Source organism: Plectropomus leopardus, chromosome 9 (genome assembly GCF_008729295.1).
Source record: "Plectropomus leopardus isolate mb chromosome 9, YSFRI_Pleo_2.0, whole genome shotgun sequence".
NCBI classification, from domain to species: domain Eukaryota; kingdom Metazoa; phylum Chordata; class Actinopteri; order Perciformes; family Serranidae; genus Plectropomus; species Plectropomus leopardus.
The window spans coordinates 22,575,364-22,702,414 of NC_056471.1; the positions used below are offsets into that span (position 1 = coordinate 22,575,364).

The 127,051-nt window shown below is 37.9% G+C and overlaps 6 protein-coding genes across 10 annotated transcripts; 2 read left to right on the forward strand and 4 right to left on the reverse strand.

The window, feature by feature from the left end:
• Positions 1 to 1,578: 1,578 nt before the first annotated feature.
• mid1ip1l (MID1 interacting protein 1, like) lies at positions 1,579 to 4,242 on the reverse strand. Of its 2 annotated transcripts, none has more exons than XM_042493023.1 (2): positions 4,142 to 4,242; positions 1,579 to 2,555 (listed from the first exon to the last, which is right to left on the reverse strand). In XM_042493023.1, the coding sequence occupies exon 2, from the start codon at positions 2,489 to 2,491 to the stop codon at positions 2,000 to 2,002; it is 492 nt and encodes a 163-aa protein (XP_042348957.1). In that variant the 5' UTR covers positions 2,492 to 2,555; positions 4,142 to 4,242; the 3' UTR covers positions 1,579 to 1,999. The 2 variants fall into 2 exon arrangements, with proteins under 2 accessions (XP_042348957.1, XP_042348956.1); XM_042493022.1 differs by lacking the exon at positions 4,142 to 4,242 and adding an exon at positions 3,035 to 3,164.
• Positions 4,243 to 5,075: 833 nt separating this feature from the next.
• Positions 5,076 to 12,924, reverse strand: tspan7 (tetraspanin 7). The gene is made up of 8 exons (XM_042493021.1): positions 12,709 to 12,924; positions 9,459 to 9,647; positions 9,295 to 9,369; positions 9,114 to 9,209; positions 8,626 to 8,781; positions 7,735 to 7,818; positions 5,988 to 6,072; positions 5,076 to 5,768 (listed from the first exon to the last, which is right to left on the reverse strand). The coding sequence occupies exons 1-7, from the start codon at positions 12,793 to 12,795 to the stop codon at positions 6,004 to 6,006; spliced, it is 756 nt and encodes a 251-aa protein (XP_042348955.1). The 5' UTR covers positions 12,796 to 12,924; the 3' UTR covers positions 5,076 to 5,768; positions 5,988 to 6,003.
• A 1,845-nt stretch (positions 12,925 to 14,769) lies between these two features.
• Positions 14,770 to 26,255, forward strand: srpx2 (sushi-repeat containing protein X-linked 2). The gene is made up of 10 exons (XM_042492969.1): positions 14,770 to 15,103; positions 17,873 to 17,950; positions 18,076 to 18,267; positions 20,326 to 20,502; positions 20,801 to 20,924; positions 21,013 to 21,134; positions 22,228 to 22,407; positions 22,497 to 22,630; positions 23,006 to 23,127; positions 25,229 to 26,255. Exons 1-10 carry the CDS (start codon positions 15,064 to 15,066, stop codon positions 25,407 to 25,409), a joined length of 1,350 nt encoding a protein of 449 aa, XP_042348903.1. The 5' UTR covers positions 14,770 to 15,063; the 3' UTR covers positions 25,410 to 26,255.
• An 88-nt stretch (positions 26,256 to 26,343) lies between these two features.
• sytl4 (synaptotagmin-like 4) lies at positions 26,344 to 42,422 on the reverse strand. The gene is made up of 18 exons (XM_042492968.1): positions 42,281 to 42,422; positions 42,121 to 42,180; positions 39,693 to 39,880; positions 38,455 to 38,670; positions 37,183 to 37,292; positions 36,884 to 36,998; positions 36,625 to 36,786; positions 35,871 to 35,979; positions 35,687 to 35,777; positions 35,501 to 35,586; positions 34,841 to 34,933; positions 32,857 to 33,035; positions 32,418 to 32,520; positions 31,329 to 31,490; positions 28,703 to 28,808; positions 28,514 to 28,622; positions 28,217 to 28,425; positions 26,344 to 26,627 (listed from the first exon to the last, which is right to left on the reverse strand). The coding sequence occupies exons 3-18, from the start codon at positions 39,809 to 39,811 to the stop codon at positions 26,485 to 26,487; spliced, it is 2,112 nt and encodes a 703-aa protein (XP_042348902.1). The 5' UTR covers positions 39,812 to 39,880; positions 42,121 to 42,180; positions 42,281 to 42,422; the 3' UTR covers positions 26,344 to 26,484.
• Positions 42,423 to 43,985: 1,563 nt separating this feature from the next.
• trmt12 (tRNA methyltransferase 12 homolog) lies at positions 43,986 to 49,445 on the reverse strand. Of its 2 annotated transcripts, none has more exons than XM_042493380.1 (7): positions 49,310 to 49,445; positions 48,218 to 48,386; positions 47,903 to 48,089; positions 47,654 to 47,804; positions 47,466 to 47,575; positions 47,037 to 47,194; positions 43,986 to 46,685 (listed from the first exon to the last, which is right to left on the reverse strand). In XM_042493380.1, exons 1-7 carry the CDS (start codon positions 49,360 to 49,362, stop codon positions 46,308 to 46,310), a joined length of 1,206 nt encoding a protein of 401 aa, XP_042349314.1. In that variant the 5' UTR covers positions 49,363 to 49,445; the 3' UTR covers positions 43,986 to 46,307. The 2 variants fall into 2 exon arrangements, with proteins under 2 accessions (XP_042349314.1, XP_042349313.1); XM_042493379.1 differs by having other exon boundaries at positions 47,903 to 48,101.
• A 141-nt stretch (positions 49,446 to 49,586) lies between these two features.
• Positions 49,587 to 87,823, forward strand: zdhhc9 (zinc finger DHHC-type palmitoyltransferase 9). Of its 3 annotated transcripts, none has more exons than XM_042493657.1 (10): positions 49,587 to 49,758; positions 55,099 to 55,323; positions 68,604 to 68,764; positions 75,683 to 75,841; positions 78,267 to 78,404; positions 78,846 to 78,894; positions 80,268 to 80,370; positions 84,863 to 84,966; positions 85,162 to 85,264; positions 86,855 to 87,823. In XM_042493657.1, the coding sequence occupies exons 2-10, from the start codon at positions 55,160 to 55,162 to the stop codon at positions 87,035 to 87,037; spliced, it is 1,164 nt and encodes a 387-aa protein (XP_042349591.1). In that variant the 5' UTR covers positions 49,587 to 49,758; positions 55,099 to 55,159; the 3' UTR covers positions 87,038 to 87,823. The 3 variants fall into 3 exon arrangements, with proteins under 3 accessions (XP_042349591.1, XP_042349589.1, XP_042349590.1); XM_042493655.1 differs by lacking the exon at positions 49,587 to 49,758 and adding an exon at positions 54,507 to 55,006; XM_042493656.1 differs by lacking the exon at positions 49,587 to 49,758 and having other exon boundaries at positions 55,017 to 55,323.
• Positions 87,824 to 127,051: the final 39,228 nt, after the last annotated feature.

Below are 127,051 nucleotides of genomic sequence, written 5' to 3' on the forward strand. Positions count from 1 at the left end.
CTCCACTGGCATCATGTTCAACGTGACAAAGCTGCAGAAATGTGTGATCGATATCCTCTAAATCTCACAAAGTGCTGCAGAGGTGTTAAAGATGAAGTTCTTTGTGCCACCAGGGTGCCATTTTTTAGATTTATTTTATCAAGTTTATTGTCTCACCCAAATAAAGTCTTATCACCTCTGATGGGTGGATGAACTTTACACCTTTAATAACCCTCTTTCCGATTTTGTTCCCACAGCTTGAGCTGATTAGTGGACTGTAAGTGTCAACAAAAATTAAGATGGGAAATAGAACAAAAGTAGGCCTCATGCTAAAGTGTTTGTTACATCCTGACACTTTGTAATGTGTGTGAAAATAAGGGCACATGTGTATTTTGTAATTTGTCTTGGGGGTCCCATCCTATGCTTATTATTAATTTGGATATGATTACATGCTTTAATGTTTTTAATTATTTTTTGCTCATACTGTCTGCTGGAATATACCTGTATTCACCCTGTGTTTAAAACAGTTTTTAAGCACCTGTCACTTTTTCTTTATAAAGCCATGTTACATGAGCTGCCTCCTCTACTGACTTCCAAAACTGTCGTCAGTTATGGAGTTATGGATAATATGGACCATATGAATTTCTCTGAATGGAGCACTTGATACTTTCACAGAATTTATAGTGCACCTATACCTGTTTTACAATAAAAGGGCATGGGAATCTGTATTTTTAAGGCCTTTAAAGCAAGCTGAAAAACTGTAAAACTTAAGTAATTATCAGCCATTTTCTGCAGAAAATTATGAAATCCAAATAGCCAGTGTAGTTTGAACATGTACTTTAGATATGTTAAAACAAAGTTAAGTGCTAGATTGCATCTACATTGTAGGCAGACAAACCTCCACAAATATTTTGTCTACTGCACCCTGAAGGGTGAACAAGCTGCAGGATATTTGTAGGTGATTTGCCTTTCAGCACAATTTTCATTTGCATAAAAAAGCAATAATGCAAAATAAGCTAACAAATGCTGCCTGAGCACCATGACCTCTTTTTGCAGCACCTCTTTACATCTTCTCCTTTAAGGTAAATCCTTAAGATAAGCACTTTTTAATCCTTCAACAGCAACATTATGTAAAGCTGCTAAACTTGCCCTACATACAGGAAACGGTGAGTCAAGTCTGTTGTAGTTTTCATGTTACGGCATGTCAAATGCATCATAACACATTCCTGCAAAGCACTGAGAACAAGAAAACCCCCCACATTGTTTTGTAACCAAGTTACTAAGAGGAAAAGGCAGCAAAACCTCTAACATCCTTCCTGTTGGCTGTGACAAACAAAACTGAAAACATTAAAAGTTTCCAATTATTTATTTCAGATTTACTGCTTCAATAAAAAAAAATTGAAATATCCAATGGCAAACAAAGAATCATTTCATCATAAACATTTTGATGAACCGTATAAGCAGACAATGGCCAGTAGCTGAACAGGGCATGAAAGTATACAAAAAGTCAAGGCACGCCATGTTACAGTTGGATAGATTAAAACCTCAGCAGGTAGGAGCCCTTCAGCTCAGCATTAAAATGATCTTTTTTTTTTAAAAAAAAAAAAAAGGAGGGACAGAATAACCAGCATTCAATTTCTCCTACAGTCAGAAACCTTTTATTCACAATCTGGTGACAAATGCATGCTCAAACTTGAAATGAAAAGACAAAAAAAAGGGGGGCAGGGGGGCAAGTTTCTGCATAAACCAGAGCTGCGCTTCATCTGGACTTAGATTCAATAAACCTCCACCACGCAGTGTCGACCTCCACAGAGGGACATGTGCAGGCGTCACTGGTTTCAAGTGCATTTTGGGGGGGGGCATCGGAGTGTCGCTACTCAGGAGTGAGAGAAGTGAAGTAGTCGCCCTGGTCAGTTCACTGTCCATTGAGATCTATTAGGAAGAGATGGGGCCCTTCTCAACACATCCCATTGTGCAAGTCAAGCAGTCCGAGGGGAGGAAACAGAAACGATAGCGACTTCTATCTCATGAAATTTCCGCCTCCGATTTCCCTCTTGTACCTGTTGGTGAGGTGGTCGGCTTGCATTGTGAGCTTGGACAGAACTCCAAACAGTCCCCTGAGGTGATAGTGAAACTGATCCTCCAGGTCCGAGTTGTCGTCCGGGAGCAAGTCCCTGGTGACTGGCTGCTGCTCCTCCTGCTTCACAGCCATCTCCAGGAAGCTAGCACCACTGCTCATCTCCCTCTTCAGCAGACCCCACTCCATGTCGTTCTTTATGGACTTGAGGAGCAGGTAGTGCTCGTACATGTCCCTCTGCTTGTTAGGACACTGGGGTTCGTGATTGTTGTTTGGCTCCATCTCACTGACCGCCTGTTCCTCCAGCGGCACGTCTCGGAGCAGGCTCGGCACCATGATGGTCTCATCCATGTTGTTGGCAGCTGCTATGAAGCGGTGCATGACGTTGATGAGCGAGTGCTTGTTGCTGGCGGAGTCGCTGCTGATCTGCATCATTTTGAAGGCTTTTGGTTGGCTTGGTTACAGAATACAGCTGGCAGGTGGTGATATTAAGGCAGAGCTGTAAGAGGAAAAGAGGAAATGTGAGGACGCAGGAAAAAGGGAGGTGTAAAGATTGATCAGATGCAGCAAAAATGAAGCCAAATCCAGGGCCTGGTGCACTTTGAAACAGGTCAGCGTGGATACAAAGGTAATCCATAACCTCTCTCTCACACTCACACTCACACACACACACACACACACACACACACACACACACACACACAGAGTAACTCTGTTGTTTGGGTTACAGAGGAGACGTCACCTGTGGACACTGCCGTCGTGCTGCTCTGATTGGTTGTGACTGTGTCTCTCAGGTGTGTGTGTGTGTGTGTGTGTGTGTGTGTGCACACAATGCATCAACCACTATAAATAATCACCCATTTCCTGCATTGTATCAGCGCACACTTCAATATGACCTTGACTTCCTGATAATTAAAAACGGGAAGGAAGAGTATCTTTCTTCCTGGTTTGCTTCGAATAAAAATGATGCAGACTTACCTTAACCACGAGGTAACCTGAGAAAATGTTTCTTGTCGTGCTGATTGGATTAAAAAAAAAAAAAATCTTCTCAGGCTCTGCACATCACCCGCCGGGAGGTAAAATACAAATTTCCTCAACTGACTGGCAGCTGAGCTCGGTTATATACCGGATAGCCGGCTCTGGGTGGAGGACTCACAGTAAACTCCGCCCTCCTTCTTTTATTTTCTATCGAGCTCTTTGGTTAGTATGGAGGGTGCAGGCGGACCTTCACAGCATCTGATCCCAAACTGACCAATCAGGCGTCAGATTAAGCTGCCAATCACATGTATTTGTCCAGGGCTTGTCTACAATTATCTGCACCCTAGTTACCTCTCATCCTTTCTGGGACGCCTGTAGCCTAAAGGCAGCGCTGATACAAGTTTGCACAGGGATGCACAGCAGGTGTGTGTAATTTAAATAGGAGTGTTTGGCCTTTGTATGAAAACATGAAATAATGCAGAGTGCTTCGTTTTGGTCAGATAAGTTTTCCGGTTATACGTCACGTCTGTACAGCTGCCTGCTTTATTATGTTACACAGCACTGTCACCTGGTGGTTGGACTTATATTCTGCAGCACTTCTGTACAGAAACTCATCTCTACACACAGATGCCAGTCATTATTTTACAATATTAATGTGTCTGAGTACATAAAGGCGAGTTATATCAGATGGCTCCTGGCGGTTATAGTTCGTAGTATATTTATTCAATAATAATAATAATAATAATAATAATAATAATAATAAAATAAAATAATAAATAAATATCTGAAGAACTGATAAACTGTATAATTAATCCATAGCAGGAACTGGTTATTAGCATATGTATCAGTATTTTATGTGTATTTTTTGGTAATTGTGTAATTTTGATTGCTCACTTTTATTGTTACAATTTACCTCAGCATTGGGCGGGTTGTAACATTGGCACTTGTATTTTACAGTAATTAATGAACTCTGATATAGTTACAGAAGTTGGAACATTACAAGATTTAGCGACATGTACTCGACAAAAGGGATTAGAACCATACCCGATCTCTCATATAATGCTATAATACAGTTTTAATTTATTATGATGTAAATGTTGGTCTTACCTGATAGTTTGAAAAAGCTCCTGTCGACCTTTATTGTGAAATAATGAGACTGATCCGTATCCACTACTGCATGTATGACAAAGTGCTGAGAGACCAGCAGACATCTTGACATGCACGAGCAGCACAGGTGTATTTAATAAAGTTAATTAGCGAATGAGCAGAGCATCTTTAAGGTTATAAGTTTCACCTGTGATGTATTGTCATGTGGCTGAGTTGTGAGCAGTCAAAATTCTCGTTTTTCAGTTTAAATTATTTTCGAAGCTTTTTGAGGAATGATTATCCATTCATTTACATAGATTGGTTTTACGTAATATATACTTTAAAAGTATGGGTGCGTTATATTCATTATTAGGTTTTTGTGGTTTCAGTCAGACCCCCCCCCCCCCCATAATTGGCACTTTTGATGGTAAAAGTTGCCGACCCTCATGTCACTAAACTACACATAATACCTTGATTCAGTTTTACTTACTTCCATTTAAAATTTTACCTTATTTAATATTGTATTCATCTTACATAGTTGAGACTATTTCCTTTTTTTATTTGATTTAAAAAAAAAATTTTAGTTCAACCCAATCCCCACTTAAAAAAAATTAAAAATGTAATTAACTCTAACAACAAACTGTACTACAGCATCTGAACTATCTACAATATATCTTTAAATGTTATGGTGTTAAATCTATGAATATTGAATGAATGTTATGGCAATGTTAAATTAAAAGTTGCCCTGCTTATGGAGAAACTAAATGCCTTTCACGTGTTTCACATGTTGTGTTTTGTAAGGATCCCTCCTGAGGCCCCTAAATAACTGAGTCACATTCATCTGCCAAAATATCTCTGTGTGCCAGAATATTTTTGCATCTTCTCAGATGAACATAGCTGCAAACAGCTGTGGGACAGACACAAGCTGCACGCAAGTCTTAGAGCATGCACACCATTAAAGATACTAAATTTCATCTTTATTTATTTTTTTTTCAAGTATTTCACATGCATCCACAAAAGAATAACAATTTAACACTGAAGACTGTGATAAGAAGTTGGTTGGGGTGACTCACAATACTGGCCTCCGTAATCAGTAAGGCTCATTTTAAAGTCCTCGCTGTGAATCACACACACTAGATTTCAGGTGGTGACCTCTTTTAGTCCGCCTGTAAGGCTTATGTTGGTTTCACACACACAGAAATTCACTTTGTGTTGTTTAACATTTAACAGCTTATTGTCTAGATTTTATCTGCTCAGCTACAGACTAACTTTTAGCAAAATTACAAAATAAGGCAGCTGTATTATACAAAAGACACAATAAATGGAAATGTTGACAATTGTTAGAGTTAATTAACTCAAATGAAAGTAACATCTACACTTTATATAAATCCCTAATTAAATCCCAGGAGTAACAAATGATGAAGTGTTTAGGTCCCTTTTGTTTTTTGGTCAAACTACACTGCAGGTTATGTCCCTTTTTTGGATTTCCCTTAACATTTTATCCTTTCTGCGTATTTGTCATTGGTGAATAAAAGAAGAAGCAGTGAGTGTTTTTCCCTGTCTAAAATAATAACTAACATGCGCACAATATTAAAATCACAGGAGATTCTTTCAATTCAGTTTGCATCAGGAGCTGCACGTCAGTGACCTTCAAAGACATAGAGAAGACATGTCAGGCAGGTTGTTAAGATGCTGGAATAAAGCAGTTAATTTGTATTTGCATATTGGATCAATAAATCACTGCTGCAGTTAGTTGAGTGCTGGAGGGTGCACAGTTTGTACTTAATACAGTCTGTGCATGATTCAGTCTCCCAAAAAGAGACAGCAGTGTTCACTTCCCCAACTTTTTAATAACCGTAAGTCTCACCTGTGGAAGGTCGCTGTTAGACCATCTCATACTGGTTGTTGGTGATGTATCGAGATAAGCAGCAGGACAGGAATATGCCAATGAGCTGAGAGGAAACGCATTTGAAGACATATAAAGTTATCAAAACAGACACAGTATCAAACACACCAACTTAAATTAAAGGAAGATGATGTTTTCAGCTATAAAAACATTTCACTCTAAGTTAACACTGTAGTTGGAAACTCTTTATTTACTCAAACTGTTACTACATCCAGATGAGACCGAATAATATGTGAAAATTTTCATATTCCTCTGCCTCCTCTAAGTGCGTCAAATGGCCTCACTGTACATGGAGCTAAAGAGTCTGTTAATGCAATTGTCAATCACTGCTCAGGAACTGACGTCAAACTGCAGTTCTTTTTTTTTTGTTAAGATTATTTTTTTTGGCTTTTATTTTTGGCTTATATTTTTTATTTATTTATTTTCCTGAGTAGAGACTGAAATGACTGAGGGCTGCGTTAGACATTCCTCGGCTCTGATTGGTTGTTTACTTGCATGGACGGTAGATTGTAACATATACCATAAGAAGCACAACAGTTCAGGGGATTTTTTCACAGATCATCTGTGTCGTACTTCTGTCGGGATATAGAGACAGTTTCGGCAAATATGGCAAAAAATATTTTTCTAAAAGTTACCAACTGTAGCTGCAGATACTGTCACTCTGTCAGCTGCACACAGCAACAACAGCGCTTAGAAAGGCTATAAATAACTGTACACATAAACTACACCGTCTAAACATTTTTTCACAGTGAAAACGAAGGTGAAAGTTGAACTTATTATCAGCTGTAAATGTTGTTTGACTCTACACAATGACTTTGACCTGCGGCACTTAGTTTTACTATGTGACAGCTGAATATAATCAACGTGTTAGTGTGGTCACGTTTGTTACAGTCATATCATTTAGGCTGTGAAAACATTACTCTATATTTAATATAAACTTAATAGTTGATCCTAAATTGAGCAGTGAACCGAGATTTTAAATACAGTAAATAGAGAGTGCTAGTTTAATTTTAAGGAACCCTGTGGAGTTTCTGAACACTTGCACCGCTGTGGAGCCATGTTTCTATGAGTGGGTCCCTCTCTTGTTTGTTCTTGTGCACTCACATGAGCATGTGAGTGATGCATTTACCACTTCCTGCTGATAACAGGAATTACGAAACATGGGTGTAAACGGTAAAAGTTTTAATATTATGAAACTCAACACTTGAAGAATAACTCCACCCTGAAATACTGCTAGAAGTCTCCCTATCAGCATATAGAGGAAGCAAAGACTGTAGGAGGCATTTTTGTATATACTTCATTCATCATTTCATTCATTTTTGCCTTTATTAGAAAGTTTGCTGTATTAAGCAGACACAAAATGAGGGGAGACAGAGAGCGGATGGATGACTAACAGAACACCCCTAAAACTGGGATTTATTCAAAACATGTCAGGTTATCCGACTGCTCAAGCTACTTTATTTAATTATAAGTTTATTAAACCGGTAACTTTCATCAGTAGCCCCTGGAGAGATGTTACAAAGTCATCTGTCCAGATGCTGCCTTACCCTTTTGCTGTCTGCGTCACTGCACATCTCAATAATGAAACTTGTGAGAAAGATGTTTCTTTAACCAATATGACAGATGGCCGAAGCGACCAATAACAAGATGCCGCATGGTCCCATTTGTTCTGAGACAGAATACCTGAAAGTGAAAACATGAGATGTACCTGGAAGAATGCGATCCCAAAAGAGATCCCTGCGATGATCCCCAGGTTGGACTCCATCACATGGGTCACCTGTTTGAAGCAGCCCTACAACAGACAAAAGATATTGACAGAAAGACTTTTAAAGCGTCCTTGCTTTTGGTCACAAGTACCCTGCTTGTTTCTAAAACCAAATAGTTCTTTTAAAAGTACACAAATATGTTGTGGTAGTGTAAGGCCCTGACAAGCCAGGCTGACTGTCGGCCATTGGTCAGCGAAAGGCCTTTGGTATGCATCTGTGGCCCTAGTTTTTGTAGTGTTTCCCACAGTCTTGGCACTACTCGGCTGTTGTTGCCTGTTTTTCAGCTGATTCAGCATATTTAATCAGAGTCAAATCACTCTGATTGGCTGTTCAGCTCTGTACACAAGAAGAGAAACGGAAGTGAGGAAAGCAGATGAATATAGCAAAGAGTGTGTGAAATTGAAACAAACCTCTGAAATGAGGTTGGATTATTTTTTGGCCATTGAGCCCTTAAGCAGAATTGGTTCGCAATTTCTTGTGTTGTTGTTCGCTTGTGCTTGTAAATATCCTTTGTTATTTCTACATCAGGTTGTGTTGTTAATGTGCTAACTGGCTAACTAAAGTATTATCTCCATCCTGTTTGTCCTACCGTTTCCCTTTTTGAATAAAAAATACAGACTACCGCCGCCTGCTGGTATGGTGAGTTATTCCCTCTCATGACGCTGCAGAAGGCACATGCTGATTGGCCATTTACTGTAGTCCATGCAGTGTGTTAATGTGCAACTTTTTGGCCGAGGCATAGGCGACGTGAGGTGGCGCAGCAGTCACCCTTTGCCGCCACTACTTCTTGGATGTTGGTTTGGTGCGTCTGAGCCTTAAGGCATTGAGCTCACCACTTTGTACACCTCTTTCTTGGCTTTGTCAAGGTCTTTCAGGGTCTCCGGTGAGCATTTGGTGTTGTCTTCACAGCAGCTGGCGGGGATGCCTTTGTCTTTAAAATACTGCGTGTCATTCCAGTCAGTATAGTTGTTCACCCCGCAACAATGCAACTGTATGGGGAAAAAAACAGCAACAAAATGAAAAACAACATAGTAACATATGTTTTTATAAGACAGAAAAGTGGGTCAAAAGGGGTTCTGAATACTGAAAACAACACAATGAATAACATCACTGCAGATGTTTCGGATCAATAGGGAAAACACCAGCAGTGACGGGAGCGACATGCGCTTAAGTTTAACCCCACACAGAGCAGCACTTGCTCTGCTCTGTGTGTGTTTAGTTGCCCTTTGTAAATGTTCTATTAAAAACGAGGTATTTGGTTTGTACAGTGAAAGTCAGATAAGAGTAGCACCATAGGTGTAATGGAAAACTTCCCACTTACAGTCCTCTGGATGGCATCAACTGCAATGCTGCTGCTGTCTGTGCTATTGTAAGACATCACGGCCTTTTTATAGGCGTCGCCGAGCTTGGCCTTGATCTGGTGAATTCAACACAAAGAGGATTATATATTTTAATGTACGGATGTGATCAATTTATAAAAATGTATTTGACAAGTCACTCACCTCATGTCTGAAGATAAAGCCTGAGATACCGGCCACAAGCTCAGCCAGGAACACCAAGGTCAGAAACATGGCGTACTGACGGAACCAGCGAAAAAACAACAACTTTTAAACAAGGTCACACTTGAAGGCAATGAATCAGGGATATTTACTGCGCTGACACTGACCAGTTTGAGCATCCACGGGCTGCCGCGGCATGTAGCGAAGCAACCGAACAGTCCGAAAATAACGATGGTGGCTCCGGTCCCGATGAGGACATATGGCGCATTGGTATTCTCCTCTGAGGACAGAGAGAAATAGGCCTCCAGGCTCACCTTCCCCCACACGCCGACGGCCAGCAAGATCACGCCTGTGAACTAAAGACGACAGCAGGGCTTATCAATTTTAGCATCAAAGAGCCAAAGAAAGGTATGAGTAGGTTTTTAGGCTCAAAACCATTTGATCAGTAACACACCGGTATAGTTAAAGGGTACATTTTATGAGATCAGAGCCTTTGTGAATTATTATCAAATCAACAGTATTTAGATTTAGCTTTAATTATTTTATGCTGAAAGCTTCAGTTGGTCCCCTCAATGAAAATAACTTTTGATGATCTGTGAAAAAAATGTCCAGTCTCTAACGCAGCTGTCAGTGATTTATGTCACTCTATGAACTGCAGTCAAACTAGGCAGAGATGATCAAATCTGATTTAAGACTCTATTTGCCTGTTTCTTGCCTCAAATATTTCAGATTTATATTTTGGTGTACTGTTTAGCTGTAAAATGAGAAGGTTTGTGCCCAGGCTGCCATGTTGAAAACATTCGAGCCAAACAGTCTTTCTTAAATTTATAAATGTGCCACTAAGCTTAATTACTTCCTGAGTGGGGTTTTTTTGCGTATAAAAACAGTAAGGTCACAAAATTTGATCAGATCTGGATTTTCAGAAATTCTGATATTTTTTACAAATTGGAACAGGTTCCAATATACAACAGGTTATTGGGTGTAAAACTCGAACACAAGAAACTTTATTTTGGTTATCAAATATTTATTTGTTAAGTAAAAATGTCAAAATGTGTACTGGTTTTAGCATCATGAATGTATAAATCCCCCTTTTTTATGTCACATTTTCTATTTTGATAATTTTCGATTGTGAATATTTAGTATTATTAGTATTTTGATTAATTGTTTGACATTTTTGCATAAATGCCAAAAAAATTAGCTGAATCCAGCGTTGCAAATTTGAAAATTTACTTGTTTTCTTTGACATCTTTGTTGTGACAGTAAATGTTTTAGCTTTGGGCTGCTAGTTGGACAAAACAAGACATTTGAAGACAATCAAGAAATTATGTGTGAGACAATTAAAATAACTCTTGGTTGCCATAATTGAAACATAACCCTCTTTATGCCGAATGTCAGGCCTCCTAACACACCTCTTAAAATATTTAAATGTCTTGGCAACCAACCAGAGATCATGCATATATAGCTTCTCATACAGATCAGTGATCTGCACTGAATCTGGAAAATGAGATACTTTTAATTCAGAATGACAATAGGCTGAATCCAACAAAAACATAATTTCCCTCATTGATTTCCACTGCGTAATCTGTTCTCAGGGAAGGAAATGCAGATGTAGACGCAGATGGGTTAGAGTGGATACTGGAGCTCTGACACACACCGTGGGTGGAGTAAAAACAGATAAAACTTTTAATATGTTTAGCAATAGTCATGTACTTGATAAACTCTTCTTGTGTCAGTCATACAATAGATGAAACAGATGCTGCAGATTAATTATTTACCTGTCAACATTTCAGTAAATGCACACCTGGGATATACCACACCAGCCGCAGCCTGAGGTTTAATCATCTCAGCATCTTTTTCCTTTATGACTGCCCACACAAGTCATTAGCCTGAGGGACGGCATCAGCTCAACCAGCCAAGAGCAATAAATTGCCAGATAAAAGCACTGACGTGAACTTTGTGTTAGCAGCAGCAGCCTGAGATGGCTGTTTGCTCTGTACAAAGATTAACAGAGGAGCCACGATACCTGCTCATTTTCTTCACAAGACAAGCTTATGTTTTTTTTTTAAGTAATAATGTCAGCAACTTTTTTTTAACAATCGTTCTGACGATTACTGCCTTGATTAATAACTTTGTTAGAAACAATAATAAATGATTTGTTGATGGACAGGTTGATTGACACAAAAGTAGTCAGCGACTATTTCAAAGTCATTTTTCAATTAAAATCACTGCTCTTCCTTCTCTAACATGAAGATTTTCATTTTTTCTTTGTCTTGTGCAATAATACAAACCTAACTTTACTTTTAACCTAACTATTTTTGTGTTTTGGACTGTTGGTCAGACAAAACGAGACATTGAAGATGTTGCCTTGGACTGATTGTAATTGTTTTGGCATTTTCACAACTAAGTGACCTTTTAAAACAGGACCATTAATTGACTACATCTTTCCTTCATCAAATAATCAAATAGAAGAGGCTGGAATGGCAACATGTTAATTCCCATAACATAATATCCCCTTTCTTGTAAAATTACAATTTCATTTGCAAAAAAGTACAACTTTTTCCTCGTAAAATCACGACTTTATTCTTGTAATATTACAACTATATTTTCATAAAAGTACAACTTTTTTTCTCTAAATATTACAACTTATTTCTTGTAAAATTCCAACTTTAATCTCATAATATTAAGATCACATTCTCCTAAAACTATGACTTCATTCCCGTTATATTCAAAATATTCTGTCACAGTATTACAACTTTATTTTCAAAGTCTCAAAAAAGGTTTTTCCTCAATGTGGCCCTAAAAATCCATCATAATTCACAATTAATCTGAAATGTTAAAAAAAAAAATAAGATGCAAGAGTGCATTAAAAAAGCATCAAATTAGAGCTTGTTCATATAAAATAAAATTCCCACTTAAGTATCACCCTGGATCCCCCTCCAGGCTAAGCCCCAAATGTCCCCAAATTCTAGAGTCGCCCCTGTGATTTATTGCCTGTCAATCGATTCATCGGCTATTGCGTCAGTCTTACGTACAATTGAGTTGGACTGTAGAACAACAATAATATAAATGTTAAATCTGACCTTCGATTGATGATATATCGCTTCTAATAACTAAGTTGTTATTGATAAGGTCAGGTGAAATGGCTAACGACGCTGATAAATCTGAACACAAACAACTGCTCCGACGTCTCCGACGGACGGTACGTTTTCAACAAGTGGTCCTTTATATCAACACAAACCAGCCTCGCGTTAACCTGAGGAAATTTACTCTGCATATTTAACTCCGTGTATGTGTGTGTGTGTCTGTCGTGATTTACGGAAATGATGTTAGTTAGCCTTGTTGGCAGCTCCGCCGCCGCTTTTAGCCCATTGTTGCTCCTTTAGCTTGTTGTCCCCCATTACATGTCATGCAGCTCACCCAGAATATGAGGCTGTAGGAGATGAGGAAAGTCTTCAGGCAGGTGATCACTGGCTTCGTCTGAAGCCGGCGAGACGGCGGCGACATGCTGCTGTTTTTGGTTTAAACTGGAAAAAAAGACAGAGAAAAGTTGACTTCCCAGCGCCCTGAAGGGAAGAGGGGGAGAAAAAACTTCAGGATGAATCCGAGGAGGGAGGGGGAAGTGTCGTCACTAACCCAGATTCACTTTCCTGAAGGGAAAAACAGCTCCAACAGTCAAGTGAGCAGCACACACGTTTACAGCACACACCAGCCTAAAAGTACAGATTTCAAAACAAAACAACATGCAGCTTTGATTGCATTTGGATTTAAATTAAGATTTATTTCGAACATGTAAAAAAAGGACAGAGGGAAACAATTAGAAGCAGAAAGACAAAAAAAGGAAATTTTAACAATGACAATGAAAAACATAAAGCAAAAGATATGGTCAAACTCATGGTGACAGCAATGATTAAATGAATTAATCTTTATTCCGAACATGCAAAAACAAAACACAAATAAACGCAAACAAGCTTTACAGCAAGTGCAATGAACACACACGCAGGCACGCACACACATACACACACAAACATATATATTATATACGCATACTCACACATAGGTTTAAATATTTGAACAGCGTTGAGAAAAAGTACAAATTTCTTTAATCCGACCCCTTCTTCATAAGTCATTGAATTTTAATGTTTAATGTAATTATTAATTTAAACCTGTACTGTAATTAATTAAAAATAAATATATATACACCCACATACCCCAAATCAAATATCCGCAATCTAATGTAGAGTCACAGTCACCAGAATATTCGATCAAAGGTATGCTTTTATTTTGAGGGCAGTAGTGTGATTTCCTGGCTCGTGCTGTGTGACTTTCTAGTCAGATGCAGTATTTCTCTGGTGATGTGACACAGTTGAATGGGCTAAATTACATCAGCTGGGTAAATATAATTATCATAACATGGCCATCCAAAGATAAACATTTAGACTTATTTGACTTCTATTACAGCATTACAGTATATATTTTAGGCTTCCTGTGGGACATAGCCAGTTCTAAATAATAACATGTAATGAAACATTTAAAACAACAAAGTGTACGTTTTTGTTTTTTAAATGAAAATGTATAGAAAAAGTATGGCAACATGCATATTCATAAAATACAGGGGAGTTCAAAAAGCGAAAAAACACTTTAATCAACAAATGTAACATACAAGATTGAAAACTGATTACAAAGGAAGTGCTTTTTCAACAAAGCATTTGTGCAGTATTTTATGTGGACACAGGCCATCACAACAAACCTGTGAGATCTATTTTGTTATTGCCAGTTGCAGTCTATTTTTTTGTTTCTATACCTTTAAAGCATTTTTATACTTGGTTTGTTGTGCTATAAAAAGTGTTATATATAGAGGCCTAAAGTATATTATACATAGCCTGATTATTATCTACACCACGCTGTATTTTTATTTATTTGTAACCTGTGATAACATTAACTTTCTGGTTTAACCGTTTGAAACCTGTGCAAATTAGCTTGATTTCATTCAAAAACATGTAAAACATGCAATGAGCACTTTAAATAAATTACCCAAAAATTAGCAAAAGAGTATAGAAAAAGAAAAAATTACCTAAAATTAGCCAATAAATAAGTAAATTACTTAATTAAAAGAACAAAAACAAGAAATCATCTGAAAAAAGTGCTAAAATAATATTTAAGTGATTAACATTTATGATGATGATGATAATGATAATAATAATAATAATAATAATAATGACAATGCTAATAATAAATGCAGATTTTTTGGCATTTTTCCTTAGTTATTTGGAAATGTTCTATTGATTCTATTTCTTTTTTGTTGTTGATTGCCTTTTTCCCCATGTTTTTGAAAGAAATCAAACCAATTTGCTCAATGTTTTAAAAGTTTCAATACTTGTGAAAGGCATCTGAGAGCAGCACAAAAAAGTGATGTTGATCCAGCTTTTAAAGGGTTAATGAGCCGCTGGAGAGGCGGGGTTTGATAAAGTGGTCCAATCGTCTTGTTTAATGCAGCTGTGGGAGGAAACAACAAACACAGCAGGTTAAATAGCGCCACCGAGTGGTGTTTGACTTTGATGATGAACTAAAAGGATCCTTTTTCAAAAACTGCACAGACTCTGGTATGACGGGAGCGCCTATTGTCTTCAGCGGGAAAAGTTTAGTAAAAGTCGTTTTTTACACCAGTTGTAAACTTTTCTCTGGATAATTACTTTGTTCTTCTTTGCTGGACTCTGAATCAAGCTGCGCAAAAACTTTTTTTTTTCCAGGAGTGTCATTTTTTGTGTTTCTGACATGCTCCACTTTGTTGCTGTGTTCATTTTATACTTAACAGGTGAGTCTAAACAACAATGGTAATTAGTTATATTAGTTGTCTGTGAATTATGAATAATATTTAACTTAGAAAAAAAGTTAAATCAAGTCACTCAAACATCCTTCCTTGCAGTGGGGAAATACCTTCATCTCAGCAATAATAACAACTGTATTAGATGCAGATGTGCTGAATTTTTTTGAGGCGACTGTTTGAATGCAAATGCAGCTCACTCCTTTCTTCAGGAATGAGGATCTGAAGGGATGCACAACATCTCCCAACATGCATCTGGCACAGAGTCCAGTCAAAATTAAGTTAAAATGAGCTCATAGTTGAGCTGCCTCCCTCTGCAGGAGCCCCTCTGCTTTGCTGACCAAGCAGTTTAATTACAGCTCGGCTCCAATCACTGCCAGTTAATTACTGAGGAGTCCCCTCTGGACCAAGTGTGCTGAAGCCTTCATTTAATCCTGCAGAGATAATAGCCTGACCCCAGATCCACCCGGAAGCTCCGATGATAATGCAGAGTGATTGAGAAGATGATGGTCACCTTTGTCATTAGAGATAAATGACGCCTTTGTAACTCAAACAGGCTAAATTATGTCAAACTACACACCTTCCTTTGCTGTGACTCACTCTGCCTGCAGCGGGAATGTCTCTGTGGTAAAGTCAGTACTATGAGCAGAGCATGATGCACCGTGTGTGTCAGTATCTTGGTATTCAGATCCTTTACTTGAGTGAAAGTACCAGTGTGTAAAAGTACCAACATCACAAGTAAAAGTTCTGCGTTCAAAAGTATTATCAGCTGAATTAAAGTTTTGAAAGTATAATTACTGATCCTGGCCTTTGTGGCTGTTATATTGTTCGAGGTTGAGCTGACTACTTTATGTACAGTTCGGTAGTTTAGTTTAGTGGTTTTCAAACCTGGGGCCCCTCCAAAAGGTCACAGGATGAATGTGATGAATCATAAATTAATAAATGGTGTTGAAAAAGAAGTTAAAAAAGCTGTTTTACACAAATTGATTTAGATTTGAGGTTTTTCTCTAACCTTTCTTTTAAAAAATCAATATTTTTACTTCTTTGGTCCTTGAATTAAACTAGTGCTGGGCACAGACTGTGTATAAAGATGGAAAACATGACAGTTTCCCCAAAGTGTAACTTTTTTTATTCCCGATATAATTTTGGACTGTCAGTTGGACATATCAAGACTTTGAAAACATTAACAGACAAAACTATTGAGTTTACAAAGTGCTATGACAAAGCAGGAGCAAGAGGGGTTTCTTGCAGAGGCAACAGTGCCAAACTAAGGCCAGACAAAATTTAAAGTAGAATCAAACAAGAGAGAAACAATTACAAAACAAAATTAACAACAACAACAACTCATACCAATAAGAGTGAATTCAATTCAAATAATATTAGCAGTAAACACAGAAATAATAGTACTAATAATAGAATTAAACAGGGTCGGGGTGGAATCAAAGAATACTTTTAAAGATAAACTAAAATAGATTAAATAAAATAGACTACATCACATAAAAGCAAGTCTATAAAAATGTTTTTTAAGAAGTGATTTAAAAGAAGTCAGTTATTCTGCCAGCTTTATTCTTACTCGTCCTTACTTAAATCCCTGCTTTTTTGCTGTCAGGTAAATGTAGTGGAGTCAAAAGTACAATATTTCTGTCTGAAATAGTGAAGTAGTAAACTGTTAAGTAAAGTACAAGTACCTCAGTTATACAGTTTTGAAGTTAATGTTCCCAGTTACCTTTCTGCCCTGCGGTAGTTTCACCTGCATGTAATTAAAAACACTTTTAGTTGGCGTGTACGTGATGGTGCATGTCACCTGAAGTAATGTCTGTCTGTATTTGAGGCTGCAGTGCGGAGCGTCAGACTGATGGGCTCCGCTTGTTTATTTCCTCTGTGAGTAATTCTCTGTGAGGGGGACTTGGGAAATATTAGTCTGGGGAAGTGTTACTGAGTGGAACATCGGGCTCATTATAAGAAAAAATTGCTGACGATAGGTTTAATCCACACATCGCTGGAACAGTCTGAACCAGCTCTCAGAGAAGGGGAAGTTTAATGTGATGCATCGTTATGATTATTATTACTGTGTTACTGTGAAACTGTGTTAAAGAGAACTTTGGTTGAAGGCCAAAAAACAGATTGAGCAAAGGAAGCAGCAGTACAGGAACTGCCTTGAGATGGGGGTGGAGGTCGACACACTGGAAAGTTTGGCACTCGGCTCTAAACATGGAGTGGTTTTCAGGATTTTGAAAGGGATAACGTGCCTAAACCAAAACTGCTGAGAGAGGAGACCGTGAAAAGGTTTTATTTTGCACATTCAGAGACAAAATTCAGAATGAAGGTCATAGTACAGCACACACACACATCTTGTTGTTGCATGAAAAGAGATTAGTAAGAAAGACTATCACCAAGTCAGTAATGAAATCAGGCTGTTTGTCCTAATTTGTGGTGAAAGTTGTGGTTTTAAAGGCCAGAAAATGCTACAATAAGAAGTCTTTGTGACTTATATAGATATTTATTTATCTCACATCAAGCAAACATCATAGTCTTTCTTCTATTTACAACATTTTCTGACCGTCCTCTCAGGTTGAAAACCCTCAGGAGTTTCCAGGAGCATCACTGATTGCAAATCCAGGTGTTTGTAGACAGGAATGTTATTGAGCTTGTGTAAAAGGAAACCTGACAGGAAGTTACGGAGAGGTCTTGTGGGGAGAATCGTGCTCGCATAAGACATGTTTGATGTTTTTTTGTCATGTCTGATGTTTGTTATTTCAGGTGGCTCTGGAACCACAGTGTACGACAGCTACAATGACTTTGTAGAAGAGGACCACACTCCTCAACTAGACTACAAAGGTGCGTTGGGAGACTCACACACACACTTTTAACATGTTTGGTATCAGAGTATGAGGCACATTAATACCCTGCTTTCTGCCGTTAGAGCTTTACAAAGATTTGTTTTTATTTCTCTTTAAACGCAGACCCAAACTGGTGCCATTCTCCGGGTTTGACCAATGGAGAGGTGACCTGCCGCTCCCCTCAGGGCCGGGCCTACATGAGCACGTTGGGCACCCGCTGTGAGATGAGCTGCGATCGAGGATACCGACTGCTGGGGAGGAGCTCGATACAGTGCCTCGCCAACCGACGCTGGTCAGGGACCGCCTACTGCCGCAGTATGTGGAAATTCAGACTTTAAACTCCAATATGAGTATAAATCTGCTGACATTCTACTTTTTCCTTATTTAAAACATACTATTTTTTATGCAATATATTTACTTAAAAAAATCTTATATATACTCACCTGTACATACACTGATTGTATCAAACATGTGCCTCATCAACCAAAGCACACACTGTGGCATAAGTGAACTAAACAAAACAGAAACCACAGTAATGACAAGAAAGAAAACCATACACACAAACAAAAAACACACAAATACCACAAAAAAAACAACTCCTCAGAGACAAGACACTGTGCACAAATCTTAATTATATTATAATTAAAGGCATTTTTTTTCATTTTCCGAATTTGGGCTCATACATTAACCATGTTGAAAGGTATACTGCACATTAATAACTACTCATTCCTCCTCGTCATCATCTGCTAGATCCATACATTTCACAAGCACATAAAAAATAAAAAAAACAACATACTAATAAAACACTGACTGACAGTCAATTACATAAACATGGAAGCTGTAGTTTTAATCAGTCAGATTTCTTTGATGAAATTGGTTCTTTCTCGTTGATACACGTTTAACCTTTTGAGTTTTGATACTTTTTGCAAAATGTGGTGTCGGTTTCTGTTTGACTCCTGGTATAGCGCATTCGTGTTCGACAGCGAGCACTGCCCACCTCAAAAACCTTCTCTTCAACACTTTACCAGTCATCATGTATAAGTTTATATTTTTAAACATAAAATATTTATTTTAATTACCTGATACAGAGTCCCACTTGCATGTATGCTCTGTAAGTTCATCATAATGTTACAAAAATGTCACTGAACAACAATCTGTCCTACTTTTAAGGGAAAAGTAGTAGATCTCTGAGTTTCCTCTGCAGTCTAAATGTGGCGTCGGAATAAGCTGAAAAATGAGTTCCCGATCATATTTCCTGGCTCACCAGATCCGTTTCCTTTGCTCTTCGTCATCAACGTGTTAGTTAATTGTTCTGAGCGATAAAAATACAATGCGTTTTGTAGTGCGTCCATGTTTCACAAACACACAGACATTGGAAGAGCAACCATCAAAGGACCACATTACTCCAGTACGATTTAACTGGCCCTCATTCACTCACCATAGAGGGCAATGAAGACGTCAGGGGTATGGACGTTTGACAAGCTGACCCAGTACATATTGTATGCTCAAAAGACAGGTTCAAAAATAGTAATTTGTTAATTTTAGCTCATTACTGGAGTTGATGACAGATGATCTGCTGCTAAAAAACTAGTCTTGAACAAATCCAATGAGTAACATGAGTTACATGAGCTAGTTAAAAGCCTACAGTGCCCAGCTTTTTTTTAGTAAATTATTCAGCCTTTTTTAAACTTTCATTTATTTATTTATTTTACAAATAGCAGTATTAATTCATGACCTCCTTTAAAGGATTTATCTCTTCAGCTGGACTGAATGGGGTTGTGGGGATGAGAACAAATAGACTTGCAAACTCAGAGAATATTGAGGACAAAGACATTCTTGGTTTAATTTAATTTCATTTATTTTATTTAGAAGGACAACATGCATTAACATTTCTGGTAAATGTGCCATTGTTAACCATCCGGCTAACGTTCAAATGCAGTCCTTTGGCAAGATGTTTTGCAACTTTTAACATGATAAAACAACAACAGCCGGACACCATAAAGACAGCTACAACAAACATGAACTCCCAAGACAGAACACATGCCATGCAAAACCACATGAGACAGCAAACAACAGTACAAAACAATAGCACAGCAACAACATATCGTAATATAGCTATGCACGCAACATGAATCAATAACATAGAGCTTTTTAGCACAAATAGGTATGCATGCCGTATGAAGCAACGGCACACACTACGCATAACATGCAGATTGGCAATAAAAAACAAGAAAAAGTAAATAGACAGTAGCAGAGACAAAATACAAGAGTCATTACGTAGACCCTTAAGATGCAGTTTTGATTGATTTGATTCTGTCATTGTTTAACCTGTAACTCAGCACGCTGTACTTCTGTGTGGTGTTTTTCCCTCAGTGATGCGCTGCCGTGTGCTGCCCCTCATTAACCACGGCAGATACACCTGCACTCATGGCTTCATGGTGGACTCCAGATGTGAATTCACTTGCGACCGCGGCTATCGCATCGAGGGGGAACACTCACGCACTTGCCAGCGCCGGGGGTTGTGGAGCGGAGTACAGCCAGAGTGTGAAGGTACATATCAAGGTCTAAGCAGATGTTTTAAAGTAAAAAGTCTCTGTTGAACTGACATCTCGAGGTTTAACTTACTGCCATAGCATGGACCTTAATGCAGAACATCTGTGTTACTGTCCAGTTTTTCATTGTTCTTTCACAACCCACAAAACAAGCACATTTCCTGCTCCTCTGTTCTTTGGACTGAATCCAGAGCTGCTGTCTTTCATATTCTGCTCTACACAATGGCTACAATTAGATGAATTTCCTTCCTGCTAAATCTCCAAAGATGTTGTAATTTTCCAACTGTTTATTTCAGATACTGATCCTCCAAAGATCAAGTGTCCTCCGTCCAGAATCAAGTTTGCTGAGCCTGGAAAAATCACTGCTACAGTGACGTGGGACCCCCCCAAAGCTACAGATACATCTGATAAAACACTGGAGTACGTTGCTCCTTCCTTTGCTTCCTTTTCCTTTTCACTTTAATATTAAATTAAACACTCATCCTTCACTGTTTGTGTCTCTCTGCAGTGTAGTGTTAGTCGGCCAGGAGCCTGGCACCGACTTTAAAGAGGGACCAAACATTATCCGATACAAAGTGTACGATCAAGCCAGAAACAGAGCGGCATGCAAGTTTATTGTACGTGTTGAGGGTAAGTTAACTTGTGAAATGAGTTTATATACTAAATATTAAAGGCGCTGTATGCAACATTCAAAGAGTACTTATGATTAAGAAGCCTTTTTTATAGTTGTGATGGTGTGACAGGGACGCTATGAAGTCTCGTCATCGCGCTGCCTTTGCTTTTTTATACAAAACCAGACAATGGCGGCATTGTGTGATTTTAGACAGCATGACTGCATCCTGCAATACCTGCATGACAGGTGTATCATTTAACTCAACAACGTTGACTGCATGTGACATGTAGCATACACGGCAGCAGCACTTTATAAACAATAATAATGGTAATTAGCTAACTGCTGCTAGCTGCTTTTTAAATCTCCCAGTAGTGGATTGCACACTTAACATATCATCAAAACAACACACCTGTCCTGTCCCTTGTCCCATCCTGTTGGCCGTCCCTTGTAGACAGACATCAGTTCAGTGCTGTTACTACCTCCCCTACTGGCTTAAAGAGGCCCTAATATGCTAATTTTCGGAAGCATATTTGTATTTTGGGGGTCTAGTAGAAAATGTTTCCATGCTTTAATGTTCAAAAACACATCATGTGCTTATTGTAAGTATCACAATGGTCAAATTATTGTACATTACAGCAATTTTGGCATTATTGATCGTACATCGTACAGAGGGGAAAATTATTGCACAAATTCGATCATTATCGTACATCTTGCAACACTGCGTCTGTCTGAGCTTATGTCCCACCTCTCAAGAGACCCACTCTGCTGTGATTGGTCAGCTGGCTCTCTATGCAAATTCTATTGGTTTTGTTACATTGTGAGGTCACTAAGTTACGGAAGTAAACACTGAAACTCAAACAAGCTGTTTTGGGCAACTTAGGAGCAATGTCTTCTGAAGGAGAAAGCTCCCTTTGGTTTGGACTTTGGGCTTTAGTATTTATAAGACCTTTTACAAGCACGACAATGCTATACAAAACAATAAAAAAAACGGAAAAACCCAAAAAGCATAATAGGTTCCCTTTAATGCTCTGAATGTCACATACAGAACCTTTATCTTAAAGTGAGCATTAGACCTTTTTGTGAATTTGTAATTTTGTGTTCTCCTCTCAGTGAGAAGATGTACAGAACTTCCTCCACCTCTGCATGGCTACGTCACCTGCTCCTCTGATGGGAATAACTATGGTGCAACCTGTGAATACCACTGTGACGGCGGATATGAGCTGAGGGGCACATCTAGTCGGGTCTGCCAGTTCAACCGCAACTGGGGCGGAGACCCTGCTGAGTGTGTTCGTGAGTCTGCATCAAAATCATGTTCATGAATTTGCAGCATAAAAATAATAGCATGCATATTTAAGAAGGCAAAAACTTTGTGTTTGTAGCAATGGAGATTAAATCAGACGTAAGGACGGTCTCCGCTCTCCTGGATCAGTTCTATGAAAAGAGGAGGCTGCTGATCATGTCTGCGCCCAACATCTCCGACTCTGACTACCAACTGCAGAACATCATGATACAAGTGAGGAAATGTTCTTTGCAGCTGATGTTTCTGAGGAAGTGTAAATAAACCAAAAGTGCAATTTTGTTGGCAATTGGACTTGTTCCAATTCCCCTATGTAGGTGTGTGCTACAAGTGACTCTGAAACTCAGAGTACACGTGTTCTTAATGACGTAGTGCACTCCTACACAGGGTTTAAAGCCTACAACTCCCTTCCACTTCACTTGAAATGAAAAAGCCTCTTGGATGAGAGGCGACACGTCTTCTTCATCCACACAAGTCCAGTTGCCCATGAAATGTATGGATACCATGTCCTGGATGACCGAGAACCTTCACCAACAAGTTTGAATAAACTTGTTGGTGACAACTAAAATCTGTTTTCTTTTTTATGTCTAGAAAGCAGACTGTGGATTAGACCTGCGTCATGTAACTGTGATCGAGCTCCTGGGCTCTCCACCTCGTGAGACAGGCCGCATAAAAGAGAGTCTGCTGAGCTCTGAAGTCATCGAGGGTTTGAGGTAAGAGTGAGATACTTCATCACTCAGTTATTCAACAGTTTTATGGTTTATTCTGGGGAAAAACATCCATTTGATTGAAAAATTCCATCCTGAAGTGGCTTTACATAACTCTCCATTCTGGAGTTGTTCTTCCTCACACTCTTTAAATGTCAGGAGCCTCCTAATAAAAATGGTCCTCTGTGGAAAAAATCCAGCTGAAGGATTAACACTGTTAAAAAATAGTAACATAATAATTACAGGATAAGAGTTATAGGACTCGACAGAACATCAATAGCAAACATGTGGCTTCTCATGAGAATTAGTGAGTACAGGCTTCTTTTAAAGTCCACCATTTTGCAGCAGACAAAAGCACGTAGGGACGAGTTTATCTTAGACACAAAGATATAGATTTTTCCACCGACTCTGTAATGTGAGTAAGGGGTAGTGCTCACTTTTTCCAGACTGGAAAATCTCCTCACTGACACTGAAATCCCACAGCTGAGTGAGAGCAGCATGCTGAGGCTCATTCTTTGAGTGTAGTGCAAAGCACTCTGGGAAATGAAGGCAATAAGTAATTCAGGTAGAAGCAGTTGAGGAAAGTGTTTACATCTGAGCACGGACGTTCCTCAGGGCTTGTTGTCAGAAGGATATCATCATAGGAGAGCATTTAACGTTAAGATTAAAGCTGCACTAATGAATAGCCTAGTATTAATAATGGATACATTGTTTTAAACATCTTTCAGCTCATAATTTGGCTTTTATAGCTGACACCTTTACTGTTTTGGCTTACTTCATGCAGCATTCAGGCAATGAACACAGAATAATTGTATTAGGGAAAACTACTATTTTGAAAGATTGTGCTCTCTTTTATTATTATTATTTTTATATTTATCTAATTGATTGCTCCTACCTGCCTGTTCGCACTGTTGTATCTTGTAAGCAAATAGTGACATATCTGTTGAGAGTGTGGAGCTGGGGAGGATATGCTTTGATTTGCTTCTATTCTGATTGATTGGTTGTTGTAGTACTGATTTGTCAGTCCCAGCATAGCCACGCCCTAATGCATACCCTGAATTATCATCTATTTTACTCTTATTGGGAGCATAATTTACTAAATGAACATCATGCTGTGTTGAAAAAGACTTTAAACTAGTGATTGAGACCATAAACTTATTAGGAAAATGTTTTACTGAGCTAATAAATCAAGAGAGACGTATGGTTATTTTCTAATAAACTTCTATAAAACTCTGACTTCTTTTTGCGAGCAGTGGAGTCGCCCTCGGGTGGCCATTAGAAAGAATGCAGAGTTAAGTCACTCCTGCATTGGATTCACTTTTCAGACCCAGAGGCACTGACTGTATATAAAGATGGACAACATGTCAGTTCCCCCCTAAGTGTAACATTTCGGTCTGGATCAACCCCTGATGTCTGACTGCAGTGTAGGTCATAAAGCCCGCCCCTCCATGTTAGTAAATGGACATAGGTCAAACTAAAATCTTAAAGTACATGCCAAATAATATTTTTCCCAAAGAGGGTTTCTGTCACTGAAGGTAGTTCTCATCACCTTGATATTTGTGATATATAAGTATATATAAGTGATTTAATAAGTGAATAATTGAATGGGGCTGCTCATGATTGGTGGAATAGGTGTTTTGGGGGGAACTCTCCTACTGCCAATATCACTACTGCAAACACTCCAGCTCCCAATGACATCACCAGTTCAAGATGGCAGCAGTCATATCTGGGATATTTTGGCTTCACTTAAGCAAAGCGGGGGTAAGTGGGGTCTATCTTTATATACAGTCTATGGCCTGTCTTCTGTTTGGTACTTACCAGGCAAGATATAGTGGGTTTATCAAATTATTAGAGCTGCATGCTGCTGCCAAAAACCACGATGAGAGTCGTGAAAATGAACATAAACAGTAAAGCTGCCAACCAGAAAATCAAAAGATCAAGGTGACAATATAAATCTCTGTAGAGCTGAAGGAAACTGATGATAATCTGTGAATCACTACAAGCCCAATCCATTGTTGTTAAAATATTGACTGTAGCAGCTATAATGATGTCAAAGTATGAGATGGTGGCGTGTTCCTTTAATAATCTAACGTGTGTCTCTCTGTAGACAAGTGTTCAGAATCTCCAGATATTACTTCAGCATGTTGCTGCTGGACAAGCTTGGATCGGACCGAGAGCGCTTCATCACCCCGATGGCGTCGGACGAGCTGTTCTCCTACATCGACAGCTTCCTGCTGGACGAAGAGGAGCGAGAGCGGCTGGAGCTCCACAGGGAGTTCTGTGACTAATTCAATAAAAACCCCTCTGGTTGCCACAGCGATAAGCTCATCAGTATTACTAAACACAAGATGAGAACGGACAAACAACCAGGAAGCAGGTCCGGAGGGACATTAGGAGGGGAAAGAGGACAAGAAGGCAGTTCCTCGTGTTAATGTGATCACCAAACAACACTGAAGTGCTAGCACTGTTTTCGCTCTCGAATCTGAAAGGCATGAAAAGGTCGGAAAATGGACATTACTGCGACAGATTATACAGACAAGCTTGAGTAAAACACATTATACAGAAAATAAATACATTTTAAATCATATATACATAAAATTAGGTTGGAAGCATGATGGGGATTTGTTTTTTGTTCTGATATTCATTGAGAACTAAAACCACTTTTACAAAAGTCTACTAAGAAACACTTGGGTGGACAAATTATTTTTAAATCCAGCTGGTATGGACGATCAAGCATGTCTTTGTGTTTAGTAAATTTTTTATTGGGTGAACAGAATATTCAAAGCAACTTCAGAGTGTCTCTGATTACACAGTTAAAAATTAAAAATCTACATTTATATCAGCAAATAGACAAATTTAATAATTTCAAACAAGGCTTTTTGTGCAACTTATATAAATACAGTTTTTATATGAAAGTATTACAATTTTGTTGGATGTAACACCTAAAATTTTGTATAATACCAGTTTATAATGGCTAGTTTTCCCACCTATCAGTGTAACAACTACATGGGAGAAGGTGACACATTACGACACTCTTCCTGTGCTAAGTGCTGTGCATGAATTTGAATTGCAATAATATATACAAACTGAATTTTAAAAACATAAAATGTCTTTGTCAATGCTCTTAAACTAAATCCAGAGTTTAGTGTGATGTTTTGGCACAATTACATTTATAACAGTCTGCAGTCGGGGAGGGGGGGGGTGTGCTAAACATGAACCTCATATAGGGAGGCAGATGTGATGTTCAGCCAATCAGATGTATTCATTCACCTCTGTCGATATCTCATATTTGTCTCAGACTTGCAGCTTCTCTCAATTTCAGTCTGCGGATTGTTTTCGAAGGCCCCGTCCTGTGTGGCGTCCTCATTTGCCCCTCACCATCGTGGAGCGCAGTGGAAGAGTGCCCTCTGCCCACGAGTCGGGGTACTGCATCATCTTCTGCCACAGACTGATTTCCTCTCCAACTGAGTCCATCGCCACTTCCTCTTTTCCTATTTTTACAGAGCCTGCAGGAGGTAAGATTACACTGAAAATGAGTGCAGAGTTTGTTTACTTTTCACTGTTTATGATGGCCAACTCCTTTTACTCACTAAATTTTCACACAAATAGGAAAACACATCCAAGCCTTTTAGGTGCTACAATAGTAATCTAGAAGTGTGTATTTGTCACAAAGGCAATAATGCTTTTAAACTATAAAATAATAATACCTTTATTTATATAGCACCTTTATAAACACAATTTACAAAATGCCTGGACAAACAAATCCAAGGCAATAATCACCAGGGTTAATAAAACAATTCAGGTTAGTCAATAATGCTGGACAAAGGCCAGTCAAGAGTTAAAGCTGCAGGCTGTCTCATAAGGGGTCAACATTTCTGTAATCTACCTTGGGGCCAAGCCCAGACGAGCTTTAAAAGTGATCAGTAAAATCTTAAAATCAAATACAGATATGGTTTAACTTTCTCTTTTTATGATAATTAAAATTCTCCTTCACTCCAGTGTTACGCCCATGTGTTGACTGGGATGGATGGACAGACAACCTGAAAAAATAATGCATAAAAATGTCCCCAAACCGAAACAAAACAACGGCCATGTGCAATTGTGGCAACAAGGGCCATTTCAGACCTACCTCATTTGGTCTGGACTTTTGGACTTTTCAGTTTGACCCGAACCAGAATTACAGGTATGAACATCCCAAAACTACGGTCCAGATTGGAGCTGAACCTTGGTCTTGATCAAATTGTACCATGGTTCATTTCTGGTGTTAAAACATTTTTTGGATGGTACAGACTTTCTGATCATTTACAGGAAATCCTGACAAGCCCTTTTCAAGTGATAAGGATAGTGTAGCGCCTTAGTTTGTAGTTTAGCTACAGAGAGAGAGAAAGAGTGACAGTGGCTGTGAAAAAGGGGGAGATTTTCTGGGGTATTGGTTGGAATGGCCAACTCGCCATGTCCTGCCGCCATATAACCTACACCACAAATTAATACAATAAATTCAAGGACGTAAACTAAATGACTTAAATCCATAGTTCACAGTAAAACGTACATAAAGTTACATCACAAAAAATATCAATTGCGCTGTGTGTTGAGGAGCCATCACTGCTAAGAACACCATCAACAGAAAGAACAGGAAGGATAAAATGATGCAGGACTACAGTCTGCAGTCTACAGTCCTCTTGGACCCTAGTGGAGCCTATTGACTGTATTGGCGCCGCCTCGAACGTGAGTTTGAACGTGCGCAGTGACGAGTGACGCACGGCACGTCAGGCTGGGTTGTTTGGGTTGGGTTACCAGGTACCAGGACACATATCCTACAGTCTGGACATATCACAGAAACTGTGAAACACCCATTTGAGTCATATCACTATGAAATCGTTAGATTAGTGGAAGAAATAACAAATTGGGAGCAGGGCAGGAGAAAGGGTCAAAAATAAGACTTCTGCGTAAATCGGGAGAGTTGGTAGGTATGGCTCAGAGCATACAGGTGTTGACGATCGGAGCGCAGGAGAAATTCGCAGTAAAGTTGTCAAGTGATAGTAAGTATATAAGCACACAAAATAAACATCGGAATTGACTGACTTCTGTCTTTTACCTTCTCCAGAGCTGAGACGGACTCCTCCCAGAAATTCGTTGCTCGACATGGCCTCTCGGTCCCACACAGTCAGCTCCAGACACATCCCTCCCAGCTGCTCCAGAACCAGCTCCTTGTACACAAACGTATGGTCGTAGTTTGGGTTCAGGTTCTTCTTCACTACTGGAGTCTTCCTCTTTGTGGACTTTGCCTTAGTTGGAAACAGGTACCTGCAGAACCACAAACACCAAAGTTAAGTCCTGAAAAGAGAAATGCATGTGTCAGTTTGATTTTACGACCGTATATTTGATCACTGACCCTTTCACAAAGCTGTCTGAGGTGCCTCCTGGTTTAATCGCCATCAAATTCTTCGCCTCTTTAATCAGGACGTGCAGTTCTCCTGCTCCCTCAACCATCACCTTTTTACCTGAGGAGAGGAACACAGACATTTTTAGACAGTTAATGCAAAATGTATCAGACACAGTCAGAGCTTCTTGTCAGTCGTACCTTTGATTTTCTCAATCGTTGGCTTTTTAGGTGTGACATACTTCAAGGAGATCACCAACTCTCCTTTGTACTGAGCAAAAGCTGAAGTCGACACAGCAGAGGCCGACTGTTGAAAAAAAGAACATTATTGTATTATATTTAGGACACAAAAAAACCCTTAACAACAGAAGAGCAGACATGTCAGCCCCGCCAATGTGCACCAATATCAGACCAGATGGCTGAGGTTGCCATGAGGTTGACATCGACACTCGTTTATCTGTGAGAGCCAAAATCTATAAGGTCAGTCTCTGCTTCTCCTAATCAATAGCTTCACCTTGGGTTGATTTGTTTTAACCTTTGAGCCTCTAATTTTAAACATCCTAAAGGGCAAAGAAATCTATTCCTCATCGTCTGATCAGTACTGATTAGTTCTGTCAAATATTGAAGACAAAAACACTTTAGTTAGTTTCAGCGTATGACTGTTGTTCCTTCTTGCTGATGCAGTTTGCTGTGACTTGTGAGACCCGTCCCTAAATGTCCTCTTAAACTTCAGTTTTTCTACCAATCTACGTGAAATTTAGCCTTTTTGGTAGGGATGCACGATAGTATTGTCGCATTGGCAGTTATTGGTTTTAGAATTAAATATCAGAATTGGCCAACATGCTGATTTCTGCCGATATCACAACCTAACCACCCTATTGTTTTTCTGACAAGCAGCATTCAACATAAAATTAAACGTGTGTAGCAATATTTATAAGTGATAATTAAAGATCCAGTTTGTAGGATTTAGGGGTATCTTTTGGCAGATATGCAAGGACATATTCATAACTATGTTTTCATTAGTTTGAAATCACCTGAAACTGAGAATTATTGTGTTTTTGTTATCTTAAAATGAGTCCTCCATATCCACATAGTGAGTAGCTCCTCTTCTGCTGAGTCTGCCATGTTGTTGCTACAGTAGCCCAGAACAGACAAACTAAAAAGTGGCTCTAGAAAGGGCTTTTCTAGATTTAACGTTCCCTTGAGGCCACAGTAGGTTCTCTTGTTAGTTATTTTATTGACACAAACAAATAAAATATTTGTGTCCAAACAATATACAAAAATGTAATGATACATAAACCCATTAATATAAAACATGACTAGAGTGAGCTCAGTTCAGTAGAGTCCTTTTGTGTTTCATGTGTTTTACACTTTGTGTTTCAGTCTTACAGCAACACACACGATGTTCTGGTGGTGTGCAGCTCCATGTTTGGAAAAACAGCTGTGAGCGGCAGAGTACTGAGTTGGTTGCACTCTGTAACCTTACCGTGTTGCCTCTTAGTCCTAAACACTGATCCCTTGAAGGTGCATTATGTAAGATCTGGACATAATTTTAGTTTCAAACATTCAAAAAATGAACTAATCCTATCAACAGATTGTGACGAAGTAACACCTTTAACATTATGTCCAAGATGACTATGTATTGTTTTGCAGAGATATCCACTGGTAAACAGCCAGGGATGGGCCGTCCCTTCTGTAATAACACATCCTGGCCTGAGAGGAGATAGTGAATCACTGTAGCCTCTAGTGAGCCGCAGGGGAGGATGAAGAAGTTGAGCCAGCCGAAGCACAGAGTTAATGGATACAGCGCAGAAGTTACAGTCTCAGTGAATTAGTGAAGTGTGTAAGGAACACAGCTATGACAAAAGCTCCAGGGAAAAAGAAGCAAAACTAGAATAAATATTGGTGTGGCTTTCCAATGCTGGAGACAGCTCTTGAAGAGTAAAAATATACGGTTTGATGCTGAACTCGCAATGTCTCTTTCACACTGGTAAGTATAATCTAATGTTGGCTATTTACCGAAACAGTGTAACTAATGACAACACAAACTGTGGGCTTACAGTTCACAATAAACTTTTCAAATGACGTGATGTTTCTGTTGTCATGTTACTGTGCGTTGCTAAAACTGAGCTAAGTAAGCTATAAAGTAAACTATACACAAACGCCACACGTGAAGATCTTAAGATTGAAGCCTTATTTTGACTGTCTGGTTTCTTGCTCTGCTGTCAGTTATGAGCTGCCTTTATTTATGGATGGTGACTGTAAATTGCAGTTGTATGGATACAGTAGTAGACCAACATTTAAAGGGTGAAATACTGCCCCCATCTGGTTGGACTGAACAGCAGGAACTTACATAATGCACCTTTAAGAGTTCAAAATGGGGTACCATGCTGTTCGTTGACCACTAAAAGTGCTATGGAGCAATATTTTTGGTGTGGCTCTCTGCACAGGTGAAATGTTGCATGTGGGTGACATGGTTCACAATCACTGCCGATGGTTTCACACTCTTCCACTAATCTACAGGTGATGGCAATGCAATTCGAAACACAGCAGGGCTCCAGTAAACACAGGGTAGAAGAATACTGCTGGCAGGTAAGGATGTATGTACACAACAGGTTTCCTTTAAGAAAAATCAGCTTCACAAATGTTTGAAAGGAAGAAAATGAATTCAACATGTTTGATAGAGCTCAGTGATTCACATAATGCAATCAGGTGACTTACTCTGAGTGTAAACACTTTAGCTGCTTTACAAAAAAACTCTTCAGGGCACATTTAAGTTCATCAGAGTCTGATTAAAAAAAAACTACATTTAGTATCTGTGATCTACCTTTGCCATTAGAGCCATGTGCTCTTCGTACGGGGAGTTGAGGTCTCGGGTGTCCAGAGGGACCTCCACCTCTCCCAGAAAGGCGTTGCGGCTGAAGCGACCATAATGCCAGACTGCTATCAGCACTGAGCGGGTGAACAGCTGAGAGCGGTTGATGGAGTACTGATGGTGGGAGAAGAGGAGGAGAAGACAGCACGGATCAAAGGTCTGTCTCAGTACTGACACAGTGATGGAGAAACGTTATATAATTTTAATGCTCTGGTGCTGAGGAAGTCTTAAATAAATCATGCAACACAGATTAAAGTAGAACATGAAGTCAGATCCTATCACATCTAAAATCTTCTAAATAATCAGCTTTGAAAAAAAAACATGAGAAGAAGGCAGTGAGCAGTTTAGCAACACATGGCCTAGTAATTAGAAAGAAAACAGTAAAAAGTTATAAGAAAATTAACTGAAAATAAGTTTTAAAAATAACACAAAACAAAAACAAACAAGAAAAAATACCCAAAAAAATGCAGAAAACTAAAAAATATATATGCATTTTTTTCTGTAACATAATTTTAAACAAATAATTGCAATGCTTAAATATACAGTTTTCTGGATATTTTTCAGTAGTTTTGGGGGGGTTATTTTCAAATAATTTATTAAAACTAATTTTCAGGTAATTTCCTTAGTCACCTTATACTTATTTTGTGGGACATTTTTTGCCCCAGTGTTTAAAAAAAAAATTCAAACCAATTTACTCAGGCTTCAAAAGGTTAAGCTGCTTGTGAACGCAGCACAAGAACACTGATGTCGAACCAGGTTTTAAAGGGTTGAGGAGCAAATCCCAAATTACAGTCGTAATGTCGTACACATTGATTCTCCCAGCTGCATCCTTTTCAGCTGTTTCATTTGTCACTGTATTTAAGCTGACTCATTGGACCAGAATCAATATTTGACAACAGCTTTTCTAATCTGCAATGTCAATATCAATCTTAGAGTCTCTGTAGGTGTGGTCATTATTTGCAGCAGGCATGGCACAAGGTCACTAATCAGGGAGTGTCATTAAGTCAACAGGATAAGGTGGTGCCAGTTATAAACCATCACCTTCAGCGTTTCTCTGTAGACGGGGTTGACTGTGTTTCTCTTGATGCTGGTCTTCCTTTTGCTCTGGCGAGATTTCTCAGGGAGAAGGTAACATTTGACATAACTGAAACACAGAAACAGAAAGAATATGTCAAACTGTGGACACAGCCTTTGCTGTATTTCCTGACTAAATGTGATGAAAAAATATCTGTAGACATTCAATTTCCTGTGAGGCTTAAGTAATCATCCCTGAGATGTGATTATGAGGCCATTTGTAAACACAGTGACTTCTTATCTACACCGATCAAAGCCGTGTTATCATCACTGAGGGTGTGTTTCTGTTTCAGAGCCACAATCAGCACTCTGACAGCCCAAAGTTTGTGCTTCAAATTATGTGTTTACCTTGTGCAGCGTTTCATTACGTCTACGCTTGGAAAAAGTGACAGTTTTTAATATTTACGGGTTAGAAAGCTGCCGCGAGGCATCGCCGTTGGCCAGCCCGTGGCACTCCTTGATGAAGATGTGGAGGCTCTGGGTGTGATCGTCGTAGCTTATTGAGAAGACAATTTCTCCGCTCACCTCCACGCTGTCATAATCTCCTGTTTCACTGTAAATACTCATCAGGCTGCCCAGTGTGCTCTGCAGAAACATACATATGACTATTTCAATTTATTTATGTTTTTTTGAGCAAAAGAGGATCATACATACAGTATACTGTTGTACCAATGCTCATTTCCATTTATATAAAAGAGTTATAAAATAATATTCATGTATACAGTAGAAAACAAATGGTCCTGCCATAGTTAGGTCAGGTGTGGGTGGTTGGTTAGCGTATATGAATATGACTGATTACTATTAATTTTCAAAACTTTTCATATATTTGACCCAATTTCCATGACTTTTTTTTTTTCAATTTTAGGTCTTTTTGCCTTTATTTGATAGGAGACCTTATGCATGAAAGGGAGAGAGAGGGAATGACATGCAGCAAAGGGCCGAGGTTGGAATCAAAACCTGCAGCTGCTGCGACAAGGACATAGCCTTTGTTACCAACTGAGCTACTCGGCGCCCCTCCATGACTTTAAGTAGTTTAAAATGGGTAGACCAATATTGCCATTTATTGCTTGCAAATTTTACACACTCATAAGACATTTCCAACGCCAAACAGCTGCTTATGCTAATAGACCAGAACAGCACATATGGTCAGTTCACAAAAGGGTGCACCCCTTTTTCTACAATAGATAATTGAAGATAGATGTCGGTGCAGTTTCATGTATGTTTGGGTACAATTTGAGTTTTGTGCATTTATTTCTTATTAAACAAACATTTGTTTTATAGACACATCTATAATTGTTTTGCAACCTTGCCTGAAGCTAAAAGTACTCAATATAAGGTTAATAGTTGTCATGAGGCTTCCCCCAACCCCAACACAGTGGACATCTATACATGTATCAAATTAGCTAAAACACTGTGTATTCAAAACTTTTCCAGGGTGCTCACCATGTACAAAGACTGTGTCCTTTCTGCAGCTGCCACAGGTTTGATACCACCCTTGGCCCTTTGCTTCATATCATCCCCTCTCTTTAACCTCCTTTCACTCCATAGCTGTCCTATCTAATAAAGGCCGAAATAGCCCAATAATGATTAAAAAAACAAACAAACAAACAAATAAAAAACCCTTTCCAAAACATTCTACTAATGCCAAACCCAGGCCCGATAAACTGTTGTTTTTTTTTTTATCATGATGTATGCGATGTTTCAATTGTCCCACAGTGCAGCACTAGATTTAAATTAGTAATACTAGGAATGTATTCTACATAACATCAGACATGTTTTGGGGTTTTCATGGACATATTTTAAACAACAGCCAAAACAAAGTATAGTCAAAACTTTTCCAAAACATTTCCAATCGTGGAAACTTTTTCTAATTTAACAACTTTTTCAGAAATGTCATGACCGTGGGAAACTTGGATTGATGATAAATATTGACATATAGATAGACAGATAGATAATATTTGGTTAGACATGTTCTGAAGGCTTAGTACTGCAGACTACAGTTTAAATAAAGAGAAAACAATTACATGGAAACAAAGAAAAAGACAGAAATTACCAAACACATAAATGCCTGAGGGTTTTTTAACAACAAAGGAACAAACAAATTTAACTAAGATCAGGGCGTTTCTGTCAATATCTTAATCCAAAGTGACAGCGCGGCAGTCGTGCTGTCCTCAGCTTTGCTTCCCCTCAGGCTTTGGTAACTATAGAAACATTTTGGTAGACTTTACACGTTCACTATCACACTTCCTAAGCTGCTGGAGGATATCCTGAGGTTAGAGATGTTCATTCAGATCATCTAACATCAATTCCGTTTTCTGAGACATAATGAGCTGCTCTTTAAAGAGCCTTCAGAGGGCTAAGTTCAGCTGGGAGAAATGTCAATACATTACCTTTGAGCTGTGCAGACTGTAGGTGCTCGAAGCCATTGTCCTTTTATGAAAGTTAACCAACCTGTCAATATCCTCTTCCTCCTCTCCATCTTCCTGCAGCAACATAAAAAACACTTAGAAGGCTGATCATAGCAGGGCTCCTACAGTACAAGACAAGTGAGATTTAAGACTTTTTTAATGCCACTCAGTATGATTTTTCTCCAAAAGCCCAAACTGAAGGAAGAAGACATGAACCAACATCAACTACTTTAACCTAAAACATGACTTTTTGGTGACGTTAATGCGAGAGGCAATTATTAAATTATTGTTTCTTTTTTTTGAAGTCAGTTAATTTTTAGATTTGGTGGAACAATCAAAAGTAACATTGGAAACTGGTGGACTCTGAGGAAAATGGAAAGCAATTTGGTTGTCTTTGCAACAGCAATGCCAACAATAATAACACTTTGAAATGTAAGGAGTAAAAACATGAATTTTGTCCATAACCATATTCGCCCCTAGTAGCCCCATGTACAGAGGCTGTGTCTTTGCTGCAGCAGCCATGGATTCAACTCCATCTGTCCCTTCATGTCATCCCCTCTCTCCCCCCCTTTCACGCTTAAATTGTCCTATCCAAATAAAGCCCCCCCCCAAAAAAAAAGGTTATCAAAAGTTAGTTCTTACCTGTATGTCTAGGCCTGGTACGGAGCGGCTCCTGCTGCCCATCGAGGCCTCATGTCCGTCACTCAGGTCTATCGTTGATACACTCTCTGGTATAAACAGACAGACCAGCAGTTAAGTTGTGATACACATTTCATTTAATTCCTGAAAAAAGAAACAGAATTGCACATGGTAACATCAGATGCTAACCAGGAGGTTTTGGGGCTCGTCTGACGCTCTTTTTGAAGAGTCTCTCAACATCCAGCTCCGGGCTCGGATGGGGCGGTTTCACTTCTGGGGCCTGTATTGACAGGAACGGGGAGTCACAGTTACAGAAAAGAAAATAATTCACCCTGAGACAGAGACATGGCCATGTCACTTGAAAGAATCTTACAGTGTTAGCTTCAACTTCGGCGCTGTCAGCACTATCTGTTTTGACTGGAGTGGTCGGACTGGAAACAGTGGACCCTGCTCGGCTGGACTGAGCTGACCGACTCTCTCTCCTGTGCGATGAAACAAATCAATTACAGCTGTAATTTCTTTACATTCAAACACATATAAAACAACATATTTTCACATTTTGTGTGCACCCTGGTGTCAACATATCTACAACCTCATCTCCATTAAACTGAACTTGGCAATTGGGACATCTCAGCAAGATTTATGTAGTTTAATAAAAATGCAAATATAATGAACAAAACAGCATTTTAGATAAATTATTTATTCATGCACGAGTGTTTCAGGCAGATGATTCCTCAGCGTGCAGATAGCAGTGTTAAGGCCATGTCCAAAACGTCCACACATGAGCCAATAATTTAATGAGAAAACGCATCTTCCTCCTCAGGTTAAGTTTAAACTACAACAACTATTATTTTTCAATTTCTCTACTACATTTTTTCTCATTTATTTGAAACTATAAAGTTTAGATTTTCAGGTCAACTAATCCAAATGTACATTAAAAAAAAATTTTTATTTAATTGAAAGGATTTCATAACAGCTTTTAATGCTATTTATATATAAAAATGACCTGACTCAGGCCTGGCTGTCTCAGCCTCTGACGACTACATTGACCTGCTGTGGGGGAGGACGGAAGTTTGAAGTTAGTGTGTAGTGTTTGTACCTGTTAGAGTAACTACAGGTGAGTTTACCTTGGTTGCTCAGGGGTCACGTGGCCAGACTCGGTGCCTCTTTTACTGCTGCTTATACTGTTGTTTTCTGCAGACTCGGTGTCACTGCGCGCTAACTTAACTTCCTCCTTTGATTCAAGTGACTCCCTTGAAGCAATTGATCCTAAATTTTCAGTTGAATGACTGTAAAAGAAAATATGACAAAAAGGTTGAGGTGTTCTTAATCTGACTTTAAAAAAACAAACAAAAAAAAAAACTGATGTAATGAGAGGTGACGCACCCGTTGTTATTTTTTAGCACATCTTTCTGCCTGACCCGCGGCACAGGAGTGGGAGGATCTGGATTTATTTCGGTACTTCTTAACAGCACTTCTCCTGTCGTCTCACGCTTCTTTGCTATAACACAGAACAAAAGTTAAATCCATACCACTGACACAAAATGTGATCATGTAACTGCAGTTTTTTTTAAACATTTCTTTCCTCCCACTGGGACGACATTCCAGTGTCTGTGGGCATTTGGCTGAGAGCTGTTTACATTCCTGGTTGAACAGTCGATACCACTTCCTCTTCCTGCACTCACCCTGAGGTCTCTTTTTCAGGGAGACTCTCACGAGGTCGTGTCCAGGCATTGCGGAGAAACGGTTTATCCTTTGATCGTAGAACCAGTCACCTGTCCTTTTCTTTAGGTCCCTACAATGAAATAGAAATACTTTTAAAAGCTCTACAGTAAACACAATTTACACTCATTCATGAAAGGTTAATGGTTACTAGGGGATGCACAATATGGATTTTTTTCAACTGATACCAATTATTGCCTTCTCCCCAATAACCAATATGGTAACTGATAGTTGGACTTTTTTATATTTTAAAAGAAGTGTGTAGCCTGTACTTAATGCACACTCAGGGGAAGGCTAAGATGTAGTGAGAAAATATGAATAATTTAACATTCAATAGCCCTAACCTAACCAAATCTAACTGACATCACTATTATCAACACAGCAAAAACTAAGATTTTGTGCTGTAAAGAAGTTATATTATCTATGTCAACTGTTGAAAAAAAACCCCAAACAAAACAAAAACACCCTTTAGAGTGAAAAAAAAAAAAGACAATAACCATCTTAAATTGTCAGAAAATTATCTATTTGGTTTGCAACAGAAGTGGGAAACATCTGGCATTTCTGGCCTGTTTTGTTGGCAATTTTGTGTTTCTCACTCTGCATGTTAGATTCCACTGCTTGGATTCCCATCCTGACATGATTTAAGAAAAATATTTTTTAATTATTTATCAAAAGAAAAAAAAATAGTCAATTATTTTGAGGTTTAACAATGCAACATAAAAAAAGATTAATAAAATCCTACTTACCATGTCTGAGCATTTTTCAGACTTTTGTATGATTAATTTAAATATTTTTATTGCCAGTTAAGGCCTAATTTTTAGATGAATTAATTCAATGCCTTTTAAGACTTTTTAAGGATCCACATGAACTCTGCTTTAGTGCCATGAGCATGAGCACTGTAATTTATTTTGACTCAATCATTTTTATACATCATTATGGTGCCAAATTTATTATTTACAACACCAAATGTGCATAAATCTACAACAACTGCTACAACTGCTGTTTGAGTAACTGTTTTCACAGTGCCCAGCTGTGTTTGGAAATGACTTTTTTTTTCCAAGTATACATTTGTGATTTTTCATTTTCCTGACGCTTAAATGGGCTTGAAGCTTTTCGGGATTTGTTGACAGTATGATCAAATTAAAGACTACTTGTTTTGATCTAGTCGCAAGAATTTGCTAAAATTAAATTATTCGGGCAGGTTAAAGGAGAGTATAATCGAAACAATCTCTTACGACTCTATGACACACACGGTGCACAGCCAGGATCCCTCGGGGAAGACGGTTCGGCAGTTGCGGCACACATAGTGATTGCACATCTTACACTGGCTGGAGACAACAGTCAGGCGACTCAGAGGCTCCAGGCATCTACCACAACTGCGCTGACTGTATTTCCCACTGCCACGTTTGGCCCCTTTCCTCTTCACATCCAACAGCTCCGTCTTCAAACTCCTGAGACACAAAGACAAAAATATTAACAAAGAGAAGTTGTCCTTTGAGAAACTTCTTTAGTGGTCTACAGTTTAGAAGTTATTTTAAATTTTGCAACCCTTTTTGATATACCCAAACTTCTTGCATCATCTACTGCTAGTGCGGATTGCTGTAAAAAAATGTGTATATTAAGATAAGATATAAAATAATCTGTATCTTTGCAGTCCACTGCATGGCCCCTAGTGCAAATTTGTCTTCAGCACCAAACAGCTAGGGCTGGGTCATGTTTGAATTTTTGATACAAGATAACCGAGTATTGATACTGATACCAAAATAGTAATTTTAACTGCCTAAGTTTGAAAAGTATAAACATGTTTGTTGCTTTTTTCTCAATGCAGTGTGCGATACTGACTTGTTAAAAACAGCTTTACAGGAGTTTTGCATTCATAAAGTATAGAATAGAATTTATTTAATTAAATTATAATTTAGATATACAAAGTCATTATCAAAGAGCAAGTAAGCAAAATAAAAACTTTTAGTTTTTAAGTACTTGAGTCTATGGGCACATTTTGGAAGCAAAACAGCAAAAAAAAAAAGTAAAAAAAACAAAAAAAACAAGAAAATTACCTGAAAAAAGTGCTGAAAATCAAAAAAAAAAAAACATGACTTTTTTCTGTAACATAATTTTAAAATATATTATTATAATAATTTCAAATATAGTTTTTCCTGAACATTTTCCCCTATCAGTATTATTATTATAGCCCTTTTCAACAAAAAAAATTCAGGTCATTTTCTGGTCACCTTTTAGTAATTTCTCGCAATTTATGGGATATTTCTTGCCAAGTTGCTTATTGCTTTTTTCTCCATGTTTCCAAAAGAAATCAAACCAGTTTGCTCAGAGTTCAAAGGGTTAAACTGAATGACTTTGTTGGAATTGAATGACTTAGCAACACCTCACATCTTCTGGCACCTTTTTTAAATAATAAGTTCAGAAAACTAAAGTTAACCGTTAGTCCAATTAACAGGAAGTGCTCTGTTCTCACCGAACACGCTGCTCCTCAGCCTGTCTCAGCTCCCCGTCCCGATGCAGCACCTCCAGGATCAGCTCGCGCTCAGAGTCAGAGAGGAAGCTCAAGTCGATCATGTCGGCGGCCTGAGGCATCGTGCCTTTCGACCACTGAACCCTCAGTGCAGGCTAACTGGCTCAGCTCAGCCACATTGAGAAAATCTCCTTCAGATAAAAAAACAACACATCGGGAATAAACTCTCTACAAAAAGGTTTCATAAATACAAATAAAACCTGAACCCTTTAACGACCTGCTCACTATATCTTAATGAAAAATATGTTGAACTTAAATGCAACATGATTGTGTTATCTCTTCTTTTCGGTTTAGGTTCGTTATGCTAAAAAGATCCAATAGATGTCCCTATGTCTTGAAACAGTCTGCCTCATCAGTTTACCTCCTTGTTTACCAGTTTACCAAATGGCTGAATTAGCCTTTATGGTAAATGTAGTGGCACTGAAATAATACATTTATATTTTTTATGAAATAATATATAATAGTTTTTTTTAGTATTATAATTAGTGTATATTATTATTATTATTATTATTATTATTATTATTATTGTTGTTTTATTATTATATTTTTATTTTTTTTTTTCTTACGAACGGCCATCTCACCCGTTTGGTAGAGACCTTCACTTAAAAAAGAAATGATGAAAAGAGAAATGATTGCCGATGGGAATCCAGATCACCACAGAGCCAACAGAGCGTGACCCTTTGGCATGTTTTTCATTTCATGTGAGGACAGGAATTAGACTACAACTTTGGGCAGCTCCAAAAATGATAAATGACCAAAAGGAACCAGCATGTTGGAGGATTTTAAAGTCCCACAGAAAGCCTCTGCCCAGGTGAAAGGTTGCTTTTAGGGTTTGACAGGCAAAAACAACATGAGCTTGGCCACTATGCAGCGTTCCCACCCTCTAAGGATACAGAGAGGCGGGTGGAGTTCAGTAGTTGAGCCATTTGTTTAATCCCAACATCGAGCCTGTCCGCTGTCATGTTCCCATCTGAACCTTCACAGTGTATGTAAACCGCATAAAACAAGGCTGGTTTCTATGCATGGACACAGGGGGGCAATGCCCCCCAAAAAACACCAAACACCAGCATCTTTAGCCCCGAATAATTCTCACTTTGAAATTTGTTGTCACTAAAGCAGAGATATTCAACATGCTTCACTTGGGGGGCCCTTGTGCAAAATTACAGGAGGCCAAGGGGCCAGTTGCAGCACCCCCTACATGCTTCTAGGATTTTAGGAAATTTCTAGTATTATAGAATATTTCTATGATTTCAGGGTGTTTCTAGAATTTTAGGATGTTTCTAGTATTTTAAGCAGTTTATAGGATTTTAGGACATTTCTAGGATTGAAGAATGTTTTCTAGGATTTTAAGACATTTCTAGGATTTTAGGATATTTCAAGGATTTTGGGATGTTTCTATCATTTCGGGAAATATCTAGGATTTTAGGATGTTACGCTTCTAGGATGTCTCTATGATTTCAGGACATTTCTATGATTTTAGGATACAATCTCAGGATGTTTCAATGATTTCAAGACATTTCTAGGATTTTTGGGGCTTAATTAGGCCCCAAATGTCCTCAAACCTAAGGGAACAATGCATATTTAGCTTTGGGTAAAACTTGAAACAATTCACTTTATAGCATAGGGTCCTAAACAGTAACTCATATACCAACCAACCTCTCTTACTGCCCCTCAAAGCATCCTAGCAGGCCTGGCCTAAAAAGGAAATTAAAGTGAGAAGGAAAACGTGTCTCATAAGTAGCTGACAAATCGGTAGGAAAGCTGCAATTCAAAGCTGCAGTGAGAACTTGACACCAGTTTTTTTTCCGCATTGTATGAATGCCTGTAGCCAACACTGCAAAAGTTCAATACCCGCAGGGCAACTTGTCTGATTAAAAAACTTAACCTTCAAGGAAATGGCGCATGCGTCTGTACCAGATGACAGAGAGATAGCGCACCACATCTACAAACACTTGACAGGGGATATGCAAGAGGGGAGAGGAAATTGATATGAAAAAAAAAAGTGTAGTCGCATCATTTTGGCATGTTTTTTTTCAACTGTTAATAACAGAATTAACTTAACAAACATGAAACTTCACGACGGAAAAACAACAACAGTGTCTCTGTGTGTCACTGATCTGCGACCAACTGTCGAAATTCAATTTTTTAAAATCAAATCATCACGGTCGTAAGCTGACTGAAAACTGAATTGCCGCAAACGTTACTCCATAATAAACTCACAATAACTTTAGAAAACGGTCTGTTTTTATCAGCCTGTGATGGCTTAAAATTTGGCAAAACGACTCGATCATTTTGCTACGTAGATACGCGTGAGATCGGCTGACAATTAACACAAATTACAGCCAAGTTAGTTAATTAAAAGAGCACACACCTGCTGTTAAAAGTCCACTTCTCCGCCGCTACACGGCTCGCGTCACTACGGGCGACACTCCTGACAGAAAACACAACAAAAACGGTGAAAAGTGGCACACACGCTAACAGCGCATTGAAGATGATTAAATTTCCGTGTGCCTATAAACTGGTTCACTCACTTAAGCTTTCGGCAATATCCCTGCCTTCCCCACTTCTCCTTCCTCTTCTATTTGCCTCCCGTCTCCAAAAAAAACTGTTGACTTAGTGCGCTGGAGGAGTCCCGACTACCGGAAGATAAGGAAAGTTTGCAGCAGACAGGCAGGAGCGCCTCTCTACATTTTCCATGACAGGTGCATTTCCGCAGCTCTGTTTACCTCGGGAGGGCTGGATGTGGAAAATTTGACCCATTGAAACAGTCCATTAATTTGCGCTGCTCATTTTACCCGCCGGAGCAGTAAGGTGACAGTTTGCAGGACTTTTATTTTTTGAAGTGAAAAAGTTGACTGCATCAGGCAACACCTAAACATGAGAAAAGCAACATATAAACAAATGGTGAGCCATGTGTTTCTAATGCGTTTGTGAAGTTCCCCATTATTATAGTGCATGCTATTGTTTATTGTCAAGGCGTATATGCAAAGTCACGGATGAACACATTAGCATACAAATGATGACTCAGCCTAAAAGAAACAGCTTGTAAAGACACGCTGGTTTTAGGGGCAGACACTGCAGGTGCATAGGGATAAAAATAAAAAATAGAAATTACCATGAAAATTCCCCAGCGGATTTCTTACATTAAGGCGATGGTTCTTGTATTACAAGTTTTCTGAAATGTTTATGTCTAAGTATGCAAATCAGGCGCTGTTTAATTAAATTTTCGATTCTTTAGGTATATTTTCAGTACAGAAACATTGAGGGCAGGTTAAAAATCCTCGTTTTACTGTGTGTCAAACTTTTTTTTTTTTGTTGTTGTTTTTTTTTTTAGAGAATATTGAATATTTCTTTTATTATAACTAGAAAATGCTGTCAACAGCCATTAAAAAATAAAATTTCTTTCACCATGTTTTTAGGAATAAATATAATGTTATAGAATGTGATATATATATATATATATATATATATATATTATATATATATATATATATATATATATATATATAATAAACCCCTGTTTAAAACCCTTAAGAATATATGTAGAAATAAAACTGGAAAGTTTGGTGTTTTAAAAAAAAAGACACTAGGGTACAAACTTCAACTTATAGATATCACAATGAAACTTCCAGAAATTTCCAGAACATAAATCTAAACATTGCACAAAGCCAGGCTCAAAATTCTTGTTTCACTTTGTTGTATCGTGCCATAAATCAGAAAATAATGACAATAGCCATTTAAAAAAAATCTATTTTTCACCATGTTTTTAGGAATTAAATGTTGCAGGCATCAAGCTATGAGTGATATATACATAAGGGCCTTAAGAATATAGACAGGAACAAAATAGGAAAGTTTGGGGTGTGTGTGTGTGTGTGTGTGTGTGTGTGTGTGTGTGTGTGTGTGTGTGTGTGTGTGTGTGTGTGTGTGTGTGTGTGTGTGTAGGTAGTGCTACTGAAATTGAGATTTTTTGGCTCAGAGTATAAGAAAAACATAATTTCAAGAAAACTGCATAAAGATTTCTATTGATATATTCCATACATTTTTATACAAAAATAAGACACCAGGGTAGAAAAATGTAACTAAAAGATATCACAATGAAACAGTTGATTATTTGCATTATCACAATTACTTTTTAGTGATGCAAGGTTTTTGAAATTGTATTTTTAAAAAGGCAAATTATGCAGTATCTGATTAAATATTTTCTCTTTGCATGCATTTCCTAAATAGAAATATGACTTAATATAAACACATAAATCTGTATTTTGGAAGTTTAATTTCCATTTGGCTGAAAGAAGGCATGTTACGGAGGCAAAAAAAGCCCAAAATCTCAAAATTAACCATGAAAAATTTATTTTCACCTGCAGTGGTTGCCTGACTTGCAACAGATGTCTGATGTCTAAGAGGTCAGAATGAGATGTCTTTTCTCCCAAATTGGATGCATTCATATCATTTCTTGTGTGGTCTAAATCAACACAAACACTCCTACTTAATGAAGATATTTATATATTATGTCTATGACTGAAACACCTGATTTGCTGATGATAATTATCAGGTTTATTATGGATAACGGCTCTGCTGTTTCAGTCTCTACCATTTAAACGTGCAGCACCAGGTGCCTCCATGTATTCACAGACTGAGTTAAGCTTGACTGAGGATGGACAGAGGTGACCCTGGATCTTTCTGCTGACTTTGTGTTTTATATGATTAATACTACACTTAAGAGGAAACTCATACGCCATTACTCACAAAAAAAGACAAAGACAAAATGTGTGCTTTTACCTCTCGTTACCTCCACAACAGATACAATATGGGTGATGAGAAAAACAACATTAACTGTCTCAGTAACGTGTAACATAACGAACAGCGTCGGTGCCGTCTACTGAAAGGATGAACACCATTCATCAGAAGACTTTCCCTTATTTGGGTCCAAAATCTCCCGCAGCTGTTCAATCAGGTTCATATCTGCTGACTTTGAAGGCAGTGTCATATGATTCACATCATTTCCATGCTCCTCCCCGCTGTATGAAAACATCTGTATTCATGAATGGATTTTGGAACAATCAGACACAGACATGAAAAAGCTCCTTTACCTCCTCTACATCAGAGCCACACCCCCAGACTGAAAGAAACACAAATACTGTCACTTGAGGCACTGACGCCTGATGACAACATCGCCATCATTTTGTGTCTCGTCATATTTTTTTTTGACTCTTTGTAGTCACCTTGTGTCTCTGCACAGTCATTCTTAGTGGCCATTTTACATGTTATTGTATTTGTATGTGGCCATTTAAAATCTCTATGAAGTGGTTTTGTATGTCTTTGGGGCTGTTTTGTGTCTCTTTGCAGTAGATTTGTGTCTTTATTTGGCCATAATATGCCATTTTGCAGTACTTTTGCATCATGTTGCAGACATTAATGCCTCTTTAAAGTTATTTTGAATCTTTTGTCTTGGTTTTGCAGTTATTTTGCTTTAGTGTCTTTGTGGTCATTTTGGCTTTCTTAACATGCATTTTGCATCGTAGCGGTAATTTTGTGTGCCTTTGTAGTCATTTTGCATTTTGTGTCTCTATCCTGGTTTTTCAGTTGTTTTGCATCTCTTTGTAGCTGCTTAGGGATCATTTTTGTTGTCATTTTTGCATCTTAGTGATAATTATGTCTCTTTTAAGTCATTTTGATTCTTTTTGTTGTCATTTGACATTTGCTTTGCATCTCTTTGAAATTATATGACAGACTTCCCAATCACTTCTTACTGAGGCTCCAGCACACATACACATTGATATTTTGGACCGCTTGGCTTCTTCCCAGCAAACCCCTCAGTAGTCTTTTTTTTCTGTCTCTCAGTACATTACACCAGGTTAGTAGTATTTGCAAGTGTTTTTGCAAAAACTAGCTATTCCTCCTAACGTTAAAATGATATACAGACATGGCAGTTTAGTACATTCAAGTTTTTAAGATAACTAATTTTTTTTTTAAACTGCAACATATGCATTACTAGTAGCAACCACCTATGGACTGTAGATGAAAATTAGGTTTTAGCAAATTCTGGAGGTTAACCTTTAAATTTATTGCAAATAATGAATCCTGCAGTTTAATCAATCATAATGTTGGAGTTTGTAAGTTTGAGTGTTCCTGTAATTACCATCACAGTGATGTGAGTCATGTCTCAGACTACAGTTTTCCATTTCAGTCAACCATAAAGGACGTAGTCGTCAAACACAGCAGGGAAATTCAGTGAGTATAACACAGCAGTGCCCTTTAGCAAGGCACCTTAATACACTTCTGTTGTCCCGTGGCCAACAGATAAGGCTGTGGTTGTTGTCACAAACGGGATTAAATTTGCATGAGTGCGAGGAAGGGTGTTTCTATGAAAACAGTGTTTGTTGTCAGTGAACCTGCCCTGGATAAATAAAGGTTTATTGAAACACTGCAGCAGATGAGACTATTAAACAGACCGGCTGATTGCACTGGAAACTTTTGGATTGTACAGTTGCTTTTTTTCTTCTCCAAACTGAGGCACACTTTAATGTTAAATGTCTCTGTGTCCACTCAGTGTCTCACTCAGGACGGTCTGCACTTTAAGTCCAGCACAACATGGTGAACATGAGGTGCATACGACTTCACATGTTCAATGTGCTGGACGTTTGTTATCCACCGAGCACCAGTGATGTCCTTTAAAAGTGAGGCGATGCGGTTTGCTGTGTCATCAGCCCAGACCTGCCACGCCTCTCTGTCAGCTGCCTTCCCAGAAGCCCTCGAGGTGGCATCATTGATTGCTGGAATAGCCGACGCGCTCGGTAACGGTGAGGTAACGTTCTGGTGAATGTGCAAAATGCCACCGGTTTTTCTCTTCAGTAGTCGACAGGCGACGGGCCAGCCGTCCTCAGAGCTCGGTATGAGACCCAGGTTCACCCTGTCAGCAATGTCACACAGCTGCAGCTGGGACAAATTAAAATAAAACAACTCTTAAATACTGTCAATTAAATTCTGTTTTCTAGACACTGGTGTAAATTTGTAACAAATTTCATGACATAAAATCTATTTTAAAGGGTTAATATCGAAGTGTAAAAATAACAATTCCCTTTTAAATTCTACATTAATGTCCTCTTGTTTTATACAATACAACTTCTGTCAGTTGTTAATTTTCTTGAGTGCAGTTACAGACAACATAAAGATGTGATCTACCACTAACCACTGGGGGGCACCCACCATGAAAAAATTTAATTAAGACTGAGCTACTATTGTACCATGTGTAAAATGAGCAGCATGTTATGCATATGAAAATCTTACTTGTCTGTTGTCTCCATGGTGAACTGTGCAGCGGTCGGACACCCCGTTTGCCACGAGGTTTTTCTGCAAAGCCTCCACTGCGTTAGGGCTCCACTCACAGGCGTGAACATAACTGGCCCCGGCGTGGACCAGATATGGCAGAGTGAAGTATCCAATACCTGACAAAAATATAGTGGTGATACTTTAACCATTCAAATTATGTTTAATTATAAGTGAAGAAAGTAAAATGACGGCTCAGGATTAACACTTAAACCTGAACTAAACACTAAATTCATCACAGATTTCCACTAAAACATCCTTAGTATAGGCTGAATAATATAGAGTACATGTATTTAATAGTCTCCTTTTGGTGATGCTTAAGTAAAAACATATTTAATCTGTGTCTTTATTGATGTTAGAACCTGTCACACATTGTCACAGTTTTCCCACCTGCGTACAAATCCACCACCGTCTCCCCTCTGCAGTCAAATCCAGCCACACGCAGCTTCTCTGTTATGTTTCCGGCTGAGAACATGCACTTAGTGACATCAAACTCATACCTAAATCAAACGTGAAGACAAGTACAAATATGTGATTCTCTTTTTTTTTCATTCATGTGCCAAAGATAAAATACTCACGTAATTCTGTTGTCTACATGTTTGACCCAGCTGTTCTCTCCTAAGAGCATCGTCACCATGGGAGACCTGAATCCATCCCTGGATATCCGACTCATCTTTGCCAGACGTTTTGCGCCCATTCCTTTTGCCACTGCACTCCATAGCTGTTCTTCTAAAAACAGAGTAAAAAAAACAATTAGTAAATGTCCTCTTTGAATATTTTGCACACTAAGCACTACAGAAAAGTGGGCTTAAGATTGAGAACAGTACCAATTTTCTTCCAGAGTTGCAGGGAGAAGCAGTTGTCTCCCAGCAGGACTAGATCTCCATGTCTCTGGAAGCTGCGAGGGAGGTCGTCCCTCAGCTCCTCCGTCCATCTTTCGTTGTTACACGCCAACAGCTCCTGGAGGTTTTTCTCTAGTTTATTACCACTCGTCTGTCCATTCTTCTTCTTTGACTGCAGAGGAGACTTTAGTGAAAACAAGAGACCGGCAGATACATGAGAAAAAACAAAAAAACAACTTAATTGCTGCCGTCTAGTATTGTGTTACTAATTGTACTTAAGTGAAGCTCAGCTTTAATTACCTGACTCCAAACTATTTCACAAACACTGTCTGAAGCCACCGTGGTTCTAAGAGACTGCAGATCAAGTTGTGGCAGATGGGATGGTAAAATGGGCAAGAGGACCGTCCCACCTGAGTCTTTCAGTAAAGACAAACTTAAGTCCAGAGCTCCTTTGGACTGTAGATGTTTCCTGTAAGATATGACATTTTAAAGTAATAAAAGATTAATCAAAATGATTATAACATTAATACATGCAGCTGTTTTTTTTTTTTTTTCTTTTTTTCAGTTTATTATTATTAGTATTATTATTATTATTATTATTTTATTTCAACTTTTTTTTTTTTTTTTTTTTTTTTCATCCTCCTCCTTTGACTCCAAAAGATGTAGCATGATGACTAAGAAAATTTAATTCAATTTTTAAAACTATATATTTTAAATATGACAAATAAAACTACCTTGTACCTTTTCCCAATGGTAGTATTATATAGAATAGAATAGGAAATTGTTTTTGTTGCAGCAGCAAATAAGACAGCAGCAACTGAATGGAATATTTTGTTAAAAAGGGCAAAATAATGCAAATGTATATGTACAAAGGAAGGCACTTACATAGAATAAAATAAAATAACAGAAATAATAATAAGATATGTACAGAAAACAAACAAACAAACTAAACGCCCAAAAGATTTTAAAAAATGACATATATTTACATTTCCTGTGCTCTTGTCATTGGATTATAAATGGTAAATTATGGGTTGTATGCTGATCTGTCAGGTGTACTTTGGAAAATAACATCACCATTAAAAGATGTAATGTTATTTATTATGATGAATATAGACAGAAAAAAATATGCGGTATAGATCAACATGTGAATATTATTGTAAACAAGTCTGATGTGCTGTGTGTTTTATGCACTGTCTTCATATTGAAAAAAATAAGAGTTTAAAATACAGGCAGCCATAGAAAACATATTTATAACTTCGTAATCAAACCATGTTTTTGTCCGCATTTCTCTTAACGTTAGTTCCCAACTAATGTCTCTTAGTCTCTTGCTTCCGATGCTAAATGCTAACTTGCTAACTTAGCTTCAGCAGCACTCTTTATATGTCTGATTACCTGAACTGTTGTGCATAACACTGCGACACACGAAGGCAAGGCACACCGTCCATTGACGAGCAAACAAACAAATCCACTGTTTTTAAGTTTTTACAAATCAAGAGCGCTAATTTAGCCTACAACCAAAATAACAAGTAACCGGTTGGTGCAAAACAACAACACAACGCGCGTTTCCTGTCGGACCATAATGCAGGACGGACGTGTCATAGCTTTGAATGCTAGCGGCGAGCTAATATCGTAAATGTGACCGCCGCGGTTTTAGCTTCTCTGAAGCTAAAGAGGATTATTTTTAGTGAAAAGTCGACGGATACATTTCTTTCTTTATACTACAGTTTTGTTAGAGAACGACAAACTTCTTGTAAGTTTAAAAGAAGGAACAAATCAGTGGCAGTTTGGACATTTGCTCGACGACGTCGATAGATGGAGACAAACGGCTCAAACACAACAGGGTGAGTTAGCTAATTCACACACTTGAGAACAATAAAAACGTTTAAGTGCAGCAAAGTAAAGACAAATCTTATCCTTTGCCATCTAGATGTATCAGTTGCACCAGTAAATAAAGCATAAAACCGGTCTATGTAAGTCCGTAACACGTAATATCACATTACCATGCAGCATTAGCATAACAGTCACTTTTCTTGTGCTGCATTCAGACGCCTTTCACAAGTATTTACACCTTTGAACCTTGAGCAAATAAGTGCAACTTCTTTCAAAAACACGTGGAAAAAAACAACGAGCAACTTGATAAGAAATGTCCCACAAATTGCAAGAAATTAGTAGATTAGAAAAGTATTTTTGAAAAATCTAAGGGTAATGTCGAGGGGAAAAAAGGAAAAAAACGAGGGGAAAATATTATAATGGATGAAAAAAAATTAGCAAGATTTTACAGGTATTTTCACTTTTTGCTTTTTTATTTTGCTAATCTATGGGTCATTTATTCTTTTGTTGCTCAAGAAAGAAATCAAGCCTCTTTGCTCAGGTTTTAAAGGGTTAATAAGGTAACGTTACAAAACATTTTAAAGTTGTGTAAAACAGGGAAAAAAATCCTCACTGAGGCACACAGCCACAGGCAGAGAAATCAAAGGAATATCTGCCATAAGGATAAGAGGTTTTTTTTAGTTAATGTATTTTTTTGTGCTTTGCTACTAGGCCTACTTTTTTATAACTGTTTGTCCCTCAGATCACGATGCTGTTGTCTTTTATGTACCATAATGAAATTTAAGGATCACCCTAGTGATTTGGTACTACACTTCCCAGGGTTCCTGTGGATACTTAAAAAAGTCTTAAAGGGCACCGGATTCATTAATTTAAAAAAAAAAAAAAGGCCTTAATTGGTATTAAAAGTGACTTAAATTAATCTTTCAAAAGTTTTAAAGGTTTCAGACATGGGAAGTTAGATTTTATTCATTGTTTTTTTTTTTTCTGAACATAAAATCTCAATAATTGATGACATGATTTATGTATTTATTTTTTAAATAAATTCCTTTTCTTAAACTTGTCATGATGGAAATCCAGGCAGTGGGATCTCTTTTGCAGATTAAGAAACACCCAGAATTTCACAGAAAAACAGCTAGAAATGTCCGATATTTCCCACTTCTGTTGGTAAACCAAATGCACACTATCATGATAATATAATATCTTCATTGTCTTCCATGTGTTTTTTAACATCTGATGTAGATAATCAAACTTTTTTTTTTTTTACTGAACAAGAATGTCCTTGTTTTATAATACAATAAAAATTGGTTAAAATAAAATTGTCCTACAATTTTGGTTGTTAATAAATTTGGTCTTAAACTTAATTCTGGGGGTTTATTTATATTCCATTGTATTTATAAGATTTGCATTTTAAGTGTACTGTATTGTAACTTGAGCTGCTGGACACCCGAATTTTCCTTTCAGGGATGAATAAAGTGTTTTCTTATCCTATCTAACTAAAAAAACTCTTAAAGTCTTAAATCCACCTCGCCTTAAGCTGCAGGAACCCTGACTTCCAGACTTCAGAGGATACACATAAAAAAACCCAAAAACAAAACAAACAAACAGAAACAAATACGGACTGTACTCTGTTTATCAGAGTGGAGGGTGGCTGGGGTTTAACTTTCGAGCATTCCTATAAGCAGCAGCCTGAGCTGTCGACTTCATGCTTTGTTCCTTTCTGCTGCCTTTCAGGAAAAAATATCTGGTGTTAGGTAAACATGAGTTTGTTTGTTTACAGGCTGTCTATGAAAACACACGAGTTTCACCCTCGTAGTTTCTACTTGGTGCATGTCTACAAACTGTATGATTGTCCTGCCATTGTGGCTTGAATTGAAATAAATGCAAAACGATCTCACTTGATAAAGCAGTATTGTGTTAATCAAACAGTACATTGTGAAAGACAAACCGAAGCCTGTTTAAATTTGCTCTCATGGCCTCAGCCAAAGGAAAAAAACAAACTCCTTCCTCAGTGCTTAAAGAACTATCCAGAGGGCATTTCCCTTGTTTGCACTCTTGTCCCTCTCATAAATAATGTACAGTCCCTTTATTTATTTTTCCTTACGAATAATCAAAATTGAGGTGAGGTTAAACAGGCTTAAAGTCTCCGTGTTCCCAGAATGCTGAGTTGAATAACATACTTTCTCTATATCTAATACATTTTTGCTGGTTTTGCGTTGATGCAAATGTATGCAAATAGATTTGCTGACATGTTCTCGTTGATACTGGGTGCATTTTTTGTAAAAGTTTTGTCTGTTTGGTCTTGTTCTTAGAGGTAATTGATTGTTGATTGATTGACTCCTGAGCTACACTCGTGCCTTTTGGAGTACGTGTTAGTTTGTCAGTGTTAGTGGTTAGCTATTGTAGAGGTGGCACTGGTAAGCAAACCATGTTGCAAACCATTTTCCTTTTTGAGGATAAAGTTATCTGCATATTTTATTGATATTTTACCATTATTAATGTTTTATTTTTGTACTCTTTCCTACTTTACATTGCAACTGCTTCACAACAATTTCCCTCGGGATAACTGAAGTTATGTCTCATCTGTCTGCTGCATGTTAGATCAGTCATATCCTCAATCTTCTGCTCGCAGTAAGATCAAACCACCTCACCCTCTCAGATTTCACCGCATGTGATGAAAAATGGCACCAGATTTGAAATTCTGACTTTTAGAAGTCTGCAGTCATGAGTACATTTGAGTTGGCAGGTTGGTCAAAGGAACATCTGACAGCTCATGTATTAGTAATGTGCTCCTCTGGAGCAGAGAAAAAACAGCAGGGATCCTGACTGATGGAGTCGTGCAGGAGCTTTTCCACCTCTGGTCCGTAACTTCAGGGCGGACTGAGAGTGAAGGATGTTTGGTTCACTCTCGGGGTCGGTTATGGTCGAGCCCTGCTCTGTGCGTCTGATAAAGTGCAGTCTTCTGCCTCTGTGTAGCAACAAGGAGGCTGTAATGGCCGTATTACTGAGCTGAGCCGACACTGAACAGTCATCACTTTTTATGTCTTCACCCAAAGTGATTTAGCGGGGCCTTTAATACAGCTTGTATGGTCTCTGTAAAATTCATTATTATTACTAGCCACGAAAACATAACCACAGACGTTAAATCATAAGTTCATGCACAATTTACACTTACAGCAGTTATGAAAAGGCTAAAGGCTGAAATAAATACAGATTCCTTTGTGACTGCAGTGGCGTCTGAATGAGAAAAAGGGACTTCTGTTTAAGAATAGATATCCTTAATACGCGATCAGTAATGATAACCTTCTGTTATCATTATATGACCTTACAAATGTTCATTAACCAGAAGAAACTTCTATATTTGATAGAGCCCTCGCATTTATGTTAGAGGCCTTTGTATCAATTTTATGCCAGATACGGTAAGCTGTAACCCAATACTTTCATACAAATGCAAATAACATAATTTTATCATCATTAATCATATGAAATAACTCTTGCAAAGATTTGAACTGATAAATATTACATACATACACACACACACACATATATATATATGTGTGAGAGTTGCACATCTTTTACCAGAATTTTGTAGACAATTGTAGACAATTTTGAAGACATTTGTTTTCTACAGGAAGACTTGTTTGAAATGACTCGGAAATGAAAATGTCACTTCATCATGTGTCCACTTGTTTAGAGTCTGGATTAGCTATAATAATAACTATATTAATAATAATGATGATGGTAATAGTAATAATGATTAGAATTATAATAGCGTAAAACATTTTTGTGATAAATGGGAGTTTTTTTGGTAATTGAGGTGTTTCCATTAGGGTTAATGGAAACCCATCTACTGTTGTCCCAGTTTGCACACATTTACAGCCGCTGTTCTGCTTCATATTAGGAGCTAATAGCTAAAGCTGCTTTTTAAATTTTCCTGGAAGGTTGCAAACATAAAAATGTCCTCAAAATAATCTTTTGGAAAAAAAAAACATGTCTTAAAAACACTGCACCCGAGGTACTCATGGTCACGTCTTTGCAGCTTTACGTTTTACAACAACGTCGTTACGGCACTGTTATTATGTCCTTTCCCGGCTCAGAGAGAAGACCACTCTGTTCCCCCTTTATGCAACTGGATGTTGTATACAGAACAGAAGGTGACATAACTGTGATATTCCTGCAGTGTAAATGCAGCTAAACATACAACATTAGGCGTCATCGTCAGCCCAGTCACATGGACACTGATGGACTTCTTTGCCTCGGGCCCCGCAGAGTTTAGGAACGCCACTGAGCACGCTTCAAAAATATAAAACACACCATAGATATTCAAAACAAAGAATACATGTTCAATAAAGTTGGACTCAATAAATCAATAAATAAAAATAGCAAGAAACACAAGAATGATGTTACACAGGTTGAAAAAAGTGTCCGTGTGTTATTTTCTGGTGGTTTCAGTGAGCAGTGATTGTGAGCAGCTCTGCAGTGTTTACCTCTGCTCTCTGCAGCCTTTAATCACACAGAGCAACACCTGAGGGATTAATGCATCTGGTGTCTATAACCAATTATCTTCCTGAATACACTCCTTCACAGTCTCCTCCCCTGGGTAATACTACAGCAGAGCAATTCAGCATATTAATGTGATCTTAATAGGACCTTCATCTGTGTCCTTTGTTCATTTTTGTTTTACCTGTCCTGCCCCTTTAAGATTAGACATTTCAATCTAGGCGTGTTTCCTGCTGCCATTGACTAAAACCGAGGGCTGGCATCCTGCAGGGGGAAAAAAGCATCAAACAGCTTTACACGTTTGCGTCCATACAGGCGGTTATTTCTAATTTCTGAAGGCTTTTATTTTTAATTTTTAATACACGAACATCCAGCAGCATGGTCGCAGTCTAATGTCTGTGAACGCGCGTACGATCATTTATGATTTATCGATATGATATGAATGTCAATCGGTCAAGGTCCGCGCTCCCAATGCAACAACCGCGGCTGGATTTACCGTCTACAGCTGGGAAACATCTGCAGCAAGCGTTTGGATGAATTTCTAATATTTTGTTTTTGATTTTTATTTTTTATATTGGCTGGTGACAGGATTGAGATTGTCGGTGTTGGAGCAGCGTGGCACTGTGGGAATGACATGCTGCAGTACAGACGGGAAACTGGGAATAATAATGGATTAGAAAACACTGATGATGTGACTGCGACACTTTAATAAGAAAATGCTTTACAATCATCGCATTGTGCAGAAATCTTTATCATTCCTGAGTAAGTCGTGGGTTTGTTTTGCCAGTGGACTGCCACATTGACTGAACCCTGTTTGTGAGAGACACCAGTTTATTGTCTGAATCGTTTCACAGTTTAACAGCTGACATTAACCCAAAGAAGGACTGAGGAGGACGGATCTGAGGAGAGGACACCATGTCGGCGGTGATGATTACACGAAAGGTGCGAAAATGGGAGAAGCTGCCGGGGAAAAACACGTTTTGCTGCGACGGACGGGTGATGATGGCCCGGCAGAAGGGAGTCTTCTACCTGACCCTGTTCCTCATCGTCGGGACCTGCTCTCTCTTCTTCGCCTTCGAGTGAGTTCATTTCCTGTGTCTGACTCCTAATGACATGATAGGATTTGTTCCAGAAAGTGCTCATAAGTCACTTTAAGGCTCTTGTGTCCCCCTCCCAGACCACAGATTCACAGGATTTCTTAATGTACTTAGGGGACATTTTCACACTGTCCTGCTTGTGTCCAGCCACTTTCAAAAACATATATTTTTAAATCACAGAAATCTTTCTTGATTATATTAGTTTTTATTGTGCTGTGCTCGGACTAAGCATTCAAAAAAACTGGGACTTGATTTCTTATGAAAAAAATATGGAAAAAGCAATGAGCAACTTGGCAAAAAAAATGTCCAAAAAATTGCAAGAAAAAGTGACAAGGAAATTACTTGAAAATTAGCTGTGGGGAGATTATTAGATATCATCACAAAAAGGAAAAAAATGCTGTTGTATTTTTAATTCTTAAAAGTATATGTTTAAAACTGGTACAAAAAAAAAATTTTATTAAATTTTTTTCAACACATTTTTTTTGATTTTGTACTTTTATTGGTGTTTATTCTCAGGTAATTTTCTTGCTCTTTACTATTTTCTTGCTAATTTTGGGGCCATTTCTTGTTAAGTTACTTTTTTCCTTCATTTTTTTTTTAAAGAAATAAAGCTAATTTGCTCATGTTTTAAAGGGTTAACATGCTATTGCATATATGCTAGCTAGCTGTCAGATTCTGGCTGAAAATGAGAATCAAGTGGCTGCTTTTTGCTCTTATACTACAAAATCCCCCCCTGCATATTTAGCTATTTTTACTATCCTGACAGAATTTAGCATGATGACCAACTTAATAACTACCAGGTTGTCTCTAAATCTATAAAAATGCAGGAAATGGGATTCAAGTTGCTCACTGTTTTTGTAGAGGGAGGACCCTCAGACCCCCCCATTATTGAAACCAAAGTTACGCCCTTCTATATGACCCTCTAGTGAGTTATTTTATCCAACATTATCCAACGTTAGAACTGCGATAATCAGTAAATCAAACAATTAGTCATGACCGAAAATTAATATGAAGCTATTTTGATAGTAGACACATTTGCTTCAGTCTGTTTTTGAGAAAGAATATCAAAATCCTTTTCAGACGTTAATATTTTCTGGTTTCCATTGTCCTCTGTGATTGTGAACCAAATATCTTTCTAGTCTGGTAAAACCATCCTGACAGTGCGAGCTCAGCTGTCTGTGAAACAACAGTGTCATCAGGATGGTGTTACCAGGCGAATGTCTTTCTGGTTTGGGACTAAATAAAACGCCCCAAGATGTCAGCTGGGGCTCTGGGAACCTGAGATGGATTTTTAAAAAAAAAACAAATTATAGATCAAACAATTTATCGAATAATCAATGACATGTTGATTCATCTTGGTATTTTTAGCATAGGGCTGCAAGTAACAATCATTTTCTTTATTGATTGGTCTGGCAGTTATTTTCATGATTCATAGATTTAGCATTTAGTCGATGGAAAATAAGAAAACAGCGGAAACACAGAAACAGAACACAAGATGATGCACTGAAATTTCTTGATTTATACACACAACTACCCAGAACCTAAATATTTTCAGTCCCAATCATGTGTGACAAAGAAATCTGTAAAATCCTCACATTTGATTAGCTTCAACCAGCAAATATTTGGTATTTTTGCATAAAAATATTGCCAAAATGATCAATCAGTTGTTTAAATAGTTGATTATAATTGTTTCATCTCTAATTTGTAGTCTCATCTCAACCATTGCCATTGCATTTATGTGATAAACCACGGTTTTAAAAGAGTGTTGGATATTTGTGAGCCTCTCAGATGTGGTTCTCTGCATCAGTGTGTTTTCTTGTGCAGCCTCACTGTAAACTGATCTGTAGCCTCCTGTAACGCCTTCATTCGCAACAAGCAAGAATTCTGTTTTGCTGAGCTCCCGGGCTCGCTGAAGATCCGTGTTTTGTTGCTAAAAATTCAGTCCCTGACAGAGAGAAGGTTTATGATTGACCACATACTGAGGTGTTAAATATTTAATAGCCCTGGCTGTCCAGCTTCTCCTCTGTTTTTTTCTGTTGTCTCAGCAGTTCTGTCTCAAACCACTACTCGCACAAACCCAGTGGACTCATTAGCTCTGCAAACACTGGCTCGGATGCAGCATGCGAACCCCAATCCTGTCAGCTGAGGCTGCACAGAGGATTGTTTTTAAAATGAAGAACATGAGCTTGAATGATGATCATAAAGCAGCGCTGCCTCTCATTCAGATGGCATTCATTTTCTGTTTTTGTTTCCTCTTTTATCTCTCTTGTCTCGCCAGTTTTTAAACTGACAAATCAGGCACAATGATATAGCACAAAATCCTGCTCTAAAGCACAGTAACCCCTCTTGACTGTGGGTGTGTATGCAGCTACTGGGCCAAATGGATTTGGAGCATAGCAGAGAAGAGAAGTAGCTGCTCTCACATAGTGCCAGGCCCTTCCCATCTCTATCTGCTCTGCACTTTAATGGCCTCCTGCTTTTTTCCTTTTGAGTCGGGACAGAAGGAGCTGTTGTCCAGCTCGGAGCAAAGAGAGAGAGATGATACTTCACACACCGAGCGTCCGGAGCCCGGAGGAGGCATTGCGGTGACTAATGGCTGGAGGGTTGTTAGCATGCTATGTTCATATTACAGTTGAACATAATTGTCTCTCATGAGGGGATGGTTATTAACACGGAGATTGTGCCCAGACAACATGGGGGTAATTTTCCAACTTGCCATTAGACGGCACGTTGATACGTATTTGATTTAAACCTCTGACAGAGTAATAGCCTTCTCTAAAACTACTCTGAGGTTTAATGCATTCACAAACTGCCCATTTGCAACAACATTTAATACAAGCATTAAAACTATAGGTCCAGTCTTTCTTGGTAGTGCTGATTAATCTGCAGATTATTTTCTCATTCAATGGATTTACCTTTTTTTTACTATAAATGCAGAATATTATGAAAATTGTCAAGTCTAATCAAGCGGCAGCCTCCAGGGCTGGAAAATGAAGCCAGCATAGAAGTGCCAGAAACTCTTGATCCTTAAGAGGACACTTTAGGCTGGCCCCAACAGTGAGGCAATCCCCCAAAACCCAGAAATAAACATGCTTACAGCGTGGTGTCAAAAACAATTTTGGTCTCTCTAGATTATTTACACATTCATGACAACTGTGGGGGTTGGACTTTAATATAACTCCCCTGTTTAAGTTTTATTCAGGCTTTAAGTTACACATAATTAAGGCGTGGCTGCTTAAGTTGCTACCACAGTGATAACGCTGGTTAACGTAATCACGGCATAACCCCAGACTCCCAGAGTGGAGGCATAGCCACAGCTGTCTTTATTTCAGTGTGTGTTTTCAGTTTCTAAAAGTTAAGTTTTGGTTGCTTAAGAAGTATTGTTCTGTGTATGGTTGTACTCAAAGACCCCCTAAGAAGTAGGATGCTCAGTTTTCCAGCACATTTTGTTTTAACGTAAGTAAGCCTGTTATTTGATAGCAAAAATTAGCATTAGCTTTATCATAGATATCTGTAACTGTTAATCAGGATCCTGGAAAAGCCACTCAGCTTTGCTTTCAGTGTTTTTCAGTGGCCACTCGCGGTATTGCAGCAAAAATAATCCCCTGTGGTCCCAAAACAAGGTCAATTATGACTCTTTCTTTGATTGAATTTTGACCCATGGTGGTTTTATATTTGCAAAACTTCAAGCCGAGAAAAGCAATTTTAAAAATCTATGACGCCATCACAATGTATAGTCTATGAGCCGAAACTCACGGGCGAGGCCAGCGGGAGAAGTACTTTCTGTATACTCAGTTGGCCACATACTGCAAACATCATACGTTTTAAAGAAAAGCAGCAAATCCTCACGTTTGAGAAGGAGAAGCAGTGAATGTTTTGGCATTTTTATATTTTCATGTGGTGCCAACATCTGGTCATATATGTAATTGTGCACTACTGTGGTTGACTTTCCCATCAGCCTTGGCTGTGATTTGTGTTTAGTGCTACTTAGCAAATGTTAGCATGCTAACAAATGTTAGACGCACAGTACAGCTTTTACAGAGCCGCTAGCATGACTGTCCACTCTAAGTGTTGTTAGTTAGTTGGGTTTTTTAACTCATCATGTGCCAAAGATGAGTGAAACTAATCAGTCATTAATAGTAACCAAAAAAAAAGATCCACTAATAACATCTCCAATATGATTAATATGATTTATAATATCGTCATTGTTCCAAGTTTGACAGTCTACTGCACATATGCATGACTCTGCATCGTTATAATCAAATTTTTAGAAGCAAATCTTTTTTCATCAGCTAATTCTGGTGCATTTTGCTGTAGTTCATCATCCTGTTGACACATTTACTGTCCTTGCAGCTTTTTTTCTGAGGATTCATTCATTACATATGGGCTTGAGTTTAAGCTATGAGCTGCACTGGTGGCATTGATGGGAGAACAGAGAGGGCAGTGTCCCACCGTGGGCTGGCTCTCTTCCAGCACCAGCAGAGCAGACATCTCACTTTTATCACCAGCCATCGGCACCCCGTGCAGGGAGACCTCTCTGTGCTTTAATTTGTGCTAAACTGCGGAAATGAGCAGCCGAATACACAAATGGAAAGACCCATTAGGAATGACTAAACAAATTATTCAGTGAAGGGGTGGGCCCTGCCTGTTTTTCCCTTCACTGGCAGAATCAATTTTAGGACTGTGTCCTCACCCTGTTGGTTTCATGTCCACTTTAATACTCACCGATCTCATTTTTAAATGGGATATTACATTTTTGCACTTTATCTGTGGTGCTTTACGTGTATCCACAAAGGGCTTCCACACAGTTGGATGCTCACTGGTTTGGTTCCTATACGTATGTTTGTAAATGTGGTGTGTGTGCATGTGTGCATGAGAGCATGCGGATAGCCGCCTATGGTGCTTGGATGAAGGAACAAGAAAACTGGAACACAAGGACAGTGTGTCATCTGTCTGTCCACCGCAGGACGCTGAGCCATGAGGCCAGAGAGGCATATGTGCATGTAATCAGACTGATCCTGTCTCTTTGCCCATGTCTCTGTGTGTTTGTACTCTACATCCTTACATCCGGCTGACCACCCGTCCTCTCAGCTTCATAAAACGTGAAGATTTATTGAGCAGAAGTGCAGAGCGAGCGGCTGCAGTCAGAGGAGATGTTGTAACTGACCCCATAGCCTCCCTCAGCATCTGACCCCGCCCTTTCTCCTCTTAGCCAATCAGAGAGAGACTGCCGACTGGCTAAATGAGCAATAATGTGATTTATGCCCTGTTCAGAGTACATGCACCATTTACAGTAACAGTGATCTACAGGCTTTGTTCTCTGGAAGCTTCCCTGGCAGGAGGATGTTTGTCTGTGGAGGGTGAAGTGATATTTTTGCCCACATCCTGTGCCATACAGGGAGCCATACTTTATACGTTTCCTCACTCTGCCCTCATCTATTTGGCTTGAAATAAGTGCTCTCCTAGATTGAATTTATAGATATGGCTGCCTTTTTTGTCAGCTGGTAAAATAGCTAGTATTGTTTTTCCATTTGGCTGAAATTAAATCAGCAGATTTATCGTCATTCTTCATTTCACTTAGTGAATATTCTGTGACGCAACATCTGTAATCCAAGCTTTAATCCTCGTATGAGGACCAAGACCCTGGCTCTCATGTTTCATCTCTCTCATATGGTATTTAAGTATTGCATAACAAAGAAGACTGATTTAAAACAGGCAACAGATTGCATCCTGTGGAGCTTTAATGTTGCTTCTTTTTTTTAAAAATCACTCATATATTGGATTTCCAAGAGTTTTAAAGGACGTTTCTGGTCGGATATTTATAGTGCACAGAGAGGTCAATGCTATTGCTCCAGCTTGTGCCTTTATATAACAATTTCTTTGAGTCAAAGAGCTACATATTAAATTTTCTAAAAAGAAAAAAATACCTGTCGATTTCTTAAAAACGTAGAAGACTGTTTAAAACTTACTGCTGTTGTGAAGGTATTTTCAGATTCCACAGACGCTCTTTAAACCAACAGGATGAAAAATATTCTGTCTGCTGCTAAAAGGGATTTTTCTCATGTTTCTCAAGTTGTGACTGTATTTCTTAATGCAGGTCGTTAGACCTGACATATGTCTTTGCTCTTTTTGTGAGCCATTTTCATTATTGTGAAGTTAAATATAAATACTGGACAGTAACATCCATTTAACTTTTGAATATTGGTTTGATGTAAAAATTTGGATTTTTGACCTGTTTCCCAAGTTACATCTCCGAACCAGAGGAAGAAGTACTGAGATCCTTTACTTAAAGTAAAGTAAAGTAAAAATGTTGATAAATTAAAGTGAAAGAGGAGTAACTAAAGCAGAACTAAAGCTATGTTTTTTTCTTACATAGCACATGCAGTATTATCAGTCGTATGCTCAGTGCTTCGTTTTTGATGCATTCGGGGAAAACTACTTCAAAGTAACACGGGGTGTAAGTTAATTATTATACAAATTATCATTTGGGGTGTTGAGTAGAAGGTTGAAGGTAGATTTATTAGTAATAAAAAAAAAGTTTAAAAAACAAAATTACATTAATTACAAGTGTTTCTTTACTTTTTAAATTTACTCATTTGAGAAAATGGTCCCCTGTTATACATCACATTGTTAGACTTTGCATCAGCGAATGAGCAGCATTTTGTTTTTGTAGCTGTTGTCAAAGTGGAGCTAGTTTTAACTAGTTAAACCAACATAGCGGGAGGCCCCTCCAAAAGGCTGCAGGATGAATCTGTGGGATTGTGAGATGATTAATGAGTGAAAAACAAAATATTTTTTGAACGTTTATGTAAGAATTTTATTTTTCTCTAGTTATTTTTGTGAAATTATGGATAATTTTACTGTTTTGGAAACAGTTATTTAACTTAAACCATCTGAGAAATTTTTAGTGGAAATCTTTCTCTTTGAGTTTTTGTAAGAGGCTGCAAGCCAGAGAAGTTGAGAACCACTGCTATAATCTTTAATCTTTAATTTGAGATCTGAAAAGCAAGTCAAGTATGAAGTATGAAATGAGAAAAGCCAAGTGAAGTACATACTTCAAAACTGTACCATTCTTGTGTAAATGTACTTAATTGCCTTGACATGAAATAATTAAAAAATATAAAGTTGTCACTTAAATAATGACTTGACTTGATAATTTTTCATCCACATGGTTGGAAAAGACGTAAGAGTTTTGGGCCATTGGTAAATGTTGTCAAACGACCCTCTGGATTTCTCAAAGAGGGCTGCATTTATTTTTCAAAGTGTGTTTTTATGTCTGAAACATAATCATATTACATGAAAGGCATGAACTGGAAAGGCGTGATCATAACTGTGTGTCAGAGATTTCTGCTGCAGAGGGTCTTACGAAATCCATTTCTACTGAGAATATTTACCAAGTTGGGTAATGGAGTGGTTTTCTGTCTGTTTGTGGAGACAGCAACTAGAATTTTCGAGCTTTTGTCCTTTTTGATCTTTGTTCAGATTTTTGTATGACAGAGTTACTGCACCGCAATACATTATTCAGCTGTAGCATGATTCATTCAGATCCTCAACGGCGTACAACTGTTAAGTATTAATAACGGAAGAGCCTGAGATGCCCAACAGAGGTTAAATGTCATGAGTCACTAAAGCATGACACGGTGACGTTTTAATCCTGAGTTCAGTGGTTTTATTGCTGAGAAGTTGAAGTAATTTTAATTCAGCGATAACCCGACTTTACAAGCCTCTTTTCTTTGAGCTCGTGTCATCCTGAGTTAAGGGGGGAAATCCTCTGGATCAAAGTCTGCAGCAGACACACCCTAATGCATCTAATGCTCACACACACACACACACACACACACACAGTAAAGTGAACTTCACACTTTCCATACAGAATCAGCAGCACTGAATTTAACTTATCTCTTATGTAACACGATAAATTTTCATATTAATGTGATTCTTGTTTATTTATGACAAGCTGATTGCAGGTTTGTCAGCTAATGGGATCCCATTTTTAAACTATAAAAAACTTCTTTTCTATATTCAGAGAGCTCAGGGTCTAATGGTCACTGTTTAATGATTTTCTGACAGTTGTGTAGGGGTCCATTAAGGGAACAAAATAGAGTGCAGCATATGGCAGAAACACTTAACTTGCATACAAAAGCTGAAAGACTGAAATATATTTTTGTGGTTTTGAATTCACGGCCTACACAAGTTTAAACATATCACCCCTCAAATTGTACGATGTTGACTGAGATATTATCTTTTTTTCTTCACACATTCTTCTTCCTTATCAATGCCTGGCCACTCTGAGAATGAAAACCACAGGAGAGCGGCGTTTAGATGGACTATTTTCAGGAACACTGTATACATGACTGCATTTAAAGGCAGCAAGAGATTTGGTTGTCATATAAGCTGGAGCAACGTAACCTCGAACAACGTTTCATACGATATCTTACAGATTACAGTTATAATGTCCCACAAAATAACACCCTTACGGGTTAGATTACGTTTCAGTTGCTCATTTTCGCATGATGAGGTTACTTGACATACTTATTTAACATAAAATAACTCAGCTTTTTGTTTCACATGGGACACAAACGCTGGTCTCCTGGGTCACAGTCCTATGTTTTTTTGACCAGTCCATCACCTTGTCCTCCTTAAACTGCCTTCACACCGCCGTGTAACCACTTTGACAAAGGATGCGATGGCAAATCACTGATCATTGAAATTACTGAAAAAATATTTTTACATATTTGGACAATTTACCAGTCATCTGAAGTTTGGTGGAAATGTTACCAGAGGCGCATTTTTTCTTCTGGTTGATTTATAAGTTGCTAGCGCCATGTTGTAAATCTCAAGATATTTAGACACCAACACTATCAGCTTCTTCTTGTCTTCTTTCAACCTCCACTATGCCTGCTATTTGATCGTCCAAAATTTGGAGGCAACTACCAAAAGCTCAGCACAGTGAATTCTGCAAAGCAAAGCAAAATCTGTGTGCATTCACATGGGTGGCTACCACTTCATATCCTGCTGTCGTGTTTGAAAACTGCTGTCCTTTGCTGCCTTCATTTCATTGAAATGTCCGGAGGCGGCAGGTTACTGCGCAACAGTTTCAAAGCCCCATTTCGTGGACTTTTTCGGTCCTTAAGCCACGTCAGCTCACTTCCTCCTTTGGCGACAGCCTGCAGCATATAGGTTATGTGATCACAGCCTCCTGGTTCATGATTATGCGGGTTATATATGAATCATAGTGCATTACTTTAATAGTACTTTGTAGGCATGAGTAGAAACAGCAGATGATAACAACCTGCCTTGAGCTGTTAGCCTCAAGAGAAGTGAAGCGGGCTACAGCGATCTGTTAAACTCACGTCTTTCTAACTCCTCACCCCCAGATTTTTTATCATCTTCAAACTTGTAGTCTTCAGCCCCAGCTGATGCTGACTCAGGTTACATCACTTGAGGCAGTTTGTCAGACTTCACACAGCTGCCTCTGGAGCCAAATTTGCTCTAGTTCTCAGACTTCAGTCAAGTAACCCTTTAACACATAAGCAGCATTTTCATGTTGGAGCTGGACGGGGTACTTGAGTACTCTACACCACTGGAACTAGTTTATTGTGAGGCTCAAAGGAGAGGCAGAAAGACTGGAAATGTGTCAGTGGCATGTTAGTGGCACTTGGCGGTCTGATTGATCGTCTCGCCGATGAAAACATTTTCCTCACACGGACACAGGACCTGATTAAGTTCAGTTTTTTTCCTCCTGCCTTTGTGGTGACTGATGAACACATAGCACCACCCTGCTCCTCAACAGCAGCGGAGGAAACGGTCACATCCAGGAAGGACGTGTAGAGCCTGATGGGAAGCGATGATTGAGCGTGCCTCCAATACCTACCAGTCATCATTACGGGAATTACACTTCATCGACAGACTCTCCTCAGTCTGAATCCAACTGGCTGACTCGCTGCTGCTGTCTCTGCTCTAACAAATGGGCCAAACACACTTCACAAGCCTGGTCCAGTGGAAATTTCTATTGATTCGATCTCTGCTCCGAGTTTCCATTAGGCTGAAAAAAGACACTGCAGGGAAACTGCTCAGACCAGTTCAGCAGGTGCTGTGTGTGTGTGATTGTTGTTGTTTCATTAGTGCACAGGTATGCTGACGTACCTGCATGGTGTGTCTACATAAACAGGTGCGACCAAACAGGTGGACTTTGTTCTCTGCCATGTTGTGCTGACTGGCAGTTGTTTACTCAGCTACATCCTTTTCCTTTTAGCTGTGTGTGTGTGTGTGTTTGTGTGTGGGAATGCGTAGATGCTACGTGCGCTCTGAGAATGAAAGAAATGCCACCCAGACGAGAAAGAACAATATTGATTGTCAGTGTCCAGAACTCAAAAATGTTCAATTTACCATGATTGAAAGCAGAAGACGGTGGCATACCCTCCGTTTCTGAAAACCCACTTTATCAATCCAAATAGCTGCTGATTGATTAAATGACCTGTTGTCTCAGCGCTTATTATGGGATGTCAGAGGTACAGTGCAGTCCATTAGGATTTGGACAGATACATCTCTTCTTTTTTTGTGTTGCCTCTGTACAACATTCACTCTGTAAAAAACATTCTCATGCTTCACTGCTGTGTTCAAGCACCCAAAATACTTTATAGGTCAAACTCATTTATGTAACTGTATCTGCAGCGTTTTGGCTGATACGTGATACAGATAAATGGCTGCTGTCCATATGGGATATTATATTCCACACAAATGCAACTTGCACAGTATTTTGTATGGAAAAATATTTTTTTAGTCCAAATTTTCTATATGTAGAGCTGCTTCTAAAGATTATTTATTAGATGTGTTACTTGACTGCTTATTTTCTCTAATCATCATTTAATCATTTGGTCTGTGAAATGTCAGTAAATAGTAAATAATAGTAAATTTACAGATGCATAAAGTAAATAATGCATCTGTAAACTTTGTTTTGTCTCAAATCCAAAGATACTTAGTTTATTATCATTTGAGGCGAAGAAAACCATACATTTCTCACATTAAAGGGATATTTTCTCTGAACAGCTTTGTGTCATAATAATATGGGTAGTATTTCCAGTGCCTGCGTCTCTCTGCTCCCCTTCCAGCTTTTGCTCAAACTGCTGGCTGTACCACTCATGCAGCTGCCACAAACAAAGAGTATAGAGGTGCATTAAGAGACTTACCCGCCCCGCTCTCTCTCTAACACTGATCATGTGATACATCTGATGGAAAATAAACCAAGATATGTTACTGTACAACCTATTTCTCTCTAAAATGTTTTCAGAAACCTATTTTAATGCCCTGTTTAGCTGTAATAGCACGAGTTCATGCATAGGAAGTGGGCAGCATACTGTTTCCTGCACAGTGAAAACAGAGGCTGAAAAAACTGAGATTAATGGTAAAACTAAGTAGCACTATTATATATAAACAAAGATTCTGTTACTGCATTGTCTGTTTCTTGCCTTAAATGTGTTCGGTTTTTTTCCGGTCATGTAGCACAAATTTCAGAAGTATTTTGCTATTTTTCTACTGCATAGACAGCCTAGTTCTGTAAAAAGACCATCTTTCCAGCGTTAAAATACTACTTTAAGATGCTAGAAATAAGGAATCTGTAAGATTTTTCCCTTGAAAAACAACTTAATTAATCAATCAATCATTTAAATAAATGCAGATTTATTTGCTGTCCATCTACTAATCGATTAACCGATGAAATGTAATGTAGTCTGATGAAATAACTGATGTATGTCTCTTCAGAGGAGATATTCATGTATTGAGTTTTAATTGTCCAAATTTCCATCTTCCATATAATGAAGCAGAGTGTCTGCAGGCTTTATGCCTGACGTGCAGTACAAACGTTAGTCTTGTACAGGATATGGCACAATACCTTGCTCTCCTGTAGTGCAACATTAGTGTTGCATTATGAATATATGATCCCGGCCACTTGGGAGGGAGATGAGGCTGCACAGTTTAACTATTAATAACTTCATGCAGTAGCCTCTGCTGCTGCTGCTGCTCTGTTCTGTCGCAGCACTTTGCACTGCAGCTCACATCTGTTATCGCTCTGAGCAGCAGGCCTTCTCCGTGGAGCCCTGCTGGCTCTAATCTCAATGGCCCGGCAAACGGAGTTATGCTAATGTCCTCCAATCTTCTTCCAGAAGGTGAGGGGGAGCGTGGCATGGTGTTGTTTATTCACGGCCATGACTTCGGCTCGGTCCAGAGAAAGGGCAGCTCTCGTGGTTCGTGACCTTCTGCTCAGAACAGCAGTTTAGAATATGTACGTTGTCGTGTCATGCCCTCTCTGCACATGCTCTTCTTGAGAGGGCTCTCCAGCTTGTGTTAAGGTTGTTGTCTGCAGTCATCATGTAGTTGTGGTGCAAAAATATGAAATATTTTAATTCAAAGGGTATTTCTTTTGGTGTGAAATCTAGGGCTGCAGCTGATGATTCAGTTTATCTGGGAATTATTCGTTGTTCTATCTAAAAAATGTCAATGTTTTGAAAAATGTCCATCTCATTTCCCCAGATACAAGGGGACAAATGGTCAACCAGCACTCAGAAATGTCATATTAAGTGTACTAGGGTTGCAGCAATATACTGTGTTTTAGGTATACCTTGATATGAAAGCTGACAATTATCATAACGTGTATATTTGCTTATCTACAGTTTTGAAGGAAAAAAAAGCAACTGGACGGACAAGCTTACCTTTATTTTACTTATTTATAAAAGGGGGACTTTTTACACATTCTTCCTTTTAAAAATCGTTTTAAGTCATAATTAAAATGATAAAATGTGTGTCCAACCAAAACTTTTTATTCTTTTAAGGGTCATCCTGACTGCTAATGAGTTTGTAATTCCTTGAAACTGCAATATTTTCTGAGATGGTTATCATACCATAAAAATCTTTCACTGCTGAAACCCTATAGCAATCAGTGATGTAAAACAAAAAAAAAAAAACAGCAAATACTTACTTAAGAGAAGCCACATCCACAAAAATTATAAACCACCCGGTAATCGAACAATAATTTAATCAACTACCCATAGTGGCTTTAATCATGACAAAGCAAGACACAAAGTTTCTCACTCACAGTTTTGTTGTTTACTTTAATAAGGCCAAACAGAGACAACTGTACCTGCAGACAAAAACTGTGGCTTGACAGCTTTTCAATAAATGAAAATAAAAAGCTTTCCCCTCTTCACCTCTCTGAGAAACTTTACCTGTGTTTAGACTGGATCTTTATCTTCTCTGTTTTCCTACAGATGCCCTTACCTGGCTATCCATCTGTCTCCGGCCATCCCAGTTTTCGCTGCCCTGCTCTTTCTCTTCGTCATCGCCATGCTGCTGAGGACCAGCTTCAGTGACCCCGGGGTGCTGCCGCGGGCTCTTCCAGAGGAAGCCACATTCATCGAGATGGAAATTGGTGAGTTACAGGCTTAAAGACTAACTTAGAAATATTTTTGTTTATTCTCTGCGTAGTTTCAAACACTTCATTTCCTATAGTTACAGTTTGTTGTTGTTTGTTTGTTTTTAAGTGATGTTGTGTGAGCTAGTCCATACTAGCTGGTAGTCTACATACAGGAGATGGCGGTCGACACGCTCCCAGGTTGGAGAAGCAGCAGGAGTACAGCCACAGACGTTAAACAATGTACTGCTATGAACGGGGGCAGCAGCAAAACATATTTCTAGTCACCTAAAAATCAATATCAGTTTAAAGATGTACTGTGGGGTAGAGATGTCCCAATCCCGTTCTTTTACCCCAGATCCCAATCAGTCATTTGATGAGGACTGTCTGCTGATACTGATACTGCATCCTGATCTGATACTTGGCTTTACCTGCATAGCTGCACTATGCACACTTCAAGTACTTTAAAGTTATTACAATCAGTCCAGTGTGTATGTTTGACAGTTTAATAGCTCTGCATTGCAATACAAGTAAGAATATCTTCATCCAAACAGTTCCTGAGGGTTTTATTTTATTTCATTTTCACAAAATTACAAAAAAGAAAAACTAAAAATATTTTTATATGGCTCTTATGACAAATCCACTTAGTGCAGCATTTTTATTTATTTATTTTTTTCCCATGAAATAGCAAGTAAACAAACTAAAATGTGTCTTCAGAAATTGCTCTCAAATCAACTTAGTGCAGCATTATAATAAAAGTAGAGAACATTACAAATAAGTAATATAATCATTATGGCACTTAAACTATTGCTCAACTCGAACATTTACATTCACAACAAAGAAAATTGGTCACAATTTTGCTTGTGAAAGCATTATAGTAAAACTAGATCATTGAAAATTACAACAACAACAGCATATAAACTCATACAGAAGTAATTCCTCTCAATCATCATGTTTGACCTGTATGGCAGTTTTCTGCAGAGACTCTGCTCCTTACCTGTATTTTTTGATTTTCTTCTTAACCTTTGTGTTCAGGATGTTTATAGGCGTATACTCCCACAGCGCTCAGGTGAGGTTACGACTTTATGGAAATGTAGCAACCAGGCTCAGACCTTAAGCAGCAGGCATCCAACAGACAACGCTCTGAAGGGAAAGGCAAATATAGTGAAGCAAAACATCAAACGAGAGTGAATCTGTGGTTGGCTTTTACTTTTACCTATGCTGGCGAGTGTGTATAAATTATTTTCCCGATTTTACCCTACTGTCACACAGCCCTCTCTGATGGGGAACTGAAGATTTATTTATTCTCTCTTCAAAGCCAGAAAAACAGCTATTTTCTTCTCAGAGAACCAGGAAGCTGCTGGTCTAGTGCTGCCTCAGTTTGTTAGTTTGTGTTATTGTGTGACTGTGGTGAATCTGAACTAACCCTTTAAAAAACAGTCGTAATAGTCCTCATTGCACATTTAAAAACAGGATCAGAAATACTTTATTGATCCCTGGGGGGAAATTGCAGTTGCATTGATGCCAGCAAAAAGAATTATAGCAAGTAGATATAAGTACCAACAACAGTATATAAAAATATAAAATATAAAATAGAATAGAAATACTGTAACAAAACAAAGACAAGACATACAACAGCAACAACAAAAAATACAAAAAACATAATGAAATAAAAGTATTTAGTATCTTTACAAACCTTGGGATAGATTTGCATATGGTGAAATGCTACTGACCAAAATGAAGAATTATTTGTCTATTTATTGTTGTATTTATTGACATTATTTTGATTGTAATTGATTTGAATACACCTCAGATTTACTGTTACTAATAGTTTCTACTACAACTAACAGAATTTCTCTTCAGCTTTTACTTAGGAGAAAAAATCAGCCTTTAAACTGAAGAACAGGCTAATGATTTGACTCTTTTGGTAGATAATTATCAATATCTGCCAACTTGAAAATGTTTATCGCTATATAATTTTTAGGCAGATGGCCCAGCCCTAATGGTGGTACACATTCATTGCTGTGAACAGAAGAAAAGCCCAGTACCATCCGTATTCTTGCATTCAGTAATAACACTGCAGATTATTGTCAGGTGTGAAGCAACGTGTGGTCTCACCTCTTCTCGTGTGATTGCTGTGCAGCGCCTCACCTTGAAGTGTGCACTGCTTCTCTGTACAATCAGTACTGATAAAACCACCAGGCACAAATCCCTTATCTATATCCATCCAAATGTTAAATCAACAACAGGACAAATGGTTATTACAGCTCATGTGCTGTTGTGTCTTCATTTAGGTTGTTTTTTTGTATAAAATGACATCCAAAGATCTGGACTTGGTGGAAGCAGCTCAAGTGAAAGTATTTTGGAGGCATAAATACTTCAGTATATATGCTAGTTAAGCAGTGAGCAGACAGCCTCAGCCCTGTTGGTTTATTCATGTTTGTTATGCTTTATGTTGCTGAAGGTTGTGTGAGCTCGTCTGTGGATGTAGAGCTTGAACACATTCATTACAAGGGATCCTGTTGTCTCATTACACTAAACAAAGTATGCGCTGTATCATAATGACAACAAAGCCTTTGCAAACAAAAAATGAACAAGCCTTGTTGTCTTTCGGAGCATTGCAATTTTTTTTCATGTTTACTCCCCGGGCTGTCCAGAATCTCTTTATATCGGGAATCGGCTTTTATTCTGCAATATATCTGCAACAGCCCTCCCTGCCTCCTAACTCTTCTCCCTCCCTCCCTGTCTGCCTGTGTGGCTGTTCAACGTTCACTCTTTGTCTCGGTTAAAGATTCACGGTGTCCTTCAGACATCGCTCGTGCTCTCTCATTCCGGTCAAGAGGCATGGGTGGGGACTGGTCTCAACTCATGACAGAGGAGGGCTGTAAAAGCAAGGCTGAGGCAGTCGGTCCTCTGAGAACGGGTTCACTGGCAGCCAGTGCTTCTGTCATCATGACGGTGACTCATACCGCATGCCGGATGACAATGGCTCACTGGTCTAACTGTGGCTGGGATGACCCCGCTGGATAATGTACAGCATCTGCATGTAGTTCATATGAGGAAATCTCATTGGGAATTATTGATGTTAACAGAGCTGTGACTAATGATTATATTCATTATGGATCAAGGTGTAAATTATTTTTACGCTGATTGTTAAAGAAATATATTACAATTGCCCCTCAGAAGTTTTTTTTTTTGTCAGATCAGCGGTCTAGAGATGATATTTAATTTAGTGGGGCTATTGAATGCAGAAAAGCGAGAATAAATGTGGTAAATATAAGTGCGAGTGTAGACACTTAAACTCCCTCTAGTAAGTGCATCTTTAGTATCTGCGCTTGAAGCTGGCTCCAAAAGAAAGTCAATCCCCATAGACGTCCATGTTAAAATTCCCAACTTTGCAGCAGAAATAAACATGTTTACAGCCTGGTACAGAGAACAGTTGGGTTTCAACAGTCATGACAACTGTACAAGGGGTGAATAATAATAATAATAATAATAATAATAATAATAATAATAATAATAATTCACTGGTTTACATTTTTTTTAGGCTCAAAGTTACGTATATTTAAGGGTGGGGCCTCTTAAGAGACAGGCTGTCTGCAAGGTGTTGCCAGTGTCTATCAGTCAGATCCATCTCTCACTCCTTCACAGTACCACCAATCGTCCAAAAATGGACACCTGTGGCACAAACCAACGGGTGATGTCACGGTAGCTACATCCTTAATTTTATAGAGTCTGATGGATTGAACTGCTAAAAAGTGGACAGGCTTAGAGTTTAGAGCGATACAGAGCTACAGCAGAGTCCACTGCTGAGCGGACGGTTTGCTCCAGCTACACAACCTCACCATTAGATCAGAAAAAGGACGAGGAAAAGATGAATAAATTAGACTACGTCCATAGTGTTGAAAACAAATGTTTTGAATAAATGATATACAAATACAAATCTCTTCCTGCTCCTCTATATTACTCTATTAGTTACTGCAAGCAATAAACAGTGAAGTGCGGTTTGATGTTACCGTCGAGGCTAGCTAGTCTCCCAAAGTCTCATTGATTGAATGGATGTTTGTAAAAGCCCCTGTGTGCAGGATGAGTCATCAAACATTTCAAACCGTTTTACAGAAAAAGAAAAAACAGGGATTTGGGAATCTAAAAATACTCTGATATTGTTATTTTGACATAAATTTGGCATATAGCAAAAAGTAAATAATTTTCACAGGGACACAGGATTCAAACTTCGAAAATGTATTTTTCATTTCACTCGGTCTTTAATGCCAATGGTTCTCCTTTCCTTTTTTGGTCAAATATTTTACATTCCGCCTAAAACATCTCAACCGATCTCCTAAAATAGCAAAAATATTCATCACTTAAATACTAAACTGGGTCACATGACCATGTGAAGAATATGCACTGAAGCCACTAAATGAAGCACTTAGTTTAACAACATCCGTCCCACTCTTGTAGCTCTTATACAGTATGTTTTTTAATGTGTTTGAGTAGCTGTTTGCTGTTATGAGTGTGGGCGTGCAAACGGATAGCAGCCAGCCGAGGAGGCAGGTACGGATCTCATTGTGAGGCTGAGGCAGGCATGTTGATGTAGCTGCCGCTGCCTCTGTGCTCTGTTCCCTCAGCCTGTTCGCTGCAAGTCCCGAGGGGAAATGCTAATAGGAGGAGAGGCATCCTCTTGGAATATATAATGCCACTAGCAGTCAGAGCTTTGCTACCCGAGGGAGTGGCATCGTTCCCCGTGAGTGATGACTCATTAATTTATTCTCTGCTGGTTTACCCTGAAAGCCACTAATCCTGCATCCACTAGATTGATAACACGGAGCAGTTTGTGTTGTCAGATAAAGTAAATTTCACGATCTCTGTGTCTGTAGATGTATTATGGAAGGTTTATAATGGTGCTAGTTTGCTTGATTTATTCACGCAGAGACGGTTTTGTTTCACATAACGGAGAATGTTTATTCACAGCTTAATACAAATGATAAAAATGCAGCTCGGTTTATGTTCATGTCTGGATAAATTCAACAAATACCACATTTCTTATCTTGATTTATTCCCAGAAAGTCAAATGAGCATGCATGCTATTTTTCATTAACTTCACATTCACATCTTCCCCGTACAGCATGTTAATGGTAGATTTCTCCCTAACAGTTATTCTCCTGAGAGACTCCAGCCAGCAGCCCCCTGGTCATTAGCCAGCCTCTCCACCCTCTCGGCGCCTGCAGTGCTACATAATCACAAAGATCTGAATTGCCAAGAGAAGTGAATGTGTGAGAATAAGATTTTGGTTGGTGACTGCAAAAACAAAACCATCTCACCTATAAGATATCTCAGTGATAGGAACACTGTGTTATAGCGTTGCTGATAAATAATATTAACATGTAAATCCACAGTCATCAATACCGTGTTGAGCCAATGTTATCATTCAGTCACACTCTCAAGGTTCAGCTGTCAAGATTTACGTCCCATTTTTTTCTTGTCCTTGTCACTGAATCTCATATTCCTAAACGCTTCTTTAGGACCATACAGACTAATGCCACCAGGTGTGACAGGGCTGCAAGAAACTAGGGCTGCACTCGACTCAGAACTACGTCAATTTGATATAGCTGTTTGGTGTGAATATTTGACCAGTCGGATTTTCCCATCTTGAGTTTGAAAAGGGGTTTCACGATGTTCAGGGTGACAACGTTTACATTATACAGTGGGCATACAAGTTAGGCCTTTGAGTGAGTTAGTACACTAACAACAAATTGGAAATGTGTAACAATATTGTTTTTCCCGACACAAAAAATCAAACAAAAGCATGCATGAGACAGTTTGGTATTAATTTGCTGTGAGCTGTAGATTCACTCCTCCTAAGCAGAAGGAAGAAAATAACGTTATCTTGGATTCTTACTGGGGAAACCTTCTCTTCTTCCATCTTCCTCCGTCTTGCCTAAGCCGTTTTCATATACGAATTACAGAAAATATCCAGAGAATCAGGTCTGGATATTGTCTGGAGTTTCCCTTTCTCACATGTAGCACACAGTAGGAGACTGTCTGTGTCAGATGGGTTCTCACCCACTGGAAATACTCGGCTGGGTTTAGGTGAGGGGTGGCACCTGGGTAGAGTGGAAGGAGGCAGATTACATGGCGGTTTGTAATATGGTCATAAACTTGTGCTCTTCCTCTAATTTGTGTGATGATTTCTGCTTCATCTTTCTCAGCAGAAGTTTCCGAATCTTGTCATATCACCAATTTGAATCTTTTGTTGCTGTCTTTGTGGAAATTACCTGTCTTCACTCATTAGTAATTGTTTTCTTCCAGTTTTGCTGAAGTTTCATGATGTGCGTCCTCACTCACTGTGAATCATGCAGACGAGTACCTGCTCTTTTCACATATGGCCTCAATCACAACAGTCCACTACATGGACTTTGTACCATGAACTGGCAGAATAAAAGTCCATTTAATGTCTGATCCAGCTAATTCGGACATTTGCGGTCTCACATACAGCTCCTAAGGATAATGTCTTAATAATTTCTGGTTTGCAGTACATGTGTGAAAGAGGCTTCAGACTCAGCCTGCGTGTGGGTCAGCAGCTCCTTGTACCAAAGAGCAGTGTGAAAGCAAGGACGCTTACTCTGCAGCTAAATCTGGGGAACAAAATGCCTCCAGAAGTACGCTCAACACATTCTGGCAATAAGGAATAACTGCTAGACCTGCACTAGACTGAGAGGTCTCCGACTTTCAGGGGGTAGCCCGACATGAAAATTTGTAGATCTTATAATGTTCATTTTTTGTCAATATGATGTCAGAGTTTTTAACTTGTGATTTTTGAGGACGTAGTTTGTGGTGTCATATTTGATGGCAATTACATGAAGCCTTTTACAGTTATCTACTGTGTGATCAAGATTAGCAACGCCTGCTAATGAATGTTTCTTTTTGTCTCCACAGAGGCTGCCAATGGGAACGTCCCGGCAGGCCAGCGACCCCCACCTCGGATTCGCAATGTTCAGATCAACAACCAGATCGTCAAGCTCAAGTACTGCTACACCTGCAAGATCTTTCGACCGCCTCGAGCGTCTCACTGCAGCATCTGTGACAACTGCGTCGGTAAGGACTGTGTTCTGATCTGCCATCAGATGCTTTACAAAGTGAGAGGAAAAGCTCATTGAAATCAGCTTTTTTTCAGTGTTTCAGAAATAGAAAGGTGAGTAATGTTTTGCGGGGAAAAAATAGAATCCTGACGCGATGATTATCACTGAAGCCTCAATCTTAATTACACCTCTGCATTCATTTGTCACAACAATGGAAAAAAACTTAGCTTATAAATAAATGTTGGAGTAAGTAGACAGGGTGCAAAAGATTTAGAAAACTGAATCAACTGAGCCAAAAACTTCACAGGGAGGGTTTTTTTTATGGAATGTGCTTTGAATTATGAAGGCTGTTTGAACTGTGCATGTGTGTGATGTGGTGTGTGTGTGTGTGTGTGTGTGTGTGTCTGTGTGTGTCTGTGTGTGTCTGTGTGTATAGCTGTGTCATCTTTCAACCCTGCAGAATAACAGTGATTTGGCTTCTGATGATTGAGGAATGTGTCTGAGGGGAGCGTAGACTCACAGACGATATGAGAGGAGACAGTGGAGGCTCAGTGAGGGAATAAGCACTCAGTCATTGTGAACACTGGTTCATCTGTGTCCACCTGCTACACACACACACACACACACACACACACACACACACACACAGTCCAAGCATGACAAAGCTTCAGTCCCTCTTTTACTGCAGTCATATCTTTTCCTCCTCAACCCAACTTTGTTTATAGCGGTTAAAGTCTCTCACAGAGTGTGTGCAGCATAATAAAAAACAGACAGACTGCTTTACAAATGATATTTGTTTATACCTGGAGCCTTCTCTGGTTAATTTATTAAGAGATGTCTGATGCACTATATAGTCTGGGCATGTTTGGACAGTTATTCTAGCTTTTGTAAGCAGAACACTAGAGTTGAAATAAAACAGTATCTCTGTGGGTAAATTGCTCACCTGGCTCCAGAGTGCTTTCAGCTTTAATTTGCGGGTTTTGACGTTCATATAGAGTGAACAAGAGAGGTTATTCTCCTTCTGCACTCTATATTCATCCCAAACATTGTGGGGTGGAGGTGGGCACCATGTATTAGCAAGACAAAAAGTCTACAGCCATGTTGGTGGCTCTGTGAGGCCTCATCCTCCAGAGACAAAGACTTTTTCCTGGTATCCATTTATTAAGTGCTGAGATATTTCAATTCGACTGAAAGGAGGATTACCGATATATAAAAGGTTCCTTGGCACCTGGTAGCTCACCTGGTAAAGTGGGCGCCCCATGCACAAAGGGTATGTCCTTGCTGCAGATTTTCCGCCTGTAGCCCTTTGCTGCATGTCACCCCCTCTGTCTACACCTCCCCCTACATCCTATCAAATAAAGGCAAAACGCCCCCAAAAAAATATAATAAAGAAAAGGTTCTTTAAAGGGTCGGTTCAACCCCAAATCAGAAATAGACAGTTTTTCTCTCACCTGTAGCACTATTAATGAATCTAGATTGTGTGCCTTCTCTCCAATATAATGATGGCATTCGGCTTGTGACCATTGGAAAAAAAAACAATGTCGCTTTCAGAAATCTAACCTGGTTACTCAGGATAATCCACAGACTTTATTGTAAGAAGTTTCATATAGGAACTTTTTTTTTCTACTGAACTACACCCGCCAACTGTATCACAGTGCAGTAGGAAGCGTGCATCAATTCATGGACAAAAGGCTCGTGCTGGGGACAGCGTGAGTTGAAAACATTGATGGCGTCCTACTCGGCCATGCTGTAACATTTGCTAGTTTAGTGCTGATAGGTAAGCTAGCAGTAGATGCAGTAAATGCTGGCAAAAAATAGTTCCTACATTAAACTTCTCATAACAAGGTGTATGAATTATATGTAGTTACTGGACTTCTGGAAAGAGACATTGCTGTTGAGTTTTTAAAATGTATTGTTTTGACGCTTTGAGCACCACAAGCTGAGCGCCATCTAGTTCCATTATATTCAGGAGAATGTAGAAATCTCTACGACCGATATCTCCAACACTTGGAAACTCATACTGAAACAACCTACACTGATAAACAGCACTACGTTTGTAAATGTAGTAACTATTTACTTATTTTGACCCTAAATCTACAAGCAGCGTCACATATTGCATTTCTGCCTTGATGTTTTCAGTATACTGTTGTGAAACTCCATCCAGGGAGTGCAGCGGTGTGTGTGCTGCTGTCTGTTTGACCCTGCCCTGCTTTCATCTGGCTCGCCTCCAAATTATAGGAGAGGAGAGGCGGAGAGGAAGTGATCACTATATTTAGACTGCAGGTTTACAGAAGCTGATGCACAAAGCTGTCTTTGACTAAAAGACTGCAGCTGATTGTGCTATATTTTAACACTTGTTAAAATGTTTTCCAAAAAGTGCCTGTTTTCTATGAAAAGTTGAATTTCTATATTTATACGGTGACCTTTTCTCCTTTTCACAGACCGTTTTGATCACCACTGTCCATGGGTAGGAAACTGTGTGGGCAAGAGGAACTACAGATACTTCTACATGTTCACTCTGTCGCTCTCCCTGCTCACCATTTATATCTTCACCTTCAACATTGTGCACGTGGTGATGCGTAAGTATCCTGAACAGAAATCATGTAGGAGAAAAGTACATGGGAGAGTTAAAAGAATGTGACAAAACAGGAAGGGTGACCTGCGACACAAGCTCACTATCAACTTTATGTGCAAGAGCATGCACTTGTGCTGAAACTATGACCTAATTCAGACCAGGCTCTCCCTGCAGCGTGACATGACGTGCAACAGCAACTGACAGCTTGACATGACTCCTCTTTTCATCCTCGTCCTCCTGCTTCCTCGTTCTACCCAACGCAGACAGCAGGAAGACAGAGAGATGAGGAAACAGCGTGTTTCTAGTCAGGATAATTAGCTCTGGGCTTGTTATCTTAATACTGGAGTAATTGTGCCTTTTCTGTACAGAAAAAAATGAATAAGGAAGCAGTGGGATTTTTAGAAAGTCCTTTCTTTTAAACATCTCTCTGTTGCTCTGTTCACAGGTTCAGTGGATAATGGTTTTCTGAACACTTTGAAGGAAACACCTGGAACATATCCTTTTAAGCTCTGACCACAGTGTATATCACAAAACAGCTGCTGTGTGGGCCATGTTTGCCACATTTCCTAGAATAGAAAATGAAAAATGTCGATAGTTTTTAAGTATCCCTAAACCTCTCCTTGAACAGTGATTTTCCAATAATAGCCTAGAAACTGGGCACAGCAGGCCTGTCAGGCTTGGATTTCCTAACATGTCCTTTTGTAGCCTTTCTAGGCCAGCCATTAGAAATAATGGACAAGGAGACAACATTTCCCAAATTGGGCCTCTTATCCACACCCACTCCATCACCACTCCCCTCCCATCCTTAGCTCTAATTCCAACACAGCAATTTCAAATAAGCTATTGGCCGTTAGCCTTGTAGTGACAGAGATGGAGTCTTGAACAACCATTTCCAAATCCAGTGTCACAGACCCATCCAGGCCATGTTCTGTTTTTCAGACACATGCTCAACATGATTACAAAGTGCTAAAGGTCAGTTATTTCAAATACTGTATTTTTTTTTTTTAAGGATTAGAGAAAAGTAAAATCAAACACTGAAGAGATTACAGCAAGGCATAAAATGATACAATGAAATCAAGAGTGAACAAATAAATGTACTTTTTACAGGCTTCCCAGTCATGGAAAACCCGGAAAGGTCAGGGAACTTCACAATCACATTTTTTCGGGCCTGGAAAAAGTCATGGAATTAGTAAAGTTGTGGAATTTTCTTGTGTATTATGAAATTGTTAGAATAATTTTCTGTGCACAATCATCCACGTAATTTAACAAAATTAATTTTCCTGTAGCTGTTGATGTAATGTAGCACCAGTATGCATTTGTGTGACATTTTGTTTACCAATCATGTAATTTTTTCTCCCTGGGTTCATCTCTCCCCTCACGTATGCCAGTAAGCTTAAATTATGTTGGAATCTGATTTTAATCCGACACAAGTTTACTTTAGCTCGCTGGCTTCAGCTTTTAAAATAAGGTCATTTCAGCTAGCAAAATGGATAATCATCAGATGGAGATGAGAAGCTGCTTTTGAAAGTAATGCCAAAATCACCACTGATGAATATTTACAGAAACTAAGGGGACAGGGGCCTTGACAAACAATTAGATAAAAGCAGTTTGACATTTTATTGATGGAACTCACCTTTATTCTCAATGGTCATTTATTTTTTGTGCAGTTAAAAGAGTAAAAAAACCTCCTGCCTTTGATCCTTTTTATTAAATACATTTTTTTAGACTTCCTGTTGCTGACCGTCACTGGCTTTAATCATGTTGCATAACTGTCTGCCATTCTGTCGTCACCTGCTGTCCACTGTTTAATCAGTGACCACGTGTCCGCCAGAAAACATCTGTTACCGTTTTCTTAACTTGAGCTCACTGTGCTGGAGGTGCTGGTGTGTTTCTTCACCCTGTGGTCGGTGGTGGGACTGACGGGCTTCCACACCTACCTGATCTCTCTCAACCAGACCACCAATGAGGACGTAAGTGCATCTCACTGCATGAATAATGCTTTCACATCTGCAATTTGTTTCCTGAATCATCCGTGAGGCACAAAGATGTAGTTTGCATCTAGTTTGTTTAGCTTTCACACTGCCTTTATGCAAATCAACCAAATAAGACATGGAGCAACAGGATTAACTCTGTCTTTGGTGTCTTTAGTTTTCTTTGATGTAAATACAAAGTATTTTATTCCAGTGGCAGAAATTTACAAATCATGCACTAATATAGGCTATATTTGTCTTTCCAACTAAAACTCTTGAATATAAACATCAGGTAAGACTTCAAATTAACTTAATATGCAGAGTTTGGTCCATGTTGAGTTCTCATTCTCATTTACACTTGTTATTTCTAGTGTTCAGATACAATGCTGATGTGTCTATAATACTTTTTTATAATTTCATTTACAGTTAGACACATACATGCGTCTCTGTTTGTCAGAGCACTAATCTCATTGTCACATTTTTGCTTGGTAGCTAAAACCTACATAAAAAGAAACAACACGTACATTGACACATTTAAAACATTTGGTTTGAACAGCTTAAATGTTTCCTTGTTTCACTTGTGCTTTTTTGGTGTCAGCTGATTGTGTCATTGACCTAAAAAGCATGAAGTGGTTAACTGTAAATAATGGAGAGGGTACTTTTGTCCCTGCTGACGGGTGTACAACTGAGTTGCCACCATCATTTTCCCCTACCACAACTATCTAAACTCAAACCACTTGTGAATGTACCATAAAAAGGGCAGATTGTCTCTTGTCCTCACATATTTAAAAGTTAACATAAAGGGTTATTTAGTTTATTATTTCAGTAAACCTTTATTTAACCAGTAATAGTCCCACAGAGATTCAAAATCTCTTTTTAATGGGAGTCCTGATGAAGACAGCAGCATGTAGACTTTAACATAAAAGAACAATCAAACAGAAACACAACAGCAAGAGTTAAAATAAATAGTAAAAAAATTAACACATAAGCAACAAACATGCATTTAAAGGAACTGCGTGTAATGTTCTGGAAATCCTTGTTTTTAAAGACACTAGTGGCTGTTAAGAGAACCGCAGTCAGCGTCCTTTTGCTCGGGCTTGCACTCTGCAGGTGTAAAAGAGCATCCTCGGCATCGGCCAAAACAGCGAAATGATTGACCGGCATCATGTTGATGCTCAGTGTCAGTTTTAATTCCCCCAAACCAAATAAGTCCCTCCATCATGTGAGATCCAAGAGATGAATCTTTTGTGTGTGTGTGTGTGTGTGTCTGTGTGTGTGTGCTTACATGGAGTTTGTGTAAGGCTCCATGTGGTGGTGGTTGCTGCTGTAGGTACCAGATTGCTCTGCAGCCAGGCAAACCTGCTTGGGGTCTGCATGACGTAACACCCGATAATGAGCTGTACAACAGAAAGTGTATGAATGCTGTGTTTGCGCCGCAGACTCCTAAAACATACATCATTATGGAATAAACCTCGATCAGAGTGTGTTACTTTATATGCAAATGCAGGACCCCAAGCAGATGTGTCAGGTCGAGCATGTCTTGTACCAACACAAGTTGATTGTTGACGCTTGCAAACACGATTGCTAAGCTTATGTTAGTTCGTGTTGCACATTGTTGTAGCGCTTTAGGGGAGCTGAAGAGAGGCAAAGTGCTGCATAAATGTCACATCTTTGGGATTTTATTGACGAAAACTTCACGTACAAGTCGGTAACGGAAAATCTGTGAAGGTCTCAGTTTTCAAGTTACTTTTCAGCCAGTTCTACCCTCGGCAATCAACAGCGATTAATACATGTGTTAAGTTACATATAGTGTCTTTTAAATGAAGATATGTTTTAAATTAGATTAGACGAGTGTAATTGTCTAAATCAGGTACATCATGAAGATAAAGCACAGTTTGAAGAATTTGTGTGATAATGAGATCGGGCAGTCTGTCTTCACGTGGCTGGAAAGACAAACATACATCACAGAGGTGTAAACACTACGATTTCCAAGACTCCAGAGCTGTTTCCTTGACAACTGCTCAGCCTCATTCGGCACCGAAGAACAGAGGATGGTAAACTGTAGCTTGTTAAACAAGGCTTTTACACTGTAAACTACAATAAGGCAAATACATAAAAAAACAGATTGTGAAAAAATGAGTGTATTTTTAACTGCGGCTAAAACAGACATGCAGCTTGTCACATTTATTTGTTGTTCCTTTTCTTCACATGAGGCAGACTGGACCTCATGGAGGGGTTGACCCATCTTTCCTGTTTTTCAAAATGTGACGTCCAGTTCAGCCACACTGAGACCAAATGTCTCCGGTACACCAAAAACACTTTTATTCTGCTCAGAGTGTGAAACATATGACAACCTGGCTGACGAATGCTCCTCTCTGCTCATACAGCTGAAGTCGTCTAATGATCTAAAAATACGCACATGAAGAGCTGCTATTCTTAATAAAAACCAACGACAGAACTGAGCTGAAATAAGAACAAAACTGAGCAGCTGGTTTCTGACTCAACTTGTCAGCTACATTTAGATGAAGCATGAGAGGCTAAATGAGGAAAAAAGTATTGATTGCTTGATCGCATTACCATGGAGTCTTTGTTGAGTCACCAAACACACATTCAGGCTGATGTGAGGCAGAAGATGAGTGGTGATGTTGCAGGTGGATGAATCCACAGAGGGAGTAATTTATGTTGTGTCTGTGTACGCTAACATTAACAGTGTGTATACTTTATTTGAGGCTTTGTTAGCCCAGATCTGACTGCAGCGGCACTGATGAGAAGCAGAGAGCAGCAGCAGAGATGGTGGGAGGTTCTAGATGGCTGAAAGCAAGAGAGTGCACTCATACTTTGTTGTAATGATTAATTTATAATTCCCTTTTTTGCTTCCTGTGGGAAAGCTGGCCTCATTTTTTTCATTTAATCAGTAATGAAGCTCTGCAATGGGCACCTACAGTACAGTGTAATGTTGCTCCAGGAGCTGAAACAATGCCCGTCAGTCTGGCTGCTTCGATATCTGTGATTTGGCCTAATAATAGAAGCATCGATACCTGCAGGGGCTGGGCCTGCTGCCAGAAATACTGCTGTGGCAGAGAGGTGGGGGGAGGTGAAGAGGTGGGGGAGGAGGAGGAGGAGAGGATGATAGAAATGGTGGAAAAAAGGCGAACAAGAGAAGGCACCTTGAGTGTTGTAGCTGCCCTGGTTTCTCCCATAGGATGACACATGCTCTGTCAACTGTGTCTCCTTCATGCACACAAACACTCACAGAGATACACACAGTGTAGTACAGGCATGCAGTACTGAAGTACCTCATGGGCAGACTATTGACCTATATCCACAGCAACTGCAAAAACAAAAAACCTGTTTTCTTTGACTTGCCGCAGGCTCAGTCAGCACAAGCTCATTAGCCCCGCCCCCTAACCGCTAGGCATTCCCAGAAAAACTTTATGCACAACAACGACATTGTAACTGATAATAATTAGAGTAACTGTGTAACACTGTATACCATGAGACTATAAAACCATGATTCTTTCTGAGGCATTTATCATACTGAAAAAATCTCCTAACATTGCAGCTCTAATCCGCTGATACAGATGGCATGCTGATATTATTGTGCATCCCTACTTAAGTTAAGACATTATGATGTCATAATTGGTTATTGCCATTTCAATTGTAGTGTTACTAAAAAAAATATAGTGGTAGAATGTAAATTTCATATTATTTCTTTCATCAGAAAAACATGCAGAAGAAGTAGCACTGTGTTTTCAGCCCTGAGTAATGTCTCCAGGTGTTCCTTTCAGGTTGCATACAGCCATAGCCACCTCCAACCATCAAGGTGGAGCAGTCTGTATGTAACCTGAGATCACAGCATTTCCAAAGACACCAAACATGACCAGAAACAAAAAATGATTTGTATAAAATTATGCAAAAGACATCTACAACATTTCCTTTTGGTGTAATTATGCAGCAGCACAAGCATGAATTCTTGGGTTTCAATATTTCACTCACTGTGAACATCATATGACTATAAAATGATTCATTATAGATGTGTATAGGATGCAGTCAGTTTGGAATAAGGTGTTTTTTTCAACCTTAAAGCTACTTTAAAAAAAAGATGAAAACCAGATGTTAAGGGGTTAAAAAGTTCCTTCTGATAGCTGCCAAATAATGCATATGACTGAGAGCGTACATACGGTACGGTGCGGAGGACGTATTATTACTGGGAGAATCCTTTGCATGAATTTTCTGATTTTTCAATGAATTATTAAAGTGGTTGTAATCTTTCTGTGCTCGTTCACACCCGTTAGCGCACAGAGTTCCCATTAAACCAGGAATCATTAAATCCCTGACAAGATCCTTTTTAGTAGGTCAAAGCCGAGCCCGTGGGAATAACATCTAAAAAAAGGAGCGATGCTTTTGAATAACGTATAAGCACGGGGAAAATCAGAGATGCGGTTTGGGAAGGTTTGCTGCTTCAGTGTGTACATTTTGTTTTTGTGCTCAGATTAAAGGATCCTGGTCGGGAAAGAACAGAGTCCAGAACCCGTACAGCCACAAGAACATCATTAAAAACTGCTGCGAGGTGCTTTGTGGGCCAACATACCCGAGGTAATCCCACATCTTTACTGCTTCATTTACTGTCACGTTATCTAGTTGAAGTTTTTGCTCTTGTCCTGCAGTTATCAGTGAGCTCTGTAATGGTGCCTGTGATAGATTGTTACGCTTGTCCCTCTCCTACACCTCATCCTGATGAGTAACGAGCAGGACGCTGTTAGCGACTGATTGTTTTGTCTGGCTCTCCAGCGTCTTGGACAGGCGAGGACTGATGCAAGAGGATTCGCCTGTTCCTGCTACGTCTGCTGCACCCTCCTCCTCCAGCAGCAGCAACCCAGTGTCACAAACCACGGTGAGCACGTACACACACACACACACACACACACACACACACACACACACACACGAAACCCTCCCCCCTTTTTTGCACTCCTCTGGCTCTGAAGTGAATCAAGGCTGCAAAGCACAGAGTAGTGAATACAGAGCAGACATAAAACAGTCTAAACCAATTACAGAGAGTGTTGGAGAGGAGAGCGGAGGTTTGTGTGTGAGACAGAGGAAGTGGAGAGCACTTTTCTTATCAAAGTGACATTGATAATCCATCTTGAGTCACGTGTGTGTGGAGCCATTTTGTGTCTCTTTACATAGTTGCTGTGTTGATCCATGTATATTTGTTCAAATGTCATATTATCTGCTAATATCAACAGGGTTCCTAAAGCTTACAGCAAGCTAGAGTTTTTAAAAAGATATACTATGCAGGATTTACATTGTAATGTAACAAAGTAGTAATACTTTGTTGTAGTGCTTTAGTGTTTCCCAAATAAAATGTATACTTTTGCTTCAGTACATGGCACCAAAGCATTGTAAGTAATTAACTACAAAATAGGAGGGGATGGGTACATAAATGAAAGAATAGGGAAGGAAAAACTTTTATTGTTCTTTAAATCCTTCAAGTTTTGAAGAAAACCTACCTTTTCTTCAAGAGTAATGTATGCTCCATTTTAAGGTTAACTTCTCTCACAATTCTGACCGGTTTCTTTTTGTTATTAACAGCATTTACTTGTATTTTTACCTTTAATATTGGCATAATTTGATATCATAAGATTACTTTTGATACTTAAGCACGGTAAATATCAGACTTTTACTCAAGTAATATTCTAATAGGTGATTTTCGCCTCGTCCAAGTCATTTTCTGGTGAATTATCGTCTTTCAGGTCCTTCATACACCGCTGGAAATGCCCTTAAACCCTTAAAAATCTGTTTGCATATCGTTACTTACGCCCCGCCACCATTAATCAAACCTGTTGATCAGAAATACAGTAAAGACTGTGCAGTTTCACTGACTGTGTTGCATTTGGCGAGATTCTCCAACGGTGCCTCAGAGGCTGTGATAATACACGACGATCTGTGCCGCTGCGTCATCACACTTTTGCAAACCATCATCACAGTAAAATCTTGAGCATCATAATTATTAACCATCAGAAGGATCAGTGATTCATTTAAGTCAAAACAAACTTCATAAAGAGCTTCACATTATAAAGTTGTACATGATTTTTGTGCATATACATCGTTTATACATCAGCTACTGCTGTCAGTTTTAGCAACATCCAGTGACTATTGAATGTAATTTTGTTATTTCACTGATGTGTTAAATGTTGGCTAAAGAAGAGTTCTGCTCTGCTAAACATGTTTGTTACAAACTTGTTGTTTGTAAATATTCGTTTTTGTTGCTGCATTAAAATGTTTCTGAAAACATTTTAGGAGAAAAATAGGAAGTGCGGTAACATGTTGATTGATATTTGGCCGGCACTGCCACACTGTATTATCTGATCAGATTCCAGTTTGAGTTTGAGTTTGAGAGAAAATTTTGATTCTTTGCTGCAGCTCAGATCGTCACCACTGTGTGTCTCTCTCTCTCTCTCTCTCTCTCTCTGCTCCGCAGAAAACCACAGCTCCACTCATCCCCAATGAGCACACACCTGATGATGCCAAGCCGAGCATTGCCGCCTCAGCAGAAAAGAGCGCCTCCCCCAAAGAGGAGCTCCCTCCTGCTCCAAAGGCCCCGCCCCTGGCTTCACCCGAGACTGATGCAGAAGCATCCATCGCCAAGGACCAGGGCCATTAGCTGCATAAGGGGGCGGCTCCCGTTGTAGCCCCTCCCCTGACACCCGGCCTGGTCAGGAACCTAAACATTAATAATCAATATGTGATTACTGTGCGGGTGACTCGGATATTCTCCGACTCCCGCCCTACATTCCACCAGAAGAGCAGAGTTTCTGCGGCAGCTCCTCCTCTTCCCTGCTCTCCTCACTAGTAGCTGCAGAGCTGTTTGATTGGCACTGACTCCTGCAGGAGGCGGAGTGATTTAATGGAAAGTCAGCAGCTTTTCTGTCTCCTGAACACTGCATGGAAAAGACACGTAGGAGGAGAAACTGCTGGAAAAACTGCAGAGGAAAAAAAAACTCTTCAAGCATATGACATCCCTGCAGGTCACCTGTGGGTCGCTCTGATTGTCAATATTACTTTTAATCTTTATTTAAAATTGCATAATGACATTTATTGTGAGAGGCCAGTTCATATATACCCCTTGCAAGTGTCTGGCAAAGACAATATTATTTCTGGACATGTAAAAAACTTCATACATACAGTTTTCTGTTGTGTGCACATTACATGCCCTATGCAAACCCTGAGAAGGCTGGACATGCAGCTTTTGGACAGAAGGGTTAACACCTGTCAGGCTGTGAGTACACATGATGTCCAGGTAGGAGGAGGATATGCAAACCCTTGGCTAAGATATCCTAAAGGCTCCTTCCAGGCAAGTCAAAATCTACCTTGTATTCTGATATTGCTGCATTCAGTACTGTTGTTACTTACGTGCATCTTTTTTGTTTCTTAAAGTGATCCAAACCAACGCCTGTCCTTCCATTTTTATATAATCAAGGATGTAGTGTGACGTCGGTGCTCTGAAATAGATGAAATTGCGTGACGCACATTTGAAGTCTTGTATCCAGGAGACGCTCAGCCAGAGTCCCGTTATGTGTGAGAGAGACGACCTGACTTCTGATGATAGTAGACACTCTTGGTAACAGTGCCTTATCATGTAACAGTTGCATTTTCAAATGCAACTGAGGTCGACAAACAGAGAAGCCCCTGAGATCCGTTAAATATGACAACATTAATACACTAATAAGTCCAGCGGTTCCCAACCTGCAGGTTTGGACCCCCATGAGGAGTTGCAGGATAAATCTAGGCTGGGGTCAAGAGATGATTAAAGGAATAGTCTGACATTTTGGGAAGGAGCTTATTCACTTCCTGCAGAGAGTTTGATGAGAAGATCAATATCACTCGCATGTCAATATAGTAACTATGAAGCTACAGGCAGCAGATGTTTAGCTTAGCATAAAGACTGGAAACAATAGGAGACAGCTAGTCTGGCTCTGTCCATCTAACTAAAAAATACAACTACTAGCACTTCTAAAGCTACCTAATTATTTATTTAATTTGTACAAAAAAAGGCTGAACATTACAAGAAGTTAAGAAAGAGTTCTAGCTGTAGAAAAGTAAACATGTTTTTTGTGCACAGTAATTAAATGCACAAACACATAACAATGAGCTTAAAGCTACTTTCACACGATTACGTGGCAAACGCCCTGACAAAAGCCTGCCTGCAAGAGCACTGCCCAAAAAGCAAAGCGTTTTTAAAAGTGCAAGCCGCAGCTGATACTTCAAGGTCAAGGTCAAATTTATTAAATAGCACGTTTAAAAACAACTAAGGTTGACTAAAGTGCTGTACTAAAGTACTAGACAAAATAAATAACTAATAGAAATACATAAAATGCAGTGGAAGTCATTGGACAAAGGTCCAGGACATATTTGGACAGTTTTCCTGCCATCTAAAGTTTGGTGGAAAGGCAATCCCAGGACCAGTTTTTCTTTTGGTTTCTCTTATAAGTTGCTACTGCTGTGTAACTCTGGCATCAAAGCTCAGCACTTTTCCTGAGGCCTTGTGAATACCCAGTTTTGTAGTGACCAAACGTGGAATTACCATTTTGGGGTCTTGAATGTGAAGCAATGGGACCCAAAAGACTTTTCCCATTTACTTACATTGTGAAAGATTCTTTTGCAGATCAATGGATAAATTTTTTGAGCATCACAACCACCATCGAATGACTTGTTTCACTATCAGGATTTGATCATTTTGGTCTGATCATTTTTTCCAAGTCTAGATGAGTCACACAATTAAATAATTTTATCCTCATTAAGTCAGCAGAGAGCTAAACTGGAAGATTTTCATAAGCCGTCATAAGTCTGAAGTGCACCAGCTCCAAGGGACCCAAAAAGCAGAAGACTGGGGTCATTTCATGTCATTGAAATCAAGCTGTTTTGGCTTTAAGAGCCAATGAGTAACTTGCAGAGGAATGAACAGGGTGCACACATACATCCATGATTCAGACGCAAACAGTATTATTATTATTATTAGCTCCCCCATCTCATTTTCTTTCTTCCTGCTCGCCTCCCTCTGTTTGATCAACCACAGCCAGTCGACAACCACCAATTGTTTAACAGTTAACTCTGCGCTGCGGAGCAAAATGTGTGCGCGCTCACATGAGCAGCAACAGCTTCGTACCCCTAGCAACATGTTTGAAACCGCCTCCCCTCTTCCGCCTCGTCCTCACTGTGTGGCGGTGTGAAAGCCCATTCAGTGATGCCGGCAGGCTGATGTTTTAATCTTTGGACTGTTATGCAAGCTGTTTCCCCTGGTTTCAAGTGTTTGTGTTAAGATTAGCTAACCAGCTACTGGCTGTGGCTTCATATTTAGCTTATAGATAAGAAAGTGGTTTCATCTTGTCATCTAACTCTCTGCAGGAAGCGAAAAGCGAACCATCCCAATAAAAGTAATGCAGAAGTAGTATAACTTAACAGGATACGAAAGAAACATATTTCTTTTCCCTCTAAAAACGCTGTGAATATGTCTTTAGAAATTCTTAAAAAATCATATCTGAGAGGCAAATCCTGCTCTTTGGTTGAACCGGTCTCAGCTGATTTTAAGGGGTCTCAGGTCTGACAGGTTAGGAACCGCTGAATGAGAATGCAAAAATTAAGCAAAGCCATTGTTGAACTGTATATAGTTTTAGCAGGTAAAGATGTACTGAAACCTCTCAGCTGATTGGTGAGAAGGAAAGACTGCAGCAAGTTTTTTTGTTTCATTTATTTTTGTAAGCGGAAGTGCAGCAGGTGTTTATTATGCTGCCCGTGAGCTTGAGCACCTCCTCCTGCTAATCACGCCCGAGCTGATCTTCCTCAGAGTCCTCTCTCCTCCTGCTGTCTGTCCTCCCTCTATACAAATATATTTAACTCTCCTCCTTCTCCCTGCATCTTTGCTGTGACAGTTATCCCCACAGTGTGCCCCAAGGCCGAGGCTGCCTCCATTGCAGCTGTCTGTGGCAGGCTCATTATCGCCAAGAATGAAGGCGAGTCACAGAGATTGTTTCTTTTCACACATCTGTGTATTTGAGCCTTTAATTTGGCTCGAGTTTATTTTGTTCTGGTCGCAGATCACTCGAGGGGACAGCATCCACACAAAAGAAAGACAGAGAGAAAGTGAAGCTTTCTTTTAGTATTTAAATGATGTTAGCTGATAGCGAGGGTTTGTAATAGTGACTGTGTTGTATGCAAGACAGAGTTAGTGTTTGTGAAATATACTTGTGTAGAAGTTCTAGTATGTCAACAGCAATGTTTCAGACTCTGAAATCTGCCCTAAATAATTAATTATGAAGACTCCAGACAGTCACAATCTCTCCTGAAGATTTTCGCCAAACAAAGAGTAGAAAATGAATTGTAGATTGCTGAGATTGTTGGCATCTGTATGATTATTTTCACTGATAATATTGGTTTAAAAAAGGTTGAGGTTGTAGACACTAGGGATGCAAAAAGATTAATCAAGGAAAGTTTTATTTCCATTATTTGTTCATCAGTAGATGGTTTTCTTGATAAACACATTGATTTTTGGTCAATATAATGTTAGAAAAAAAGTGAAAAGTTGACATATATAAGTTGAAATATAAAGTTTACATTTATTTTGTCTAACCAGCAAACCCCAAACCTAGAAATATTCAATTAACAATGAGGAAATCTAAAAGTATTTACAGTGGAAAAGCTGGAACCAGCAATTTTTGGGCATATGCGTTTTTAATATTTTTTGCCAATCAATTTACTGTCGATTGACTAATCGACAAATCAGCTCTAGATTTATGTGTACAAAATCTGATGAGAAAAGAAGGGATAACTGACACATCTCTGTTGGAAGAAGCTGTAAAGTGTGTAACAGTATTGTTTCTATGAAGTATAAAAAAGTGTAACTGCTGAGTATTTATTTGGTAAGCTTTCCATTAAGAAATACTAAACCAGAGCCAGATTTTAAAGCTGGATGTAATAGCTGAATTTTCTTTGTGGAAAGTATCTGAAGACAGTTTTGTGTATTGTTTTGTGTTGCTGTCACCGAGAAGCAAGAATGTATGTGATCGATACTCAATGAAGAAGGGACGGGAGGTTCTAAAAAGGACATTTGAAGTTTAATTTTTAGCTGTTAAGGCGATAGAGACTGTAGATCTGAGCTGAGCTCTTGTATGATTCCTGTGTTAAAATGCCATGAAGTGGTCAGATCTGAATGCTCTGATCAATCAATTACGTTGCATTATGTATACAGATCCAGTACTATACCATTGATGGAACTCTTTATTTATGTTCACTTTGTTTAGTATCAGCACTGTGATTATATGTATTTCATTCAATTTACTTCACTTCTTTTTACATGATCAATGTGTCTGGTATATAAATAATATTGTCTTATTATTGACTGTCTTTTAAAAGACGTTTTCTTTCCATGGGAGTTACTTATGGAAGCCCTGAGTGCCCCAAACGCAGCAAATTCAAAAAAACAACATGCAAACTGAATAGCGAGAGTATGAAGAAAACATGAACAATTTTTTGAACACAAGAAAAAAACTCTGCAGAAAATATAATAATAATAATATCCTCAAAAATCTAGAAAAAACATCCAAAATCATGGAAATGAAAAAAGGTCACAGTATAGTATGTTGTCAAACATGAAAAAGTAAAAAACAATGAGAAAAAAAACTGTAGTATAGTATGTTGTAAAAAAATGAAATGGCGTAATAGTATAGTAGGTCCTCAAAAATCATGAAAAACGTCATACTATAATGTGTTATACATAACGTGTTTTACATCATATGTAAAAAAAATATGAAAAAATGTCATAGAATAGTATGTCGTCCAAAATCATACAAAAAAGGGTGGCACCATGTGGCTTGAGACAGGGTGAAAATTTGTTCTTGTATTAACCAACTCATTTACTCTCTTTAAGTAACCGAAAGTGGCAGAAAGTTGGCCAAAACTACGAATGTTCGACAGCGAAAGTTTCTGAAACTTTGTGAGGAGAAGAGGACGGCCCGAAAGACAGATACGGCGAACAAAGAAAGTACCGAGTCCTCGGCAGGAACGCAGCCAGAAACAATGCCTGTTAGCTGCGAGCCGGATGTGGCGATCCTGGAGGAGATCCGCAAACTGACACAAGAACATGCAGAAGCGGCAAATAGCAACAAAGAGGCTCCGGCGAGACGAGAGACCGACGTGAATGAACTCATGGAAAAAACAGCCTCATTGGAGCAACAAACGGTCGATATGGAAGACAGGGTGGGAGACACAGAGGACAGGACAACGCGCCTGGACGGTGTCCGTCTTACTCCACCGTGAGGCTAAGTTAGCCGCTAAATGTGAAGACTTGGAGTCAAGGTCGAGTCTAACAATATACTGATACATAGCAGTCCAGAAGACTCTGAAAAGAAGGACACGGTGGTCTTTGTGACTGATTTCATCCGTTCATCACTGAAACTTTTGGATGTCCTGGATATTGGTATTGAAAGAGCGCACCGTGCACTGGTCGCCAAAACGACAGAGAAAAACGCTCCTCCACGCTCCATCATTGTCCACTTCCTGGCCTTCCTTGTGAAAGAACATGTGGAAACTAAAGACTATCTATGAGGAACCGGACATAAACTTCAGTCAACACAAGGAAACTGGAACGGGACGCCATGACAAGAGTAAAACGTGAAGGCGCAATCTCCATACCCGGCACAGCTGAAGATATGGACTCGGGGACAAAGACATTCACTACACTAACGGAGGCTGCGCCCTTCTTGAAGGACATGGAAGAGGAGGCTGAGAGACTACAGAGGGAGATGGTGGAGGACAGCTGGACCAAGGCGACTTGAAGGCGGGAGGAGAGGAGGCAGCCGCGCGCCACCGACGATCCCCTGCAGACCCCCATCAAGTGAACCCCCACCAGTGAATGCTGTGGTAAGAACCAGAGAAATGTACAAATAAATGCATAAAAACATAATTTAACAGTCTGTACATCTGCCTAAAACATCACCCATGAGTGCAGAGCTGGTTAAAGGACTGCGTGCAAAAAAAAAAAAAAAGATTTTAAATTTGATTTATATGAGATACAGAGCTGAGAGATTCCAACTTAAAGCAATATCAGCAGGGTAAATGTGGAGTCTTAGAGTGTCCATGGTTTAAATCATCCTATTAAAAGGAGGAAGATACTGAGCTGAGCTTTTCAGATACTGAAAAAAACTCTGTGTTCAATTGCTTTAATACAAGAGACACACTTAGCTGAGAGTGAAAAATTTAAAAGAGAGTGGGTGAACCAAATATTTCAAGCATTGTATGGCAAGATAAGGGTTTTAGCCAACAAACAAATCTATCATTTTCTGCAGCGAAAGTAATAAAAGGTCATAAAATGGTCACAGACTTGGACACTACTTAGACACTACCTCCAGAAACACCAGGAGTGGGAAAATATCTGTAAAATACCAACAAAACTAGAAGAACTTCTAATATTATTTAAAGAGACGGGGTTAGGAAAAAGAGCCACTTCCAAAATCTACAAAGTAATACAACATGAATCTAGTGATAACGGGTGGAAACGATTAATCGACGATCGACTGATCGGTCGTTAAGAATTAAGTTAAGAATTTGCTCGAGCACGTGAAATTAAATCGATTTACTATTAAACATAAACAATATGTAGCCCCCTATTACATTCTAGCTCTCAGCAGAATGGTGTATTTCATGTTTCAATGAATCGCATTCCCAACCTGAGGTCGCACTGTAACTGTTTTGTGACAGGGCGGTCATCTTGAGGTCGGGAAGAACAGCGCCAAAATATAAGAGGGCACGGTGAAGCATTGTGTGGGACCATTTCGACCTAAAGAAGGAAAATGCCATCCGCTAACACTGCAAATTTGTGTTCAAATACAACACGGTGACGACAACAATGCTTTACCGCTTGAATAATATTCATTCAAGCGCTGGCCAGATCCTCAACACCGTCTCAGCAGCAACAGCCGGCTAACAGTGTTAGCACGGAAGAGCTGCACCACGTCAGTCTGCACGGTTATAGAGAAAGACATGATGCCGATCAGCATGGTGGACGGCCAAGGATTTCGGGAAATCATGCATCTTTTTGGACCAGCATACAATATCCCATCCGGAGGCACAATCATCTCACCATTAGGAGCAGGTACAAGGAGGCTAAGTCTGAGCCGCCAGCACTGCTAGCAAGGTTACGCTGACAACAGACAGCTGGACCGCCCTAACCAACGCTACAACGCTACAACACTACATCACCGAGGTCTGGCGGGTCGCCAGTGAGGTGTTGCTCACTGGAAACTTGCCAGGCAGACAGCAGACTATCTTGCTGAAAATTTTAAGGAGACTGTGGAGGAGTTGGGGCTTTGGGACAAAGTTTTGGCGTGTGTCCACGACAACGCGAGGAACATCTCCGCAGCAAACGACCCCATAGGAGTGACCTGGTACTAAGTGGCTTGCTTCGTGCACACACTTCAGCTCGCCATTAACGATGGATTCACCGTCTGCCTCATAAAGGTGATCTCTGCGGCCGGCAAGCTTGTCAGACACTTTGATCACAGTGTGGTCGCAAGCAAAGCCCTACGAGAACATCAACAACTAATGGCACTGCCACGCCACCGGCTCATCCAGTCCACAAAGACGAGGTTGAATTCCGTTTGTGACGTGTTTGACAGACGTGGAGCAGAGGTGGACAGTGGTAGCCGTCCTATCAGACCGGACTGTCGCCAGGCTGGATGCCGCCAAGACCCTGGAGCTGAGAGAGGAATACTGGAGGCTGATGGAGGATGCAGCTGCTGTTTTAGCAACACTGAAGTGTTGAGCGGATTCGGAGGTCTCCATCAGCAACACGTATCCCATCACATTTAGCCTCATCAATGGACATCTCGTGAGGAAAGAAGAAGACTGCCCACAAGCGGTGGATTTCAAGAATAAAGTCCACTCCTTCCTGATTGAGCGAATGATGGTAAGGCCCGTGATTTTAATAGTATTGCTATAAAATTATAGCCCCGGGGAAACCGAAGTAGCTTAACATTAGCCTGTAACATTGCACTTTTCACATCTGGCTTGTAAATAAATGATTCCCCCCACAAATAAGCTGATTTAGTCATAATGATAGCATTTTATGATTTTACACAGATCCCGTATGACCAGCTAATGTCCTCCCCTTGATGGTCGCAACGACGCTGGACCGTCGTCACAAGCATCTGGGTTTTTAACACCTGCACAGCGACTGGATGGAAAAGCTTAGCTGGTTGATCTTGGATGCGACCATCCCGACCCCACAGGCTGAAGGTGACGCGACAGCAGCGGGAGCTGCAGGCCTCCGCGATGGCTCTACTTTTGGGGGAGCAATACGTCGCAATTCCCACCACTGGCAGCATGGACACGGAGGTTGAGAACTTTTTACGGGACTCTATCCTTGGATACTAAACCGACAGACTGGTGGAAAGTGAACGCGGGGAGATTCCCCAGACTGGCAAAGCTGGCACGTCAGTACCTCTGCATACCTGCGACATCAGAACCAGTTGAGAGGGCGTTTTCAGCCGCTGGAACAATAAGTAGGCAGAAATCGGGACTCTGTGAGTCTGAGATATTTTTCTGTTTCTTTTCTCATGTTGCAGCTTTCCGTTTAGTTGTTTTTTAGCGTCTTTCTTATAAGACTGTATGTTAGCGGGGGTGATTTTTAGGAGCGTGCTCTGCATGTTAGCTTGTTATTCAGAGTGTTTCAAGTCCAGGCCTCTACATCTTTATGTTTTATGGGCTATGCAAAGCTGTCAGCACACATGCATACATGCTGTGGAAATAAAGCTTTGATTGAGGGAAAAACACATTCGGTATTTTTTAACCAAAGCTTTATGTTGTTTTTTATTTAAGCCCGACTAATCGATCGATTGATCGTTAATATTAACTATGCTTGATTAATGACTGTTTACTATTGCAACCCTCAATGATAATTAAATGTCAAAGAAAAATGGGAATCTGAAGTTAAGATTAGGATTACAGATGATTGGGAGGCGACATTTAAAACTGGTCACAAACCAAAGTCCTGTGTTGTGGAGACACACATCACATCTTATGGGAATGCCCAAAATTACATATATATCTATTATATTAGATCGAACACTGTGCATCTTAGGTATTATGCCAGGTGATATGACAAACAGGAACATCATAATATATGTACTGAGGATTTCGCTCCTAACAGCAAAGAAGATGATAATGGCCTCCTGGCTAAAGCCGCAGCCTCCCAGTATAAATCAATGGAGAGAAAGAGGGTGAAAAATGTATATATTATGGAAAAATTGATAGCTAAGGTACAGATGAAAAAGTATTTGCTTAATGAACAATGGTCCCTGTTAACACAGGTAATGTCAGACATCTAGAGACTTCTTTTTATTTAATTATTTTTTTCTCCCTCTCTGTTTTGCCATTGCTTTGTTTTCCTTGCTTGTTTTGGAGCTGTTACTTTTTTTTTAATTATGGTATTTCACCTTGGTTTATATTGATTGTTACTACTGATTTGTCACACCTGTATATTTTTCTGTGCACGATTTTTGTGTGTTTTCTCTGTTTTCTGTTCATTTTTTTTCTTTTCTTAGTATGATGAATATGGACATGAAAGGACCAAAAAAAGATAAGTAAGTGACTGGGTTGTAAAGATCTCCACTGTGCTGTATGTTGTATGTATGTGTTGTTTATATATGATATAATGAATAAATAGAAACAAAAAAATGTAAATCATAGTATAGTATGTTGTACAAAAACTAATGCTTTCATACAGTAGCATGTTGTCAAAAATAATGAAAAAAACAATAAAAATCATGAAAACTTATGAAAAACAACATAGTGTAATATGTTGTCCAAAACCATGAAAAAGAATCAAAAATCAGAAAATGTCAGAGTATCGCATGTCTCTCAAAAATCATCAAAAATGACATACTATAGTAGTATGTTGCCCCGAAACCACACAAAAAACAAATAGAAAAATCAGCGAAAAACAACAAACTATACAGTTATTTTCAGTCTTATCTTTGACATGCTGTATGATGATGTTTTTGAGCATTATTTTAACATACTATACTATGACATGTCTCTGTTTTCTCTGCTATGTTATTTTTAGCACTTTTTGACATTTATCGCCAAACAATACAATGTCGTTTTTGGACTTTTTTGCGACATGGTATATTATGGGGATTCTGGCTGTATTTTCAACAGGCTTCACTATGTTGTTTTTCAGCCATTTTTTGTCATTTTTTGATTTTACAAGCTATTATATGTCGTTTAGCCAATTTTAGGAGGGGTCAAAATATGACTTTTTTCGCCATATTATACTGTTGACTTTTTTGTCCATTTTTTTGGACGTGCTAAATTATGAGTCTTTCCTACGTTTTTTTGGCCTTTATTTCCACTTTGTATACTATGACGCGTCTCTACAAGTTATTCTAAGTGGTTTTCAGCCATTTTTAGGAGGGGTCAAAATTTGACTTTTTTCGCCATACTATACTATTGCCTTTGTGGCCATTTCTTTGGACGTGCTAAATTATGAGGTTTTTGGTGTTTTTTGACCTTTATTTCCACTTTGTTTACTATGACGCGTCTCTACAAGTTATTCAAGTGGTTTTTCAGCCATTTTTAGGAGGGGTCAAAATTTGACTTTTTTCGCCATACTATACTATTGCTTTGTGGCCATTTTTTTGGACGTGCTAAATTATGAGGTTTTTGGTCTTTTTTTTGGCCTTTATTTCCACTTTGTATAATATGACGCGTCTCTACGAGTTATTCTAAGTGGTTTTCAGCCATTTTTAGGAGGGGTCAAAATTTGACTTTTTTCGCCATACTATACTATTGCCTTTTTGGCCATTTTTTTGGACGTGCTAAATTATGAGGTTTTTGGTGTTTTTTTTGGCCTTTATTTCCACTTTGTATACTATGACGCGTCTCTACAAGTTATTCTAAATGGTTTTCAGCCATTTTTAGGAGGGGTCAAAATTTGACTTTTTTCGCCATACTATACTATTGCCTTTGTGGCCATTTTTTTTGGACGTGCTAAATTATGAGGTTTTTTTGGTGTTTTTTTGGCCTTTATTTCCACTTTGTTTACTATGACGCGTCTCTACAAGTTATTCCAAGTGGTTTTCAGCCATTTTTAGGAGGGGTCAAAATTTGACTTTTTTCGCCATACTATACTATTGCCTTTGTGGCCATTTTTTTGGACGTGCTAAATTATGAGGTTTTTGGTCTTTTTTGGCCTTTATTTCCACTTTGTATATATACGACGCGTCTCTACGAGTTATTCTAAGTGGTTTTCAGCCATTTTTAGGAGGGGTCAAAATTTGACTTTTTTCGCCATACTATACTATTGCTTTTGTGGCCATTTTTTTTGGACGTGCTAAATTATGAGGTTTTTTGGTCTTTTGCCTTTATTTCCACTTTGTTTACTATGACGCGTCTCTACAAGTTATTCTAAGTGGTTTTCAGCCATTTTTAGGAGGGGTCAAAAAATTTGACTTTTTTCGCCATACTATACTATTGCCTTTGTGGCCATTTTTTTTGGACGTGCTAAATTATGAGTTTTTTCTGCCTTTTTTGGCCTTTATTTCCACTTTGTATATATGACGCGTCTCTACAAGTTATTCTAAGTGGTTTTCAGCCATTTTTAGGAGGGGTCAAAATTTGACTTTTTTCGCCATACTATACTATTGCCTTTGTGGCCATTTTTTTGGACGTGCTAATTTATGAGGTTTTTTTTGGTGTTTTTTTGGCCTTTATTTCCACTTTTGTATAATATGACGCGTCTCTACAAGTTATTCTAAGTGGTTTTCAGCCATTTTTAGGAGGGGTCAAAATTTGACTTTTTTCGCCATACTATACTATTGCCTTTGTGGCCATTTTTTTGGACGTGCTAAAATATGAGGTTTTTGGTGTTTTTTTGGCCTTTATTTCCACTTTGTATACTATGACGCGTCTCTACAAGTTATTCTAAGTGGTTTTCAGCCATTTTTAGGAGGGGTCAAAATTTGACTTTTTTCGCCATACTATACTATTGCCTTTGTGGCCATTTTTTTTGGACGTGCTAAATTATGAGTTTTTTCTGCCTTTTTTTTGGCCTTTATTTCCACTTTGTTTACTATGACGCGTCTCTACAAGTTATTCTAAGTGGTTTTCAGCCATTTTTAGGAGGGGTCAAAATTTGACTTTTTTCGCCATACTATACTATTGCCTTTGTGGCCATTTTTTTGGACGTGCTAAAATTATGAGGTTTTTTCTGCCTTTTTTGGCCTTTATTTCCACTTTGTATACTATATGACGCGTCTCTACAAGTTATTCTAAGTGGTTTTCAGCCATTTTTAGGAGGGGTCAAAATTTGACTTTTTTCGCCATACTATACTATTGCCTTTTTGGCCATTTTTTTGGACGTGCTAAATTATGAGGTTTTTGGTTTTTTTTTTGGCCTTTATTTCCCACTTTGTTTACTATGACGCGCGTCTCTACAAGTTATTCTAAGTGGTTTTCAGCCATTTTTAGGAGGGGTCAAAATTTGACTTTTTTCGCCATACTATACTATTGCCTTTTTGGCCATTTTTTTTGGACGTGCTAAATTATGAGGTTTTTTGGCCCTTTTTTGGCCTTTATTTCCACTTTGTATACTATGACGCGTCTCTACAAGTTATTCTAAGTGGTTTTCAGCCATTTTTAGGAGGGGTCAAAATTTGACTTTTTTCGCCATACTATACTATTGCCTTTTGGCCATTTTTTTTGGACGTGCTAAATTATGAGTTTTTTTGGCCTTTTTTTGGCCTTTATTTCCACTTTGTTTACTATGACGCGTCTCTACAAGTTATTCTAAGTGGTTTTCAGCCATTTTTAGGAGGGGTCAAAATTTGACTTTTTTCGCCATACTATACTATTGCCTTTGTGGCCATTTTTTTGGACGTGCTAAATTATGAGTTTTTTTTGGCCTTTTTTGGCCTTTATTTCCACTTTGTATACTATGACGCGTCTCTAAGAGTTATTCTAAGTGTTTTTCAGCCATTTTTAGGAGGGGTCAATTTGACTTTTTTCGCCATACTATACTATTGCCTTTTGGCCATTTTTTTTTTGGACATGCTAAATTATGAGGTTTTTGGCCTTTTTTTGGCCTTTATTCCCACTTTGTATACTATAACGCGTCTCTACAAGTTATTCTAAGTGGTTTTCAGCCATTTTTTTAGGAGGGGGTCAAAATTTGACTTTTTTTTCGCCATACTATACTATTGCCTTTTGGCCATTTTTTTGGACATGCTAAATTATGAGGTTTTTTTGGCCTTTTTTTGGCCTTTATTTCCACTTTGTATACTATAACGCGCGTCTCTACAAGTTATTCTAAGTGGTTTTCAGCCATTTTTAGGAGGGGTCAAAATTTGACTTTTTTCGCCATACTATACTATTGCCTTGTGGCCATTTTTTTTGGACATGCTAAATTATGAGGTTTTTTGGCCTTTTTTTGGCCTTTATTTCCACTTTGTTATACTATGACGCGTCTCTACAAGTTATTCTAAGTGGTTTTCAGCCATTTTTAGGAGGGGTCAAAATTTGACTTTTTTTTTCGCCATACTATACTATTGCCTTTTGGCCATTTTTTTGGACATGCTAAATTATGAGTTTTTTTTTTGGCCTTTTTTGGCCTTTATTTCCACTTTGTGTACTATATAACGCGTCTCTACAAGTTATTCTAAGTGGTTTTCAGCCATTTTTAGGAGGGGTCAAAATTTGACTTTTTTTTTTTCGCCATACTATACTATTGCCTTTTTGGCCATTTTTTTTGGACATGCTAAATTATGAGTTTTTTGGCCTTTTTTGGCCTTTATTTCCACTTTGTATACTATGACGCGTCTCTACAAGTTATTCTAAGTGGTTTTCAGCATTTTTAGGAGGGGTCAAAATTTGACTTTTTTCGCCATACTATACTATTGCCTTGTTGGCCATTTTTTTGGACATGCTAAAATTATGAGTTTTTTGGCCTTTTTTTGGCCTTTATTTCCCACTTTGTATACTATGACGCGTCTCTACAAGTTATTCTAAGTGGTTTTCAGCCATTTTTAGGAGGGGTCAAAATTTGACTTTTTTTTCGCCATACTATACTATTGCCTTGTTGGCCATTTTTTTGGACATGCTAAATTATGAGTTTTTTTGGCCTTTTTTGGCCTTTATTTCCACTTTGTGTATACTATGACGCGTCTCTACAAGTTATTCTAAGTGGTTTTCAGCCATTTTTAGGAGGGGTCAAAATTTGACTTTTTTCGCCATACTATACTATTGCCTTTTGGCCATTTTTTTTTTGGACATGCTAAATTATGAGGTTTTTTTGCCTTTTTTTGGCCTTTATTTCCACTTTGTATACTATGACGCGTCTCTACTACAGTTATTCTAAGTGGTTTTCAGCCATTTTTAGGAGGGGTCAAAATTTGACTTTTTTCGCCATACTATACTATTGCCTTTTGGCCATTTTTTTGGACATGCTAAAATTATGAGGTTTTTTTGGCCTTTTTTTGGCCTTTATTTCCACTTTGTATACTATAACGCGTCTCTACAAGTTATTCTAAGTGGTTTTCAGCCATTTTTTTAGGAGGGGTCAAAATTTGACTTTTTTCGCCATACTATACTATTGCCTTTTTGGCCATTTTTTTGGACATGCTAAATTATGAGTTTTTTTTTTTTTGGCCTTTATTTCCACTTTGTATACTATGACGCGTCTCTACAACAAGTTATTCTAAGTGGTTTTCAGCCATTTTTAGGAGGGGTCAAAATTTGACTTTTTTCGCCATACTATACTATTGCCCTTGTTGGCCATTTTTTTTGGACATGCTAAATTATGAGTTTTTTTGGCCTTTTTTGGCCTTTATTTCCCACTTTTTGTATATACTATAACGCGTCTCTACAAGCTATTCTAAGTGGTTTTCAGCCATTTTTAGGAGGGGTCAAAATTTGACTTTTTTCGCCATACTATACTATTGCCTTTGTGGCCATTTTTTTTGGACATGCTAAATTATGAGGTTTTTGGCCTTTTTTTGGCCTTTATTTCCACTTTGTATACTATGACGCGTCTCTACAAGTTATTCTAGTGTGTTTTCAGCCATTTTTAGGAGGGGTCAAAATTTGACTTTTTTCGCCATACTATACTATTGCCTTTGTGGCCATTTTTTTTGGACATGCTAAATTATGAGTTTTTTGGCTTTTTTTGGCCTTTATTTCCCTTTTGTATACTATGACGCGTCTCTACAAGTTATTCTAAGTGGTTTTCAGCCATTTTTAGGAGGGGTCAAAATTTGACTTTTTTCGCCATACTATACTATTGCCTTTTTGGCCATTTTTTTGGACATGCTAAATTATGAGGTTTTTTTGGCTTTTTTTTGGCCTTATTCCCACTTTGTATACTATAACGCGTCTCTACAAGTTATTCTAAGTGGTTTTCAGCCATTTTTAGGAGGGGTCAAAATTTGACTTTTTTTTTTCGCCATACTATACTATTGCCTTTTTTGGCCATTTTTTTTTGGACATGCTAAATTTATGAGTTTTTTTTGGCCTTTTTTGCCTTTATTTCCACTTTGTATACTATATACGCGTCTCTACTACAAGTTATTCTAAGGTGTTTTCAGCCATTTTTAGGAGGGGTCAAAATTTGACTTTTTTTTTTTTTCGCCATACTATACTATTGCCTTGTTGGCCATTTTTTTTTTTGGACATGCTAAATTATGAGGTTTTTGGCCTTTTTTTGGCCTTTATTTCCCACTTTGTATACTATAACGCGTCTCTACAAGTTATTCTAAGTGGTTTTCAGCCATTTTTTAGGAGGGGTCAAAATTTGACTTTTTTCGCCATACTATACTATTGCCTTTTGGCCATTTTTTTGGACATGCTAAATTATGTTTTTTTGGCCTTTTTTTTGGCCTTTATTCCCACTTTTGTATACTATAACGCGTCTCTACAAGTTATTCTAAGTGGTTTTCAGCCATTTTTAGGAGGGGTCAAAATTTGACTTTTTTCGCCATACTATACTATTGCCTATTGCCTTGTTGGCCATTTTTTTTGGACATGCTAAATTATGAGTTTTTTGGCCTTTTTTGGCCTTTATTCCCACTTTGTATATATAACGCGTCTCTACAAGTTATTCTAAGTGGTTTTCAGCCATTTTTAGGAGGGGTCAAAATTTGACTTTTTTCGCCATACTATACTATTGCCTTTTTGGCCATTTTTTTGGACATGTGCTAAATTATGAGGTTTTTTTGGCCTTTTTTGGCCTTTATTTCCACTTTGTATACTATAACGCGTCTCTACAAGTTATTCTAAGTGGTTTTCAGCCATTTTTAGGAGGGGTCAAAATTTGACTTTTTTCGCCATACTATACTATTGCCTTTTGGCCATTTTTTTTTGGACATGCTAATTTATGAGTTTTTTTTGGCCTTTTTTGGCCTTTATTTCCACTTTTTGTATACTATAACGCGTCTCTACAAGTTATTCTAAGTGGTTTTTCAGCCATTTTTAGGAGGGGTCAAAATTTGACTTTTTTCGCCATACTATACTATTGCCTTGTTGGCCATTTTTTTGGACATGCTAAATTATGTTTTTTTTTTTGGCCTTTTTTTGGCCTTTATTTCCACTTTTGTATATATAACGCGTCTCTACAAGTTATTCTAAGTGGTTTTCAGCCATTTTTAGGAGGGGTCAAAATTTGACTTTTTTCGCCATACTATACTATTGCCTTTTTGGCCATTTTTTTGGACATGCTAAATTATGAGTTTTTTTGGCTTTTTTGGCCTTTATTTCCACTTTGTATACTATAACGCGTCTCTACAAGTTATTCTAAGTGGTTTTCAGCCATTTTTAGGAGGGGTCAAAATTTGACTTTTTTTCGCCATACTATACTATTGCCTTTTTCATTTTTTTTTGGACATGCTAAAAATTGAGGTTTTTTGGCCTTTTTTTTGGCCTTTATTCCCACTTTGTGTATATATAACGCGTCTCTACAAGTTATTCTAAGTGGTTTTCAGCCATTTTTAGGAGGGGTCAAAATTTGACTTTTTTCGCCATACTATACTATTGCCTTTTGGCCATTTTTTTTGGACATGCTAAATTATATGAGTTTTTTTTGGCTTTTTTTTGGCCTTTATTCCCACTTTGTATACTATAACGCGTCTCTACAAGTTATTCTAAGTGGTTTTCAGCCATTTTTAGGAGGGGTCAAAATTTGACTTTTTTCGCCATACTATACTATTGCCTTTTGGCCATTTTTTTTTGGACATGCTAAATTATGAGGTTTTTTTGGCCTTTTTTTGGCCTTTATTTCCACTTTGTATACTATAACGCGTCTCTACAAGTTATTCTAAGTGGTTTTCAGCCATTTTTAGGAGGGGTCAAAATTTGACTTTTTTCGCCATACTATACTATTGCCTTTTGGCCATTTTTTTTTGGACATGCTAAATTATGAGTTTTTTGGCCTTTTTTGGCCTTTATTTCCACTTTGTATACTAACGCGTCTCTACAAGTTATTCTAAGTGGTTTTCAGCCATTTTTAGGAGGGGTCAAAATTTGACTTTTTTTCGCCATACTATACTATTGCCTTTTGGCCATTTTTTTGGACATGCTAAATTATGAGTTTTTTTTTTTTTTTTTGCCTTTATTTCCACTTTGTATACTATACGCGTCTCTACAAGTTATTCTAAGTGTTTTTCAGCCATTTTTAGGAGGGGTCAAAATTTGACTTTTTTCGCCATACTATACTATTGCCTTTTTGGCCATTTTTTTTTTTTGGACATGCTAAATTATGAGGTTTTTGGCCTTTTTTGGCCTTTATTTCCACTTTGTATACTATATGACGCGTCTCTACAAGTTATTTCTAGTGTGGTTTTCAGCCATTTTGGGAGGGGTCAAAATTTGACTTTTTTCGCCATACTATACTATTGCCTTTTGGCCATTTTTTTTGGACATGCTAAATTTTTGAGGTTTTTTGGCCTTTTTTGGCCTTTATTCCCACTTTGTATACTATAACGCGTCTCTACAAGTTATTCTAAGTGGTTTTCAGCCATTTTTAGGAGGGGTCAAAATTTGACTTTTTTCGCCATACTATACTATTGCCTTTTGGCCCATTTTTTTTTTGGGACGTGCTAAATTATGAGTTTTTTTGGCCTTTTTTTGGCTTTTTATTCCCACTTTGTATACTATAACGCGTCTCTACAAGTTATTCTAAGTGGTTTTCAGCCATTTTTAGGAGGGGTCAAAATTTGACTTTTTTTTTCGCCATACTATACTATTGCCTTTTGGCCATTTTTTTTTTGGACATGCTAAATTATGAGTTTTTTTGGCCTTTTTTTGGCCTTTATTTCCCACTTTTTGTATACTATATGACGCGTCTCTCTACAAGTTTCTAAGTGGTTTTCAGCCATTTTTAGGAGGGGTCAAAATTTGACTTTTTTTTTCGCCATACTATACTATTGCCCTTTTGGCCATTTTTTTTGGACATGCTAAATTATGAGGTTTTTTGGCTTTTTTTGGCCTTTATTCCCACTTTGTATACTATAACGCGTCTCTACAAGTTATTCTAAGTGGTTTTCAGCCATTTTTAGGAGGGGTCAAAATTTGACTTTTTTCGCCATACTATACTATTGCCTTTTTGGCCATTTTTTTTGGACATGCTAAATTATGAGGTTTTTTGGCCTTTTTTTGGCCTTTATTCCCACTTTGTATACTATAACGCGTCTCTACAAGTTATTCTAAGTGGTTTTCAGCCATTTTTAGGAGGGGTCAAAATTTGACTTTTTTCGCCATACTATACTATTGCCTTTGTTGGCCATTTTTTTTGGACATGCTAAATTATGAGTTTTTTTTGGCCTTTTTTGGCCTTTATTCCCACTTTGTATACTATAACGCGTCTCTACAAGTTATTCTAAGTGGTTTTTCAGCCATTTTTAGGAGGGGTCAAAATTTGACTTTTTTTTTTCGCCATACTATACTATTGCCTTTTTGGCCATTTTTTTTGGACATGCTAATTATGAGTTTTTTTGGCCTTTTTTTGGCCTTTATTCCCACTTTGTATACTATAACGCGTCTCTACAAGTTATTCTAAGTGGTTTTCAGCCATTTTTAGGAGGGGTCAAAATTTGACTTTTTTCGCCATACTATACTATTGCCTTTTGGCCATTTTTTTGGACATGCTAAATTATGAGGTTTTTGGCCTTTTTTGGCCTTTATTTCCCACTTTTGTATACTATAACGCGTCTCTACAAGTTATTCTAAGTGGTTTTCAGCCATTTTTAGGAGGGGTCAAAATTTGACTTTTTTCGCCATACTATACTATTGCCTTTTGGCCATTTTTTTTTTGGACATGCTAAATTATGCCTTTTTTTTTGGCCATTTTTTTTTGGCCTTTATTTCCCACTTTATCCACTTTGTATGACTATAACGCGTCTCTACAAGTTATTCTAGTGGTTTTCAGCCATTTTTAGGAGGGGTCAAAATTTGACTTTTTTCGCCATACTATACTATTGCCTTTTTGGCCATTTTTTTTTTGGACATGCTAAATTTTAGGTTTTTGGCCTTTTTTTGGCCTTTATTCCCACTTTGTATATATACGCGTCTCTACAAGTTATTCTAAGTGGTTTTCAGCCATTTTTAGGAGGGGTCAAAATTTGACTTTTTTCGCCATACTATACTATTGCCTTTTGGCCATTTTTTTGGACATGCTAAATTATGAGTTTTTTGGCCTTTTTTTTTTTTGGCCTTTATTTCCACTTTGTATACTATAACGCGTCTCTCTACAAGTTATTCTAAGTGGTTTTTCAGCCATTTTTAGGAGGGGTCAAAATTTGACTTTTTTCGCCATACTATACTATTGCCTTTTGGCCATTTTTTTGGACATGCTAAATTATGAGTTTTTTGGCCTTTTTTGGCCTTTATTCCCACTTTGTATACTATAACGCGTCTCTACAAGTTATTCTAAGTGGTTTTCAGCCATTTTTAGGAGGGGTCAAAATTTGACTTTTTTTTTCGCCATACTATACTATTGCCTTTTTGGCCATTTTTTTGGACATGCTAAATTATGAGTTTTTTTGGCCTTTTTTTGGCCTTTTTTGGCCTTTCCCACTTTGTATACTATATACGCGCTCTCTCTACAAGTTATTCTAAGTGGTTTTCAGCCATTTTTAGGAGGGGTCAAAATTTGACTTTTTTCGCCATACTATACTATTGCCTTTGTTGGCCATTTTTTTTGGACATGCTAAATTATGAGGTTTTTGGCCTTTTTTTGGCTTTATTCCCACTTTGTATACTATAACGCGTCTCTACAAGTTATTCTAAGTGGTTTTCAGCCATTTTTAGGAGGGGTCAAAATTTGACTTTTTTTTCGCCATACTATACTATTGCCTTTTGGCCATTTTTTTTGGACGACATCTAAATTATTTTTTTTTTTTTGGTTTTTTTTTTGGCCTTTATTCCCACTTTGTATACTATAACGCGTCTCTACAAGTTATTCTAAGTGGTTTTCAGCCATTTTTAGGAGGGGTCAAATTTTTGACTTTTTTTCGCCATACTATACTATTGCCTTTTTGGCCATTTTTTTTTTTGGACATGCTAAATTATGATTTTTTTTTGGCCTTTTTTGGCCTTTATTCCCACTTTGTATACTATAACGCGTCTCTACAAGTTATTCTAAGTGGTTTTCAGCCATTTTTAGGAGGGGTCAAAATTTGACTTTTTTCGCCATACTATACTATTGCCTTTTGGCATTTTTTTTGGACATGCTAAAATTATGAGTTTTTTGGCCTTTTTTTGGCCTTTATTCCCACTTTGTACTATACTATAACGCATCTACAAGTTATTCTAAGTGGTTTTCAGCCATTTTTAGGAGGGGTCAAAATTTGACTTTTTTCGCCATACTATACTATTGCCTTTGTTGGCCATTTTTTTTTTTGGACATGCTAAATTATTGAGGTTTTTTTGGCCTTTTTTGGCCTTTATTCCACTTTGTATACTATAACGCGTCTCTACAGTTATTCTAAGTGGTTTTCAGCCATTTTTAGAGGGGTCAAAATTTGACTTTTTTTTCGCCATACTATACTATTGCCTTTTGGCCATTTTTTTTTTTTGGACATGCTAAAATTATGAGGTTTTTGGCTTTTTTTTTGGCCTTTATTTCCCACTTTGTATACTATAACGCGTCTCTACAAGTTATTCTAAGTGGTTTTCAGCCATTTTTTAGGAGGGGTCAAAATTTGACTTTTTTCGCCATACTATACTATTGCCTTGTTGGTTTTTTTTTTTTTGGACATGCTAAATTATGAGGTTTTTTTGGCCTTTTTTTTGGCCTTTATTCCCACTTTGTATACTATAACGCGTCTCTACAAGTTATTCTAAGTGGTTTTCAGCCATTTTTTTAGGAGGGGTCAAAATTGACTTTTTTTTCGCCATACTATACTATTGCCTTCTTTTGGCCATTTTTTTTTGGATGCTAAATTATGAGGTTTTTGGCCTTTTTTGGCCTTTATTTCCACTTTGTATACTATAACGCGTCTCTACAAGTTATTCTAAGTGGTTTTCAGCCATTTTTAGGGAGGGGTCAAAATTTGACTTTTTTCGCCATACTATACTATTGCCTTGTTGGCCATTTTTTGGACATGCTAAATTATGAGGTTTTTTTTGGCCTTTTTTTGGCCTTTATTCCCACTTTGTATACTATAACGCGTCTCTACAAGTTATTCTAGTGGTTTTTCAGCCATTTTTAGGAGGGGTCAAAATTTGACTTTTTTCGCCATACTATACTATTGCTTTGTTGGCCATTTTTTTTTTGGACATGCTAAATTATGAGGTTTTTGGCCTTTTTTTTGGCCTTTATTTCCACTTTTTGTATACTATAACGCGTCTCTACAAGTTATTCTAAGTGGTTTTTAGCCATTTTTAGGAGGGGTCAAAATTTGACTTTTTTCGCCATACTATACTATTGCCTTTGTTGGCATTTTTTTTTGGACATGCTAAATTATGAGTTTTTTGGCCTTTTTTTGGCCTTTTATTCCACTTTGTATACTATAACGCGCGTCTCTACAAGTTATTCTAAGTGGTTTTCAGCCATTTTTAGGAGGGGTCAAAATTTGACTTTTTTCGCCATACTATACTATTGCCTTTTGGCCATTTTTTTGGACGACATGCTAAATTATGAGGTTTTTTTTTGGCCTTTTTTTGGCCTTTTTTCCCACTTTGTATACTATATAACGCGTCTCTACAAGTTATTCTAAGTGGTTTTTCAGCCATTTTTAGGAGGGGTCAAAATTTGACTTTTTTCGCCATACTATACTATTGCCTTTTTGGCCATTTTTTTGGACATGCTAAATTATGAGGTTTTTTTGGCCTTTTTTTGGCCTTTATTTCCCTTTTTGTACTATAACGCGTCTACAAGTTATTCTAAGTGGTTTTCAGCCATTTTTAGGAGGGTCAAAATTTGACTTTTTTCGCCATACTATACTATTGCCTTTGGCCATTTTTTTTTGGACATGCTAAATTATGAGTTTTTTTTGGCCTTTTTTTGGCCTTTATTCCCACTTTGTATACTATACGCGTCTCTACAAGTTATTCTAAGTGGTTTTCAGCCATTTTTAGGAGGGGTCAAAATTTGACTTTTTTCGCCATACTATACTATTGCCTTTTTGGCCATTTTTTTTGGACATGCTAAATTATGAGGTTTTTGGCCTTTTTTTTGGCCTTTATTCCCACTTTGTATACTATAACGCGTCTCTACAAGTTATTCTAAGTGGTTTTCAGCCATTTTTAGGAGGGGTCAAAATTTGACTTTTTTCGCCATACTATACTATGCCCTTTTGGCCATTTTTTTGGACATGCTAAATTATGAGTTTTTTTGGCCTTTTTTTGGCCTTTATTTCCATTTTTTGTATACTATAACGCGTCTCTACAAGTTATTCTAAGTGGTTTTCAGCCATTTTTAGGAGGGGTCAAAATTTGACTTTTTTCGCCATACTATACTATTGCCCTTTTGGCCATTTTTTTTGGACATGCTAAATTATGAGTTTTTTTGGCCTTTTTTTGGCCTTTATTTCCACTTTGTATACTATAACGCGTCTCTACAAGTTATTCTAAGTGGTTTTCAGCCATTTTTAGGAGGGGTCAAAATTTGACTTTTTTTCGCCATACTATACTATTGCCTTGTTGGCCATTTTTTTTGGACATGCTAAATTATGAGGTTTTTGGCTTTTTTTTTTGCCTTTATTCCCACTTTGTATACTATAACGCGTCTCTACAAGTTATTCTAAGTGGTTTTCAGCCATTTTTAGGAGGGGTCAAAATTTGACTTTTTTCGCCATACTATACTATTGCCTTGTTGGCTTTTTTTTTTTGGACATGCTAAATTTATGAGGTTTTTTTGGCTTTTTTGGCCTTTATTTCCCACTTTGTATACTATAACGCGTCTCTACAAGTTATTCTAAGTGGTTTTCAGCCATTTTTAGGAGGGGTCAAAATTTGACTTTTTTCGCCATACTATACTATTGCCTTTTGGCCATTTTTTTTGGACATGCTAAATTATGAGGTTTTTTGGCTTTTTTTGGCCTTTATTTCCACTTTGTATACTATAACGCGTCTCTACAAGTTATTCTAAGTGGTTTTCAGCCATTTTTAGGAGGGGTCAAAATTTGACTTTTTTCGCCATATACTATACTATTGCCTTTTTTGGCCATTTTTTTGGACATGCTAAATTATGTTGTTTTTTTGGCCTTTTTTTTTGGCCTTTATTCCCTTTTTATACTATATAACGCGTCTCTACAAGTTATTCTAGTGGTTTTTCAGCCATTTTTAGGAGGGGTCAAAATTTGACTTTTTTCGCCATACTATACTATTGCCCTTGTTGGCCATTTTTTTTGGACATGCTAAATTATAGGTTTTTGGCCTTTTTTTTGGCCTTTATTTCCCACTTTGTATACTATAACGCGTCTCTACAAGTTATTCTAAGTGGTTTTCAGCCATTTTTAGGAGGGGTCAAAATTTGACTTTTTTCGCCATACTATACTATTGCCTTTTGGCCATTTTTTTTGGACATGCTAAAAATTATGAGGTTTTTTTTTTTTTTTGGCCTTTATTTCCCACTTTGTATACTATAACGCGTCTCTACAAGTTATTCTAAGTGGTTTTCAGCCATTTTTTAGGAGGGGTCAAAATTTGACTTTTTTCGCCATACTATACTATTGCCTTTTGTTGGCCATTTTTTTTTTGGACATGCTAAATTGAGGTTTTTGGCCTTTTTTGGCCTTTATTTCCACTTTGTATACTATAACGCGTCTCTACAAGCTATTCTAAGTGGTTTTCAGCCATTTTTAGGAGGGGTCAAAATTTGACTTTTTTCGCCATACTATACTATTGCCTTGTTGGCCATTTTTTTTTTGGACATGCTAAAAATTATGAGGTTTTTTGGCCTTTTTTGGCCTTTATTTCCACTTTGTATACTATAACGCGTCTCTACAAGTTTATTCTAAGTGGTTTTCAGCCATTTTTAGGGAGGGTCAAAATTTGACTTTTTTCGCCATACTATACTATTGCCTTTTGGCCATTTTTTTTTGACATGCTAAATTATGAGGTTTTTGGCCTTTTTTTGGCCTTTATTTCCACTTTGTATACTATAACGCGTCTCTACAAGTTATTCTAAGTGGTTTTCAGCCATTTTTAGGAGGGGTCAAAATTTGACTTTTTTCGCCATACTATACTATTGCCTTTTTGGCCATTTTTTTTGGACATGCTAAATTTATGAGTTTTTTTGGCCTTTTTTTTTTGGCCTTTATTTCCACTTTGTATACTATAACGCGTCTCTACAAGTTATTCTAAGTGGTTTTCAGCCATTTTTAGGAGGGGTCAAAATTTGACTTTTTTCGCCATTTACTACTATACTATTGCCCTTTTGGCCATTTTTTTTTTGGACATGCTAAATTATGAGTTTTTTTTTTTTTTGGCCTTTTTTGGCCTTTATTTTCCACTTTGTATACTATAACGCGTCTCTACAAGTTATTCTAAGTGGTTTTCAGCCATTTTTAGGAGGGGTCAAAATTTGACTTTTTTCGCCATACTATACTATTGCCTTTTGGCCATTTTTTTTTGGACATGCTAAAATTTTGTTTTTTTTGGCCTTTTTTGGCCTTTATTTCCCACTTTTGTATATAACGCGTCTCTACAAGTTATTCTAAGTGGTTTTCAGCCATTTTTAGGAGGGGTCAAAATTTGACTTTTTTTCGCCATACTATACTATACTATTGCCCTTTTGGCCATTTTTTTGGACATGCTAAATTTATGTTTTTTTGGCCTTTTTTTGGCCTTTATTTCCACTTTGTATACTATAAACGCGTCTCTACAAGTTATTCTAAGTGGTTTTCAGCCATTTTTAGGAGGGTCAAAACTTTTTTGACTTTTTTCGCCATACTATACTATTGCCTTTTGGCCATTTTTTTGGACATGCTAAAATTTTGAGTTTTTTGGCCTTTTTTTGGCCTTTATTTCCCACTTTGTATACTATAACGCGTCTCTACAAGTTATTCTAAGTGGTTTTCAGCCATTTTTAGGAGGGGTCAAAATTTGACTTTTTTCGCCATACTATACTATTGCCTTTTTGGCCATTTTTTTTGGACATGCTAAATTATGAGTTTTTTTGCCTTTTTTTGGCCTTTATTTCCACTTTGTATACTATGACGCGTCTCTACAAGTTATTCTAAGTGGTTTTCAGCCATTTTTAGGAGGGGTCAAAATTTGACTTTTTTCGCCATACTATACTATTGCCTTTTTGGCCATTTTTTTTGGACATGCTAAATTATGAGTTTTTTGGCCTTTTTTGGCCTTTATTTCCACTTTGTATACTATACGCATCGTCTCTACAAGTTATTCTAAGTTTTTTCAGCCATTTTTAGGAGGGGTCAAAATTTGACTTTTTTCGCCATACTATACTATTGCCTTTTGGCCATTTTTTTGGACATGCTAAATTATGAGGGCCTTTTTTGGCCTTTATTTCCACTTTGTACTACTAACGCGTCTCTACAAGTTATTCTAAGTGGTTTTCAGCCATTTTTAGGAGGGGTCAAAATTTGACTTTTTTCGCCATACTATACTATTGCCTTTTGGCCATTTTTTTTGACATGCTAAATTAATTTTGAGGTTTTTGGCCTTTTTTTTTGGCCTTTATTTCCCACTTTTTGTATATAACGCGTCTCTACAAGTTATTCTAAGTGGTTTTCAGCCATTTTTAGGAGGGGTCAAAATTTGACTTTTTTTCGCCATACTATACTATTGCCTTGTTGGCCATTTTTTTTTTGGACATGCTAAAAATTATGAGGTTTTTGGCCTTTTTTGGCCTTTTTATTCCCACTTTGTATACTATAACGCGCTCTACAAGTTATTCTAAGTGGTTTTCAGCCATTTTTAGGAGGGGTCAAAATTTGACTTTTTTCGCCATACTATACTATTGCCTTTTGGCCATTTTTTGGACATGCTAATTTGAGGTTTTTTTTGGCCTTTTTTTGGCCTTTATTCCCACTTTTGTATACTATAACGCGTCTCTACAAGTTATTCTAAGTGGTTTTCAGCCATTTTTAGGAGGGGTCAAAATTTGACTTTTTTCGCCATACTATACTATTGCCTTGTTGGCCATTTTTTTTTTTGGACATGCTAAATTATTTTTTTTTGGCCTTTTTTTGGCCTTTATTTCCACTTTGTATACTATAACGCGTCTCTACAAGTTATTCTAAGTGGTTTTCAGCCATTTTTAGGAGGGGTCAAAATTTGACTTTTTTCGCCATACTATACTATTGCCTTTTTGGCCTTTTTTTTTTTTTGGACATGCTAAATTTTATGAGGTTTTTTGGCTTTTTTTGCCTTTTATTTTCCACTTTTTGTATACTATAACGCGTCTCTACAAGTTATTCTAAGTGGTTTTCAGCCATTTTTAGGAGGGGTCAAAATTTGACTTTTTTCGCCATACTATACTATTGCCTTTTTGGCCATTTTTTTGGACATGCTAAATTATGAGGTTTTTGGCCTTTTTTTGGCCTTTTATTTCCTTTTTGTATACTATAACGCGTCTCTACAAGTTATTCTAAGTGGTTTTCAGCCATTTTTAGGAGGGGTCAAAATTTGACTTTTTTCGCCATACTATACTATTGCCTTGTTGGCCATTTTTTTTTTTGGACATGCTAAATTATGAGGTTTTTTTGGCCTTTTTTGGCCTTTATTTCCCTTTTGTATACTATAACGCGTCTCTACAAGTTATTCTAAGTGGTTTTCAGCCATTTTTAGGAGGGGTCAAAATTTTTTTTTTCGCCATACTATACTATTGCCTTTTGGCCATTTTTTTTGGACATGCTAAATTATGAGGTTTTTTTTCCTTTTTTTGGCCTTTATTTCCACTTTGTATACTATAACGCGTCTCTACAAGTTATTCTAAGTGGTTTTCAGCCATTTTTAGGAGGGGTCAAAATTTGACTTTTTTTTCGCCATACTATACTATTGCCCTTTTGGCCATTTTTTTTTTGGACATGCTAAATTATGAGGTTTTTTGGCCTTTTTTGGCCTTTATTTCCCACTTTGTATACTATAACGCGTCTCTACAAGTTATTCTAAGTGGTTTTCAGCCATTTTTAGGAGGGGTCAAAATTTGACTTTTTTCGCCATACTATACTATTGCCCTTTTGGCCATTTTTTTTGGACATGCTAAATTATGAGTTTTTTTTTGGCCTTTTTTGGCCTTTATTCCCACTTTGTATACTATAACGCGTCTCTACAAGTTATTCTAAGTGGTTTTCAGCCATTTTTAGGAGGGGTCAAAATTTGACTTTTTTCGCCATACTATACTATTGCCTTTTGGCCATTTTTTTTGGACATGCTAAATTATGAGGTTTTTGGCCTTTTTTTGGCCTTTATTTCCCACTTTGTATACTATATACGCGTCTCTACAAGTTATTCTAAGTGGTTTTCAGCCATTTTTAGGAGGGGTCAAAATTTGACTTTTTTTTCGCCATACTATACTATTGCCTTTTGGCCATTTTTTTTTGACATGCTAAATTATGAGGTTTTTTGGCTTTTTTTTTGGCCTTTATTCCCACTTTGTATACTATAACGCGTCTCTACAAGTTATTCTAAGTGGTTTTCAGCCATTTTTTTAGGAGGGGTCAAAATTTGACTTTTTTCGCCATACTATACTATTGCCTTTTGGCCATTTTTTTTTGGACATGCTAAATTATGAGGTTTTTGGCCTTTTTTTGGCCTTTATTTCCACTTTTGTATACTATAACGTCTCTACAAGTTATTCTAAGTGGTTTTCAGCCATTTTTAGGAGGGGTCAAAATTTGACTTTTTTCGCCATACTCGCCATACTATACTATTGCCTTTTGGCCATTTTTTTGGACATGCTAAATTTATGAGTTTTTTTTGGCCTTTTTTTGGCCTTTATTCCCACTTTGTATACTATAACGCGTCTCTACAAGTTATTCTAGTGGTTTTCAGCCATTTTTAGGAGGGGTCAAAATTTGACTTTTTTCGCCATACTATACTATTGCCTTTTGGCCATTTTTTTGGACATGCTAAATTATGAGGTTTTTTGGCCTTTTTTTGGCCTTTTATTTCCACTTTGTATACTATAACGCGTCTCTACAAGTTATTCTAAGTGGTTTTCAGCCATTTTTAGGAGGGGTCAAAATTTGACTTTTTTCGCCATACTATACTATTGCCTTTTTGGCCATTTTTTTTGGACATGCTAAATTTATGAGGTTTTTTGGCCTTTTTTGGCCTTTATTTCCACTTTGTTATACTATAACGCGTCTCTACAAGTTATTCTAAGTGGTTTTCAGCCATTTTTAGGAGGGGTCAAAATTTGACTTTTTTCGCCATACTATACTATTGCCTTTTGGCCATTTTTTTTTTTGACATGCTAAATTATGAGTTTTTTTTGGCCTTTTTTGGCCTTTATTTCCACTTTGTATACTATAACGCGTCTCTACAAGTTATTCTAAGTGGTTTTCAGCCATTTTTAGGAGGGGTCAAAATTTGACTTTTTTCGCCATACTATACTATTGCCTTTTGGCCATTTTTTTTTGGACATGCTAAATTATGAGGTTTTTTGGCCTTTTTTGGCCTTTATTTCCACTTTGTATACTATAACGCGTCTCTACAAGTTATTCTAAGTGGTTTTCAGCCATTTTTAGGAGGGGTCAAAATTTGACTTTTTTTCGCCATACTATACTATTGCCCTTTTGGCCATTTTTTTTTTGGACATGCTAAATTATGAGGTTTTTTTTGGCTTTTTTTGGCCTTTATTCCCACTTTGTATACTATAACGCGTCTCTACAAGTTATTCTAAGTGGTTTTCAGCCATTTTTAGGAGGGGTCAATTTTGACTTTTTTCGCCATACTATACTATTGCCTTTTTGCCCATTTTTTTTTTTTGGACATGCTAAATTATGAGGTTTTTGGCCTTTTTTTTGGCCTTTATTTCCACTTTTTACTACAACTATGCAGCGCGTCTCTATTTAATTATTTTCTATTCTAAGTGGTTTTCAGCCATTTTTAGGAGGGGTCAAAATTTGACTTTTTTTCGCCATACTATACTATTGCCCTTTGGCCATTTTTTTTGGACATGCTAAATTATGAGGTTTTTTTGGCCTTTTTTTGGCCTTTTATTTCCACTTTGTATACTATAACGCGTCTCTACAAGTTATTCTAAGTGGTTTTCAGCCATTTTTAGGAGGGGTCAAAATTTGACTTTTTTTTCGCCATACTATACTATTGCCTTTTGGCCATTTTTTTTTGGACATGCTAAATTATGAGTTTTTTTGGCCTTTTTTGGCCTTTATTCCCACTTTGTATACTAACGCGTCTCTACAAGTTATTCTAAGTGGTTTTCAGCCATTTTTAGGAGGGGTCAAAATTGACTTTTTTCGCCATACTATACTATTGCCTTTTGGCCATTTTTTTGGACATGCTAAATTATGAGGTTTTTTTTTTTTTTTTTTGGCCTTTATTTCCCACTTTGTATACTATAACGCGTCTCTACAAGTTATTCTAAGTGGTTTTCAGCCATTTTTAGGGGGTCAAAATTTGACTTTTTTCGCCATACTATACTATTGCCCTTTTGGCCATTTTTTTGGACATGCTAAATTATGAGTTTTTTTGGCCTTTTTTGGCCTTTATTTCCCACTTTTGTATACTATAACGCGTCTCTACAAGTTATTCTAGTGGTTTTCAGCCATTTTTAGGAGGGGGGTCAAAATTTGACTTTTTTCGCCATACTATACTATTGCCTTTTGGCCATTTTTTTTGGACATGCTAAATTATGAGTTTTTTTGGCCTTTTTTTGGCCTTTATTTCCACTTTGTATACTATAACGCGTCTCTACAAGTTATTCTAAGTGGTTTTCAGCCATTTTTAGAGGGGTCAAAATTTGACTTTTTTTTTCGCCATACTATACTATTGCCTTTTGGCCATTTTTTTGGACATGCTGCTAAATTATGAGGTTTTTGGCCTTTTTTTTTGGCCTTTATTTCCACTTTGTATACTATATAACGCGTCTCTACAAGTTATTCTAAGTGGTTTTCAGCCATTTTTAGGAGGGTCAAAATTTGACTTTTTTCGCCATACTATACTATTGCCTTTTGGCCATTTTTTTGACTATTGGCTTTTTTGGCCTTTATTTCCCACTTTGTATACTATAACGCCTCTACAAGCTATTCTTGTTTTCATTTTTTTTTTGGACAAAATTTGACTTTTTTGCAAATTTTGCCATTTTTTTGACATTTTTTTGGCCTTTTTTGGCCTTTATTTCCACTTTGTATACTATACGCGTCTCTACAAGTTATTCTAAGTGGTTTTCAGCCATTTTTAGGAGGGGTCAAAATTTGACTTTTTTCGCCATACTATACTATTGCCTTTTTGGCCATTTTTTTTGGACATGCTAAAATTATGAGTTTTTTGGCCTTTTTTTGGCCTTTATTTCCACTTTGTATACTATAACGCGTCCTACAAGTTATTCTAAGTGTTTTTCAGCCATTTTTAGGAGGGGTCAAAATTTGACTTTTTTCGCCATACTATACTATTGCCTTTGTTGGCCATTTTTTTTTGGACATGCTAAATTATTTTTTTTTGGCCTTTTTTTGGCCTTTATTTCCACTTTGTATACTATATACGCGTCTCTACAAGTTATTCTAAGTGGTTTTCAGCCATTTTTAGGAGGGGTCAAAATTTGACTTTTTTCGCCATACTATACTATATGCCTTTTGGCCATTTTTTTTGGACATGCTAAATTATTTTTTTTTTTGGCCTTTTTTTTGCCTTTTTATTTCCACTTTGTATACTATAACGCGTCTCTACAAGTTATTCTAAGTGGTTTTCAGCCATTTTTAGGAGGGGTCAAAATTTGACTTTTTTCGCCATACTATACTATTGCCTTTTGGCCATTTTTTTTTTTTGGACATGCTAAATTATGAGGTTTTTTTGGGGCCTTTTTTGGCCTTTATTCCCACTTTGTATACTATATAACGCGTCTCTACAAGTTATTCTAAGTGGTTTTCAGCCATTTTTTAGGGGGTCAAAATTTGACTTTTTTCGCCATACTATACTATTGCCTTTTGGCCATTTTTTTGGACATGCTAAATTATGAGGTTTTTTGGCCTTTTTTTGGCCTTTATTTCCACTTTGTATACTATAACGCGTCTCTACAAGTTATTCTAAGTGGTTTTCAGCCATTTTTAGGAGGGGTCAAAATTTGACTTTTTTCGCCATACTATACTATTGCCTTGTTGGCCATTTTTTTTTGACATGCTAAATTATGGTTTTTTTTGGCCTTTTTTTGCCTTTATTTCCACTTTGTATACTATAACGCGTCTCTACAAGTTATTCTAAGTGGTTTTCAGCCATTTTTAGGAGGGGTCAAAATTTGACTTTTTTCGCCATACTATACTATTGCCTTTTGGCCATTTTTTTTTGGACATGCTAAAATTTGAGGTTTTTGGGCCTTTTTTGGCCTTTATTTCCACTTTGTGTATACTATAACGCGTCTCTACAGTTATTCTAAGTGGTTTTCAGCCATTTTTAGGAGGGGTCAAAATTTGACTTTTTTCGCCATACTATACTATTGCCTTTTGGCCATTTTTTTGGACATGCTAAATTATGAGTTTTTTTGGCCTTTTTTTGGCCTTTATTTCCCACTTTGTATACTATAACGCGTCTCTACAAGTTATTCTAAGTGGTTTTCAGCCATTTTTAGGAGGGGTCAAAATTTGACTTTTTTCGCCATACTATACTATTGCCTTTTGGCCATTTTTTTGGACATGCTAAATTATGAGTTTTTTTTTGGCCTTTTTTGGCCTTTATTTCCACTTTGTATACTATAACGCATCTCTACAAGTTATTCTAAGTGGTTTTCAGCCATTTTTAGGAGGGGTCAAAATTTGACTTTTTTTTTCGCCATACTATACTATTGCCTTGTTGGCCATTTTTTTGACATGCTAAATTATGAGGTTTTTTGGCCTTTTTTTGGCCTTTTTTTCCCACTTTGTATACTATAACGCGTCTCTACAAGTTATTCTAAGTGGTTTTCAGCCATTTTTAGGAGGGGTCAAAATTTGACTTTTTTCGCCATACTATACTATTGCCCTTTGGCCATTTTTTTTTTTGGACATGCTAAATTATGAGGTTTTTTTTTTTTTTGGCCTTTATTTCCACTTTTTGTATACTATTACGCGCGTCTCTACAAGTTATTCTAAGTGGTTTTTCAGCCATTTTTAGGAGGGGTCAAAATTTGACTTTTTTCGCCATACTATACTATTGCCTTTTTGGCCATTTTTTTTGGACATGCTAAAAATTATGAGGTTTTTGGCTTTTTTTGGCCTTTATTCCCACTTTGTATACTATAACGCGTCTCTACAAGTTATTCTAAGTGGTTTTCAGCCATTTTTAGGAGGGGTCAAAATTTGACTTTTTTTTTCGCCATACTATACTATTGCCCTTGTTGCCCATTTTTTTTTGGACATGCTAAATTATGAGGTTTTTTGGCCTTTTTTGGCCTTTATTTCCCACTTTGTATACTATATAACGCGTCTCTACAAGTTATTCTAAGTGGTTTTCAGCCATTTTTAGGAGGGGTCAAAATTTGACTTTTTTTTTCGCCATACTATACTATTGCCTTTTTTGGCCATTTTTTTGGACATGCTAAATTATGAGGTTTTTGGCCTTTTTTGGCCTTTATTTCCACTTTGTATACTATAACGCGTCTCTACAAGTATTCTTCTAAGTGGTTTTCAGCCATTTTTAGGAGGGGTCAAAATTTGACTTTTTTCGCCATACTATACTATTGCCCTTGTTGGCCATTTTTTTGGACATGCTAAATTATGAGGTTTTTGGCCTTTTTTTTTTTGGCCTTTATTTTTCCACTTTGTATACTATAACGCGTCTCTACAAGTTATTCTAAGTGGTTTTCAGCCATTTTTTTAGGGGTCAAAATTTGACTTTTTTCGCCATATACTATACTATTGCCTTTTGGCCATTTTTTTTGGACATGCTAAATTATGAGGTTTTTGGCCTTTTTTTGGCCTTTATTTCCACTTTGTATACTATAACGCGTCTCTACAAGTTATTCTAAGTGGTTTTCAGCCATTTTTAGGAGGGGTCAAAATTTGACTTTTTTCGCCATACTATACTATTGCCTTTTGGCCATTTTTTTGGACGTGCTAAATTATGAGTTTTTTTTTTTGGCCTTTTTTGGCCTTTTTTCCACTTTGTATACTATAACGCGTCTCTACAAGTTATTCTAAGTGGTTTTCAGCCATTTTTAGGAGGGGTCAAAATTTGACTTTTTTCGCCATACTATACTATTGCCTTTTGGCCATTTTTTTTGGACATGCTAAATTATGAGGTTTTTTGGCCTTTTTTGGCCTTTTTTTCCACTTTGTATACTATAACGCGTCTCTACAAGTTATTCTAAGTGGTTTTCAGCCATTTTTAGGAGGGGTCAAAATTTGACTTTTTCGCCATACTATACTATTGCCTTTTGGCCATTTTTTTTTTTTGGACACGTGCTAAATTAAGGTTTTTGGCCTTTTTTTGGCCTTTATTTCCACTTTTGTACTATATGACGCGTCTCTACAAGTTATTCTAGTGGTTTTCAGCCATTTTTAGGAGGGGTCAAAATTTGACTTTTTTCGCCATACTATACTATTGCCTTTTGGCCATTTTTTTGGACATGCTAAATTATGAGGTTTTTTTGGCCTTTTTTTGGCCTTTATTTCCACTTTGTATACTATAACGCGTCTCTACAAGTTATTCTAAGTGGTTTTCAGCCATTTTTAGGAGGGGTCAAAATTTGACTTTTTTCGCCATACTATACTATTGCCTTTTTGGCCATTTTTTTTTTTTGGACATGCTAAATTATGAGGTTTTTTTGCCTTTTTTGGCCTTTATTTCCACTTTGTGTATACTAACGCGTCTCTACAAGTTATTCTAAGTGGTTTTCAGCCATTTTTAGGAGGAGGGTCAAAATTTGATTTTTTTTTCGCCATACTATACTATTGCCTTGTTGGCCATTTTTTTGGACATGCTAAATTTATGAGGTTTTTTGGCTTTTTTTTGGCCTTTATTTCCACTTTGTATACTATAACGCGTCTCTACAAGTTATTCTAAGTGGTTTTCAGCCATTTTTAGGAGGGGTCAAAATTTGACTTTTTTCGCCATACTATACTATTGCCTTTGTGGCCATTTTTTTTTTGGACATGCTAAATTATGAGGTTTTTTTTTTTTTTTGGCCTTTATTTCCACTTTTTGTATACTATGACGCGTCTCTACAAGTTATTCTAAGTGGTTTTCAGCCATTTTTAGGAGGGGTCAAAATTTGACTTTTTTCGCCATACTATACTATTGCCTTTGTTGGCCATTTTTTTTGGACATGCTAAATTTTGAGGTTTTTTGGCCTTTTTTGCCTTTATTTCCACTTTGTATATATAACGCGTCTCTACAAGTTATTCTAGTGGTTTTCAGCCATTTTTAGGAGGGGTCAAAATTTGACTTTTTTCGCCATACTATACTATTGCCTTTTTGGCCATTTTTTTTTGGACATGCTAAATTATGAGGTTTTTTTGGCCTTTTTTGGCCTTTATTTCCCACTTTGTATACTATAACGCGTCTCTACAAGTTATTCTAAGTGGTTTTCAGCCATTTTTAGGAGGGGTCAAAATTTGACTTTTTTTTTCGCCATACTATACTATTGCCTTTTTGGCCATTTTTTTGGACATGCTAAATTATGAGGTTTTTTGTTTTTTTTTTTTTTGGCCTTTATTTCCCACTTTGTATACTATGACGCGTCTCTACAAGTTATTCTAAGTGGTTTTTCAGCCATTTTTAGGAGGGGTCAAAATTTGACTTTTTTCGCCATACTATACTATTGCCTTTTTGGCCATTTTTTTTTTTGGACATGCTAAAAATTATGAGGTTTTTGGCCTTTTTTTGGCCTTTATTTCCCACTTTGTAACTATAACGCGTCTCTACAGTTATTCTAAGTGGTTTTCAGCCATTTTTAGGAGGGGTCAAAATTTGACTTTTTTCGCCATACTATACTATTGCCCTTTTTGGCCATTTTTTTGGACATGCTAATTTTATGTTTTTTTTTTTTTTTTGGCCTTTTTTCCACTTTGTATATGTATATACGCGTCTCTACGTCTACAAGTTATTCTAAGTGGTTTTCAGCCATTTTTAGGAGGGGTCAAAATTTGACTTTTTTCGCCATACTATACTATTGCCTTGTTGGCCATTTTTTTGGACATGCTAAATTATGACTTTTTTTTTGGCCTTTTTTGGCCTTTATTTCCACTTTTGTATACTATATGACGCGTCTACAAGTTATTCTAAGTGGTTTTCAGCCATTTTTAGGAGGGGTCAAAATTTGACTTTTTTCGCCATACTATACTATTGCCTTTGTGGCCATTTTTTTTGGACATGCTAAATTATGAGGTTTTTGGCCTTTTTTTGGCCTTTATTCCCACTTTGTATACTATAAACGTCTCTACAAGTTATTCTAAGTGGTTTTCAGCCATTTTTAGGAGGGGTCAAAATTTGACTTTTTTCGCCATACTATACTATTGCCTTTTGGCCATTTTTTTTGGACATGCTAAATTATGAGGTTTTTTGGCCTTTTTTTGGCCTTTATTTCCACTTTGTTTACTATGACGCGTCTCTACAAGTTATTCTAAGTGGTTTTCAGCCATTTTTAGGAGGGGTCAAAATTTGACTTTTTTCGCCATACTATACTATTGCCTTTGTGGCCATTTTTTTTGGACATGCTAAAATTATGGTTTTTTTGGCCTTTTTTGGCCTTTATTTCCACTTTGTATACTATGACGCGTCTCTACAAGTTATTCTAAGTGGTTTTCAGCCATTTTTAGGAGGGGTCAAAATTTGACTTTTTTCGCCATACTAACTATTGCCTTTGTGGCCATTTTTTTTGGACATGCTAAATTATGAGTTTTTGGCCTTTTTTGGCTTTTTTTCCACTTTGTATACTATGACGCGTCTCTACAAGTTATTCTAAGTGGTTTTCAGCCATTTTTAGGAGGGGTCAAAATTTGACTTTTTTTCGCCATACTATACTATTGCCTTTTGGCCATTTTTTTTTGGACATGCTAAAAATTATGAGGTTTTGGCCTTTTTTGGCCTTTATTTCCACTTTGTATACTATATGACACGCATCTCTACAGTTTATTCTAAGTGGTTTTCAGCCATTTTTAGGAGGGGTCAAAATTTGACTTTTTTCGCCATACTATACTATTGCCTTTGTGGCCATTTTTTTTTGGACATGCTAAATTGAGGTTTTTGGCCTTTTTTGGCCTTTTATTTCCACTTTGTATACTATGACGCGTCTCTACAAGTTATTCTAAGTGGTTTTTCAGCCATTTTTAGGAGGGGTCAAAATTTGACTTTTTTCGCCATACTATACTATTGCTTTGTGGCCATTTTTTTTTGGACGTGCTAAATTATGAGTTTTTTTGGCCTTTTTTGGCCTTTATTCCCACTTTGTATACTATGACGCGTCTCTACAAGTTATTCTAAGTGGTTTTCAGCCATTTTTAGGAGGGGTCAAAATTTGACTTTTTTTTCGCCATACTATACTATTGCCTTGTTGGCCATTTTTTTTGGACATGCTAAAAATTATGTTTTTTTTTGGCCTTTTTTTTTTGGCCTTTATTTCCACTTTTGTATATATATGACGCGTCTCTACAAGTTATTCTAAGTGGTTTTCAGCCATTTTTAGGAGGGGTCAAAATTTGACTTTTTTCGCCATACTATACTATTGCCTTTGTTGGCCATTTTTTTGGACATGTGCTAAATTATGAGTTTTTTTGGCCTTTTTTTGGCCTTTATTTCCCACTTTGTATACTATGACGCGTCTCTACAAGTTATTCTAAGTGGTTTTCAGCATTTTTAGGAGAGGGGTCAAAATTTGACTTTTTTCGCCATACTATACTATTGCCTTTTGGCCATTTTTTTTTGGACATGCTAAATTATGAGGTTTTTTGGCCTTTTTTTGGCCTTTATTTCCACTTTGTTTACTATGACGCGTCTCTACAAGTTATTCTAAGTGGTTTTCAGCCATTTTTAGGAGGGGTCAAAATTTGACTTTTTTCGCCATACTATACTATTGCCTTTTGGCCATTTTTTTTTGGACATGCTAAATTATGAGGTTTTTGGCCTTTTTTGGCCTTTATTTCCCACTTTGTATACTATGACGCGTCTCTACAAGTTATTCTAAGTGGTTTTCAGCCATTTTTAGGAGGGGTCAAAATTTGACTTTTTTCGCCATACTATACTATTGCCTTTGTGGCCATTTTTTTGGACATGCTAAATTATGAGGTTTTTGGCCTTTTTTTGGCCTTTATTTCCCACTTTGTATACTATAACGCGTCTCTACAAGTTATTCTAAGTGGTTTTCAGCCATTTTTAGGAGGGGTCAAAATTTGACTTTTTTCGCCATACTATACTATTGCCTTGTTGGCCATTTTTTTTTTTGGACATGCTAAATTATGAGTTTTTTTGGCCTTTTTTGGCCTTTATTTCCACTTTGTATATATGACGCGTCTCTACAAGTTATTCTAGTGTGGTTTTCAGCCATTTTTAGGAGGGGTCAAAATTTGACTTTTTTCGCCATACTATACTATTGCCTTTTTGGCCATTTTTTTTTGGACGTGCTAAATTATGAGTTTTTTTGGCCTTTTTTTGGCCTTTATTCCCACTTTGTATACTATAACGCGTCTCTACAAGTTATTCTAAGTGGTTTTCAGCCATTTTTAGGAGGGGTCAAAATTTGACTTTTTTCGCCATACTATACTATTGCCTTTGTTGGCCATTTTTTTGGACATGCTAAATTATGAGGTTTTTGGCCTTTTTTTGCCTTTATTTCCACTTTGTATACTATAACGCGTCTCTACAAGTTATTCTAAGTGGTTTTCAGCCATTTTTAGGAGGGGTCAAAATTTGACTTTTTTCGCCATACTATACTATTGCCTTTGTGGCCATTTTTTTTGGACGTGCTAAATTATGAGGTTTTTTTTTGGCCTTTTTTTTGGCCTTTATTTCCACTTTGTATACTATGACGCGTCTCTACAAGTTATTCTAAGTGGTTTTCAGCCATTTTTAGGAGGGGTCAAAATTTGACTTTTTTTCGCCATACTATACTATTGCCTTTGTGGCCATTTTTTTTGGACGTGCTAAAAATATGAGGTTTTTTTTGGCCTTTTTTGCCTTTATTTCCACTTTGTATACTATAACGCGTCTCTCTACAAGTTATTCTAAGTGGTTTTCAGCCATTTTTAGGAGGGGTCAAAATTTGACTTTTTTCGCCATACTATACTATTGCCTTTGTGGCCATTTTTTTGGACGTGCTAAATTATGAGGTTTTTGGCCTTTTTTTGGCCTTTATTTCCACTTTGTATACTATGACGCGTCTCTACAAGTTATTCTAAGTGGTTTTCAGCCATTTTTAGGAGGGGTCAAAATTTGACTTTTTTCGCCATACTATACTATTGCCTTGTGGCCATTTTTTGGACGTGCTAAATTATGAGTTTTTTGGCCTTTTTTGGCCTTTATTTCCACTTTTTGTATAATATGACGCGTCTCTACAAGTTATTCTAAGTGGTTTTCAGCCATTTTTAGGAGGGGTCAAAATTTGACTTTTTTCGCCATACTATACTATTGCCTTTTGGCCATTTTTTTGGACGTGCTAAAATTATAGGTTTTTGGCCTTTTTTGGCCTTTATTTCCACTTTGTATATATATGACGCGTCTCTACAAGTTATTCTAAGTGGTTTTCAGCCATTTTTAGGAGGGGTCAAAATTTGACTTTTTTTTCGCCATACTATACTATTGCCTTTGTGGCCATTTTTTTTTGGACATGCTAAATTATGAGGTTTTTTGGTTTTTTTTGGCCTTTATTTCCACTTTGTTTACTATGACGCGTCTCTAAGTTATTCTAAGTGGTTTTCAGCCATTTTTAGGAGGGGTCAAAATTTGACTTTTTTCGCCATACTATACTATTGCCTCTGTTGGCCATTTTTTTGGACGTGCTAAATTATGAGGTTTTTTTTTGTTTTTTTTGCCTTTATTTCCACTTTGTATACTATGACGCGTCTCTACAAGTTATTCTAAG

What these genes read in the sequence shown, in the direction of transcription:
- mid1ip1l (XM_042493023.1), bottom strand. Translation starts at nt 2,491, where the DNA reads ATGATGCAGATCAGCAGCGACTCCGCCAGCAACAAGCACTCGCTCATC.
- trmt12 (XM_042493379.1), bottom strand. Translation starts at nt 49,362, where the DNA reads ATGGACGGTGTGCCTTGCCTTCGTGTGTCGCAGTGTTATGCACAACAG. An exon ending in GTGAAATAGTTTGGAGTCAG is followed by an intron (nt 48,102 to 48,217) that starts GTAATTAAAGCT and finishes TTTTCACTAAAG; the next exon opens with TCTCCTCTGCAGTCAAAGAA. An exon ending in CATGTAGACAACAGAATTAC is followed by an intron (nt 47,576 to 47,653) that starts GTGAGTATTTTA and finishes CGTTTGATTTAG; the next exon opens with GTATGAGTTTGATGTCACTA.
- srpx2 (XM_042492969.1), top strand. Translation starts at nt 15,064, where the DNA reads ATGCTCCACTTTGTTGCTGTGTTCATTTTATACTTAACAG. An exon ending in GTTTATTGTACGTGTTGAGG is followed by an intron (nt 21,135 to 22,227) that starts GTAAGTTAACTT and finishes TTCTCCTCTCAG; the next exon opens with TGAGAAGATGTACAGAACTT. An exon ending in GAAGTCATCGAGGGTTTGAG is followed by an intron (nt 23,128 to 25,228) that starts GTAAGAGTGAGA and finishes GTCTCTCTGTAG; the next exon opens with ACAAGTGTTCAGAATCTCCA.
- sytl4 (XM_042492968.1), bottom strand. Translation starts at nt 39,811, where the DNA reads ATGCCTCAGGCCGCCGACATGATCGACTTGAGCTTCCTCTCTGACTCT. An exon ending in CCTGAAAAAGAGACCTCAGG is followed by an intron (nt 36,999 to 37,182) that starts GTGAGTGCAGGA and finishes TCTGTGTTATAG; the next exon opens with CAAAGAAGCGTGAGACGACA. An exon ending in TCAGACAGCTTTGTGAAAGG is followed by an intron (nt 28,426 to 28,513) that starts GTCAGTGATCAA and finishes GTGGTTCTGCAG; the next exon opens with GTACCTGTTTCCAACTAAGG.
- tspan7 (XM_042493021.1), bottom strand. Translation starts at nt 12,795, where the DNA reads ATGTCGCCGCCGTCTCGCCGGCTTCAGACGAAGCCAGTGATCACCTGC. An exon ending in CCTACAGCCTCATATTCTGG is followed by an intron (nt 9,648 to 12,708) that starts GTGAGCTGCATG and finishes TGTCGTCTTTAG; the next exon opens with TTCACAGGCGTGATCTTGCT. An exon ending in TTGATGCCATCCAGAGGACT is followed by an intron (nt 8,782 to 9,113) that starts GTAAGTGGGAAG and finishes TTCCCCATACAG; the next exon opens with TTGCATTGTTGCGGGGTGAA.
- zdhhc9 (XM_042493657.1), top strand. Translation starts at nt 55,160, where the DNA reads ATGTCGGCGGTGATGATTACACGAAAGGTGCGAAAATGGGAGAAGCTG. An exon ending in CATCTGTGACAACTGCGTCG is followed by an intron (nt 75,842 to 78,266) that starts GTAAGGACTGTG and finishes TCCTTTTCACAG; the next exon opens with ACCGTTTTGATCACCACTGT. An exon ending in TGTGGGCCAACATACCCGAG is followed by an intron (nt 84,967 to 85,161) that starts GTAATCCCACAT and finishes CTGGCTCTCCAG; the next exon opens with CGTCTTGGACAGGCGAGGAC.